Genomic DNA, 133,285 nt, shown 5'->3' on the forward strand with positions numbered 1-133,285 from the left:
CTGGTTGTTTAATGGTAGTCAGCAAATACAGTTGCAGTGGGCGCTTTGCAAGTGGCGTCTGCCTTTGGCGACGTCCAGTAGACATATTTAAAACAGCAAGTTATTGTTTTGACTCATTTTTCTCGTGTGCTTCTCTCAGCATTATCTCCTGACCGCACAAAATAACACTGCATGACATTCAAAGGTTAAAATCACAATTGATAATGGATAAATTTAAACTTGGTGCAGTTTTACAAGTAGCAAACATAATTGCACTAATTTTGTTTTGTATAAAAAAGTGTAAACATCGTAAAAACGGATTAAAAAGGCTCACGTGCTGCAACGATGAACAGTCAGCGGAGGCAGGTGAAACTGTGCCTCACTTGTTACCACGGAAATATAAAACTAAAAATATAATCATGGTTACAATTATTCCATGGTTAACTCATTTCTCATTTGACTTCACAACTTCTGGATTTTTTTTTTTCAAAATCGCAACATTTTTTCATTATATTATGAATATTATTAATACAATTTGTATGTAACACAATTTTGTGCTAAGCCTCTGCAGATGCAGAGTGAGGCATGCAATTCTCTTGTCTCATGACGGAGAGCGAAATTGAGACCAAGGATTCTGATTGGTTTCCTATCATAGCCCCAAACAAAATAATTAGTAGATAGATAGATAGATAGATACTTTATTCATCCCCGAAGGGAAATTCACTTTTCACTTTTCCAGCAGCATCCCTAAGCTGAGAACAATCGAAAATAACTGAGTGATAGTATCAGCAATCTAACAGTTAGTTAAGCCATCCACCCATTTTTTCTTATTGCATCAACTTTTTTTGACATAACAAAGGATTACCTATCTATTGATGTGTATATTCAAAATGACCAGCACATATATTTAATCAATAAATTAAGGTAAGACAATGTTTTTTTCTCTGCTACAGTTAATATATTGCTTCCTTGCTCTGCCAATCAAATGACGAATAAGATATACGTTCATTAATTTGTAAATTTGACTCACCAGACACAAACCCATACTGCTAGTCACAAATGTGATGCATGTGGCCCAGAGGCTAGGGTTTGTCCACCACAAGGTTAAGAACATTTCTCAGTTGCTAAACTCAAACGCAGCGACTATGCCGCATTGGACATCAAGTGTCGTCTGAAACTTGTGAGTTGTTATATATGATACTGTAAAAGCTGCCGGCTGAGGTCAGGTCGGCCAGCCTAGCATTCTCTGGCCCACATTCTGCTCACACCTCCATAATTGGAGTCTCTGCAGAAAGCCATTCCCAGACCCTTATGATATCTATCAAATAAAGGTTAGTATTGTACAGTAAAAAAATGTTTGTTTCTAATAGAGATTCTCCCCTTAAAGATTGTTTTTCCTTCAACTATTTTCCAGGTTCCTGTTTTACATATATATATATATATATATATATATATATATATATATATATATATACACCTTAAGAATTTGCCTCAACCATGTAAGAGCAAGTGCTTCTTCTCTACCTACACTGCAAAAAATATCGTTACATTTTCAAATCATTTTATTTTTCTCTATTTAGTTTATTTATTATTTTCTATCTACCTACCTTTCATGTCTGTCCGTCTATCATCACGTCTATATATCGGTTTGCCCACCCGATCATATGGTATGGTACATATATTGTGGTAATTGTGATAGAATACTTAGTGTAAGGTCCCCGCAATGTTATTGCTGATCTATGTAATTCCATTCCTACGCCTTTGGTACGTAAGGTTGGATAAGTAGGAATCGGGGCGAGCGTGTGTATGTGTGTGGAGGAGAGAGAGGATGTTCACGGATAACAAGAGGTGGGAAACACTGTGTTTGGGTGATTGCTCGTTTGGCGTAGTTGAGGCCAACAATAAACGTTAAACCTGCAATCAAAAAGTAGGTTAGACCAACTCTACGTTGTCCATTTACTGTATCCATGGCCACGCTTCAATAGATATTCCCGATATTTCAATTAGGTGGGCACGACTCACACCAGGGTGTGCCTTGCCCACATAGCCCCCCCATACATCCGGCCCTGATTAGCTCTGGGTCCCGACGCAGCACTTTCTGTTCTCAGATGGGCGGGATCAGTGAAAGAACTACACATTTTTAGCTTCGTTTTTCAATATCATGCTTTATCTTTCGGCATACATTTGAAGCCTGCGCTAAAAATTATAATCATGAATGAGGGATCTTTTCTAAGCACAACACATTCATCCACAAAGAATGGGGAAGAATATTTTCATGTTTGGCATTAAATTTGTTAATTTGTGTATTATAACAGTTGAGTGAAATGCACCTTAACATCTGAATCAACTCAACACAAACATAAACAAACTCAAGTGGGAGCTTAGAACAAAAATATGCGCGCCTCAACTGTCATACCGCTTTGAAATATATAAAAAGAAATACAAAAAAAAAGAGCTTTAGCAGTGAAGGGGCAATAACCTCCGATATACTAGGCTGGGTCTACTGAAACTCTGGAATGAGCATCTGAAATCAATTTATGTTCAAAAAAAGATCTTGATCTTTTGATAGAAATGAGGAACATACTTGCTTTTTGACAGGCCAGATTAGACAAAAGTCTTTTTCGATGTGAATAAATAGGTTCATAAATCATTCATGATTATAATTTTTTGTGTTAGCAAGGTTTGTTATCACTTAATAAGGGGATGCGTAGTCGCTGTCTCGGACCTTTTGAACAATTTTAGCTATTACAGATGTTTATAGATAGATAGATAGATAGATAGATAGATAGATAGATAGATAGATAGATAGATAGATAGATAGATAGATAGATAGATAGATAGATAGATAGATAGATAGATAGATAGATAGATAGATAGATAGATAGATAGATAGATAGATAGATAGATACTTTATTCATCCCCGAAGGGAAATTCACTTTTCCAGCAGCATCCCTAAGCTGAGAACAATCGAAAATAACTGAGAACAATCGAAAATAACACGGGAGCTGCTGGAGTGGCTGCCATTCGTGACGGCGCCGGAGAAACGATTCAATTTGAATCATGTACAAACAAACAAACAATTATTGTTGATATTGACTATGATTTGTGTATTCTTACCCAATGCAACATCTATAGAGGGCTCCGCGCTTTGTGCTAAAAATAGTAACACGGCTTTGTGCCGCCATCTTGGAAGTCTGTCGATTACAAGCGGTGATAGCGAGAGGAGCAAATATTTACTCAGTTTGTCTATTTATTTACTCAACTAGCTTCGTTTGTGTACGGATTTTGTCCATCAACACTATGGAAAACTACGTGGAGAGTTTAGACAAGCAAGCACGTTGCGAAGTTGCATTTTATTGGAAAATTGGATCCCTACAAAATTAAAAACAAGGACTGGAAGTCTGATTACAAAAGTATGGAAGCCTACGACAGATTTGTGTCTGGTTGGGTTCGGGATGTGTCTGTGCACACAAGCGAAGGTGATGAAAACAAGACTGTGAAAGGGAAAGTTCTACATTCTCAGAGTTTGTCTCAGCCAAGTTTACAACCATGGATCATTGTTGACAAGTCATCATCGATTCTATGTGCCCATTGCAACTGTGTTGCAGGTTTAGGGGAATGTTGTTCTCATGTTGCTTCCCTTTTGTTCTATGTTGAACAACCCGGGAAAGGCAACGCTTCTCCGAACGGCGCACCGGTGGCTAAGTTAGCTTAGCTTTCGGGGGCTTTAAATCCTCTATTGACGCGAGTTGACTGAGGAAAGGAGACTCTCTTTCCCTGAAACCGCGTTGAATTTTGCCACCAAAATAGTGTACGAATGAGAAACGGAGTTCGGTTTTTAAATGTCGTTTTCGGCGAAATACCTCACATATATGTTATCAAAGTAGTTTGGGGTCGTCGAGCTGTTGTCATGAAGTACACATGTCCCATAACCTTTTTAAAATTTATTTCTACATCATAAATAATTCAATGTACCTGTCAGAAAGTGGTCAGAACAAACACGAACACAGTCAAGCTTTGGCAAATTCGACCGGTTGATAGCTGCCAGCCACATTCGTCTTCGCCGTTCACTTTTCTCCTGAGCTTCAATCCCCTGATCGTAAACACACTTCGGAAGTCTAAAGAAGCCCTTCCCACCCTTTTCCCCTCGGCTACAACAGCCAACAATAACGCACGTATTCGGCATTACAATGTAGAATCTAACTGGTTCGCTGAACAATAACAATGAAGTGAAAAGCTTTGTGGACTTCCAAAATGGGCGCCAGCAATGCATTGTGGGTAATCTTAGGACCTCGAAGCACTCTATTGCAGCTCTTACGTGGCCCCTTCTCAATGTTTCTTGTTCTACCCATGCAGTTTTTTTAGAGTTTTTCTTTGCCTGCTTGCAGGTTTCATATCACAGGATCTTGTTGTGTCCTGTGCAGTCTTTTGAGACTTTTAGCGATGAAGGGCAGTACAAATAAATGTGTATGAACCTGAAATTAGACTTGAATTGCAATCATTTAAATAGGGGGGCAATTGCCTGAGGTTGCCACTACCGGTTCGGGAATTGCGATTATTATTAAGAGGAGCGTTTGGCTGAGGTTAACAGGTATGAGAACTGATCGTTCCACGTATTCAACAGAAACTGAGCTCCTGCAAAAAGCAACACGTTTCTCAAAGGAGGAGCTACGCCGCAGTTCTCATTGAAATACAGCGCATGCGCAGTACCTTCAAACGGGGACTTCGTCTGAGCACGACGTAGCCCTTTCTTCATTCTGCTTGCTCGCCGGTGTACGGTTAAAATCTCCCTCCCACCCCCTCACCTTTGTCATTTTATCATTTTGATTTTTAATTTGTCGATCGGCGCTTAGGAAATGAGTGGGGACAATTCCCACAAAGAGAACCAGGTAACAACCAGCGTTGAATTTGTTTGGTTTGACAGGGTTAAGTTAGCTAAGTGGGCTAGCGGTTGCTAATGCGCGTTGGCCCGAGTGTCTCCTTCAAGTCGTGTTAACAACGGCGACGTTGACAACTCGTAGCCGGTGTTCGTGATCCGATACATGGCGGCGTGCTGGCGAGTTAGCATGTCGTTTAATCTGAATCGGTTCATTTTCAAAGGCTGAAATCAAATCTGGCGTTAGCATGTTGCTAAGTCGCCTCTGCTTTACCTTAGCACAGCTAGCTAAGAAGCTAACATAGCGTCGATTCGCAATCCAGCAAGTTCAAAGTTAGTTAGCCGCCGGCTAGCTTCCACTATAGTGTAACCCATGTCTTGTTTTTCTCATATTTCAGATCGACTGTGGTTCTCGAGTCAACGGTAAGCATGTTCCGTCCTTCAACACACTCCACCATCCCTTTGTTTTCATTTTAAATCAATTCACCGGCGAGAAAATGACAACATGGGATTAGTTTAAGAGCAGAGGACAGAAATGGCGTCCAGAGACTAAGTCCTCTCTTCCACTCACAAGCGTCTATTGTTCAAAATGGAGCTCCTGTTACGGTGGTCCGGAAACTTGTACTGTCGTATCGAAGGCGATTTCCGAGAGAGCTGGAAGTGTTTTAGCGGGTGGTGGCGGTGAAGGCAGCCGCCGGTGCCGCTAAGCGGGCGCATTTGGCTTCTGAAAGTGAAGGTTTGGGGGTTGAGGACTTAGTCTCTACGCCATTTTCTTTTTCGGCGCAGCGGCGGCCTGTCTGCTGCCAGATGAACCCGATTTTGAGTCGTGGCAGACGGGGCAACCCGACTCGCCTTCCCCGAGACATGATCCGTAGCTCGCCGTGACAAGCGACTGTTTGACTGTCAATGTTGTTAATGTTTCCATCAAGGAGGTAGTGATTCCCCCCCCACATTTTTTTTAATCGCCCAACTTTTGACCACACAAGGCTTTGGACAACATTTAAATGGGTGCAAACCCCGACTTCATAAAATTTGTACAGATGGAGCTAAAATCCAAATCCCGATTCTCTTCTATAATTCATTTTATTTTCCGTTTGGGATTCCTGACATTGTGCAACGTGTAAAAATAATTGATCCGTCTTTGTCATTTATTACAACTCGGTGTTCAATGTTTACAACTAAATTAGATGTGACGCGTCAGGATAACCTTGTTATAAACGTTGAAAAATGAGGAATATTATATTTATGTGAACTTGCATAATGTGTATCATAAAATGATGCGCTGTCACTAGCAGCAACCATTTGCAAGGATAAGACGAAAGAAATATGAATTGGAATTGTCTATTTCATTTCTTAGAACGTAAATGGTAAATGGTCTGCATTTATATAGCGCTTTTCAAGTCGATGAAGACTTCCCATAGCGGTTTACACACACTCACACACCAATAGCCTCCATGCAGCCCTGCAAGGCGCCAACCTGCTTATTGGGGGCATTAGGGATTCGGTGTCTTGCCCAAGGACACTTTGACATATAACTAGGAGGAGCCGGGAATTAAACCTGCGATCTCTTGATCCCAAGACGAGCGCTCTACCTCCTGAGCTAATGCGTAGAGACAACTAAATCATATGTGGCTTTCCAGGATAAATATTTAATAAAAGACTAAAGCAAAAATACAACAGACTTCTAGGGTAAGCAAGATTTCCCTTTTAATGTTTTGTAGACCTGTGCATCAGAAATAGTGCAATGGCAAGAGCAGCCACTTTAAAAAAATTGAATAGAGTATGGTTAGAATTCTTTCCTTCAAACATAGTGTACATTGTCTAAACTAAATTACACGTGTTAGCCCAGATTAAACTAAAGACAAAAAACAAGATTTAAAAAAAGACTAAGTTGGATAAGAAATATTTACATGGTAGTGCTTTTAGGCTGGTCTAAGTTGTTACAGGCCAGCAGATATGAGGTGTTGGCTGGCATGATTGGCCTTTTTGTGCAAAGACATTACAGTAACTTTTAGCAATTTTATAAGAATAAATACCTTCGTAATTACTTTTTTTTTTTTTTTTACAAAGACATTAGACGCGGCACCCCAGAATTAACATTTAATGAAATATTAAAAAAAAGAAAGAAAACAAGATGAGACTAATGGGTTAAGCAATATTTCCAAGGTAGTGCTTTAGACTGATCTAATTAATAGTACAATGACATTAGGTGCAACTTTTTGCAATAAAAGGGAAATATAAATATTTCTATACCTATGCAAATTGGTTTCATAGTTAGGTGTGATCCTTTAAGTTGGTGGTGTCTCTGGGAAAGAGACCATGAACTTGTTAGTTTTTACTTGACGTCAGTGATTTTCTGGTCTGATTAAAGGACCCACCATTGGACCTGGATTACAAGCCGTGACCCAAATCAAGGAAATAATTACATTTCTCAAATGTATTTAATACAATTGATAGTCAGTTGCAAACCATATATTGAAGAATATATTCACAACTTTTGAACAAACAAAAGGACCTGCTAAACCAAAAACAGTTCCTGTGATGATGTTCCCTTCAATGCCCAACGAGCAGCATTTTTTTTAATGAAATCCAAAAAGCTTCACTTCAGTGGCTTTGTCTTCAAGATAATAAAATCAATTTTTTTTACATACCTCTCGACCACAATACAGCAGATCAAAGAGGTAGTGGTCTGCTTTGGAGTACCATATTTTCTGCACCCCCTAAAATGGTCTTTGTCATATTGTTTTCACACATAAGGCGCTACAGTAGGAACTTCAACAAAACCGTCAGATCGGTCAGTCAAACCATAAAGTAAAGACTGTTGAAGAAAATGTGTGTCTCCCGACACGTACAGACACTGAACTATGTCACCAGTCACTGAAATACGCCATGCCGCGTATCATTGGAAAGCTTAAACTTTTGGGATTTGATGTGCCGACCATTTAAAAATATACTCATCACAGAAACATCACTATCAGTTTGAAACAAAATACCTGAAAACTCTAAAACCGGGGTAGCTCACCAGAGACGTCGTCTTGCTGCCATCACATTAAATGATAACACGCCACCATGGTCTCCTACATCAGTGAGTGTATTTAATCCAACCTTGTAAATATTTTCGTACTCCAAAACATGCGATAATGCAGACAAAAAATAAAATGAAAAGCATCTTTGCATCGGAGGACATTTTTTGTTGCTAGCTGTCTGTTTAACCCTGTAATATCCATTTAGAATTAAATTAGGCCGTAGACCAACGAAACTTGTGATTTTCTGCTATTTGCAGGCTTTTTTTCCCCCTCCTTACCCTATAGGCTAAAAAGGACTTTTCGCCTTTACCTCCAAATTACTTAAGCCAATAGTGACAGGTTCAAAAGTTGATTGACACACTGGTTAGGAAATGAAAAGCTGGTTTATATGCACCGTGCACTACTTCTTCTCGGAGGAAAAATCGAGTCAGCGGATGCTTACCGTAATTGTGAGACCTGTTGCAACTCAATATTGATCCACATATAAGGCGCATGGTCAGCTTTTGGTGAAAAATAAATTTTTTAGGTGCGCCTTATACTTGGGAAAATGAGGTAGTCCTTAATAATATTTTTGTTTTGGAATTGTCTTAAAAGTGAACATTGTTTCTAGTCATGTCAAGTCATGTTTATCTGTGACGCCCTTAATCACAAGGAGTCTCAAAGGGCTGCACAGATTATTGCAAACCACAGACTATTATGACACCATCCTCTGATCTAAAACCTACATGTTCTACAAAATTAAACATGACACTCCACTATAAACTTCTAATAAAGACTTAAGAGTAAATAAGATAAATGTTGGTATGGGCAAAAATATTTACTGTACAAGGTAGTGCTTCAAGATTGGCTTGAATTGTAAGTGGATCAGAAAAATAGGGCAATGAGAAAAATGCAATGACATCTGGCAGCAACAATTTTGCAAATTTGCTCTTTTGAGGTATCGCAAGACGATATTGTCCTCCAGACTGAGCAGAGAATAGCATTATGTTACAGGTTCCAAATCGGCAAAGCATACCTATCGACACTTTGGAGCCTAAAATGTGTAAACGCCAAGCAAAAAAGCAGAGATTTACCCCAAAAATCAGGGTCTTGATTGAATAAGTGTGAAAATACTTTGAAGGTGTTAAATTCCACTTGTCAAACGGTTCCACACGGCCATGTGCGAGCGTCCTTGTTCCGCTTCCATAATTTACATAAAGTAGTATTACCAGGACTGCCAGATACTTGTGATGCTTCGTGCTTAGACTTTTGACACTGAACTCTTCACTCAGTTTCTCAAGATACTCTCCACGAGGGCTGCACGGTTTAGAAAAACCTAAGTGTGATTTTTTTTTTTTTTTTTTCCTGACCAATTTTCGATTATAAAATATCAGTGCATTTTTGTGCTCGTTTTGTTTTTGGGGAGATCCAAAACATGTGACATGAAAACTTACCTTGAGATGACGTCCCTAGACTGAGAGTATACGACTGTTACAACATAACAACTACAGATCTACAAATAACAGAATTCCAGTTGAACAAATGGTCTTTATTGTCATTGTACAACAAAATTGTAGGGCTACTCCTTTCAGTGTAAGAAGGCGATTTAGAGAGTTGATGGCTAGCTACACGTTGCAAGGTCTTTGTGATGATTAAAATACACGAATGTAGCGGTTTTCCACGAGTGGTAACTCCCAAGTTGTCTATTTCATTGGTAATGGATCAGGCGTTGATGACTAGCCACATTTGACAGTGGTGGCTTAAAGGTTTTTAACCTAAATGTTAGCTTTCCCTTCTGACGCCGACTCGGCCAATTCTCGTATGCAAAAAAAAACAACAAACGAGGGAGCACCCGCTTGTGATCGGCTTACCCATGCGCTCTTCCGACTTTGGTTCCTGTAAGTGCTCCGTCAAGCAACCGGGCGAACATCAGTCGTGCACTTTCATCTTGCAAACTTTGCCTTGCCTTTATTGGCTGGTGTCATTAAAGCCTGCTTCTAAATGGCCGGCGCTGTTAATCCCAAAATGTGAAAATTCTTGTTGGCCAAACACTCATCACTCAAAAAAACAAAGTGGAATACGATAGCCTTCAAAAACGCAGTGTGTTGCAATACCACTATCTTACTATATCACATCGCAATATCGATTAGCTCTCCGTTAATCGTTTAGCCCCACACTCCACTATTTCAAAATGTAGACACACCAGTTGTCTTTTTCCTTTTGCTCCATCATTAGGCCCAATGTCCAAATTCAGAAATTATCACAAATAAAACAGTCCTCAAGAAAACGGAGCTTGATTTACAAGAGAAAATGACATTTAAATAATGTTCACGCAAGGTAGTCAAAATGCAAATGGGATTCATTTTTTAAAATTACTGCATTCAAATATTTTTGCAAAAATTAATATGAAATATGACTATCGTAAAGGTTAATTAGAAACCAGTGGTGAGAATAATAAAGTAGCCATTCGGCTTTTACTATGAAGAATGAAAATGTGCTCGTTTTTCTTCTACAAAATAACCAATAGTCTTTAAGAGTGAAACGATCTATCATTTTAATTGATCAGTAATTGTCTTGATGAATTGAGTACACTAGTCATGGATTTATTGTATTCATTTAAAACAGGACATTCGTGACGCGGAAAAAAGCAAAAATGTTTCATGACTTTCAGGTAAAAGAGAGCACATTTTCAGACTAATTTCTCCTAACGCGTTGTTGATTTTTTTGTGGTTTTAATGTAACACTAACATAGTTGGTGTTGTTGAGTACATTAAGAACACATATAGTTCAGACGAGCTTTAAGAATTTACAGTACGAACGGTATCTGAACAAGGTATTGATTAGAATAGAATAGAATATGCCTTTATTGTCATTATTGAACTAGCTTGGAAATAAATTGATTTAGTTGTTTTTTTCTTTTTTTTAACCCCCAACCCTTTCATGATACCCATCTTGTTGATTTAAGAAACAAGGCCTGTTTTCATATCCACTCTCCTTTTCTTGCAGACTCCCAAGGTCATAAATACAAAGAACACAAACACAAGGACCACAAGAAGGATAAGGAAAGGGAGAAACTAAAGCATGGCAATGGGTACGGTGTTCATATTGCTATCTGATAAATACCCACCTCCCTCACCTGGGCGGTGCTCTGCTCCACTAAATCTGACCTTTATGTGATTTTCATTTATTCTATCAGTGACCACTCGTCTGAGAAAAAACATCGAGACAAAGATAAGGAAAAGATTAAGCACAGAGATGGAAGCACAGATAAATTAAAGGAGAAGCACAAAGAGAAGAAGGTGGGTTATAATGCTTCATATTTCCTTCTGAGGTAGAGATATCATGATTTTTGTTTCTGGTCCACAATGTACAATTGTTAAGTTTTTCAATGATGTTTTACGGCGATTCATGAAATATTTTTTCTTTTACAGATTAAAATCGTTGATGGTAAAATAAAAAAAGAAAAGGAGAACGGATTTGCCAGGTACGTGTCCTTTGGTTATGTCTCAAATTGATTAGTTTGATGTGGGGTTTTATTCCACAACTTGTTTAAAACATGACTCTTTCAGCCCGCCGCATGTGAAGTGTGAAACCGACAACGACTTTTACCACTCCCCTAAACACGAGAAGTCTCTCAAGAGAGAGCGAGATGATGACGAGGAGTGAGTCACTCATATTAATTGAAGATGCGTTTGTCACCTCGATGTTCTTTGCGCACTTAACAACTTAAATGTTCATGTTTCAGTTATGATTTTAAACCCAAAAAAGTCAAGACAGAAAATGACAAAAAGGACAAGAAAAGGAAGATTGAGGTAAATTATGTTCGTTCTAAGGATCGATCAATATGGGTTTGTCTGGGCTGATAATACGAATAATCAGTAAGAGGCCAACAACCAATATTTTGAGCCAATGTTCATTTGCTGTGAAAGCTTAAATAGCCGGAAAAATGTTGAAAATGCAAAAAGACACAATTTGTTATAAATTCAAATAATATTTAATAGCGCTCTGAAACCTTTTACACCAAAGAAATTCCAATTTCAACACAACTAATTGGTGTGGTAGTCCTCTGTAGTCTCTCCAAAAATACACAACACAATATGTTTAAAGTCTATCCTACTTTGCAAACAGTAGATTGTAAGATTTTAATTTCAATTCATACATTTGTTTACACGGTGAAATCCAAAAAGATCAGTGTCTCATTCACAATTTTTCTCTGGTTGCAACGATCAGTGAACTATGTATAATAAACATGCTTCACAATAAGGCTACTATAGCACACTATAAACACGCATTACAATGAGATTGATATAAAACACTATATAAAGCGGACTTGTGTACCACTATATATTATAGAGTTTAGCTACATTGGGTCGCCTCCAGTGTTGGTGGCGTTCACATAAATATATCTCTAAAGGCAGGAGAGAAGAGGGAAAAGTTTGGTCTGGCTCTTGCCCAGTGTTGTGCTCAACATTCAGCTAAATTTTATGCCGATACTGATATCTGTCAAACTCCCAAATATCAGTGCAGTGCAGGTCAACCTCTAGTTCATTGATTAATAAAACTACCAACTGCTTTGCTCCCAACATAAAAAGCGAAGCTTGTATTCACTGAAATAGTTTGTTGTACAGTTGCTACTATTATTTGAGGAATAAAATCTAACCCTAAATTATTTTGCTCACTTAGGTATAATAACATTAAAACTAGTAACAGTGTTGGGTGGTATTCTTAACAAGGATGTACTTAGAAGTTTTTTTTCCTCTTAGCCTCTTGATCTCGTATCAGCTCTTAAGACTTGATTTAACTACTGTTTTAGTTTGATTTACATGTTATGTTTATTTCAGCATTCCCATTTGTGTACTTTCATGTTATAATGCTCATCTGTGTTGAAGTGTTTGCTTTTCACAATAACAAGTACAAATTGCTTTTTGAGCTTGATGCTTCACGTTCTCTGGGTGCTGCCTGTTTTAGGTTTTCCTAATAAATTATTTTGCATCAGATGTATGCTGAGTTAAATTTTACAGCTGGCAGGTTTTCTCTTCTATGTGCATATTCCAACTTGGGTTTGACCAACTCCTTTCATTTTCTCTTGCATCTTTAGGATGTGAAGCCTAAAAAGACGAGAGATAAAAAGGGTGAAACCGCAGATGGAAAAAAGAAACCAAAAAAGGAGCCAGAAGAGAAGTGGAAATGGTGCATTACTCTTGTGGTGGTGTTATCTTTGGATAAGTTGAATGAAACCTCATGCTCCTGATTCCAGGTGGGAAGAAGAGAGATACACCGATGGTGTCAAGTGGAAATTTCTGGAACACAAAGGGCCCGTGTTTGCCCCACCATATGAGCCCCTCCCTAGCAAAGTTAACTTTTACTACGATGGTGAGACACCTACATAGACTTAACACCAATTCAAACCGGCTATGCAAAACTTTTAAACGTTTTAAAATTTTATAGGTAAGCCAATGAAGCTCAGTCCAGAGGCAGAAGAGGTTGCTACATTCTTTGCCAAAATGCTGGATCACGAGTACACTACAAAAGACATTTTCAGAAAAAACTTTTTTAAAGATTGGCGAAAAGTATGTCTAAAATAGGCTGCATTGTTTTTTCTGTCTCAACTAATCATTTTAATATTTTGAAAAATCAGGAAATGACATCAGAGGAAAAATCCAAGATCACGGACTTGAAGAAGTGCAACTTTGCAGAGATGGGCGAGTACTTCAAAGCTCAGTCTGAAGCAAAAAAAGCTATGTCTAAGGAAGACAAATTGGTACGCCTCCATTAATTAATAACGCATGTTTTATAATGAAGAAACTTCCATCAATCTCATCTTACCAAGTTTCCTAAAGTGTTATGGGTACAGTCCTGGTTGGAGTGCCATTAACGAATTCTTTTGTCCCTTTGTAGAAAATAAAAGCTGAAAATGAGCGCCTATTGCAAGAGTATGGTTTCTGCGTCATGGACAACCACAAGGAGCGCATTGCCAACTTCCGCATTGAGCCCCCTGGCCTGTTCCGCGGCCGCGGAGACCACCCCAAAATGGGAATGCTTAAACGCCGAATCAGACCTAAAGACATCATCATCAACTGCAGCAAGTTAGTGCTTTTTGTGTGCCCTTTTAGACAGCACCACAGTGATTGCGCTTATAAGTTGTAGAATTACAAAAAATCTTATTTGAAAATTGTTTTATTCCGATTCACGCAGGGACTCAAAGATCCCACAGGCTCCTCCGGGCACCAAGTGGAAAGAAGTCCGTCATGATAACAAGGTGACCTGGCTGGTGTCGTGGACAGAGAACATCCAAGGCTCCATTAAGTACATTATGTTGAACCCCAGCTCAAGGATCAAGGTAGGCTTTTCCCCTGTATTCTAGACAAGGCTAGCCCTGTAAACCGACGGAACCTCCAACGGTAATCGTTCTCCATTTTGGTACGCAGGGAGAGAAGGATTGGCAAAAGTATGAGACGGCACGCAGACTAAAGAAATGCGTCGACCGGATCAGGACTCAATATCGCGAAGATTGGAAGTCTAAGGAGATGAGGATCCGACAGAGGGCAGTGGCGCTTTACTTCATTGACAAGGTGAGGCCCACGTCGCCTGCATCCACCACTGTGAACTAGGACTGAAACTAACGACTATTAAATTGGCAACTAATTACCAACTATCGATCATTATTTTTTTATTTCTTAAATTTTGCATTAAGTCGATTTCATTATGTTGCAAATGATGATAAACACAAGGAAAAAATTGATAGAATGAAATGTTTGTTTTACTGAACATACTGCGTTTTTGCACAATAATTGAATTAAAAATGTCAAGTCATGATTATTTGTATGCTCTGTCTAAAAGCAATTACAGTGCTCGGTCAGTAGACATAAATCCATAAATGAACTTCTTTCCATTTTTAAATACCAGCAAATCCCAAATTAAAGTCAAACATTTTTTATCTTTTGGTGCTTTTAATAGTCTCAACAGTTTGAAATTAAAATTGTAAAACAACTGACGTTACCTTTTTTTTAACATTTTAACAATTGACGTTTTTTTTTTTTTTTTTTAGCTTCATGTATATAATTTCAAATACATTAATTTGTCAGACAGTCTGGCATAACACTCAAGCTCTTGTATAGCAAAACATATGCATATATAAATGTGCAAGGAAACCTTCAGAGACGAATTAGACTTGGTCTCTTTCAACTGTGCGACTGTTCTCTTTACTTTTTCGTACATCATTAAGGTACTGCCATGTTTTGCAATGGCTGCTTTGCAAAAAATTTAAATAGTTTTATGTATCCGGGAAAACGTATTCCCAAACTTTAGAAGTGTTGATACACCCTCTTGACGTTAACGCTGTCGTTTCTGTGATGCTGCTTGTCAGACGCTATGGCGCATGAGTGACTCTCAGCAGAGATTTTATTCACGTAGAGATGTCTCTCTGTTGGAAAAAAACATGTCTGGTGACGATTTATCGACATTTTTTTTTCTTCATCTGTTCATTTACAAGGTTATAATGCGTTTGAACTCAACAGCTCTGATAAACGATTGACAAAACAAGATAAAAAAGCTTTAAAGGAAAAAGCCGAAACTTATCTAGGTTTTTTCCCCTTGACAGTAAAAACACTTTTTACATAAATCAAGTCATGTAAATAGATTTTTATAACGAGGTATTTTATGTGACAGAAATTACATTTTATCATCACAGGAGAAGAAAAAAAAATCTTAACTGTATAATCGTATGAAGATTTCAGTAAATTTTTTTCCTCATTTCTTTGCGTTTTTAATCTTTTTGCCTTGACATCTTCCCTTTATTTTTAATCATGCCTTAATTTGGTGTTAAATTTCTACGAGAAGAGCCAAAAGTCAATCTTGATCCGATGTAACCAGTCTAGCTGGTCTGTCAGTCAGTAGTTTCCATTTTGACGTTGGGGACCTCGAACTTGTTATTGAAGAGGTCAGCTTGTTCAAGGAGTCTAGGAGCATGGTTTTCTGTTTGGCGAGCCTGTTGGCCAGGATGGCATCACGACTTTAAAGAAAGATCCCAGATGCGCCAGTCTGATCTCTGGTAGTTGGTCAGACTTCCAGTTGGAATTTCCTCGGCCATTTCAACAAACTCCACATACAAACAGCAACAAAATTCCTCCTATTAGCCTGAAGAACAGCAGGTAAAAGTCCTCAATGTCCAGTTCTGTTACAGTATTTTCAAATTATTCCAGTAATCGAGATTACACCCGCTTGGATATGCTCCTTTTGGGCAAGGTTGACTAATGAATTTATTACAACAGTTTCTATTATCAATTTTTATATTTATTTTTTTCCACAACATTGACTAATAGTTGCAGCCCTACTATGAACATCATTTTTGTCTCGTGTTCTGCAGCTGGCTCTGAGAGCGGGCAATGAGAAAGAGGAAGGAGAAACTGCCGACACTGTGGGTTGCTGCTCCCTGAGAGTGGAGCACCTCAAGCTGTACCCAGAGAACGACGGGCAAGAGTATGTGGTGGAGTTCGACTTCCTGGGGAAAGATTCCATCCGATATTACAACAAAGTGCCCGTGGAGAAAAGAGTGAGGCATTATGACCCAATTACGGGAAAAATATGCCTGAGCGTAAACTTGTTTCTCCTCTTCAGGTTTTTAAGAACCTGCAGTTGTTCATGGAAAACAAAGAGCCAGATGACGACTTGTTTGATCGCCTGAATGTAAGATGGCAATTTTGTTATGGCGCCCAACCACTCTTCGCATGTTCCTAATTCAAGTTAACCAGCAAGTACTGAAACAAGGCGTGGCAGGAAGTGGCTCATAATTGTGGAATGATAAATCTGAGTTGCTTTGACGGTATGCTAACTGTCCTTTGATTTAAATTTGACATTCGAAATTTAAGGTGCTGGCACAACACCTTAGTTGTGACTACAATTTGTAGTTTTTGAAAAAGTGTTGAGGTTGGTCACTAACCTAAAACAAAAATAAGTTTTTGCTCTATGGTCATAAGATATCTGACCACAAATTTCCTCTTTGGTTTGAACAGACTTCTATTCTCAACAAGCACCTTCAGGAGCTGATGGACGGTCTGACGGCCAAAGTTTTCCGTACATACAACGCATCCATCACCTTGCAGCAGCAGCTCAAAGAGCTCACGAATGGTATGTTTCGGTTCACAAATTTGGCAATGATTGTAGGGGAGACCTTTTTTTTTTTTTTAAACCCTGTTAGAACCAGACACAGAAAAAAACATTTTCTAACAATTTAAATGGTGTTCTAGGAAGCCTTTGGAAATGAAATGAGTGTTAGCAAAAATGTGTACATGTACGACATAGCCATTTTGACTACAATGGCCCACATGCTCTAACTTACATTTGATGAACGTAGTTCACAAAAATACATTTTTCTATGTTGAGTGTAATGATAACAAAAAAAATTAAGCGCACAATAAGCGTAAGAGGGATGCATGCCACCAGGCTGTACTTGCCCAAGCCCCACCACAGAAAATGGTGCCCATACGACCCTAGTTAAGTCTTGTTGCTCAGCCAAAGTTTCGCAGATTTTAAAATTTCTGCACCTGTATGTCAGGCTTGTAAACAAATTTTGCACCAAGAATCATTGTGAGTCTGAACAATAGCACCCAATGGCTATGTTAATGTGAAACAAGTCCATCCTTTTGGACCAGCCGATTAACCTGACATGCATGTTTTTGAGAATGTGGGAGGAAACTGGAGTGCCCAGGGGAAACTCGTGCAATCACGGGGAGAACATGCAAACTCCACACAGGAGGGTTTGATCGCATGACCTCAGAACTGTGCTGTAAATGCACTAACCACTGTGCAATCTGCTTTCTGTGAAACAAGTCAACAACAAAACATTTCTACCCGTTTTGGGAATAAATCAACATTTTGTAATTTTACCGCGCTGGGTCTTACAGGGTCGATGTGCTTTGATTTTAGCAATGTGTTATATGTTCTATGTTTTGCCTCCAGTGGATGAGAACGTCCCTGCCAAGATCTTGTCCTACAACAGGGCCAACAGAGCTGTGGCCATCCTGTGTAACCACCAGAGGGCTCCACCCAAAACGTTTGAGAAGTCCATGCAGAACCTGCAAACAAAGGTCAGTTCTCATTGGATATGGAAAGGATCACATTGCAGGTTTTATCATGCCCCAATTTTAAGTTTTAGTTAAGTAAGAATTTAAGAGGGCGATGCAATAGTTGCACAGATACCTTTTATCTCCTGGTCTAGAGTTTCTAAAGAAGCTGTATGGAATTTGGAATATTTGAATCGCGACCACTACCTTTAGCATGTCATCATTGCAGGCTCTGTCACGCTCATTCATGATGTGTGTGCATGTTGACATAACCTAAAAATAAAACGGGGACATTGGACAGGAATGAAAGAGCACACAATAATTAACAAGGGATCTGTATTATAATAAATGCAGCAGGGAGACTGGATTGCCCCACCAAACGTGCATTGATCTGGTAAATTGATTGTTTATTTATTTATTTATTCCCCCCCCCAAAATTTGGTATTCTTTTGGATCTGTTCGGACAACTAGCAGGAATGATACTTAGTTACAAGGCTAATTGGAATTAAGAACAGGCATTAAATTGAAATCTTCAGAAATAACGAGGTACTTGCCATTCGTGTTAGGATTTTTTTTTTCTTCGTCATTTTCACTCGGTGCTTTGGCGCATGCACCAAAAGTTATAATGCATGTGTAACTGCAGTGCTGGGACGTGTTTTTTTTTTTTTAAGTAGTGCTGAAGGCAATTAACCATCTTAGGAAACATTTTTATCTAAATGATTGTTTTTCTACTGCTAAGCTGTCCACAACTGTTAGTGTTACCTTAATAGCTAACCGCTTGATTTTTATTTTATTTTTTCTAATGGTGAATATTTCAAAATACCTTTTAGGCAAATGTCCGAAAAATGCTGAATCATCCATCATACACCAACAAAAAGCCGGGACAAGCATGACACCACTCTGACCCCTATTCCCCTTTTGTCTCAGATCGAGGCTAAAAGGGACCAGCTGTCTGTCGCCAAGAGAGAGCTGAAGAGCGCCAAGGCGGACGCCAAAGTACGGAGAGATGAAAAATCCAAAAAGTAAGTGTACAGGAGATTAGGTGCGCTCACGACATCCCATCAAATTGGCGCAATCATGAAACCCCTATGGTGCAGGGCGGTGGAAACCAAGAAGAAGGCCGTCCAGAGGATAGAGGAGCAGCTGATGAGGCTGGAAGTGCAGGCCACCGACCGTGAAGAGAACAAGCAGATTGCGCTCGGTACCTCAAAGCTCAACTATCTGGACCCTCGCATCTCCGTGGCCTGGTGAGCGCCGTTATCTCTTAGCAGTAATCTCTCGTTTTTCGCAGGGGTTGGTTTCTAAAAAGGTCCCGCGATATTCGAAATCCGTCAAGTTGAAACCTTTATATATTAAATGCTGCATTATACTTTGAAACCAAAGAACAAACCCAGTTTACTGGCTCAAGTGTTTTTTCCTGAAAGTAAAACGGCGCTTGATGTGGTGCATTTTAAACTAGTGTAGTTTGTGTGGGCAGGAATATTTGCCTTTTAGGCGGTATGATGCAGTGAACAATGAATCAAACGTTTGCATTCATAGCCAAAAATGGTAGAGAATGATCAGCCACAGCCCACTACATCATGGTACGTAGTTGGTAAGCGGATAAAATGGAGTAATCCCTACATCGAGCACTTGATTCACTTAAGTGTGGTGGCTGGGATGAGATGGTGTTAAACAGTAGACGGGCGCTGCCTCGTAAACCAACTTGGGTAGCATAACGATCGCTAGCTTTTAGCAGCTTGATCAATCAATAGGACTCTGAGGAGGGTGGTCAGAAAATTGCCAGAAATGATGATGACCAGCAGGTGCTGCGTGAATTGTTAATTCCATAAGCGACTCGGTCTGCGTCTAGAAGGCAAGAGCCGGCCGCTCACTAAATTGCTTTCTTACTACGAAAGGATAACCCCTCCTATTTAGTTTGGTTTTGTGGTCATTAAACAAGTTATTCATCCAACTGCTATCATGTGTTTATTCATAGATCTATAATTATTTTGTGACAGTCATGAACTTCTTCAGTAATGATATCGTCTCGAGGTAAGTTTTTACCCTTTGGGGGCTTTTATGCAGGTGCGACAGTATTTCACAAATCGCAGGCAAAACGAGGGGTAGGGTGACTGTTCAGGAGAATGCAGAACACAACGCATGATGGAATTTGTGAAGTATCTAAACTGCGATGTAACGAGGGATTACTGTATTTCGTAAAAATCAAGTCATCTTGCTCACCTGGCTTGGTTGTGTGCAGGTGCAAAAAGTGGGACATTCCTGTGGAGAAGATCTACAACAAAACCCAGCGCGAGAAGTTTGCCTGGGCCATTGACATGGCGGAAGCTGACTTTGAATTTTAAATTCCAGGTTGTGGTTTTAACTCTGCTTTTTCTCCGGATACTTGTTTTTACGATAACGATTCCTATTATTTTTCCTCAACGGACCGACCCCAAAAAGGTTCTGGCAGGCAAAAAGATGAGACGTGGCCACCATCGAGTGGTAGTCTAAAACATCTGATCTGCGATCAGGCATCGAGAACTGAGCTTGGAGGCATAGTGCCAGTAGTTGGATTGTCCCCAAAACCCCTCTCACGTCTGTCTCCCACTCAGCTTTTTCCTCCCTGTGACGATGCCTGAACTTTGAACTCTGTGGTCCTATTTCTTGTGTATTCAGCAAAAAAAGAAAAACAAAACTGCTTTGTATCATTGTATCTTCATTCACTGTTTTTATTTGAGCCCCTTTAATGTATTATGAATGCATCTATATTTTGATAGTCAAATCAAATGAATTCCTTAATACCACCCGCAGGCCTTTTGGAGGACAAGTGAGTCTGTATGTGCGAGTGTGTGGATGTGTTGGAAGCCCCGATCCTAAAAGCTGTCCGTTTAGGCTGACTCTGTTCAACTGGACTATTTAAAAATGTGTTTGGCCTTGGAGGGGGGGAGGAGGTGTGCTTTTTTTGTGGGGATGGGGGATGAGAATGACTGCAACCAGTTAACATTTACTTAAGCAAGCAGAATGTGAATACGTTTTACAGCCTTTCAATCAGGGACTTTTTATTTTTTTCAGTGTAAATGTGAATCATAATGATGGTGTCACCCAGCACCCCCCATCCCTTAAAAGGAATGCACGTGCCCCCAAAAGGCCACACCTCCATATTAACATCTGGGTTGATTCAGGCTCAAGAAGAACTAAATGACCTGTTGTTTGAACCCATTGTATTTAAGTCTGTAAAAGGAGAAAGTGGTTCTCATTGGAGAAGAGCGTGTGAGGGACTTGAACTTTGCCAAAAATAATCAACAATCTGTTACGAGTTGCGCTAGAAGAATTGTGTCAAGATTCCGAATGAGGTTCAAGCAATGTAACTTCTTTTTAAATGTGAATTCATTTTATTCCACTCATGATAGGAAAGTTGATGTAAGTAGTTGTAAAGTCAACATCCTATTTCCCGTTTTACCTTTTTTGTCCTAGCATTCGATCATCTTAAGTTGTATGCTCATTGTAGGTTCCAAAATATCAATAAAATCCCTACACTGAAATAAATGGTGCAAGCTCACTTTATGATGTGTTTTGTGGCTTGAAACTGAAGTGCTGCACCAGGGTTGTCCCCCAAGAACGCCTGATGTGCCAAAGGACTGCTTCTGACAATAGCTCCCTAAATGGGTCATTGTTTTTTTATATTGGTACAATTTTACGTTTGTCTTAATATAGTTTAAGAACATGAAAATAATTTAGTGTTTTTTCTTTTAACATGTTTCTTGGTTAAATGTTAGAATGATGTAACATAAGCCACTTGATTGTGTTGTACTCTCACTAAAAGGAGCTTCATATTTCGTTGTATTTGTATGACAATAAAGCCAACTTATTAGAAAACAAAATTGTAAAAGCATATAGCTCAAGGTGGTTGGTTGGGTGGATCCTTCATTCAATACGGTCGTAGGGTAACCCATCTCCCGTGGTGTGTCTTGGGCAAGTACAGCCTGGGGGTGCTCATCCCCCTCCAGGCCAATATACGTTTCCCCACGGGCACGTGCAATTGGATACAAACTAAGTCATCGATGTTTATTTTACGTTTTGATATTAACTAATGGTCTAAAACGTGACAAAGAAATAGGTAATTCGTGTTACAACAGACATCCAGAAATGCCATAGCGTCACAGTAGCATAACAAGTTATCAGGACTTAAAAGGAAAAATTTAAAACTTCATCTCTACCGAAAGCTGATTTAAGCTAAATTCTCAAAATTTTGGCTACATTATTGATTTCCATCGTCTGCGTTTTTACATACAGGACTGTCTCAGAAAATTAGAATATTGTGATAAAGTTCTTTATTTTCTGTAATGCAATTAAAAAAACAAAAATGTCATAGATTCTGGATTCATTACACATCAACTGAACTATTTCAAGCCTTTTATTATTTGAATATTGCTGATTTTGGCTTACAGCTGAAAAAAACTCAAAAATCCTATCTCAAAATATTAGAATACTTCCTCAGACCAAGTAAAAAAAATAATTTTATGACAGCAAAACTAAATCAAACATTTGAAAATGTCCATTGATGCACTCAGTACTTGGTTGGGAATCCTTTTGCACGGATTACTGCATCAATCCGGCGTGGAATGGAGGCAATCAGCCTGTGGCATTGCTGAGGTGTTATTGATGCCCAGGATGCTTCGATAGCGGCCTTCAGCTCATTTGCATTTGTAGGTCTGGTGTCTTTCATCTTCTTCTTAACTATACCCCACAAATTCTCGATGGGGTTCAGGTCAGGGGAATTAGCAGGCCAATCAAGGACAGTGATGCCATGGTCAGTGCACCAGTTACTGGTGGTTTTGGCACTGTGGGCAGGTGCCAGATCATGCTGGAAAATGAAATCCTCATCTCCATAGAGCTTTTCAGCAGATGGAAGCATGTAGTGCTCTAAAATCTCTTGGTACACAGTTGCATTTACTCTGGACTTGATGAAACACAGTGGACCAACACCAGCAGCTGACATGGCTCCCCAAACCATTGCTGACTGTGGGAACTTCACACTGGATTTCAAGCAACTTGGATTTTGCTCCTCTCCAGCCTTTCTCCAGACTCTGGCGCCTTGACTTCCAAATGAAATGCAAAACTTGCTTTCGTCTGAAAAGAGGACTTTGGACCACTCTGCAACTGTCCAGTGCTTCTTCTCCATAGCCCAAGTCAGACGCTTCTTCCGTTGTCTTGAGTTCAGAAGTGGCTTGACCATGGGAATACGGCTATTGTAGCCCATTTCCCGGACACGTCTGTGAACTGTGGCTTTTGATACCTGGACTCCAGCTTCAGCCCACTGTCTTTGAAGCTCCCCCAAATTCTGGAAGCGGCTCTTCTTCACAATTTTGTTGAGGCTGCGGTCATCTCTCTTGGTTGTGCAGCGTTTCCGGCCACATTTTTCCCTTCCAACAGACTTTTTGTGGATATGCTTTGAAACTGCACTCTGTGAACAGCCTGCTCTTTGAGAAATTTCTTTTTGTGTCTTACCCTCCTGATGGAGGGTATCAATGACGGTCCTCTGGACAGCAGTCAGATCAGCAGTCTTCCCCATACTTGTGATTTAGTTTACTGAACCAAGCTGAGTGTTTTTAAGGCTCAGGAAACCCTCGCAAGGTGTTTCGAGTTAATTAGATGATTCAGGTGATTAGTTGAATAGCCTACTTGTATACTTTTTAATGATATTCTAATATTTTGGGATAGGATTTTTGAGTTTTCTTAAGCTGTAAGCCAAATTCAGCAATATTAAAATAATAAAAGGCTTGAAATAGTTCAGTTGATGTGTAATGAATCCAGAATGTATGACATTTTTGTTTTTTTAATTGCATTACAGAAAATAAAGAACTTTATCACAATATTCTAATTTTCTGAGACAGTCCTGTACACTGTATATATTTTAGATATTCTTATCCTAACTTTTTGCTTTTATATGGTTTGTGTTTTAAAGTAAATATGTCAAAAGAATTTTAGACATGTTTAATCGGCATACTGTTACATATTTAATTTACCCAAGTTATATGGTACTTGTGAGAAATATGTTCATGTCCTCTAAAAAAAACAATTTTGCAATTTGGCACTTGTTTTAGTACTTTTTTTTTCTCTGGCGTAGCAATAACCTGCTTGGGTAACTTTCAGTTATGGGACTGATGAATTCAGATTTCATTTGGCCAAATGCCCTTGACAGTATTCCATCATAATGAGTTTTTTACTTTAAAGAATAAAGAGGAAAAAAATTAGGGTGGGAGTAGTCCATGGAATCAGGCCCAGTTGGCCTGTTGTCGTCCAATTTGAGTATTTTTAACTTTTGACCAGCAGGTGGCGCTTTAACCACCACATAATCCTTTCAAAAGTTTTCCACAGCTTTTGTATTTTGCGATCAACCTTTGCAATGAAGCAGTGTTTCCTTACTTGACTGACTTCTGGAAACATCCATCCATTATCTGCACCGCTTATCCTCAGTAGGGCCACGGGGGTGCTGGGGCCCATCCCAGCTATCTTCTGGCAGTGGGCAGGGGACATCCTGAACTGGTTGACAGCCAGTCGCAGGGCACACAGAGACACACAACTTGATCATTCACACATAGGGACAATTTGGACTGACCAATTAACCTGACATGCATGTTTTTGGAATGTGGGAGGAAAGCCACGCAAGCACGGGGAGCAAACTCCACACAGGAAGGTTTGACCTATGACCTCAGAACTGTGCCGCACACACGCTAACCGCTGTGCTGCCCTTCTGGAAACATACCAACCAAATTACAAGCCACGAGCCAAATCAAGAAAAAAAATCAACTTCTCATATTCTTTAAATGCTCTGATTGCACAGTTTGAACCAGAGATGGTAGGAGGTATTCAGTTTACGAAAAAAAGCTAAACCAAAGTTCAAGTCCTGTATTTTTCGGACTATGAGTCCCACCCTTAAAATATTCCCCTGTGTTTCATATGTAAGGCACACTGGACTATGGGTCAAATTGAATTAAAACTGCTGTAAGAACAAGTGCTGCATTAAAAACATTAAAAGGAAAATAAATATAAATAAATGGAACATAAATATTACAAAAACACTAATGGGAAAATTACAAAACTCAAGTACGGAAACACTACAAAAATACTACACTAGTACTTTAAGTTAAAAATATGACTACAGAAGTACTACAAAAATACCTTAGTGAACTGCAAAACTATTATTGTAATACTACGAAAACACTACTGCAGTAAAACCACGAAATTAAATACTACAAAAATACAACTACAGTAATACTACAGAATATCTATAAAACAAACTATGGTAGTACCACAGAAATGCTACAAAAATTCTATTGTCACAGTACAAATATAGTACTGTAATAGTAAAAAGTACTACAGTAATACTAAAAAACTTATACTACAAAAATAGCACTGCAGTATTCCTATAATTCAAAAATACAACAACAGTAATACAGAAAAACTACCATGATCAACTAGAGAATTGCTACATAAATCGTAGAAAAATACTACGGTAATACTACAAAAATACTATAGTAATACTATAAAGATACTAAAGTATTACAATTATACAAAAATACAACTGTGGAAACACTGCAAATACGTATACTATAGTAGTACTACAAAGATACCATTGGATTACCACAATAATAATACTGCAGAAATACTTCAAAAATACTATGACAACAATACTACAGAATTATTGCAAAAACCTACAGAAAAACTACAAAAATCTCAGGATTATCACCATCTAATGTCAAGGAGTTTAAACGACCAAGGCAAAGTTGAGAAAACCGCAATAAAGAACACGACATCGCACAACGGTGAATATTCGCTTTATTCTGTAAAGATTCCGAGAAAGTGTAGAAAGGATGATACAACAGTGCTTTATGATCAGGCTATTTTCATAAAAGTTTTTTTTTTTTCCGTAAGCGATCAATTACACCGTAAGTCCAGATTTCTTTTGATCTCAAACCAAAATCAATTTGTAACATTCGACACAAGTGCATACACTGCTGGTAGGAGGCGAAACTCCAATTTCACTTTGGATGGTATAGCACCGTTCTTAGCTAGTAGCAGCTTGGCAAAGATGCAGCTTAATAGGATATCCATGTAGCGACCGGATGCTGTTTGTTTTTTCAATAGAAACAAGAAAAATAATCAGAGGAGATTTTCCTCCTCATTTGGCTCTCTAGCTAGCTCGAAATCTCACCGACAGTGTCCAAAATAATAAAAGGGTCCGATTGCTAATTCGACTTTTAGGAACGATGATCCAGCCACGATAGTTTGATCATACAATATTACAGTTACAGCTCCAAAGTGTACAGAAAAGCAGCACACGCGATTTCTTTTCACAGATACAGACCGACGGCGATCCTCGATGCGCTTGATTTTATTTCTGAAATCTTCTCCCGTAAAGCGCAGTAGCCGGAAAGCGACAAACAGGCCATAAACACACGGACAGAGCTGAGTAAGGCAACGTTAGCGTGACAAGCTAGTCTCTGTTCAGCTTGCAGAGCTTTGTCGGTTATTGATCCTGGGCAGAGCGTCGATACCTTTGCAGTTGGGCGGTGGGGATTTTTTTTTTGTCCTTTTTTTCCTTTGTTGTTTTCGTTAGTGCATTGTCTCATAGTCTCTTGCGCGTAGCCGAACCGCAAAGTGATCACCAACATCGACACAGGTCTGAAATAAAATCGGTTCGATTGCATCTGGACTTACAGTGACTCAAAAAGTAAATACAGGGTGTCCTCAAAAAATGTATAGGCATTTCAGCAGCTGTTTAAACTCGGAACCTATTTAACAAAGTGATGGCAACCACGCTTTGCTTTGAAGAACGGAAATTGATTCTAAAATGCCACACGGAAGTATGAAAATGCAATCGATTCCTGTACAGTACAGCCCGTAACGGGCTCAAAGTCACTACTTTTTCTCTTCATTTAAAACACTGCAACTTACAATATGAGGCCACTTATTCTTTCTAGGATAATAGTAATATCAGCTGGCTAAGAACTGGTGGGGACCAGGAAATCCAACTGTTTCATTAAAACAAAGCGTCACAAGGGTAACTATTTTAATTCTGTTAAGTGCAGTTTTGTAACAGTGTTACTACTGTAGTACATAATATTACATACACGCTTTATTGTTCATACTTTGGAAATATTTGTACCGGCATGATTGTATGTATATATATTATGTATATGTAATGTATTTCATGTATTTTACATATTGTAAGGGCAGCACGGCGGCGCAGTGGTTAGCACGCGTGCAGCACAGTTCTGAGGTCATGAGATCGAACCTCCTGTGTAGAGTTTGCAAGTTCTTTCTGTGCTTGTGTGGGTTTCCTCCGGGCACTCCAGTTTCCTCCCACATTCCAAAAACATGCATGTCAGATTAATTGACCGGTCCAAATTGTCCCTAGAATGAGCGAGTGAGTTGTCTGTCTCTATGTGCCCTGCGATTGGCTGGCAACACATTCAGAATTTCCCCTGCCCACTGCCCAAAGACAGCTGGGATGGGCTCCAGCACCACCGCAACCCTACTGAGGACAAGCAGTGCAGATAATGGTAGTGGTGGTACATATTGTATATACGCTATTTTGTACCATGTAATATTATTGGTCCGTTACCTGTAGTAACACAGTCATGAATGATTTCTTCTGTTACAAAAACTATTGTTTGCTGTTAAAAAGCTCTGCTGGGAATATCAGTTCAACATAATTTTCATGACATTTAATTTTCAGTTTTGTATATGAGAGAAAAGGGGTGGGATTTTATACGTTCAGGCATTCTGTTATGATTTAGGTTATATTAACATGTGTACACAAAGAATATAACTGCCTGAAATGAATGACTGAATGAAGTATATTACAAGCGAGCATTATGCGTGACTGCATTAATGAGGATTTCAATTCGTCAGTTTTAATTTCACTTGTCATTATTGATTTATTTTTCTTTGCTGTGACTTATAAGATGGGATATGATGAATGTAGTTACAAAATGACCCTAAACTAAGTGAAGGAAGACATGTACCTGTGCCTTTAACAAATCACGAAAACAAAGGAAGTAATCTCTTCACCACAAAGTATAAACCCCACGATTGATGCGGTGGAATGTGTATTGTACAACGTGATACTCAAATTTTCTGAAAAAAGTAGTTTTTCCCGTGTGAATACAGATCTAGTATCAGTAGTTAGACGAACCCCGCTGACTGTCATTGCTGAGGTCTGGCTCATCTCCCTGTACACTGAAAAACAGTGACCAGATACTGAAGGTGCTATATCCGAGTCAAATCCGGAGGCTTTTCCTGCTACTGGTAACAATGGAAACCAGTATTATCTGTTTTATGTGTGGCATTTTCCTTTGAAACATCATCACCTATATAATCTTAATTTACTCAGGATATAAAAAACATGTTGCGCCCAAGAGGACACCTAAACAGGGCACTATGTAAGGATTACGTATCAATTATGGACATTTATTATGGCCGTTTCCCAGTGATAAATAGCAACGGGAAGGACTTCCAGCAACTGAAAATGTAAGCTACATATTACTGTACCTTTTCATCAACATCTATACGGGAAGAAATTTGTCTAAAAAAATATATATTTGCGACTTACTCAAGATCCAAAAATTATGTCTTGATCAATTCACACACAAGATGAAAACTCACATACATATACCGCAATATATTTGTGGCTCTGCAAAATATATGATCCACAGCGTTTTTTTTTTCTTTTAACGGTAGTGGAAATATTTGGAAAATTGGGTTTTGGAAGTCCTTAAAGAGTTCTTGAATTTAGCTATGAAAAAGGGGTACGAACTCTAACTCAATCACTCCGTTAATGAGTTCAATCTATAAAAAAATGAAGAAAAAATTGAGTTAACAGCTGCTAAAATGTGTTTACATTTGTGGGGGACACCCTGTAAAATTGGAAACAAACACAAAAAAGAAGAAAAAGAGTCAAGGCAGTGCTGAAGTACTGAATGCTAAAAAAAAGTAAAAAATATCACAAAAGCTGACAATAAAATTTGTTTGACACATCGATTGTCCATTCAGTCAGTACACCCGCCCCTCTTTTTTTCAATAGTGCAGTTTCGCTCATATACTGTATAGAGATTTCTGGCGCTGACCCCATTTCTTGGCCACCCCGAATCCTATTCACTCCGGTTCATTCAAGTGAGTTTTTCCAGTCGGTGTGCGTCTTCTTGGTCTTTGATCCCTCGACTGACCTGGTTGTGCCCCCCCCCCTGCAAAAAAAGCATGATAGGCTGAAACATCACAGAAGCTAAAAAGGTGAGAAGTTCTTCTCTTCTGACGGAGTGATGGCAGATGGGGGAGGAAGAGAAAGAGGAGGGCTGGTGGTAGTGGGGGGGGATTCACAGTTACAGTCAGAGTCTTACGGTCCAGCTACAATCACATTTGCTGTCATTACAAACACTCTCGTTTATTTCTCTCCCGATGGGCCGCGGATGTGTTTCCAGGGATTTCATCACACCTCCAGTAGCTCCATCCTCAGGCGATCTCTAAACAAGAGCGAGAGAACAGGTGAGTTTATGGCAGGGGTCACCAAACTTTTTCAACCTGATTCATACAAAGTGCTATTGATATGCATTACCGTAAAATCCGGACTATAGAGCGCACCTGATTATAAGCCGCACGCACCACATTTTGCAGACATTATTGGTTTTGTCCTCACACAAGCCGCACCTGTATATAAGCTGCATGTGCCAACATTTAAACATGTAACACAGTCACAAGTTTATCCCAAACCTGACTTTAGATGCCGCAATTGTAACTGCAAATATAGTACACAATCCATCCACCACAATCGGCAACATGAGCAGAAAATGATACCGGTAGTTAGAATTTAATGCAAACCTTTAAAGTCCAGGTCCCGTTGAAAGTAATCCAACAAAAAAAATGTATATTTCCAAAGTTAAGGGTGGGAAAAATATATATCCACTATTGTCCGCTGCAACAACAAAGAGATTTAACTCAGCTTTACCCCACTTCCCGTCAGCTTGCGTTTGCTCCGCCCCTTCTTTTTGATTCGCTCGTAGAAAACATATCACAATAAGTCTCTAAAATAAATACATTACAAAAATATACAGTTGCAAATACATATTATACATGGTTACACATATTTACAAGGGAAGACGGTACACCGAGAGAGTTTTCAAAGCTTTAATAATAATAATATAACTTTCATCCCAAACCGTACCACCACGCTACTCCTAACACACTCGCAACGCACAAAGCGTAGCTGTTAAAAAAAGGCGTACCGCAATTGCGAAATTCACGGTAAACCGTCCTCGTCTTTCTCCTCATAACTGTCGCCATCAAGGGCGTCTTCTTCATAATCGGAACGAACCCCTGTCCTCTGTCATACGTACAATTCGAACATAAACTAAGAGGATGCAGTCTACCTCGGCGCACAATTCCACCGGTCTAAATTTTACCTTTTGTACTCGAGTGCCGCCGGTGGCCGTTAGAAAAATTACATAAATTGGCCGCTTCACTGAATATGCCGCAGGGCTGAACATTTGGGAAAAAAGTAGCGGCTTATAGTCCGGAATTTACGGTACTATGTTGTTACTGTATGTTGTAACTCTATTATTACTATGGTATTACCAGGTTGTCATTGACAGAGGTTAAAATAGGCTCAGTCTACCGCAAAACATCATTGCCTGCCCTCTCCCTTCCCTCATGGACATCTACTCCACTTGGTGCCTCAACATACCCCAAAAAGTCATCAAGGACAAATTACATCAACATGTCCAACTCTTTGACCTGCGGTGCTCTGAGGTACCACATGCAGGGTTTGTACATCTTTTTAAATGCCAAATTTAAGCACTTTTTAAGGACTTTTGTGAAAATTTTTCATTTTCTCCAATACAATTGTAAGAAGAAATCCGGTGCGAATCATGTATTTTGCGGATCCACAAATATTTGCGATTTAGACACTCGATTTTTAATCTTGCGTGTGCATTTGAATAAATGATGAAAACACGGGCGATGACACTTCATAGGACAATGCCACACAAACTAATGAATGCTGCTGCTGTTAACATAAAGTGAACAAATGCGAAAGCAAAGCGAAGCTACCAGGGAGAAGTGTTGGCATCATTTTAAAGCAGGTGTAACAGAGTTGTTTTGATTTCTTTTGGAATTCTCACAAAATCTGTGTTTTTGTTGCATTACTGTTAAAACTCTGGTACCGCATTCATTTGTTAAGCCATGGGCGTTGTGCGACTGTCTTTTTCGTTTGGCACTTTATGGGCTTCTGCGCTTGCCGTACCTTCAGCTATATTACCTCGGGCTGAAGGTAAGTTGTGCCCAATATCAATTTGGGTAACATAGTTCATATTTTGCTAAATATAGGAGCTGCCTTCACAAATTGTTTTTGTATACAAATGTATATAAGTTGTGCTAAATGATGCATAAAAAAGAGCTAATTAAATGTAAAGTAATGCAGCTTGAAACGATCATTACTGTGATGCAACCATGCCACAATGTGCGGCATATTGAGTGATGTCCCGTTTTTTGTATTTTTGTTAATGTTTTAGATGTATGCAGTCGTGCACAGACGCCCCTACTTATTTGTATTGTTTATTGAATGCAGGCAATGAAACCAGTGACTGTGAACCCTTTGTGTCGCGCATGATTGAGGGTTGATACAGAGACCTGTTGTGAAACACGGCAACAATTTCAAGCATTTACGATGGCTTCACCTGACATTCAAGCACTTTTCAATCCTGAAAATAATAATAATAATAATTTCCTTTGTATTGTTATTCTTTGTAACAATGTACACAGAACGAAATGTCGATACACCTGACCCGTTGTAGCAAGCCGATGCAGCCGCAGCCAACAGAGGGTGCCGCCATTTTACCAATGTTATAAGTCTTAGGTATGACTCAGCCGAGGCGCGAACCAGCGACCTCCCAGTCTCAAAGCGGGCGCCCTACCATCTAGGCTACTGAGCAAGGATTTCAAGCACCTGTATTAACCATGCACATTAGCCGTTAGCACTCTGAATTCGCATCTACAGATGTCATGAGTATGAAGTTCTGTACAACTGCTACTGTGTATATGCACGTAATTATTATATATATCACATTTTTTAAATGTTTTTATTCTTTTTGGAGATTTTTACCTGCTTAATTGGTTTTACTTGCACTGAATGGAGAAGACCCACATTTTCATTCATCTTGTATAATGACACAATAAAGGCTGTTCATTCTTGCTTGTTTGAAATGAAATTTACTGTGAAATCACAATGACTAATGCTATACTTTCGATAGCAATCCTCAAGCTATTCAGGTGCAACTTGGCGCCACGTTGGAGACCCCTGGTTTACGGGGAAGAAGCGAGCGTCTCCGAAATCCGATCCGCTGAATGCAACGGGCATGATTTATTCAAACGTATTAGCATGAGCTCCCAAATCCATAATTTAATGGGTATGACTCTGTAAGCTCAAAATAGATTTTGTTTAATGCAAACCTTCATTGTAATTCAAATCTGATGTGATTATGAAACAGGCTACCAAACACAGCAATAAATTTGATAAAAATATATATACAATTATTTAAATGGAAATATATATATATATATATATATTGTAATTAATTTTTATTTTTTGTTAAAACATTTAAAAAAATATCTAACCAAATGAATTAGATAATTACAATAAATGATACAAATAATAATTAAAAAACTATGAATATTTTAGTCAAACAAATACATTCAAAAAATCATAATTAAAAATGATAAAAATAAATAATCATGTTTTTATTCATCAAAAAGCTGTCTAATAAAGTTAAGAAGCCTTGTAATAAATTGTAAACTGTTATGCATAGTACAATAGCTGCATCCTTGGCAGGAAATAATTAATTTTGAAAATGGATTTTGTAAATGTGAATATATACATTTTTTTTGTAATATAAGAAAAACAGGTACTCGGATAAATTACTTTAATTATAATGAAAATAAAAAAAACGAACCATTAAATTTTTATTACTAGTCAAAAGCAAACCATTAAGCTTAAAATAAATTGTAAAATTATAACTCTTATGCATCATAAAATAATACAAAATAATACTTAAACAAAATGATCTACTACCTACAGAATCAGATACTTCTGCTCATTTTTCAAATTTATCAGCAATTTTTCTTATTAATTTTAGAGTAAAAGAAAATATATTTTTAAATGATCGAGTGTTTGTCTTATTCGGCAAATAATTTTGTATCCCTTTTATAATTTTACTCGACAAAATCTTTTGAATCAATAATTAAATAAGGAACAGTATTTCAAACATGCAAACATTTCTGACAATATAGTCCAAAAGCAAACATTCTTGCTGTTTTGGAAATTATTCTTTATTTTACTCCAAATTTCAAAATAAGAAAAATAATTTACACAAATTAAATTGTAATATAAAAAATACAATTTATTGGAAACACGGTAGTTCTTAAAATAAATCAATATGTTAATTGAGCAAACTTGAAATAAATTGAAGTGGAAAACCTATTCTCTACATATCTTCCTAAACCATTTTTTTGTAGTGAAACAATTGATGATTTTAATTTAAAAAGCTACATTTAAGATAAGATAATCCTATATTCGTCCCACAATTGGAAAATTTCTTTTACTACAGCAATAAGACCGTCAATAGTGAATATGAACAGCATAAAAAAGTATTTAGAAATACGAAAAAATAAAAACCAGAATATTTCCAATGTAAAAAATAAAAAAGTGGATGGCCAAGCGCACACCTTAAAACGTGCATTGTTCAAAAGCCGGAAACTGTAACTAAGTAACAAAATAGCAGGTGTACTTTGTGCCGTGTTTAACTGCGTTAATGGAATTTCTAGGCTGCAGCGTTGCCATTAAAAATAAAAAAAAAGTTCACCCGGGGACAAAATGAGAGAACAATGCTCGTAAAACTTCAAATAAAAATTCCACATGGATGTAAAAAAAAACCCATTAAAATACTAAATTTCCTTCCTTTTTGTTAGATGCGGTTGAAATGCTATATATTATTAAAATAAAATTGGGGAATATGGTGAAAAATCTAAGGCAAGCGTTTCCAACGTGGTGCCCCTCAAGGACAGCTTAGGTGCCCACAGACCTGTTCTGCTGGATCATTGTGATTTTCTACAAGAGTCATATTTTTTTTGTGGATCACAGTCTTTTTTACTGGTTGACCTGTTAATAACATAGTAATAACATGATTATAACATAGTAACAACATATAATAAAAGAATCCGTTGTTATTTTGGAAATGCATATCAAACCTGGTGCCCTTTGCGCTAATAAGTAACAAAAAGTTACTTTTCGCTTGAAAAAATTGGAGAACCCTGATATAAGGTGTATAAAAATAGCAAAAACAATCAGCAAATAAGAGACAGTTTGCATTCCAAGTCTCTAATTAGTATGAAAAGTAACAATGTACCGTTTCATATTAATAACCGCGTACAAGGCTAGCTAGTTAATTATGTACTAGATAGTAAGCTAGCCAATCATATTTTTGCTAGCTTGCTAGCCCGCTAGAGATCATACGATAGCTTACAAAAATAAAGTAGTTCATCTGTCAATCAAGAACATTTAGAACCAACTAGCTAAGTTATATTATATGTAAATGATAGAAGGCTAGCTTGCTTAAACAATAATTGATGATAAGCTATCTCAGCAGCAGATAATGATGCCAGTTATAGCTGTTTTTAAAAAAATGTATCAATAATTTAACTTTTCATTTTCCAATAAAATATGATTTGTTTAACACAAGCAATTGTCTGATATTGCATAAAAGTCTGTAGTACTTTTCTTAAAAATTCTTAAAGGTTCCTTAATTCTTAAAAAAGATTCTACTCAGCAATTCAATAATCTGATAGTTAATGTATGTATACAGGAAATATATATTATGCTAAAATGCTAATAGATAATAAATTATCTTGGTAGCTACCAGATGATCAGATAGCTATCTAGCTAAATAGCGAATGTTAAGCTAGCAGGCTAGTTTGCTAAAAGCTAGAAGTTTATATCTTAGGTAACCACTTAGCAGAAATATTGATTCAGAGTATTAAGGGCAGTCTAGAGAAAGGCAACTTAAATAAAAAGAGAAACAAATTAGTTAAGACCACTTCAAACAGTGGGGTTCAGTCAGGATGTATAAATTAAAAAAAAAATGAAATGGTTATATATTTTCAGTGTTAAATTTCTGTCTAACAAAATAAATTTTGGATTTTCTTATCAAAATTGCAGAATTTCAACATTATATTACAAATGTCATTATTGTAATTGGTTTGTAGTGACTGCAGATGCAGAGTGAGGCGCGCAATTCTTTTGCCTCATGGCACAGAGCGGTAGTGAGAAAAAGGATTCAGATTTGGTGCATAGAATCAGTATAAAAAAAGCTTATAAGAAGTCAAGCCATTCAGTAATTTTTTTCTCCTAGCATGCAGTTTTTTTTTCATAATGGAGGATTACCTAACAAGCAGCGCGTAAATGACTTCATTTACTAGTTAAGGTGAGACAATAAACTGTTTTTTTTCTATGCTACAGTTTATATTCACTGTATTGCTTTATTGCTCAAAGAATTCAATGATGAATAAACATAGCTTCATCCATCCATCTATCCATTATCTGCGCCGCTTATCCTCACTAGGATCGTGGAGTTGCGGGAACCCATCCAACCTGACTTTGGGAAGTGGGCAGCGGACACCTTGGACTGGTTGACTTAGCTTCTTTTATTTGTAAATCTGACTAAGCCTCACCAGACACGAACCTAGCCGCACGTCTCTGACTTCAAATAATAGGTAACTAAATAAATCGGGCTTTTGACGTTGATTACCTGGTCTGATTGGCATCGTTCGGTTGTTCAATGAGCGGCTGAGCAGTGGTCAGCTGCTGATGGTCTCTTTCAGGCCAGACGTCCTTCAGGATTCTCGACTGAGCGGGATTCTCAGCTTTGATTAGTTCGCTGCTTCCCTCGGTCGCCATTAGTGCATGCAGCGGTGAGTTAAAATCCCGCCACTGAGGCCGCTCAGCGCCCACTTCTGCATCTCCCGGTTTGTTCGCGGTCTGTTCCGCGTCTTTCTTTTCAATCTCCGTCGGGACTTTCTGCGATTTGGCTTTGCCTGGGTCCTCCACCGCTGGCCGCACGTAGCTCTCCAACCACTTGAGCTGTCCGTTCTTGTGACTGTAGCGGCAGTCGCTGAACCAGCGTACCACCTCTGACTTAGGCAGCCCCGTCTGCACGCTCAGTTCTTCGTACTGCTGGCTGTTGGGCCAGCGGGCGCTGGAAAAAGCCCGGCGTAGGATTAGCAGCTGTTGGGCGTTCTTGTTGGCCCAGGGAGGCGAGAAAGACCCTTCGACTGTGTCCGACTGGCGCTCCTGATGCGGCGTCTCAGATGAAGTATCGCTTTCGTTCATCTTCAGTCTCTTGAAGTTGATCTTGAAAGGTTCCATTCTGAGCTCAGAGCCACTTTGCTCTCCGTTAAAAAGGTCATCCTCCTTGATGAGTTGCTGTAAGATGGACATGCCTTTGATGCCAAAATCTTTACTGCGCTTGCCCTCATCAGTGGCGCTTTTTGTGATGACGGCGGTAGTGCTGGTGGCGCTTGTCGTTGGCGAAATGCTGGCGGTATTTGGGTGCGGGGTGCTGCGTTCATTGGTATGAAAGCCATTGTCGTTCCGAGTGTCGACTTGCTCGTCTTTCCTAAAGGTGTCTGCCGGCTCTGGAGGACTGATGGCGGCACTGTTATGATTGTTATGATTGACGTTGCTGGTGCTTTCAACATTGCTGTGACTGTTGAAACCTTCCGGTCCCGACAGTAAAGCTTTCTCATCTGGGTTGGCGACAAAGTGCAAATGGTTATTGCTAATATTTGCCGAGTTGACGGCCGGGCTTTCTGAGACCACTTTCCTGGTGGCGTTCTCTCCGTTGGAATAGCTGGTGATGCTGCTGCTACTGCTGCAAGTGCTGCTGCTACTGCCGCTGCTTCTTTCCGGCTCCCCGGGGGCTTCAACAGTTTTGGTCGGTATCTGCGGACTTTGTACTAGGGACGGAAACTTTGAAGGGAGAAGCGGGGTGGAATAGGACACCCTCGTCACTTGGGGGTTGGTGGACAAACTAGCGTGCTTGGGAATACCTCCGGTGGGTCTGGTCCTCAAGGCGCCAAAGGGAATGTCGGCCATGGAGAAGTTTGGTCCTTTAGAAGCCGCCGGTACGGTGTGGTGGGTAACAATGTGATTGACGTGCCGCTGCGTGGTCGGTTGCTTCTGTGGTGCGCCGCCCTGAAACACGGTGTTGAACATCTTTCTCCTGGCTTCTTCGATTTCCTCTGGGGACCAGCTTATGCCCTGTTTGAGTCTTTGGGCAGTAAACCAAAGTTTGATCTGCTCCTCGGGGAACTCTGACACCACCGTTAAGTAGCAGAGCTCAGCTTTGGTCGGGTAGGGGAACTTGCCGAAGGACGTTTTTAGAAAGCTGCTGGTGTCCATTGCAGCGTTGTAGGTTGGGATGCTGCTGAGGGGGATCATAACTTTTGGAAGGTCTTTATTGGAATCGGAGGAGGTCGGGGAGTAGAGGGAAGGAGTGTGCTGGTGAAAGACTTGGTTAGACACTGTTGTCGCCACGGTGTGACTAACAGTTGTCCTGGGCATAGCTTGGGCGTTAAAAACACTGAGGGCCCCGTTTTGGAGTTCAGGCACATTCGTCAGCAAGTTGGGGTCTCTGGCTTTCTTCAATACTTCCACCGTGTGGGATACTACAATCTTTTTGTGCTCTCCCTTGGCTCGCATCATTTTGGCAATGGGGGTCTTGCTAAGGGAGATCCCGGATTCCCGGTAGCGGTCTCCATCATCTGTGAAGAGACTCTGCTCCACCGTGGTGACGTTGTCCCTCTTGTTGACGCTAAGGGAGGCGGTCGTCAAGCCTTCCATGATCTTGGGATGCGTGTTAGCGTTATGCAGAGCCAGAGCCTCAAAGCGCACCGCAGAGATGCCACAATTCAGGCAGTAGAATGTAGGTTGGGCTCTGAAGTCCAAGTGGCAGTTATGCATGTGATCCAAAAAGTAGTTCAGATCCCGGGACTCGAACGAGCATGGGGGACAAGCGTACGTCCCGCCTTTCTGCACCTCGCTGCCGCATTCGGATTTGGACGAGCTGTGAGAGACGCGGCCAGACTCGCCCCCAGAGATACTGAGTATGCCGTCCTCCGGGATGGTGGGTAGGAGTTCTGGCAGAGAGCCCAGGATGATTTCCTCGCGCACATGTTTGGATTTGGAGGGTATCATACAGGGCACGGTGGATTTCCTCTTGCTGGCCATGGTGTTATTGGGCGGACACGGGAACGTAAGTGAGTGATTGTCCGGTTGGATGAAAGCGGTGGGCGGGAGGGGTTTAGTGTCATGGATCAGCCACTGTTTTGCTCCATGCCTCCTGCTGCCGAGGGACCTTCGCCCGACTTTAAAAGCTTACGGGGAACCTGTCAGGTAAAAAAAAAAAAAGACAGCAAATTAGATCACTATCAATTTCATTTTCCAGCTTGATTCTCGGCATTGGCCTAGATTGGTCACTGAACGCTAAACCATACATACCGAATTACATAAATAAAATTAAAAAAATATTTGGAAAATGTATCAAGACGCGTTATTCAAACGAGGGGTTGGTTTTGAGTGTTTCTTGGGTTGAATTATCAGCCAATGGCATACCGCAGACACACTTATGACCTCCTGCTCATTTGAAGAATATTTGCCATGAGTTTCTGCAGCATGAAATAGATTAAATATAACTACTTATAATTGATATTACTATTTATATAAACATTTTTGTAGTGAAATCGTTATTTAATTCAGATTATTTAGGATTGTTCTTTTTTTTATTTACCGTATTTTTCCGGCTTTATGATGCACTGGATTTTAAGGCGCACCTTTAGAATAGACTTTAAATATTTCTATAGGGCTCATTGGGTTATAAAGCACAACTTAAAAACTGTCTTTTGTAAAATATTATCCATATATAAGGCGCATCGAACTATAGGTTCCATAAAATTAAAACTATTTTAAGGGCTAGGGTTGCATAAAACGGCATAAAACAGACAAAAGTGTTTTCCATAAAACATAAATATTTTGAACTATGCTTTCACTATTAAAATAAATTGATTCATTCATAAATGGTTATCATTTCTTCTGGCGTTTTATTGTAATGATAGTTTTCTCAATTTAATGACCGTATCTTCCGGCCTATAAGGCACACTGGATCATAAGGTGCACTTTATATTTCCTGGCATATTTGGGGTTTTAGGTGCGCCTCAAAGAGTGGAAAATACGCTATTAAATTTCTTAATTTCTTTACTTTATTTTACTTTTTGTATTTTTTTTTTATTTACATTTTTTTACCTACATTTTCTTTTCATTTGTATTCATTCATATTTTGATTTGGGCATTTTTGATCCTATCAGCACTACTTTAGGAGTGGGACAAAATGGGAAGAAATGTCTCTGCTCTTTGGTGTGTAAGACTAAAAATAACAATTGAAAATAATGTGAAATTGTGAAACAAATATTTAAAACATGCCTCACCAATCAGATAGCCCCCTATGAACACCCAGAGTAACCCACGGGCCAGTTCTGGAAATAGCTCAGTAATGGGTCATTGGTATTTTCTAAGAAATTTGATCTATAACAGGCGTGCAAAATCATTGATATGATCAGTTTATTTAAATCAATTCTTGCATTTTAAAAAAGTGCCTAGTTAAACCCTACTTATAATAATTACAACCTGGTAATTGCATAATATTAACATAGTAATAACATGATAAGTTGTTATTTTAGAAATGCATATCAATGATAGTCCTTCCGGCTAATTAGTAATAAAAAAGTAGCGCTCTGTTTCAAAAAGATAGCTGATCCCTAATTTAAAAGGACAAGGCACAGAGCAACCATGTGAGGTGAAGCACACATGGAAAACTCATACCGTCTTAGCCTAATAGATCCTAAGAGACCGCCAGTCCCTAAGCAAAGTCCACTCAATTGCTGTTTTCTAGATGTGGGAAATGCACACACGCTAACACTTAAAAACTGTGTGAATGTGTGGACAACCTAATCGCCCTACATGGAGTAATAAGCGTAGGTGGAGATAAAGTGCGATAACGTAGGTGGTGTTGCTCCACAACCACAACACTCAAGTCAAACACTTTCAGCACTTTGGTGTCCCAAACAGCTTATATAACCATGACAGATACATGTAAGGCTGATATACTTTACAACCCCATTGTTTTAAAAGCTATTGATAGCATCAAAGCACCTATTCTGTTTCAAAATAGCTGTAAATCGGACCTGACTTAAAAAAAAAACTGTTTTTGTAAAGCGAGTGCTTCCACAAAGACGACAATTAAACAAGAAGGTGTCTAAGAGTGAGACAAACACACACAATCACTGGCACTTGTCACGGTTCTGTCAGTTTATCGGGATACTGTGTGCCTGTCACTTTTCATCAATCGCGGAAGATCAACGCAGCGAGCGATGACAGTCTCACGTCGCCCGCTTTAAGGGTCTCTCCGCTAATTATTAATGGCAGGAGGAAGTATTTTTAGCAGCGCTTGGCGATACAAAGAAAGAACGGCGTAATTAAAGTGTAAGCCTGCATGCCGAGCGCCGTCAAGGTGCGGTGCGAGTAACGCGATTTGCCGGCTGTGAATGTGACCGGGGATGTTTGTTGCCAGATGCCACCTGGCTCCCCCAAGGAAGGAGTTATTATCAGTGAATAAATATTAGCGCCGCGTTTCCACAGGCATTTTCAACCAATTGAGTGGAGTGTATTCCCCATCCTTTTTTGATTGATAGTGCTGCATGTATTTCACAATCCGCCGCGGTTTTAGGCACGGGCGAGGTGGGTAGCCGCCCGGGGGTGGCATTTTTACCACTACCCCCGGCACGAGAACTTTCCAAAAAATAAAAAAAAATAATAATAAATGTGTGCCACAAGGCGGATTTGTATTATCGAACAACATTTGACTCCGTCTCTTATCAAAAGGGTGCCCCTTCGTTGCAGCTTTGACACCCCTTCTTGCTGCGAAGGTGTGCGGGGACTGACAATGAGATGAGGAAAAGCGTTGGGGAGGGGCAGCGAGGGGTACAGTTCACCTCTGATTGGGGTGCCCAAAATGAACAGCCAAGGGAGAGGAGGGGGTTGATTTACTGTGTTAATATACATAAAATAATGAGTCAGCGGCTCTTGTCTTCCAGATAACGCAAATTATTTATAACTTTGAAAATAAAGGCCAACTGCTGTGCATTTTTCAGAATTGTGTGAAATGGATAAAATATGTGATTCAAAATCGATTATGTCATTCAGGTGAATTGGTTTAGCCTCGAACGCTTGTCGTGAGTGACATTTGGTGGATGGGCATCTGTTTTATCATTTTATACTCATGCTAAATACTTGTATTCTATACCTTATGAATGACCTATATTGTAGGTTGACAATATTTGTGTATTGTTTGTCAATGCTACAGGTTTTTGAGTTTTGCCTTGCCCTCACGTAGGTTTTAGATCAGGAGATGGTGTAGTCTGTAGTTAGCAATAATCTGTGGTCTGTGCAGCCCTTAAAGACACCTTGTGATTAAAGGCGTCACAGATAAACATGACTTGACAAATATTTGCCATTTTTATGTATATGGTGTATTTGTATTTTCCCCTATATAATGTATTTATATTTTTTAGATAGATAGATAGATAGATAGATAGATAGATAGATAGATAGATAGATAGATGCTTTATTCATCCCCGTAGGGAAATTCACACTTTCAGCAGTATCTATGTGTTGAAAATAAAATAATAATAAAAGAAAAGAAATAGAATGTGTCATAATAGTCTGTAATAATAGTTTGCAATAGTTTTTGATCTGTGCAGCCCTTTGAGACTCTTGTGATTAAGGGCTATACAAATAAACATGACTTGACTGACTTGAATACATAAATACCCAACATAACATAATGATATAGAGTATTTAAATAGTGCTACATAAAATAATCACTGTAATAAAAATAGGGTAATATGCAAATGTAGGGGTGGGGTTTAATTTGGTCTTTTACTCCCTCGGGTGGAGTTAAAGAGCCTCGTGGCATGAGGAAGAAATGTTCTCCTCAGTCTGTCCGGGGAACAAGACTGTGATTTGTGCAATTGACAAATGTATCTACCTCTCTTATTCTTGTTAAATATGTGTATTTGAAGATTTTTTTGGTGTGAAAGGTGGGTTGAGGGGGTGCTTGGGGGGAGTCTCGCCCAGGGAGTAATTTACTGTAGAACCGCCACTGCCCACCATTGCAACTTCTTTATATGATTCACCGGGCAAAAATTTACAAAAATATGCATACTGGTTTTGGGATGCGTTATTGTTTCATTTAGAGGAGGATGTTGCCTCTGAAAAATATGAACAAGGATTTTGAAATCCACCCAGAGAAAATGCATCCAAACTGGACAGCATCCCTAAAGGAGCAGTATTACCAATCAAGTAATCGTTTACAGCCAATGCTGGATTTGAAAAGATACTGTTCAATTTGAGTCTTTCAATTTTAATTATCCGCCATAAAATCAGATGTTTGCGTTAGTGGGATGTAAGGCTTTTGAAAACATTTGCTTTCAATTTAGAAACAGACAATGTTAGTACTAGAATCCAGTTCAAACAAAAACAATCCTACTTAAAGTTACTTTGTTACACTAAAAATGTCTGTAAATTGTTGGTATTTTCTGGACTATTGGAACTGGGGATTGATTCAAAATGTGTTTTTTTTATGTATACTCAAGAGTAAACTTAAATAAAGCATAATTTCACAGACACCTTTTCGGATATGTTGTACCAACGCGCACAGAAATGTAGTTTTTTTTAACGCTGAAAGCAAACATCTTCCTTTTCATCTTAAAGAAGCATCGTCTTTTATGCTGAAAGGTAGTTTTGTCTTCTTCTGCCCCCCAAATTAGCATCGTCTTTTTTACTTAATAAGCGTTCTTCTGTATTGACAAAAATTGGCGTAATGTTCCTCTACGACGAATACTAGAGTGCTTTTCTTCTGTGCCATAATTTGTTATTGTCTTCTTTTTTTGCAAAAATAATCGTTGCCTTTTTTAATGCTGAAAATTAGCGTAATCTTCCTCGATGCCGCAAGCTAGAGTGGCTTTCGTCTAAACTCAGAATAAGCATTGTCTTCTTTATATGCAAAATTAAGCGTTGTCTCTTTTATTGCCAAAAATATGCGTGATCTTCCTTTACTCCGAATACAAGAATGGTCTTCCGGGCCAAAATTTTTCATTTTTTCCTATTTTGGCAAAAATAAGTATTGATTTCTGTATTGTCAAGAATTAGTGTGATCCTACTCTACACCGAAAACTAGAGTGGTCGTCTTTATTTGCAAAAATAAGTGTTGTCTTTTTAATTGCCATTAACATAGCTCAATCTTCCTCTACGCCGGAAACGCGAGTGCTTTTCCTCTGAGCAAAACATTAACATTTTCTTTGTTACTTGCAAAAAGAAGCGTTGTCATCTTAATTTCCCAACATAGCTTTATGTTACTCAATGCCGGCAACTAAAGTCATCTTTTCTGCTCCAAAAATTTGCATTGTCCTCCGTTTTTGCAAAAAATAAGCGTTGTCTCTGTATTGCCAAAAATGAGTGTAATCTTCCTCTACTCTGAAAACTAGAGTGGTCTTCTTTATTTGCGAAAATAAGCGTTATTTATTGCCGAAAACTAGCATAATCTCTCTACACAAAAAAACTACAGTGCAGACGCTCCCCTACTTAGGACCATTCAACTTACAAAAAAACGTTTTTTTTCCGGGATGTCGAAAAATATCCAGACATTGTTGTAAGTTAGATTTTGGATTGTGTTTTTCCGAGTAGAAGACAGTACTGTAGTGCTTCTTTCTGCTGCGTGACACTGTGAGAGGTCACCCAGCATCCACCCCGAAGAAGAAATTCGGCTTTTACTTCCTAGTTCGTGTGTAAACATACTATGTGTACTGTATCTCTAGTGCGCTAGGAACTTTGAAGTTTTTATTGTTTAATATATCGTGCATCCATTCAATATGGTTGGTGTAAAGTGTAAAGAAGAGACGAACCATTTCTTTTGAAATGAAAGTGGATAAAGAAAGATTGATGCAGTTGAGAAAATGGTTGGATCGCCTGTTTTTTGTCCGCTCTCTACCACAGTAGGGCAGTGTCTGTAGTCTTTTCCTCCTTTAGTTGAGAAATCATGCGCTGTTTTCTTTATTGCTGAAAATAACATAATCTTCCTTTATGCCAAAACCTAGACTAGTCTTCTTGTGTGCCATGAATTAGCATTGTCTGTATGTGTCTTTTTCACGCCAAAAGTTAGCGTCTCTTCTTCTATGACCAGAATTAGCGTTGTTTCCTTATACACGACAAGCTAATGTCTTCTACTTTCACATTAAAAAAGAGCTCTTTTTCTTTGCTGAAGGGTAACGTCATCTATTTCATTATATGTTATTGAAAAATAGTGACTTATACAGTAGTGCGACTTGTGTGATATGAATTTTTACTTAATCTGTTTTTTTGCCAACATTTCATTGAAAATTGTCTTATTGATTATTTTTATGTCATAGTAAACACCCTTGAACTAGCAAGGTCAGTGAGTTTTTATTGAAGTTGTCGTTTTCTGTGCTGTTTTTATTTGACAAATTAATGTGGTGAGGAAATATAATTAAGACCAGTGAATCAAATATAGAGAAATGTTTCATATTACCTGTGTAAGTATGTGACGGTGTTAGAAAATACCGTAAACAGATTCATTTTTGTTATTTGCTAAATGAAAGGGAAAAATCCTTTATGCTTTCCTAATGGGTTCCCTATACAAAGTTTAGAGATCTTGAGTGTGTTTGTAGGAGTGTTATAAATACATTTCAGAATAACTCAGCTGGCTCTGACTATCGTGTTGCGCATTTGCTAAAAAACAGCCAAAGTACACACATCGCCGAACGCGCAAATCCATTTGCAAACCTCATCCGCAGTCTTATAACACTTCAGTCATGCGCGCAAATTTCTCTCCTTTTCTTCACTCTATTATTATGAGGTGAAAAACATGCCGCTCGCCAAGTCATACATATTCCAATTTGTGAGATAAAAAAAACAACTTTCAGATTTTTGCTCTCCGTTAATGTGACATCAGCGATACAGCTGGCCTCGATGAACGGCCTTGAATCCACGGAAAGTAAAAGGCTTGAGAAAAAAAGAGAGAAAAGTCAATTCTTCAACTTCTGCACTCGGAATGAACTTGTGACCCAAACGGGACCTACGATCATATTTCACTCGTGTTGGGGAGAAACGCTCGATACCACACATTCATTCCAAAAAATAGCTGAAACGCAGTTTTCGGCGATGGGGCACTTTTTCCAGAACCGGCTCTTTTGGCTCAACTATTACTAATTAAAATAAACCACTATACACCAAATTAAATGTGTTTTTAAATGTACAATGCTACTATATTACAATAGCATTTACTGGTTTTATATGCAGTGAACTTTTTACCCCATTTAAACTTTCAAAAAACACAGAGACAACGTCACTCATTGACCAGTCACGGGCCCCTTCAAGAGAGAGGGAGAGAGAGAGAGAAGATGAGAGAGAGAGAAAGAGAGAAAGCAAGAGGGAGAGAGAAAAATTGAGAAAGAGAAGGACAGAGAAGGGGTGGGAGAAAAGCGGAAAGAGAATAAAGAGAGAAAGACAGAAATAAATTGAGAGAGGAGAGAGAGAGCGGGAGAGAGAAAAAGAGAGAGACTATGAGAGAGACTGAGAATGAGAGAGAAAAGCAGAGAAAGACAGAAAGAGAAAGAGAAACAGGGAGGGTTAGTGAGAAAAAAAGAGAGATGGAAGGAAAAGAATGGAGAAAAAAGAGAGGGGAGAGGAGATAAATTAAGAAAGAGAAGGAGAGAGGGGGAGAGCAAATAAGGAGGGAAAGACAGAAAGCAATTGAGATGAGAAAGAGAGAGAGAATATAAGAGGGACTGAAAAAGAGAGAAAATGAGTGCAAGAGAGAAAGGGACAGAGAACGAGAGAAAGAGAAACAGGGAGGGGGAGTGAAAAAAAGAGTAATATAGAAAAAGAGAGTGGGACAATGAGAGAGAAAGACAAAGAATGAGAAAAAGAGAGAGATTTTAAGAGAAATACAAAGAAAGAGAAAAAAGAGACCAAGAGAGAGGGAAAGAGGGACAGGTTCAAAGAAAGAGAGAGAGAAAGAGAGATGGGGAAAGAGAAACAAAGAGAAAGAACAGATCAATAAAGAGAGAGAACAAAGAGAGAAAGACAGAAATTGAAAGAGGAGAGAGCGGGAGCCGGAGAGAGAAAAAGAGAAAGATAAGCTGAGAGAGAAGGTGAGAGAGAGAGAGCGAGAGAGCAAGATGGAGAGAGGAAAAAATGAGAAAGAAAAGGAGCGACAGAAAAGGGGAGAGAGAGAGTAGGAGAAAGGAAAAAAGTGAGAGAGGAGGTGAAAAAAAAGCAAAAAAGAAAGAGCTGTTCTGTTTGCGAACAACCCATCAATAACAGTGTAGTTATCACTCATCGTCTGTAATACGGTAACACATTTGACAGAATCCTTAATCTTTTCATCAGACGGCATTTGGACCCGGGAACCCTTCCTACATACTTTCATTTTAAAGACGAAGCTAATAAATAATAGAGAAACCTGTTCCAGAATTAAAAGAAACCCTCAATTGAGGTCCCGACAGCACTCAACCAACCCGTCGACCATTTCAAAAGATTTTTTTCTCTTAATTTTACGACCGGCAGCTGCAGCCTTTCGGACGGGAACGAAACAAAAAACAAAAGAGAGAGAGAGAAAAACAATCGTTTAAAAAAAGAAAAAAAGTAGGTCATCCGCATCTTATGGAGTAATCCCGGTCGACTGCATTCAGACACGGGCGTGCGCTGTAGGTTTTTGGTGCCGGGTCATGTTATTCTATGTTGGAACACTCCATTAACCTCCGCTAAGGACGCCGCGTTTGTCCACGAGATTTACAAGCGCGTTGACGCAACGCCCGGCTGGAGAGCGGCCATATTTCTAACATCTGTATCAAAGATGCTATTGTGCTTTTTGGGAGCCTCCATCAAATCATCTTCGTTTATTGTGGCAGATTCTTTCTTTTGCCCGGCCGATGACGACTTTTCCGTGGGTTAGTACCGCACGGCCGCCGCAAGCCAACGCTTCTGGGTTTAATCGTTTTCGCCTCAGTTCTACTTCGCTCACTCCGCAGACGAAATCGACAGTGCCTTGCAAAAGTATTGCCCCTGAAGGATTTATATTTCATTTATTTGACTATAAGGGATTTTTTTACAATCAAATACAAATTACATTTGAATACAAAAGATATTCACTGGCTGAGCTGTGGGGCGAGGTCATTGTAGCCTAGACAAGAATGACGTTTACAGAAAAACAACAGGAACGGGACAAGGGCGGACGCCAGAGGAGCCTGTGACGCGAAAAAGGAGACATTGTTTGGCTGATAAGCTTTCTTGTTGTGAGTTTTTTTAGACGTGGCGGCGCCTTTCGCCGAAAAGGTGGTGAAGCTGGTTTCTAGCCCGCCCATGGGGGGTGGCCGACGCCCCGACGTGTGAAAAGACGGAAGACGGAAGGAGAGACGAGAGATGGGAAATCGTGAGAGGGAGGCTCAACGAAGACTAATTAGACTATTTCGACAATAATTCGGCTAAATTCGATGGAATTCACTTAGTTAAATACTTTAAGAAAATACATCTGCCCCCGTGTGAAAATGCCGGCTATCTTTGTTTATTTTCCCATTAAGAAACGAGCATGCATTGTTAGGAGAATAAAGTTGGTGTTTGGTTAAAGGAGTAAGATAACTAATTGGAAAAATTTGGTAAACGCTACGTTTGTAGTATAGTTTTTTTCCCTAACACCCCCCAAAAGAAACTTTTGACGTATTGCCATATTTCGGGCCTCTAATTTAATGATAAAAGAACTCAAAATGGTTTCTAAGAATCAACAACATGTGATACACAGTCATGAAGGAAACCGTATTTATTAGACATTTTATATTGTGATGACAAATATTGGCTTGAAAATCATTTTGCTGCCTTTTTGGATTCGCCTCCAATAAATTTTGCACATCTCGAAACAAATGTTTGCCCAATCTTCCTTACTAAACAGATGAAGTTCCTTAGGGATTGATGGTGATCGTTGGGCGCGGCTTTTTTCAGATCTTGAGGTCTGGATTTTGGCTTGGCCATTCCAACACCTTTATATTGTTCGTTTTAAACAATTCATTGTAGATTTTGCTCCATGTTTAGGGTTGTTGTCCTATTGGTGAACCTGCGCCCCATTCTCGGGTCTCTAGCAGACTCCAACAGATTTTCTGCTGGAATCGAGCTGGAATTGGCTGTATCCAGCTTCCTACCAACTGTAATGATCTTCTCAGTGAAGGATTTTATACATTTGACTATAAAGGATTTTATACGATTGAATACAAGTTACATTTATTGAGTTTAATGCTATAGTTATTTATCAATGAGCAGTGAAAGTCCAGGGCAGGCATAAGTGGTGGAAGAGGTTGTTTACAGGAACGGGACGTACTGCTGATAAGATAATCAGCACACCCAGACGCTGTTGACGCAGAAAGGCCCGGTGTTGTTTTGAGGAAGCCAGACATCAAGACGCTCGTCTATGAGATTGTGAAGCCCACGTTGGGCTTCCTTGGCACGCCCATGGGAGGAGCCAGCACACCATTATGCAGGGAGAAGATGGCCAATAGGAGAAAGCTAAAGGTTTTCAGAAAAAGGCTTCCCAAAGACTCGAACGTCGCTTCTTCGGTCGTCTCGTCTCGATAAACTGGCTAGGAAAGCGAGCTCTGTTGTGGGCAAAGAGCTGGACAGCCTAACAACAGTAGCTGAGAGACGAGCACTGAAAAAGCTGAGGTCAATCATGGACAATCCATCGCATCCACTACACAGCATTATCTCCAGACAGAAGAGCAGTTTCAGCGACAGACTGCTGTCACTGTCTTGTACTATGGACAGACTGAAGAGATCTTTTCTTCCTCATGCCATGAGGCTCTTTAACTCCACCCGGCAGAGTAAAGGCCCACATTAAACCACACCACCTACATTGGATATTACCGAATCTTACTGCAATATGTATTCTGTGTAGCACTATTTAGTTACTCTATATAACACGCTACAGTGGGCATTTGCACGTCACACTGGGTATTTGTATATTGCATTCTTTTGGCTTTATTATTGTACTGTTCTCAGCTCAGGGATGCTGCTGGAAATGTGAATTTCCCTTCGGGGATGAATAAAGTATCTATCTATCTATCATCTATCTGTCTTAGATGGAGTCAACTTAGTTCAATTGTTAGGGAAAATAAATCTGCCCCTATGTGCAAACGTCGACTTTCCTGTTCATTTTTCCCTCAAAAAACGAGCGCGCGTAAATTGTTGGGTGAACATAGGTTGTGTTTGGTTAATACAACTAATTAGCTAATTTGAACAATTTAGTAAATTGTACATTTTGATAATTAAAGTAAACATCAGCAACCCCAGAACATGATGCTGCCACCACCATGTTTGACAGTGGGGATGGTGTTTTCAGGGTGATGTGTAGAGTTATTCTTACGCCAAACATAAAGCTTTGCATTCAGCCTAAAGCCTAAATTCAATCTTGGTCTCATCCCACCAGAGCACCTTATTCTACACGTTATTTTTGTCTGCCATGAGGCCTGTAGCAAACACCAAATGGGCCTTTTTATGGCATTCTTCTTGCCACTATTTGATGAAGGGCAGATTTATGCAGGGATGACTAATAGTTGTCTTATGCACAGATTGTCATACCTCAGCTGTGTATGCAGCAGGTCATCTATTGTGATCACGGGCTTCTTGGTTGCTTCTCTAAATATCTTTTCTCTTTGTTCGGGCTGAAAGTTTACAGAGATGGCCAGGTCTTCGTACGTTTTCAGCAGTTGTCTGCTTCTTCCATTTTGATATTATTGCCCGCACAATGCTCTGGAAGATGTGTAAATGTTGCAAAATCTTCTTGTATTCCATTCCTGCTATAAAACGTTAGACCACTGTATCCCGGACCTGCCTAGTGTGTAAGTTGTTCTTCATAGTGCTGTCTGATCTACTCTGAGCTTATCACAGAGCAGGTGCATTTAAACTGAGACTTAATGACACTGTTGAACTCTGTCATTGTTAGTCATTTAGGTCGACTTTGGATCATTCCGAAGTGGCTGAGCTGAGAGAACAGGGGACCAATATCTTTGCAACATCTACTTTTCAGTTTTTCTTTGTAAAAATAATAAAAAATATTGAAATAATTTGGTTCCACTTCACGATTGTGTCTCACATGTTGTTGATTCTTAACTTTTTTTCTCTCGTTTTTTTTTTTAACTTTAAGTTTGAAGCCTGAAATTTGGCAAAAGGACCAAAAGAAAAGGAAATACTTTCGCTTGCCACTGTAAATTGGCCGATCGCAAACGGTCGCCCGTCTCCGCGTCAGCAGACAAAGTGCGATTGACTGCTAATCAGCTGCAGGCCTTATTCCGTTCTTAAAGGAAAAACAGTACCACACTGTGTTGCTTGGCAGTCCGTATAAAAGGATTGATAGTCTTAAAGTTTATTTTGTTTCATATGACCGCGTCTTCCTGTCTTGTCTTGAAGCTGAAGACGGTAAATTGTGAAAATAGAGCTGTGTTTCAAGTGTGTGAACAGAAACTATGTTGGGTTTATTTTCCACACTAAATATATCGTATATTTTAGAAGTGCAAAAATGACTGGCTGTAATAAAGGTTAAAAAACGATGCCTAAGTAAAAGTTGAAGAATATACTCTAAAGACATTGAAAAGAGGACTTTTGGAGGCTAAATTTGGACAGATGTAACAACAAAGACTATTTATTACCCGCAAGGGTGGTGATAATGTTTTGTTTGGGGTCTAAGTCTTATATATATACGTTGTTTGTCTGTTTCCGCCCAAGAAAAGGAGTTTATATATGACCACCATCTTTCACCAATAGTCAGGTAGGTTACCGTAGATGTGAAAAATGTCCCAAATAGCTGACTCAGCACCTTTGGTTAGTTGATTCAGCATTTTTTGTATGTCTGTTCATTTGTGTGTCTGTCCACCCAAGAAAAGGGGAATGAGTTAAGATATGACAATTATCTTTCACATGCCGTCGAGGCAGGTTACCCTAGATGTGAAAAATGTCCAAAAAAGCTGACTCGGCACTTTTGGTTTTGTTGACTCAGCATTTTTCCCAGAGAGGCATTCCACTCTCAAGGCCCAGAAAAACATTGAATATCAACACCATTTTTACAGGTATTTCGGTAGGTTACCCTAAATGTGAAAATGACCCAACTAAAAACTGACTGAGCATTTTTGGATTTTCTAGAAAGAGATTCCCCTCTTACAGACCAAGACAAGTTTGGCCAGGAACACACTCTTTTAAAAGCAATCAGGTACTGTAAGTCACTTTAGAGCAGTCGTGCTCAAATAGTGAGGCCCCACTGGGGGGCGCAAGGCTCTGTCAAGAGGGGCGTGGCCGCGTTTGACCTCAGGGAACTGTTTTTTAGCTTTCCCAGAATGAAGTGCAGTTGCACCTCCACTACACTAGGGGGCAGTGGCACTTTCGTCAGCAGTTTTCTGTTCACATTTAGCCTACACGCAGTATAAAGCATGTATGAGCATTGAGTATGTAGTGTAGACAGGAAGTGGAGCACACCCTTAAGTGACTCCATGAAAAAAAATACTCAACACGGATGAGGAAGCAGGCGAAGAGACAACCCAAAAAACCAACCCAAATTTGGACATTTATTTTTGGAGTAAATCATGTCTTAAACGGACCGAATCAGATTTAGCTCAAAATCCAACCTCCAAAAGAAGTCTTGTGCTTTGTTTGATGTACAGTGATACGTTGGTACTCGAAGCACTCTGCATTCCAACCAAACGGTATTAGGACGAAAATTTAGCATCATTTTTGCTTTGGTATTCGAACGAGAACTCGAACGAATTCCAAAGCCGAGTGAGATGAGTGGCCATCTTGACTACACTAGCCTGGTTGGGTCGCATCATTTTGAGGGAGATTGTCAGCCCTACGACATGTGTTGGGAAAGTATTGTGATTTAGTGTCTTTCATTGCCCTTTTTTGATGATGATAATGTGCTTCAAACAAATTAGTGATAGGGGAAAGGAAAAGAGGAAAACAGAGATGGCAACAATAGAATGGAAGAAGGAAATTATTCACCAAATACGAACATGGTGTATAAATTCTTGATTAAACCACTGCTCAAAGACACAACAAATGATTCAAATTTTTTCTCAATTACCATCTTATTTATGCCTAACTACACATTTAAATTGCTATTGTTATTAAGGTACACATTTTAGTAATATTTTCGGTATTTTGAAATGCGTAAGAACGTATAAAGTCAAATACCAGAGAAGAAATGTTTGTGTACGCGAACAATTTGGTGGTCGAACATCAATCCCGAGCAGATGACGGTCGAGTACCAAGGAAGGTATCACTGTAAGTCGGTTTGGATCAGAAGTTTTCTATACACACTGATTAGTATATCACAGCGTAACAGGGAAGGGGGCCCATCATTTGTTTGCTGATGATTCATCTAAATACCATTTGTTTTCTTCACATATATCAAATTCGTAGCAACAGTAAAAAGAACATACCTGTCAACCTCAGTTGTTAATGCAATTCCTCTTATTAAGCGATATAAACCATACAAACACAACATGTCACCTATTTAATCACAGCCACCAGACTATGTAGAATAAAAAACAATCTAATTTGTGTTTAGTTTATCTAGCAAATGAATGCTTGATCCAGGAAAACATTTGCTAGGGTACCATGATAATAGTAGCAATCTACGATACTGTTGTCGACGGCTATCAGTGTCCAAGATTAGAGCCGAAATGGACGAGATCGGTTGACCCCCCCAAAAAAAACGTATAAAATAAGGGAAAACGTGTATGTTGACATGTATTTAACGATTGAAATGCTTCGCAAACAACTCTAAAGACATAATTTGGTTTTGCATTCAGAGCGGCAAGCCAGGTTCCTAGTTTACTCCATATAGCATCCGAGACACCTGTTTGCTTCACAGATATGAATTAGGTATGGAGATTAGCAGGGGCGTGTTGTTGATTTTTTACCCAGGGCTTTAGCTCCAGTCTGAATCAGTAATGCGTCGTTCTAAAAACAAACCGGTTCTATGAGCCTGTTCAAGTGAAATTTCCCATTTCATTCGAGTGGAGAGGTAATTATGGCCGACCCCAGCCCCCAACGTGCGTCCGGTTCTCTGGGTCCGACAGAACTGGATGCCGCCACAGACGAGGGTGACCCGCTCGGGCCACGCGAAACGTAAAGCCTGACTTTTGTAACAAAATCTAATCCAAACAAGACAGAGACAAAGAAGTCAAGTCAAGTCATTTTTATTTGTATAGCCCTTAATCACAAAGAGTCTCAAAGGGCTTCATAGGTTATTACACGGACAATTTTTTCAGACTATTATTACACCATCCCCTGTTCTGGAACCAACATGAGGGCAAGGAAAAACTCAAAAACCTCAACATGAGGAAAATGAAGAAACCTTGAGAAGGGACCGCATATGTGGCATCTCCCTTTCAGGATTACCAGACAGCAAAGGATGTTGCAATCAGAAATACAGTAATACAGAGATATTGTCCACTAAAAGTATAGGTTATTCATATGCTATAGAGTAGAAGTGTGTAGAAGAACAATGACGGGTGGATAATAATAATGAAAAGTCAGCTAGAGAGAATCAACAACTGACCTGGCATGAAATTCAGATCGGGTCGGGCCGGGCTTGGGCTCGGGCTTAAAATCTTACCTCTAGGCTGAAAGTAGCGGGCAAAACCTTTTCTTGTATGCTCGCTTCGGAGTTGTCCAACTTTTCGCTATTAGATAAACACAATGTATTTCCGTGCGCAGCTCGTTTTTTTTCAGGTTTAACGGCTGTTGGCACGATCAGTTTGGTGGATTACTGCCCCCTAGCCAATTACAGTTTTTGAAACCGGTAATGTTTCTCAAAGACACACAATAGGAATCTGATTGGCTAAACCAACAACTTTCTCGAAGACTGATCTTACGGGACAAGGCCTTAAGGATTTTTTGTTAAGGCCTCTAGAGTGGTTTCTGAGCCTACTTACATCTCTTAAATATACATGTCTAAAATATGCTTTGTTAAATGTTTAAATATGGAAGCACACATTTTGAAACAGGACAACCAAGGGACAAGCAATGAAAGAAAGCTGACAGAAAATTTAAAATTATTTGAAAAGTATTGATGGAAATATAATTACCATTCTGATATTTTTTAGGCCAGCAGAGAAGGCCTTGCAGGCCCTCACGGCCCACCAATGGAGATAAGTGACTTATATTGTGCAGACTGATTATCTTTGAGTTAAATGAAAACTCAACATTTTGGTACTAAACAAAAACCTCACTATTTCTTTAACTTTCAAATATTTTGAAAAATGCATATAACACTGCTCAGTTTACACATGGGTGTTACTTTTACAAATACAAACCGCGAAAATGCGATGTTAATTGTCGATTGGGAAACCAAACAAAACTCGGAGCTAGCAAGTTGTAATTAAATAAAGAATTTGACTGAAATAACAAGCCGAGCAATGGCCGTTTGAGGACAGTAACATTACGCATCATGTCACTGACTAGGACACGATTTTCCGGTTCAAAAATTTTGCCGTTACACCCCTCCTGTTTTGCATCGACTTTATGGAATACAAAAACAGAAATTATGCCTGTTTCTAGCCAATTCACAAGGACAGCCATTTTACAGCTTGCCGTGTTGTTTATAAAAATCCAAAGAGCCTGTTATGTTTTTTAAAAAAAATGTAAATGAGGTTTTATTAACTGCATGCAAACGATCTGAGAGGTTTTTACTTGACCAATCACTTGGCGGGGGACAGTTTCTGTGCCTTCGTTTTTAATTAGTTAATTAGTGAAGGCAAGCTGTGTTAACCTAAACCCCGCAACAAACATTGAGCTAGCTAGAAAACAGTCTCGTTTTTCACATTAACGTGCTCTGGGCGGCTAAATGTGTTTTAGCCGGTTTTATATGAATTAACTTTGACGGCGTTATTTGATTACGCCCATGTCAAAAGTACTATCGTGCTCTTGGCCAGAAGTAATAAAAAAGTTGATAAATGCTAACCAGGTTTTGTAGTAAAACAGTCTTAGACAAAACACGCAAAGAGATGAATGGTTGGAGAAGGCGAATTTGTAACAACGACTGAGTGTTGAAGCGTCGGAGTTAAAAAGGGACAAGAGTCAACGGCGAGGCGGAGGGGGTCGAGTGCTCTCGGCGGGAGAAGCCGAGACGGGCACAAAGAACCGAGTTCGAATCCAAAGGACGGCCCCACTCCATCTGGAGGAGCGTGACTCGCGACACAAAACGAAGCTTCGCGAGACGGCGGCACCCATTCAAAAGCAAACATTTGTGTTGCGGTGGCAAGGTGGCCATTTTTGTTCCCCGTTAATTCTCACAAGCGAAGACGCTAAGACACGGCTTTAAAATGTTGCTTATGGAGGACTGATCCTGCCATATGTAGACATAAATCTATATTGTTGAGTATTATGCCATGTTTTCTGTCTTGGATTTTGTCATATCATTTTTTTGTTTGAATTTTGTCACGCATTTCGTCAAGTCTTTTGTCATGTACTTAGTGGTGTATTATGTCATGTATTTCCTTGAGTATTATGTCGTTTATTTTGTTATGTATTTTGCCCATTTTTCTTTCATTCATTTTGTCGTGTATTTTATTGTGTATGTGGTCATGTATTTTCTCATTTATTTTTTACTTTTGTCATTTATTTTTTTCGGTATTTATTTTGTCAAGTATTTTGTCGTGAATTTTGCTGTGCATTTTTCGTGAATCTTTTGGTATTTATTTTTTCATGTACTGTATTTGGTTATGTATTTTGCCTTTTTTTATTTCGACATTTATTTTGTCTTGTATTTTATTGTGTTTTTCTTCATGTATTTTCTCATTTATTTTTGTATTTATTTTGTCACGTTTTTTTCCTTTTTTTAAATTTATATTGACATTTATTTTGGCCTGTGTTTAGTCATTTATTTATTTTGGTACTTTCTTTTGTCATGTATGTTGCCGTGTATATTGTTGTTTATGTGGTCATGTATTTGTCTTTTATTTTGTCATTTATTTCTGTATTTATTTTGTCTTGTATTTTGTCATTTATTTTGTCGTGTAGTTTGTCTTATTTTGTCATTTATTTCGGGATTTTAGATCAGGGGATGGTGTCATAATAGTCAGTGGTTTGCGGTAATCTGTGATCTGTGCAGCCCTTTGAGACTCTTTTTGATTAAGGGCTATACAAATAAACATGACTTGACTTGAAGAGAAAAGAGATACAAGATTATCAGGATGAATAGGCCAAAAAATATACAATTACAAAATAGAACTGAGGAAGAAACTGGCATAAATTATAACAATAATGCAATGAAATATAGTCATAACATATACTTAGGTATTACATGATGTATTTGAGTGTTCCTTAATTTATATTCATAGGTAGGTAGGTATTTATTTCAACATTTATTTCTACAAATCGACGTGTGAATGCTTGTTCCCTGCTAACTCTAAGACGCAAAGACACTAAGACTCTGTACTAAACTGTTGCTCACTAGAAAAAAACCCAAGCCTTGCCAGCCAAAATAGGATTATGCTCCATTTTGGTGTTTTTTTTCCTACCTTTAATGTGATTTAAGAACAGCTTTACCATTTTGAATGAGGGCCCGGCTTTTATGTTGTCATTTCCACGGCTGAATGATATTTACATGTCATTAACGTGCGATCATAATCTGCACTTTTATACGGCTGAGTGCTTCTACCTCGCCGTTCCTTTCATCACTCCATAAACTGCCGCAGCAATTAGAATATTATAACGTGAAAAACCTAAAGCGCGCCACCACCAGAAGCCAGGCGAGGTTGCAAAGTGCTTGCCAGACATTAAAATTTAATTCAAAACAGCCCAACTGACGCAGACACTCCCAGATTGTTGGGTAAGCTACAGTTGACATTAACAAACGCGGATTTGTGTTTTGGTGGCGCCTTCATGTGACAGGCACGGCGACGGCGGGAGGAAGAAGACGGCAGGACAAAGAAAGACAAAAGCAAAAAAAACATTCTGACGTTTGGGAGTAAAGCGAGAGGATGTGTGATGAGGCTCTTTCAATATTCCTCCCCGCTGACAGCTCCCGTGTCGGGCGTCGGCACGCTCTATTCTCACCTCCACAACATTTAGCGCCCGCCGCGCACTCAAATCTTCAGCTTTGAAGCAAATAAAGGGCGAGGACCCGCTGGAAAACGAGAGTTGGGAACAAAAGGGTTGGAGGAAAACAATCTATTGCTATCTGTAAAAGAAATATGAAATCTAATCTAAACCATCTAAACGACTTCATAAAGACCGATTTGTGTCTTTGTGTGTGTGTATGTGTGTGTGTGTGTGCATTTGCATGTGACTTATTGGCTCTGAAACGACTGAACCGATATTTGTTCAAATTTACACACTTGTACTTTACAGGCTTCATACATTTTGAATGGCCATATTCAAGCACTTTTTAAGGACTTTCGATGCCATTTCTTTCGTACCATTGAAATGAGAGATCTGGTGTTAATCATGTTCTTTGCAGATCCAGAAACATATCTGCAATTTACATATGTAATTTTTAATCTTGCGGGTGCATTCATCACGAAATATGATTTACATATGATTGGAATATTTTTGAGACAAATCTTTCCCCGTAAAGGTGTAGGGTAACATGACAGTATTATGTCCCTTACATTCTCAGTTGCATGAAGTTCTCCCCATAACAATTTACCACTAGGAAACACTACCGTAATTCTTTACACGACCCATAATAAATGTCCATAATGTGTGCGTGATCTTTATACTTATAAACATTCTATCGTCCCCCTGTTTAGCATGCAACTGTCCGGTACGACAACGCCATACAAACTAATGCCAACTGCCGTTGATCTATAGGGAAGAAGAAATGCAATAGTAAAGCGAATTCATCAAGAAGTAGTGTAAGCATCATTTTAAGCAGACTAGTTGTAAAACATGGCAGCAATTTCAAGCATTTATGATAATTTCCCCCAAAATTAAAGCACTTTTAAAACATCAAAAACACAGAATTAAAATTCAAGCATTTGCAAGGATTTCAAGCAATTGGACCAACCCTGAAGTTAGGCCTCCATGAGTGTCTAGCTAGGTTTCGTGTCAAGGAACCTCCAATAAATATCAACAAAATTGATAAACAGATTCAGATTCAGATTCAGATCTACTTTATTGTCATTCTAGTTCACGTGTATACAGAACGAAATGTCGATGCATCTGACCCCCACAGTTTCCTTGAATGTACAGAAATAAATAAAGTTGTATTGTATTTTGGCTACGTATAGTATTTTACCATAGTGCCGATAGTGCAAGAAGAGTAGCTAACCAGATGTGCAAAATGGGCAGTCAGGTTAACAAGTCAGGTACACTGTAACATTAACACTGTAACAATAACGCTGTAATTTACCATAGTGCAGAGAGCAATGTGCAATGAGTGGCAAGCTATAAAAAACTGCCAGTAGTGCAAACGTCTGCTTTCTTGGGGTCTCCTTTGGGCAGTGAGGGGAAACCAACCCCTGATTGATGTAATTGTTTCTTATGAACACGTTTCATCAAACCACGGCCCGACAACCTCGCCCGTGTACAATGCCCGGCAACGCCAGGCCATTTGCTTGTCTGTTTAAAGCTTGGGCAAGAGAGGGGATCCCTGACACGAAATTTGGTCCAGAGGGAGTATTTTATGCCAGGTTTCCAACAATGATTAGGTTGTCATGTGAGGGAATTTCATAGATATCTACAATATAATGAAAATAAATATAATATTTTCCGCACCATAAGGTGCACCAATCTGGTAAGTCGCAACCCCAAAAAGTAGTCTTTTGTGATATTTTTTTCATATGCAAGGTGCACCGGACCGTAAGGCGCATGGAATAAAAACTACAGTAAGGGCTACGGTTGCAAAAAAAATTAATAAGTACTGTATTCATGCATTGATAGATCAGTCGAAGTATATCGCTGATCACAATTGCAAATCATTGGATACATCGGGGCTCGAACCCAAATGATGGCGAGAAGAGCGCCAGATCTTATCAGCCAAAAACACCATGGCGCCGCTCTGCTCACAAATAAAATGTGAAAATTTGGGTTTGTTTTGGGCTCGGTCCATCAAAGTTAATTAGTCGTGGTCGGGCTGCTTCGGGCTTGAATACTATTTTTTTAGGTCCGATCTTACTTCTAGCTAGGGACCACTGAAAAACAGTATTGTATCGTTAACTCATAAAGTTCTTACAAAGCGTACAGGATTCTGAACTGAATGAAGACAAAAGGCATTATGGGATGTAATTTGGCCATCCTGGAAGAGATAAGTAAACTTATGGCAGCAACAACATTTGTCACTTACAATGCTTGGTTTAGCTGAAAAAAATGTAAACATAATTTAATACTGATTTTTAACCAATTTCTGTTTATTACATTTGTATCTGGTACTGTGACTAAAATAGTGCGATAATAAGATCAGACCTGTTGTCTTTTTCTAAGTCAGATATTTCCCTAGTGCCCTGATGGTTAGAATTTGGTGCTCTTTTTGTCGCCATTCGGGTTCGATCCCCATTGCCACCGTTATCAAGCAATTGTGATCAGCGATACATTCATTCACCGGTCAGTAATTGCACATATATGATAATACGCAAGTATTCCTTTCCTGTTTTTGAATTACAAGGAGCACGTAAACATTTCTGGCCAATAAGAGATTTAGAATGTGCCTTACAGTCCGGGAAATACAATATTTTAAACACTGTGTACAACTGGGGTGAAGAGCCCTGACCGATCCATTTGAAAGATACAAATTTTGTAAGGCAGTCCCATTTTTTGCCTGAAAGAAAAGACTCGGATGTTATGTGAGAGGATCAGCTGGGAACCCACTGTATTACCCCTAACAAAAAAGCCCTGAAAACAAAATAAAAGAATAAATGGGGCAAGGTGAGGTGAACCCAAGCATTTTTGAAAGATCATAAAAATGTCAAGAAGAAACATTTTAAGGCTGGTGTCCAATTTGGGACTCGGGTGTCATGTTAGGGGATTAGTTGGACGAGTCCTGTAGCCTAACAAAAAAAGGTCAAAACAGGTTTATAATTATATTGAAGACCTGAAAAGATCAAATAAAAAATTTAGTCCAGGGGGACAATTTTTGATCAATTGAAAAGACTCGGAAGTCATGTGAGGGGATTAGCTGGACAACTTTTTGATTACTTCCCAAAATAAAAAAATTCAACCTGGAAAAAATTAGCTAAAAGTTGAAAAGAAAAGATTAAAAAAAAAACACACTAAGGTCCTGTTTTAATGGCATTTTTATTTAGTAGAAAATTTGATTTTTTTTTTTTGAAGATGTAGAAAGGGCGAATTTTGGGAGGCTACTTTAAGACTTCAGTCCAAGTAAACAAAACAACAACTATTTTTAGGCTCTATATCGTCTACATCGGATGGGCTAAACACAACCCAATTTTGGACATCTATATCTGGACTAAATCATGTCTACGACAGACCAAACCTGTGTTAAACAAAATTCACTGGCATTCATATGTAGCATTAACAATTCGCATTGTGTTGCTCGATTGATACATTAAAACATAGAAAAAAATTGCACTGCAACAAAACCCTTTTTTTCTTATTTTAAATATTAGTTTTCTTTGATTGTTTTTGGCTTGACCGAGCTCATATTTATTTTTACCGGTTAGCTGATTTAGCATTGCTTTAAGGATCGCAAACTGCGACAAGCACAACATAAGCAACTAGCTTTGAAATGAAATGATCTGCATTTATATAGCGCTTTTCAAGTCAAGACTTCCCAAAGCGCTTTACATTGTGCTTCACATTTCCCAATAGCGGCCGTGCAGCCATGTGAGGCGCTAACCTGCTTATTGGGGATATTAGGGGTTCAGTGTCTTACCCAAGGACACTTCGACATGTAACACGGAGGAGCCGGAATTCGAACTGCGATCTCTTGATTTAGCTTTAGCAGATTATTTCTTTTTTAACAATCAATCAGTCCGGCCTTTGACTTGTAATCACATTTTTAATTCAACCTACCAACCATTTGACTTTGACACCCCTGCTCGATGACAAAGGTATCCAATGTTGTGCCTTGGACACCAGGAAACCCCTTAGAACGCCTGAGGAGGTTTTGGCTGGTTCTGAAAATAGCTCACCAGAGATGGGTCATTGTGATTTTCCAGGAAATTCTGTGTCTAACCCCTTTTAGCCTATTTTAAACATACTTCTTATAATTACAATCAGCTATAGTAACTAGATATTTTAGAAGTCCATATCAAACTGGTCACCCTTTGCGCTCTAATCAGTGACAAAAATGAGCCCTCGCCTTCAAAATGTTTGGTGGTTTCCGCTCTATGAATGGGGTAAAGAAGAGTCGCACTTAACAAATACATTTCAAGGTTTTTTTTTGGTCTGGGGGGTATCATTTGGTGTCCAATTGAGGAGACTCAGATTTCATGTGAGGGGATCATATGGACGCACCCTGAAAGCCTATCAAAAACAAAATAAAAAATAGATTTCTAAAAAGCAGTCTAGGACTAAAAAAAGAGTAATGGCCAGAAAGATAATTCTAAAAATTTAATCAAAATCAAAAAGTCAGTCTGCTTTTGTTGGGCAAAATAATGCTAATAAAAGAAGGTCAATTAAACTCCTTAACAGTAAAAAGAATAATGTCCTACTCGATCGCTTCTCTATGTTCAGTCAATTGGCGCATTTGAAAGGGACCGCATCTCATTTGTTTGTGATATTGTCAGTTTTATGTCTTTGTTCTGCCCATAATTGTAGGTCACAAGGAAGTTAGTGATAAGGAAAGGGAAAAGTAAAACTCAGTGACAAAAACAATCAAGTTGAAGAAAGAAATAACTTCAAAATGTGAAAACGGTGTGCGAGAGTTTGCCGATAAAGCTGGGAGGCACAGTTGATCGTTTAAAAATTTTGTATTTTTAGCTTGTTACCAGTATATTATCTTTATTAACTACATCCTAAAATAATTAATGAAGTTAAGATACATGCTTCAATTATATTTTGAATTTATTTTACTATTTCAAAGTTGTAGGGGGTCTCATGCGATGTAGGCTTATATGAGAGTACATACGGTACCTGAAGTCTTTTTGGTTTAACTGGTCATTTTGATTTTTGGAAAAAAAGGTGAATATATTCTACTATCTTAAACTGTGCCATGCTATGCTTGGATACATTTGAGAAGTGGGCATGTTTTCTTAATTTGGGTTACAGTTTGTCGTTAGGGTGTAATAGTGGGTCCTGAAGATCTAACACAAAAACTGTAGTGTTGGTGAGTATTCATATGAGAGGATCAGCTGGACACCAACTGTATTACCATCCTCAAAACAATACAATCATTCTATAAATCGGTGAATGGGTTGAACTCTGAGAAATATATTCAAAGGATTTTGTGTAGAATTTCCTGCTTGGTGTCCAAATTAGACTGTGCCATGTGAGGGGACCAGCTGGACAACCCCTTTATAACCCCCAAGATAAATAATCATATATTAAAAAAAAAACGCTTTACAAATGAAGTGAAGGGGGTAAGCTCTGAAAGATCCATTTGAAAGACTAAAATAAAAATGTGTCCAGAGGGAATATTTTCAGCCTGGTGTCCAATTGAGACTTGCAAGTCATATGAGGAGATCAGATGGACACCTAAATATAAGTCAAAGAAAAACCCGAGACAGAATATTACTGTCTTGCAAAGACTCTGAAACAATGGAGGCTCATTTACGAGCTGAATGTGATCCGGCGCTCGGGGCTTTTTAAGATCACGGACCGCGGCCGTGCGGGGTTTGCGTCCGTCTCCGCCCTTTGCGATTTAGCACGAGGACACGTTTTACATAGCAGATAAGTGTTCGGCTTGGTTGATACGTGTGCTGCAATCCAAGTGGGAGATGTAAGAGTGATTAGCACAGCGTTAATAGCGAGCTCGAGACAAAACCTGACCTCTAAGCGTCTTCGTCTGGTCCGCGCCCCTTTTTTATATGCTAACGTCTGACGTTTTTGCGTGTGTTTGTGTCTGAAGGTCTGCGACGCAGGTGTTACCCGCCATCTCGCTTTCTACCCTATTTTTTCTTCTCCATCTTATTCACAAACACACCCCCTTTACCTCCATGACTGTAGCCCCGTCCACTGGGAGACCGGTCGGTCGTGCCACTCATGTGTTAACATTGCCATGGCAACTCTTCTCTTCCCCTTGCCCACCATGCCACACACACCCGCACATTTGCCGCCGAGACAAACTCGCACACGCCCACCAACCTCAAGACTCATACACACTGAATTCCTGGGACTGCATCTGGCGCAGAACAAACTTTAATCCACGCCGTCGAAAAAAAGTCTATTCACGGCCGGTTCCCTTTCAGGCAACTTCGGGTGAGGTCCCAGGGTTTTTTTTCGCCGCATTTGAGAGGAGACAGTGCGCCATATATCAGTGGTCCACAACCTTTTCTCTACCACGGACCGGTTCATTGTCTGGCGATATTTTTATAGTCCGGCCCAAGGACGCCATTAAACATGTTTGTGCTTTTTCTAAAGTAATAATATCCATAATACAGTGGTATCTCGTTATACAATTACACCTAAACACAACAATTTCGGTATATGAGATTTGTTTTTATTTTTTTCTCGCTATCCGAAAGGGAAACCAGTTCACAAGCAGTGCCAGGGGCTACGACTGGAAACTGCTTGGGATCGCTAGCCAATTGTGACTGCTTACCACCAGGATCAGCTCGTTCAGTGTGCGCATGCAAACTGCTACAGGCAAAAACAAAAAATAAATTGCGCTGTAAAAAATGTTTTGTGTGTCCATTTAAAGTTACAGTACTGTAACTTTAATTTTTAGTGTACAGTAAGTGCTTACATAGTATCAACAGTCTCTCAATTTCATTCCTGTCAACCTCCAAAACAGCTCCCGTATTAATGATTGCAAATCCTCCTTATTTAGGCAATGATAAACCTTATAAACACAACGCGGCACCTGTTTACTCACAGCACAACAGATTATGTAGAATACCACAACAATGTAAGCAAGTTTCAAAGACGTTGACATATGCTAACAGTGACAGAGATCCGAATTGGGCAAGACAAGAACGGTCTTTTTTTAAATCTTAATAATCAAATAGCATTTTCTTTTGTTAATATCATCTTATTTTTCTTATTACTGTATTTTTTATGCTAAACGTCTATTTGAATGAGTATTCAGTGATGAAGAAGATATATTTAGGGTTCACTTGTATGCTTTTGGGAGTACTGGTGCGGACCAATTAGTTTTTGATTACTTCATATCAGGAAAATGCATTTATTACGCGAGGAACTAAAGCTACGAGCATTAAACTGGAACAAATTAAAGTAATAAGAAGAAGTATCACTGTAAAAACAACCAATATAACATTTCTATCAATAACATCATCTATAATAATAGTGAGCATAAATCTACTGTGGAGTCAGGTGGAACATTTAGATGTCCTGGTAACATCAAACCACATTCATTCACTTTCCAAAACGCTTATCGTAACGAGGGTTGCAGGAGTGCTGGGCTCATCCTAGCCATCTTTTGGGAATGTGGCAGGAAACCGGAGTACCCAAGGGCACAGATAGAACATGCAAACTCCACACAAGAACGCAATCTGGTAGCTGGAATGGAACCCAGGCTAATAGCAACACACTGCTAACTTTTGTAACGTTTAACCCTAAATGTCACGTTAACCCGCATGTCAAATAGTTAAAAGTACAAACTGACTAAATAACCCAACCCCATGAAAAACTTGTTGGTGTTATTTGATCTCTGTCGATTCCTTGGTATAGACATCTATGCATTGTCAAAATCCATTGGCACTAGTTTTTCCATAGCGGTAAGTTTGTTTTGACCATACTCCATGCTGATTGGCTATGGGCGCAAACGTTTGGTTTGAATAATTCCTGACTGTATCTTTGGTGGACGGTAATCCTCGTTTGCAACGCGACAATTGCACTGCCCGTGCTAACCAAAAGGATTTAAATTTAAATGAACCACCTCAAAACCCCAGTTTAAGTTCAGTCTGAAACATAGCAGTGTCAGTAAACAGGGTCCGTACACCTTTTTTCATTGCCAATTTCAAGCACTTTTTAGGACTTTCAAAGCCGGTTTTACTATTTCTTCAGTACCTAAGAGCTTGCTCTGTCCACTCCACGCATCAGCCCGGTATTGCAGTACTTCCGGGAACGGTGCATTCGCAATGATCGCAGCAATGCTTTAGGGCTAGGACCTTAGCTTGGCCTTTTGGCTGAGAGTAAGTGTCCCGGCTCCTAGACTTTGTAGCGTATTATGAACTTACCGATAACGGATAATGGATAATGAATAACGAAGATAGATCAATAACCCTTAAAAACCCCAAAACCCCAAAATAAATCTTATGATAAACATGTATTTTGCAGATCCACGAATACAGTATATCTTCCATTTAAATACTCGATGTTTAATCTTGGGTGTGCATTTATCAAGACATGATTTTTAGATATTGAATAAATCTAAAATTAAAAAAGGATTTAGGTGTTGGGTAAAATTATGGTCATATGTAATATACATTTTCAGATGCAGGAAGTTCAATTTACCACTGGGAAACAATACCTTAAGTTTTCGCATGCCTATAATAAATGTCTATAATTGAAACATATTCCATGCACTAATACACATTTCATACTGCCCTGTTTAGTTGTAGAATGCACCTGTCCTCTTGGGCACGCCCCGGCGGAGGTAATAATGCTGCATGGGACAATGCCATACAATCTAATGCTGGATGCTATTAATCACGAGTGAAGAAATGCAATGGCAAAGCAAAGCCACCAGAATGCAGAGTCTGTGTCATTTTTAACCCTTATGTTGTGTTAGGAATTGGCTCATCGAATCGTTGTATCTCACAGTATAGTTATTACAACATCCTAACAAACATTATATGCATCCATAAACATATATTCCCATTATAATTGGAGTTTATGGACCTTGAGACACATCAGATAGTAAATTTCAAAAACTTGAAGAGGGTCACTAGAGACCCTAAAACAACATTAGGGTAAAGCAGACTTGTTGTGGAACATGGCAACAATTTTAAACATTTACATACATACAAAATTCAAACACTTTAAATCCTTGAAAACACAAAATTCAAGCATTTTCAAGTATTTTAAGCACAAGTACGAACCCTGAGTAAAACAACAATAGTTGAAAAATAATATTGAAAGTTATTTCTCTTTTGGTACAGCCTGTTACCAAACTACCCAGGCCCCGGTATCGGTCCGCGGCTTGCTGGGTGCCAACCACTCCCATAAATGATGCCCCCCCTGGCATCGGGTTTGCCATCACGTCTCAAAAACAGTTTTACACAGCCTCCTATCTGCAGCCCAGATGAACAACGGACAAATAAACAGAGGCGCGCCAAAGGAGGGGAAAAAAAAAAATCTGAGTCACGCATCCTTTTACATCATGAATAACTTCTTCAGTTCCGTCGCCAACATTACAGGCATTCATTTGGCAACTTGAGAAGGAAAGGAAGAAAGATGGCGGCGTTAGCTCGCTTTGTACTGGCCGTGCTAAAATGGCTGACATGGCAGCTCCATGCTAGCTTGGGAAAATTGAAAAGTGGCAGGGGTTTTTACACAAAGTCCCGCCCACGTCCCTCCTCCTTCGCCACCCCTGGCGCACAAGTGTTCTTTTGGGTTGGAACTGCGCAAACATGCCGCTAAAGAGCGGGCTGAGATTCCATATAACCGAGGCGGGTGACAAAAGCGGCGCTAAATAACAGACTGAAAGCCCTGACGAAATTGCACCTGCGTGGAGCTGCTTTTGCTTTCCTGGGCGAACTGAGCATTGTGGTTTCCAGCGTTTACTACCAGGGCGTCTGTTTACAAGAAAGAGGGGGAAAAACAGCAGGGACTCTTGATTGGTTTGGCGTTAGGACAGGCGATTTTCTTCCCAGAACATGAGGAATGTCGAGCGCTACAAGTCAGTTAAATCTGCAAACTATGACCATATGATCGTTCTTGGTAATCTCAGAAAAGGGTTCAATAGAAGCTGTGGAAATCACACACACACAGGCCAAAAGAAAACGCTGTCGGAATGCCAGGCAAACGCCGTTTTGTGGGGACTCAAAGCCGCAATGTGCTGCCACATTTCCGCTGTATACAAGCGCTCGGAGAAAATCGTGAGGAAAAAGTAATGGTTGGTTTATCCTCTATGGAACAGTACAAGTGTACAACAAAATACGGTAGTTAAAATGTCCTGTTCACACTGTTCAATAGCTACATGGTTCCACTATGGTCGTGTTTTCATTACATACACATAACGGATTCTTCTTTGGTAACGGACAAATAAAACCTAAAGAAGGGTATTTGTAATTCTTGGTTCAATGATCAAGTAATTATGTAATGAATTGGTATGTTTACATGCAGGGAATAGTTAGTTTGAGAGCGGAATTTTTTTGGGACCAATAGTCTGTTTGCATGATACACATTCATACACTTTTTTTATGGCCAAAGTCAAGCACTTTTAAAGGAAAAAGGACAACATCACTGTAATTTATCCAAAAGCAAGAAAATATAATTAAAAAAAGGACCGATTATTGGTTACTTGGAGCCATGTTAGAATATTCCAGGCAAGCACTAATTTTACAAACTGTGTATGCCGGAGATGTACAATGTGCCTTTTATTCAGAGATGCAAGGTGATATGCCAAGACAATGTTGTTTTAATTGTAATCCATACAGATACAAATGTTGATGTCGATCTCGAGAAGTGGAATTATATCATTACTTAATATTGATATTAAAAAAAAACACTTATCGTGCTCAATTAATGGAAAATCTACTGAGCAATGTACGCACTAAAAGAGCTACAACAAGCTAAGAATGCAGAATTACGACTATGCAAAAATGGGAGATGTCTCACACAAATGTATCTTATATTTAGATATATTCATGACAAAAAGGTGAAATAATCATTTTTTAATTTCATTGAAAGGACCTGTCATTACTTAGGGGGTAAATTCTAAGTATAAAAGTGACAAGTGGTATTGTTATTGGGTATCAGTAACTACTGAAGAGTTGTGTATTCTGTACTGGTATCAGTCTGAAAACAGTAAAATCAAACATCTCCTTTTAGCATTTAAAACTGACAGTCGATGAAAAGACAGAATGCAATTTTCCTACCAAATTAGGAGACTGTCATTTGACTAAAATTCTCATTTTATATTTATATTTTGTATCTTCCCCGAGGCCATCACCACCCTAAACAAACGCACAAGAATGTGAATAAATACATAATTTGCCTATGTATAGAAAAGTGTGCAGTCGTATTTTATTCATTGACTAATTTTGGAATTATGTTGCTGCTAAAAGTCATTGCACTATTATGGGTTCTGATGCACTTACAACTTGGGCCAGTCTCCAAGCACAACCATGTAAATTATCTTTGCTATAAGTCTTTTTTGTCTTGATTTTCTCTTTTAAAGGCAAATTGTGTATTATTAGGCCGCTAAATGTCTCTGTATTGTGTAGTACAACCGAAACAAGTGCTAAAATCACAAGGGAGAATACAAACTGAGGAGATTCAAATGGACCAAACGTCATTTTTTTCTTTTCATAGACTTTCACAAGGTTGTCGTTTTTTTCAGGTAATTACAACTTGAGCCAGTCTTCAAGCACTATATTGTAAATACTTTATCCTATTTATCCTGTTTGTTTTCTTATTTTTCTCTTTTAGGTCTTTTATGTTCACTATGGTCTACTCAATGACAATTAAGACAATTAAGTATTTTATTACACGTTTACATGTTCATTCAATCACAGGATGGGTATATTCATGTACCGTATCTTAGGATAAAAGGCAGACCTAAAAACCCCAAATTGGCCAGAAATTTGAAAGTGTGCCATATAATGCAGGACGTCTTGTATACCGGAAAATATGGTGGATAAAATTCGAAATGCAGAGTTACAATTTAAAGATACTGAATACAGTAACTGTTCTGCCTTTGAGAAAAATATAGAGTGGTTTTGAGTGCTCTCTTGTGGCTAACATGGTAATTGTTTGTTGCTAAAAATAAAACAAAAGAGAACTTCAGTATTGACAGTAGCTCAGATGCCATTTTTTTTAAAAACTCATTGCAAATTATCTTATGTTACAATTTTCCATAAGTTTGAATTGTATTGTGATTACTTGAATGAAAGTTTTTAATTATGATAACATTTTTTACTAAATTATGTTGTCTTTTTTTGATTTTTTGTTAAATGTTACTGCATGCTGTACCTGTTCTGCCACCGAGAAAAATATAGAGTGGTCTTCGAGAGCCCCCTTGTGGTTAATATGTTAATTATTTGTTGCTTAAACAAATTTTAGTGGTGGAACCAAGTGACGTTAATTTATGTTCGATTAAATAAAATATTTTTATTTAAATTTATTTTTTTAGGTCGGCATAGCGGAGGAGTGGTTAGCGCACAGCCCCACGGTGTGGGGTCCAGGGTTTGATTCCCTCTTACCGCGGCCTCGCCGTGCGGAGTTTGCATGTTTTCTCGGGCGCTCCAGTTTCCTGCCATATTCCAAAGACAAGCATGTCAGGTTAATTGGCCAGTTGGAATTGTCCCTAGGTGTGAATTGTCTGTCTTTGTGTGCCCTGTGACTGGCTGGCAACCAGTTCAGGGTGTCCCCTTCCCATTTGTAAATATAGCTGGGATGGGCTCCAGCACCCCTCACAACCCTAATGAGTATAAGAGGCACAAAAATGAATGGATGGATTTATTTATTTGCAACCCTAGCTCTTACTGTAGTTTAATTTTTAATGTGCTTCATATATGAAAAATATATCACAAAATACCATTTATCAAGGGTTTGTCTCATAATTCGGTGCACCTTATATCGGGGAAAATAAATGGTAAATGGTAAATGGTCTGCATTTATATAGCGCTTTTCAAATCAATGAAGACCTCCCAAAGTGCTTTACAATGTGCTTTGGGAATACAATACTGTACATGGTGCCAATATTTTACTGTATGGTCGCTTAGAGCACTGGTTCCCAACTGTTTTGACTTGAGGACCCACCATTCCACCCAAATGACAAGCTGCTACCCAAATCAAGAAAAAGCGTCCAAAACTCAAATGTATCCAAAAAAAAAGATTTGAAGCAAAAACAAATTGACCAGCAAAACGGCTTCAAGTACCATAAGCGACCCCCTAAAACCGCTTTGAATTAGCCAAATACTTAAAAGTAGTTTGAATCCATTTTTTAAGTAGTGTTCCCAAACAAAGATTATCACTTAGTTGTGTTAATAATAAAGCTCAATATACTGGTAAAAAAAACTATACATATGGCATTTTTAACCACTTGCTGTGCTTTCAAAATTCAAGCCTTGCTTCAATGTCAGACACTCATACAATATTTTCGTTATTTACATCGTCTTGATAGTTGTTACTGTCTTCCACTATTCCTTCGCCTCATCTCTAACTTTCTTGGGACCGACCCATTACTACAGGCAGAAAAGAGAAAGATAATAGACAAAATCGCAATAAAATGAGACGTGGTCGTCTCAAACACAATTGGGACGATCCCGATTGACTGAACAGGAAGGAGCAGGGCATTATTGCAATCTACTGTGCAATTGACCTCCTGTTTTTTCTTCTTCTTAACATTATTTTGCCATGGCAATGCCCGTGATCCTCTGAAAACATGTCCGGGACCCACCTTTGGGTCCCGACCCACTAGTTAAAAAACCCCAGCTTAGAGTAAATCAAAGACTGAGGGACAAAAGCAGACCGCAGTCCTACTTCTGACTGGATGAAAGAGAAGCCGTCTGGCCTCATTAGAACAAGAGTTCCAAAACACGGCAGCCCGTTCTCAGCGTACATTTGGACCGAGCAAAAAAAAAAAAACCTCCACGCACGCACACTCACCGGGCCAAGAACTAGTGCAGCGCATCTCACTGGTCAAGCGTGTAAGACGCCCACGATTCGAGTCTGAAGAGCGTCCGAAGGAGAACCGAGGAGCCATACTCGTTTTGGAACGGCCCAGCGGAAATCTTCAGTCCTTTCCTTGACCTACATTATATGTAACGCCCTCACATGGTGGAATAATCAAAGCCCGTTCCCAAAAAAATTACAGTGAATCGTTTAATCATGCCTGCCGAGATGCGGTGATTCGTCTGGCCTGTCGTTTCGTGCGGCACATAGTGGCAACAAACAGTCACTCGGGAGACCTTGCTTCCCTAAGGGCAAAGGGAGACACTTTCACTATGTGCCGACTTTTTTTAAGCACCAACTTTAAAAAAGTCCCTGAAAATTCCTACAACAAAGCAGATCACTGGCGATGAATACTGAAAAAAATACATAAATTTGAAGCACATATTGTCTTATTTAACAAAGCAATGTGACCAAGGACTTTATGTCCGCCTGTCTTGTGCTCGACCCAAAATATTTTTTGTACCACAACACAGAAACTGTCATTTAGACAAACAATAACTCAAAACAGCAAGGCTTCATTTAGTCAATCGTAAAATACATCTGATTTCCCGTACTTGTGTACTACTTATCAAGATACTCTACATAGTGGGTAAGGATAGAGAACTATTCAGAAGAGTCCTCACTTCCTAAAAATGTATCAACTTATTCCAAACTGATCACCATAGGAGCAGAGTTACTGATACAAATAACCAGATACCAGTAGGACTTGATAAACATTTCGATTTAAAATGTAAGAAATGAATGGCATATTACTCAATCAAAAAAAAAAAACAATAAATATAAACAATTTGAAAAATATTTCACAAAAGTCCATTTTTTGGGAGTGCGCCTTATACGGGACATATTTATCCAGGAGTGCCACGTCTAATCTCGTTGTAAACAATGACAAAAATGACAATCCAAATCCTAATTATTTTTACACTTACATAATAAGAATACCCAAAGGAAAAAAAAATGACTTCATACCTGTCAATATATACACTTTCCCCGTATTTTATAAGTTTTCTAATTATTTTTTATTGAGTACGCTGTATAACGATTTTTACAGGATTTTTTTCTTTTAATTTGAAATAAAAATGTTAAAAAAAAAAAAAAAAAAAGAAATGTGTAAGACCAATCACATGTTGCCCATTTCGGCTCTAACCCAGATCGTCTTAGTCACTGGTAGCAGACGACCTCATCATAGATTGCTAATATTGTCGCAGTACACTGGCAAATGTTAACCACGATCAAGCATTTATTTGTTAAATAAAATAAACTATTTCACACAAATAATCTTTTTTTATTCTACATAGTCTATCTTGGTGCGAGTAAATAGCTGCCGTGATGTATATGTAAGGTTTATTATCGCATTATAAGGAAAAGTGCAATCATTACTAAAGGGAGCAATTGGCTGAGGTTGACAGTTATAAGTCTATTTCATTCATTGAGTAGAGTACGACAGTGGCTAGTAGAAAGTTACAGTAAAAAATTCTGTATTTCTGTGGTTTTACAACTTTTAACTATCACTGATATCATTTGCAGCCATGATAACTTCAAATAAGATAAAAACAAAGATATTTCCCCCACACCCACTTAGCATTTGCTTATAACTATCAAAAAAGTATTATTATATGAAATCTTGTTGTAATCAATGACAATAATGACTATCCTATGATTGTATATTCTATTAATGAGTTCAGCACTACAGTGGCCAGAAAAAAGTGATAATACAAAATTCGCTATGAGGTTTTACAACTTATAACCGTCACTGATATCATTTGCAGCCATGAGTAGCCTACATGATAATTTCAGATTAGGGCAATAAATACATATCATACCTGTCAACCTGTACGTTTTTGCCGTACAAAGTACATTTATTATGCATTTTAAGACGTGTACGACGTCCGAGAAAATCCATACGGAAAAACGCAAATTTGTCAATTATGGGTACCATCCGGTATACACCGACTATCACAATCCAGTCAAACGAGTTAGCCGTGGAAGCCTCTATCTCGGTATCGTTTTTTTTCGTTGCAAACGAAGCGAGCGGTTTGATGTAGTGAAAGTAAGTCCGTCTCTTTTTAGAGAACCCGCTTTTTTCGTCTCAACTCATTAAAGAGAGCCGGCTCTCAAACGGCTCACTTGCTTTGATGCATAATATTACGAATTATTATGTTGTATAAAGAAGCTAAGAAAAAAAGGAAGTATAAAAGGAGAAAATGGGAAAAAAAACAGGTTTGTGGTTATCCCTTCAATCAGTATATTATCAACAATAATTTAATGCAGAAAATGAATTCATAATTTGAATAAGAAAATGTATAATTCTACTGAATTATATTTGCATGTATTTTTTCCTTCTATAGTGAACGTCCAAGCTACTTAATGTTGACCTTTTTTTTATAATAAACCTCATTCATGTCGAGCAACTCAGTATCTCACAACAAAATGTTAATTAATAATATATATGATATAACGAAACACATGTACAATATAACACGCTAAACGACATAAATAAACACGTTTGGCAAAAAAATGTTGTATGATGATTTTATATTTTGTAAGGGAAAATACGACAGTGTGTAAGGGCATGGAGCCCTGGAGGTTGACAGATATATGACATATCGACATTTACCCCACTCCTACTTAGCTTTTGCGTATACTTATTAAAAAAAACAATCCAGAAAGTGGAAATTAAAATAAACATGCAGAAAACAACGAGCCAGCCTTACTTGTCCACAAGTGTAGACGCGCGCGAGTGCGTGCGTGTGAGTGGGTGTGTGAGGAGGGCAGAAGCACATGTTAGTGGGAGGAAGAGAAGGAAATGTAAGAAAGAGTCCTGTGCATGAAAGGAAGAAAAAAACAGTCCTGTGCATTTTGGGCCTACCGTAACCGGGCGATTTTTAGGGTGACAGTTTGGCCGTCCTATGCTATGCGCGTGCGCGCGTTATATAGCGTGTCTTGTCCGCTCGCCAAGTCTCTCCCAAACTCATAGAGAAAACACGATTTGTTGTGCAATGTTGAAAAGAGGGAGAACGAGAGAGAACCCACGCCACATTTGGAGGGACAGGAGCGCCCACGAGGGGTTCGATTGGCTCCAAGTGTGACAAAGTGACGCGTAAAGCCATTTCAAGTCCATTCACAAGGCTCCGGGAGCCCCGCACGACCTCCAGAGACACTTGCCAACTGAGCTGGCACTCTGTACAAAATGTTAAAAAAGAAAAAAAAAGAAAAATCCTCCACCGCCCTCCACCCAGTGTCGCCATTTTATACATAGGCGACTTGATATAAACTACAGCGGCGGATCAACATCCACAAATTCGAGACGTCATTTTCGGTAAACAAGTTCGCAGCTCGCGCTGGCTCACTCACTCACTCCGCTCCGGTTTGAGAAAAAACACAAGAGTCACTGTGTCCTTACCTTAACCTGGAATCCGACATGGATATATAAATGAATAATATTCGATTCGCTGCGATCGTTTGAGGAGAAGAGGCGAGAGGGGGTGGGGGCTCTCCTCAAGTGAACCCGGCGAACTGGCGTGAACCCGTCACTGACCACGGAAAGGTACATTACATGACAGGAGCCTGCAAAATCAAAAACAAAAGCAAGGAAAAAGAAAAGAAAAACTACAGCCGGCGATGTAGCTCTCCCCCCTAAAAAAATAAAGCCAGTGTGTTTCCTGGGAGCACGTGATTGGGAGCGTCATCCAAAATCCAGAAGCCCTTTCATCTCAAATTTGGGAGAGGGGCGGGGAGGGATGAGCGTGTGGAATAAAAAGGAGAGAGAGAAAAGGAGGAGGGATGTATAGACCGGTTCTCTGCAACGTCACCGCCAGTGTTGGGAGTAACCAGAGGTGGGGAGAGTAGCCGAAAATGTAACTCAAGTAAAAGTACCGTTACCCCAGAATAACATTACTCAAGTAAAAGTAAAAGTCGTCATCCAAATACTCACTTGAGTAAAAGCAAAAAAAATTAAAAAAACTTGGTGAAAATAATAACGCAACGTCATACTAATATTTTATTCATGCAGTCCAAATTAGCAAAAATGGATGATCTAATAATTTTTTTCACTTCATAACTGTTATTTAAGGTCAACAAAAACACGGTGCCAGAAAACATCCAAAAATGATTCATTTGGAAAGAGGGAAATTATAACTTGAAGTGTTGTAGTAAATTCAAAATCCCAAAAGGTGAGAACAACAAGGAAAGGTATGTGAGTGTCTGTGTGTCAAACTTTGGAATAATTTACAAGATGACATCAAACAATTTCTAACTATTCATGTCATATGTGTCAACCTGTACGGTTTTGTCGTACAAAGTACGTTTTTAATGCATTTTAAGACGAGTACGACGTACAAGGAAATCTGTACGGAAAAACGCAATTTTGTCAATCGCATGCAGGGTTGGGTAGGGTTACTTTAACTTGATTACTTTCAATTATTTTGGACTGTGTCGGTAAGTGTCAAGCTTGCTCTGTCCACTCCACGCATCGGCCCGGTATTGCAGTACCTCCGGGAACGCTTCTTGGCCCTGTGGCTAGGACCTTGACTCAGCCTCTTGGCTGAGAGCAAGTGTCTCGGCCTATTGGCTTCGTAGTGTATTATGATTTGACTGATAACGAATAATGGAGAATTGATAAAGAATATAGAACAATAAACCTCCACAAAAACACTTTCAATTACAAAGCCAAAAGAAACTAAATATGAATAAAATGACTAAATTTTGTGCAGGCTTGGGGAGTAACGGAATACATGGAACGGCAAAAATGATGTTGGCAAGCTGTTAGGATTTATTCTCATTTTGTTTCTGTCGCATTTTACGTTAGTTTTGCCGGAGATCAAAGAGATCAAAGCCAGGAGAGAAAGCTTACCACATGTTGTGAGACATAATTTTAGTCATATTTGGTTTCTTTTGTCTTTTATTAGCATATTTGGTATTGGAGTAATCCAAAAGTAATTGAAAGTAATCAAGTTAAAGTAACCCTACTAACCCTGTATACAAAGTACGTTTATTATGCATTTTAAGACGTGTACGACATACTTCTTGTACGAAAAAACGCAAATTTGTCAATGATGGATATTAGCCAGTATACACGACTATCCCGAAACGGCAAATCAATCAAGTCAAACGAGTTCACCGCGGAAGCCTCTATCTCAGTATGGTTTTTTTTCGTTGCAAACGAAGTGAGCGGTTTGATGCTACTATATGCATGCGACTGCCGCCTGGGGATTTCCCATCATGTATCATTCCGATCAAACGTGAACAAAGCGAAAGCAGAACAGTCGGCCTACATGACAACATAGTTTTGAATTTTCTTTGGATACAATCATTAAGTTGCAATGGCCGAATCTGAATTGAAACGCCGTAAGTTAAATGGAAGAGGCAAGCATCACAAAGAGTGGGAGCAAATGTCAGGACGATACGAAGGATCGATACAAGCTTAGAAGAAAGGTGTGAAATATTCGGATTGTGTTGCCTGCAAAAAAGACGTGAAAGTAGCTGCCTCCGGTTTCTATGATTTAAAGACGCATTTTGATACAAAGAGCCAAGCCAAAAACGTTATTAAGAATAGGTACAGAATGAAACACATGTAGAATATAACATGTTAAACTACATAAATAAACACGTTTGGATAAAAAAATATGGTGTACGATTATTTTGTATTTTGTAAGGGAAAATACGACCGTTTGTAAGGGCATGGAGCCGTGGAGCTTGACAGGTATGTGAAAAATACTGTAGCAATGTCATATTTATTATTATTTTTAAAGCAACTAATCAGATCATCAAATTACCAAAGTCCAACCAATCAACAAAAATACATTTAATTTAAAGGTAGATTAAAATAAGCAACGTAAATTCAAGCACTTAAATAAACAATATAATGAAAATAGTATCAATCAAATAAATAAATTGGGCACATGTAGCTCCATGAACTTGGACAAAAACTACATTGCATATTGTGGCTGATGTTTCGCACCCTTTTTAAGGGGAAGATGCTTTTGCTCGTCCTTTTCTGTTTTTTCATAGTCGGTATTGCTAATCTGTTTTACCCTTAAAATGTATTTATCCCTGCTGAAGTTGAATAGGGTCACATGACGAGGCTGCTACGTTTGATTGGTTAAATATGGAGGGGATTTATTAAGTAACGAAGTAAGGACTTCAATGTTGCCTGATGAAGCGGTGTAAAAGTATAGTTTTTTCTTCACAACTTTACTCAAGTAAAAGTATAGGGATTTCAAAATACTCCTGGTCGTGTAAAATTTCCTAAAACTTACTCAAATAAATGTAACGGAGTAAATATACTTCGTTATTACCCACCTGTGAAAGTAACACAATTACTTTATCGGTAACGAGAACTTTAACGTGTTTTAAATTTAAGTCATTCAATGCCTGAAGATTCTCTCGAACTTGAAGTGCGGGTGCCGGACAATTTTTGCCATTTTGACACATTTTTGAATGCTGACACAGGAAATTTAGTTTTGTAGCTATACGGGCAGAAGAAAAATCTAAAAAAAAGCGTGAACCCTCATCTTATATTAGGAAAAGAGTATTTGTCTAGCTTTTACCATTGTTTGGTAAACAACAGTTGGACATTGTTGTTTCTTGAAAATACTTTTTTCAAGAAAACTGAGAAAAAGAACTTTCTGTGAAACGATGCATTTCTTTGTGGAAATTGTTCAAAATATTACCTATTGTTTTCTTTGATTGATGTTCACCATGTTTTGTGAACTGTTACCCAATGCTAAATCTATCTCATCCTGTAAATGGGAGTACCACTTGTGAGGCCTCTTCTTAAGGTTTCCCATTTTCCATGTGCTGAGGTTTTGAGTTTTTCCTTTCCCGCATGTTGGTGTAAGATCAGGGTATGGTATAAGTCCATTGAGACTTTTTGTGATTAAGGGCTATACAAATAAATGTGACTTGACTTGACAATTCAAGCAGAACTTTCACTTGTTTCTTATGCATTTGTGATTCCCCCAATATCTTAAAAATGTTTTCCATAAACACAAAGACACTTATCCGGGGTTAATAACACTTTATTGCAAGAACACTGAAGTTATGCATGAACAATGCATGAACTTTTCAAGAACTGTTTAGCCCCTGATGTTTCCGGTGGCGTGATCACGTGATTTGTGTCACTCGGGGGCCGACCACACACTCTTAATCACTGGTTAGAGAAATCAAAGCAACACGAGGAAGTGGGGTCTCCTGGATGTGCGGACAAATATCAACACTATTCGAGCCATCTAATAGTGATTTATCATACTGAAATCATTCCCAGAGGCTTGATACTTACTGATCAGCAGTGCCGAAATCTTTAGAATAGAATCTTTTTTCTTCCTTTTTTTGTCAAATTATTTTTAAAAGACAACATACTTGGAGAAATACAACAAAATGTCCTGGACATTACCCAGAAATGGAGAAGGAAATATTAGAGTGGTTGAGGACAAAATGGATATGGATTGTCTCGGCTGTGTTAGTTTGCAAGCTCTCAACATTGCACAAGCCAAGAAATATGGAGGCTTTACAGCTTCTACAGGTTGGTGTATATGTTTTTTCCTGTGTGGCTATTTTAACCAGTTTTAGGGAGCTGGCTTCAAGGTGATTTGTAGCCAGCGCTACTTTTGCGTGTCAGTAATCTGGGTGGTAATGTGATTACTTTCTCAATGAAGTAACAAGTTGCTTTAACACACCCGCCACTCGTCATTACTTACCAAGACAGAGTGGAAGGCTCACCAGGCAACCATATGCATCTGAAACGAATGAAAACAGACAAAAAAACTGGAAAAAACAAGAAATACCAGGAAGTGTTTTTGCCAGCAGTCAAGATGTGTGAGTTGCACAACACTGTACATGAAATCCACAATTATTTGGATCATAAACACATTTTTGGGGTTTTGGTCGATTGTAATTCAAAACAAAGTTGTTGCCTAGATACAGAGACTTCTAAAAATCCATACATGGACTGGAATCTTTTAGGTTACTAGTATTTAAGGTTTAGGTTTGATGCCATTTGAAACTTTTGTTTTTCTCTTAACTGGTTTGACTGAAATAAACGCGTACGTGGATCAAACACGTGGGTTGATTTATGAATGAGAGAATCTTGTTTTTCTAGAGTGCTTTTGCATTAATGCCAGGAAGACTTGGCGGCCTTAGTCCTTTTTGGAGTTTTGGTTTCTCCTCTGACAATCCAAGGAAGTTTCATTTTAGTGAAAACTCAAGTTTGCTGATTCTTTCTGTGAATTGGCAACTTCTGGATCACCAATAATCATAATTAGGAAATAAAATATGATAAACAAGGGTGTTTAGCATAATCTCTCAACACCTACACTATTATCTATAATTAAACCCCCAGTGTGTAATATTTGAGCAATAAATGACACTGTATTTATTGTCTGTTTTTTTAAATTAACATTCGTGTGATAGTTTTTGCTCAGTTTTCAAATCATTTTTTTAAGTGAATGAACGTTTTTTGTACCACTAGGATGCGCTAAACATTACACACTGTCCCTTTAAGCAGTACAGTGATACCTTGGTAATCGATCATAATCTGTTCGGGATAGGTGTTCGCATACCGAATTGTTCTGATACTGAAACTATTTTTCTCCACTACACATTACAAAATCATATTTCACTGATCTCTTGATCCCCAGGGACGTCAGGGCCCAACTTCATTTGAATTGGGGAAATAATTCCTGTGGTGTGTCTTGGGCAAGTACAACCTGGCGATGACTATCCTTCTCCAGGCCAGTTTTTAGGGTTGGAGTTTGCACCCCCACATGAAATGGATAGTACTGGTTTCCTCGATACCAGTAGCAGGAGAAGCCTCATGATCTGACTCAGATACAGCACCTTAATCATCTGGTCACCGTTATTGTCGGTGGAAAGGGTCCAGCTGCTCTTCAGAGATAAGCCGCAACTTAGTAGGCCTGTTTTTCTTAATATTCACATCGTACAATCCAAAAGTACCTCAAATGTTGAAAAAGGGTACGTACACAGCAATAATTATTGAAATGTGCAGATAAGATAAAACAAAAACAATACATACATTTATAAAACAATTTCAAATAAACAGTGTGTAATATTTGACCTCTGGATGTCACAGTATTGTGTAGTGCAACCAAAAACAAGTGCTAAAAACCACAAGGCAGAATACAAACTACGGCGACTCAAAGTGCCCAAACCGCACAAATGTTCTTCTCATTTTCTTGCCCAATATTTCGCGAGGATTTTGATTTTCCAGTAGAAGCAAGATGGCCGACAATCAGTTTAGCTACCTCCAGGTAAGCCTCACGTTACTTAAAATAAATAACCATTTTTTTGACTTACAGGGAGTTTTTAATGCATGTTTATATCATGTTTTTGTTTTCTGATTATTTTAATCACTATTGTTTGTTTTAACACTAGAAAGCGATAACTATTACACACTGTCCCTTTAGAGCATTTGCTGTACCGTCGAGCAGCGGTTCAATGGCAGACACACTTGTACACAATTCAGCTTGATTGTTTATCTCAGTGTTTCCTTCTTTTCCTTCGCTTTAACACAAATTTTCTTATGACATATTTTTACCTGTCAAAAAAAAAGCCAATAAAACACACTAAATTATAGTCAACACGTGCAGTTGGCGGGAAGATCTCTCTCAAAATTATGCTACATGAGCAGGCTAGAGTACCCAAAATTTTGTTGAAATGCAAAAAATAGTCTGATTTTTCGGTCGAATACTAATTGGTTGCAGTAAAGGGTCAATTGTGTACCGAAATATCACTGTATATTGTTTTCTACTTCAAACAGCATTATATAATCTTATCTAAGGCGTTCATGTGTAGCATGTCCAAGCACTCCTGCAGCTTTTTTTTCAACTACTCCCAACATTCTTTCTCTTTCCAGTTTTTCCAGGAGAGAGTTCAGTCATCACCTTGTGAATGAAAAAATCAGGAACAACGAGATTATCAATTGCCAAAGCATTGCATAGAAACAAATATTTGGGTGTGGCCTGAGCACCGAGTTGCTTCAAGTTGAACTATATGGTAGCATGTTTAACTCATTCGCTGCTGGCCAAATCGTTGACTGAACCTGTTAACCTCAAGTTAATGCTGGTATCAGGAAACATATCATGATTTTCTCTTGATCTCTTGATCGTGCTCTCCCTCTTTCTTACTGTTTCTGTTACTCTCTCTCTCTTTTTCACTCTTTCTCTTTACCTCGCTCTCTTTATCTTTCTGTCCGTCTTTCTCACTGTTCCCATTACTCTCTTTCTCACTTTTCCTATTCCTCTCTCGTTCTCAATCATTCTATTTCTCTGTCTTTCTTTTTATCTCTCTCTCCCACTGACTTATCTTCTTCTCTCACTCTCTTCCCATATCTATCTTTCCCTTTCTCTATTTATAAAGATATCTTTCTATCTCCTCTTCTCAGTTTCTCTCTTTTTGTCTCTCTTTCGCACGTTCTCTCTTTTTTGTCTCTCCCACGTCTTACCTTTATCTCTCCCTCTCTTTCCATATATATATATATATATATATATATATATATATATATATATATATATATATGGCTGGCAACCAGTTCAGGGTGTCCCCTGCCCACTGCCCGGAGATGGCTGGGATGGGCTCCAGCCCCCCCGCGACCCTAATGAGGATAAGCGGTACGGCTGATGAGATGAGATATATATATATACTGTATATATATATATATATATCTTTCTATCTCCTTTTCTCACTTTCTCTCTCATTCTCTTTCTCTTTTCCTTTTTCACACCGATCCTAGTGCGAGTATTCCCCTTTTTCTGAAAACGAATGGTAGTTTGAGTTTTTCCTCCTTTGCTGGCAAAACCAATACAAACTGATACTGGTATCGGGCATCTTTACAAGTAACTTTAACACCGGGCTGTTTACAACTGCTTTAATTAAAAGCAATAAATGTTTTAAAATATCGGAATAATCTTTTCCAATGACATTTTCTCGTTCCACTTGCAGCACATTGTTCTCATTTCATAAAAAACAGGACTATTGTAAGAATATTTAAAGGGGATTTAAGATGAACATTTTGGATTCTAATAAAAATATTTTTGGAAATAATGACTGGAAAATTAATTTAAACAGGTTATTTTTGTATCAGCAATATATTTGGAATACATTTTTAAATAAAATCGTTTTGTATTGTAATAAAAATTATTCCTCAAATAATCACCTAAATGATTCAAATACACCATGAAAATATTTTCAGTTATAAAAATTATTTTGGCCATAAACTGTAAAATAATTAGAAAATGATCATTAGAAGACATGTTTAAATTATTCAAACTCTCAAAAGACAAAATTCTTCAAATAGTTATATTTAATAGTTTGTGATAAAAATTATGTATGGAAAAACAATGATGAAATATAAAACTATTTTAATTGATACTGTATTTAAATGTTTAAAATCATTATTGTAGAATATCACCTTAAATTTGGGTTTATTTTGATAAATGTTCTTGGAATAAATTCAAAAATAATTATTAAATGATAATGAATAAGAAATGATTAATAAGCATAATTATGAAATATTTAAATGACTAGAATCATTCTAAAGATGCATCGTAACATGACATTTTTTAATGCTTTCAAATATTTTTCGGATAAATTGTCAAAATAATTATAAACAAATGGAAATACAATAATGGAAAATAATTACAAAATGATAATTATGAAATATTTTTTTAAATGATTAATCTAATTATTAAAACATTTAGATTATAAAAATATTTCTCGAAATTAATCGTAATTTTGAATATTCAAATAGTTCAATTACCTGCAATAGTTTTTTTCTTATTTTAAGTGTTTTTATTCATCAAACTGAGACGACCTAGTATTAAACTTCACTATTTTTCCGCTAGAACTTTTATATTTTAGCTTAAGTTAAAGAGAATGTATAATAAATTGGAAAATAATAATTGCAATGCTCTATGTTATCACTCCGTTCTGCACACTCAAGGATCTTGTGAGTGGGCGTGACCACGTTTACTAAGTGCAGCGCGATGAAAATGGAACACATGAAAGGAGAACTGCTTCTGATGGTGACCTTTCTATGAATGTCTCTATTCCCTGTAGAAACCCCCCACTTGGCTCAAGACCTGGAGGACCGCAACGTGGTAGTGGGCGACACGGTGGCCCTTCAGTGCAAAGCGCTAGGGAGTCCCCCTGCCTCATGTCCAACACGCTAGGCAGCTCTTTTACTCGCTTTATCTTTCTGTCCCCTCTTTCTCACTTTTGCAATTTCCCTCCCTCTCTCCCACTGTCTTACCCTTTTCTCTCACTCTCTTTGCATATACATATCCCTCCCTTCTCTCTCTCTTTCTCTCTCTCTTTCTTTCTCTCTCGCTTTTTCTCCCTGTCCCTCTTTCTCGCTCTTTCTATTTCCCTTTCCTTCTCTTTGTCTCTAAGTCACTCTGCCTCTGTCTCTCTCTCACCATCCCTCTACAGGCCAACATGTTTCCACCAGGTCTCGTACCAGGGACCTTTTGCGCGTTAGGGGAATGTGCTAACCACTGCACAACATTTTCTAAACTAATTTATTTGATGCATAATGTTTCATCATTTTTGTTAATATATCAATAAAAACAAAAACATCTGAAGAACCATTTGGGAGCCCAAAAAGTTGTTCTGCCGTAACGTCCTACCATGCCAAGACATCCTACCAACGCCAAGCGCGCATGCGCACAAGGCTGATTGTGATCTCCTACATAGAGTACTTACAATTTTCGTTTGGATTCAATGTTATTTGCCTCTTTCACTGATTAAAATGTTGTTTTATGAAGTAGCGATTAAGCCTGGTGTGCTTTTCTGTGGTAGCTTTTTAAGAATGGTGTTTTTTGACTACAGTAATCACGCAATGCCAATCCTTGTTATTGACATGAGTAAAAGTTGTGTTTGCAATCATTCTGAATTTCAGTGTTGCTAGTTTTACTTGACAAGAAAGAAAACACAATTTGCTCTCAGATTAGCCTACAGTAGGATGTCTCGGCAAGGTAGGACCATTTGGCAGAACGCCGGTTCTCTAAGGAAAGCTGGAATTCCCATCACTATTGACCCTTTGCACGTAGCGTCACATCCCCAGGCTAATAAGAGACATGACGGACAGCAGGAGGACCCCAGTGGTCAGCATGTGAATAAGGATTTGAGTTAAAGCAGTTATCAATAACGACGACAGAAAAATCTAACCACTACTTTTCACGAAGGGTATTTATTGCTCTGTTGTAGGCAAGATTGTAAACCTGATTTGGAATTGTATCATTTTTGATAAAGATAGAAAATGGTGATGTTTATCTGCAAATCAACCGAAGGCGCAACACTGGAAACCCTAAAGATTTCCAGGATTTGAAGAGGACATTTTTTACAAAGTGCATTTGATGTATTTCAATATAATTGACCAATATAACAACAACATTATAGTCAGCTGTTGCTAACTAGCTACGTTTGTCATGATTACTCATTGCACTCACCTGTGCCCGCTCGTTTGGCGCCAGCTGTGGCTAGTTGCCTGATTGATTCCCCTTCTATTTACACCCAGTACTCCAGTCACTCCTTGTCAGTCCGTCAGCGACCCTCCGCATACACAAGGCAAGCACTTTGACTCTGGCTTCCGTCTGTTCCCGTCTTCATCCGTTTTCCACTCGTCTGTTCCATATTTCCCGTTTGTCTCCTGCTATTGACCCGTTTTTTCCCTTTGACCACGCTTGGATCTCCCTCTCCGGCTAACGACCCGTTTTTTACCATTTGATCACACTCCGATCTCCCACTCCGGCAAATCCACTTCAGCATTCCGATCATGCTCCGATCACGTGAGCTCCTTGCTCCCCCTGTCCAGCGAGCGCCGGATCGCTGGCGTTTGTTTCCTCGATATCCCAACAAACCTTTGTGTGAAACATTACGCGTTTGGGTCTACCATTTGTTCTGGTTCTGACAACGTTACTGTCCTACCGTTGTTGTTTCTTACTACGTAAAGGAGCAGCTTTTAATGCGCTTAACCAGCGATTCAAAAAGGTAATCCTCCGAATATCGCATGTAATGAAGACTGTTATGTGCTCTACCGTAAAGCTTGTTCGCCGAAATGTACAATCTATCAACAGATTAAACGGGAAACCAACGTTCAGAAAATGAAACGTCATTTCGACCAAGTAATTTCAAAATGCTCAAAAGTGATTTCTATACAAGGTGCTGCTTTACTGTTTTATTGCATTACCCAAAAATTTAAATACAATGTCATTTTAGTAACGTTTGCGCATTTTTTTGTTGCATTTTTCGTAGCCTATCAGCTACCAAGAACTTGTAAGCATCCAGACTGTTATACGCTTTGAGATCAGCACTGGTGTAAGGGGCTAATCCATTTACAATATAATGTTCGTGTAGACTGAAGTCAGGACGATTTGGATGAAAGTGAAAATTTGCCAGGAAGAAAAAGATATGGGTCGTTCCTCAATTTCTCTAAATAGGACTTTTTGTGCGTCCTTTCAAGGCTAGCCACTCATCCGGGGCGGCGGTAGCTCAGGAGGTAAAGGGCTCGTCTTGGGATCAAGAGGTTGCAGGTTGGTTTATTGCTCCATTCCCAGCTCCTCCGTGTTATATGTCACGTGTCCTTGGGCATGACATTGAATCCCTAATTCTGCCGATAAGATAACTTTTGCATGGCTGACGCTGCTATCGGTGTGTGAGTGTGTGTGACTGGGTAAGCGTGAAGCACATTGTAAAGCACTTTGGTAGGTTGTCATTGACTTGAAGCACTATATGAATGCAGACCATTTACCATTTACATCTGACAGCTGCACAATATTCGTTTGACTAATCATTGCCAATGGTGTTCTATACTATAGTATAGCTTTTTTTGTTGTTGTCTACTCTTTACTGGTCATACCCACAGTTTACTATGGTTTACTTCCGTCCGTCATGGTGTCGTCACGTAATTTGGTTGTGCATGTGTGTGTGTGTGTGTGTGTGTGCGCAACGGGTCAATTACAGTTGTTGAGAGGTGTGAAACAATTTTACACCTGAGGGAACCATTTTACATTTTAGGAAGCGGGTGGTTGGGAGCTTTCTTGTGCACCTGGTCTGCGACTCCAAGGACTGACCACACGAAAAGCAAAACCCCGTTAAGTGGCTCATGTGTTTGCCATAAAACAGACAAAACATAATACGCTCACTGTCCATGTCCTCGCTGCTCCTGATTCACTATCAACATTACCTCCTAGTATCAGTCGCTTCTCGCCGTCACTTCCGGTTGAGCCCTAGAGTTGGGACGTTCCCTTTCCGGTAAAATTTGAGATGTAAAATATGAATATGGATGACCTATACTTTTCGTGGACAATATCTCTGTATTATTTGTGACTGCAACATCCTTTGCTGTCTGGTAATCCTGAAAGGGGGATGCCACATGTGCGGTCCCTTCTCAAGGTTTCTTTATTTTCCTCATGTTGAGGTTTTTGAGTTTTTCCTTGCCCTCATGTTGGTTTCCAGATCAGGGGATGATCTAATAATAGTCTGGAAAAATAGTCTGTGTAATAACCTGTGCAGCCCTTTGAGACTCTTTGTGATTAAGGGCTATACAAATAAAAATGACTTGACTTGACTTAAAAGTGTTTTGGGATTTGAAAACGTGTTTTGTGCCTTGTCAAGTTGTTCTATGAAATGTACATTTGTTTCAAAACTTGTAATTGTGTTTTATGATATGCAAAAGTGTTTTCTGAAATGAAAAAGTGTTTCCTAAAATGGAGAATTGTCATACCTGTCAACCTGTACATTTTTGCCGTACAAAGTATGTTTATTATGCATTTTAAGACGTGTACGACGTACAAGAAAATCTGTACGGAAAAACGCAAATTTGTCAATTATGGGTACCATCCGGTATACACCGACTATCACGAAACGGCAAAATAAACCAAGTCAAACGAGTTCGCCGCGGTAGCCTCTATTTCTGTATCGTTTTTTTTCCGTTGCAAACGAAGCGAGATGTTTGATGATACTGTGCGCACGAGTCTGCCGCCTCGGATTTCATGTGGTAGTTATGTAGTGAAAGGAAGTCCGTCTCTTTTTAGAGAACCGGCTCTTTTGGCTCAACTCATTAAAGAGAGCCGGTTCTCAAAGGCCACATCGCCTGATCGTATAGTCTGTGCTGGTAACACCATAGTTTGATAGTTTGTCTTGCTTTGATGCTTGATATTACGAATCATTATTGTTGTATAAAGAAGCTAAGAAAAAAAGGAAGTATAAAAGGAGAAAATGGAAAAAAACAGGTTTGTGGTTATCTCTTTAATCAGTATATTTCCAACAATACTTTAATGCAGAAAATGAATTCATAATTTGAATAAGAAAATGTATTATTCTACTTAATTATATTTGCATGTATTTTTTCTTCTACAGTGAACGTCCAAGTTACTTGATTTTTGAACCTTTTTAATAAACCTCATTCATGTCGAGCAACTCCGTATCTCACAACAAAATGTTAATTAACAATTTATATGATATAACAAAACACATGTACAATATAACATGTTAAACTACATAAATAAACACGATTGAAGATTATTTTGTAAGGGAAAATACAACATTTTGTAAGGGCGTGGAGCCGTAGAGTTTGACAGGTATGATTTTTTTTCTCGAATGCAAAAGTGTTTCGCATGTCTCGGCCACCGTAGGCAATACTGTACGTATTGCAGTTTTGAAACTCAATTGCTTTCAATGAGGCAAGTCCCTCGGATCGTTTGAGCGTGGGCGGGAAGGCGTGCCTCAAGGCCGAGCAGCAATACGCTACAGGAGTACTGTTTGCATCCAAATCAACCAATCAGATCATGTTTACATTGATATGACAGCCCAGTCGGACCAATTGCGAGTGGCCGTAATCTCCCAGCAACCAATAGCGATTCGGGGCAACCAGGAAGAGAAGGAAACCACAAAATACGAAAGTGCCTTACCTGGAGGTGAATGAACCGCCACCTGCGGGACGGTTAGCGCTCAGGTGGGCAAAGGTAAAAAACCAAATCAAGTCCAGGAGCAATGGCGCTTTCTCAGTGTCTCGACGACTCCTTCTTTACACCGACACTCACGGGGGCCGTTCAGCTGAAGTCACAGGAGGTTTATAATGAGAAGCACCGGCTCGCCTTGGAGGAGCTCCTTTCCGGGGGTCTCGACGACTTTCTGGCTTTCCTCACCAAGGAGTCCATCGCCAACTTTCTATCCGACGAGGAGATCCAGTGGATCCGGGGAGCCGCCTTGCCCCCGCAGCGTGCGTCGATCCTGGGCGAAGACCTAATCCAGCAGTCCCTCGGCGGCTCCATCGACTGTTTGTCGGTGACTTACTTCCCGGAGGTTTCGGATGTGGAGCCGCCGCCCCTGGAGATCGGCTGGCCGGCCTTCACGGCGGGTTCGTACCGAGGAGTCACCAGGGCCGTTGCTCACTTTCAGCCGAGTTATGGCGAAAGCATCTACGCTTGCAAAGAAGCTGCGAGGAAAATGATCAACAGTGCTAGAGAGGTACGGGGAAATTCCACAGGCCTATTTGCTATTCTACCGCGTGGGCACCCGTATGATGCGGCAGGGGTAAACCAGTGAAAGCTGTCGGACCCTGCTGTTGAACAAAAGAGTGTGTGGTGTCACCCTGACCCGAGTGACATGGCCGCTTTCTGGTGTCCCATTTCATCTGGAGGGACGAAAGCATGACCAACTTAGGTGCCGAGGTGCCTAACTTGTTTGGGCAATTGGGTTGGCCATGGTCCCAATTTTTGTTTTTGTTTTTTTTTGTTATTGTATGTGTGGGTCTTGCTGTCTGTCACCCCTCTTGAGGGATATGACCAAGATAGATAGATAGACCGCGTGGGTCTTCAATTCCTTTTACCTGGGGCCTCCTGGAAAGAGTCTGGAGCAGGCAGGGTTGCATCAGGTTTTTCACAAGAAAAACTGTTAAAACAATTTTAAAGAAACAGTGTGTATTATTTGGCCACTAGATGCCACTGTATTGTGTATTGCAACCAAAAACAAGTGCCAAACCACAAGGCAGAAAACATAAGAAAAACTGTGATAAAACTGTGCAACTTTCTCAAATACCGTATCTTTTATTTTTAACACATACTAGGATGGCAAAATAAACATAAAACATATTAGAACCTTGAGCAATAAGTCAATTCATGTTTATATGTGACCCCCTTAATCACAAGGAGTCTTAAAAGGCTGCACAGACCACAGATTATTGCAAACCATTTATCATACCCTGATCTACATGAGGGCAAGGAAAAACTCAAAACCTCAACATGAGGAAAATGAGCTCTCCTGTGCACTGACCACACGAAAAGCAAAACTGCGTTAAGTGGCTCACGTGTTTGCCATAAAACGGACAAAACATAACACGTTCGCTGCCCATGTCCTCGCTGCTCGTGATTCACTACCAACATTATCAGCCGCTTCTCGCCGTCTTCCGGTTGAGCTCTACAGTTGGGACGTTCCCTTTCTGGTAAAATTTGAGATGTAAAACTTTTTCTGATCTAAAACCTACATGAGGGCAAGGAAAAACTCAAAACCTCAACATGAGGAAAATGAAGAAACCGTGAGAAGGGACCGCACATGAGGTAATCCCCCTTCCAGGGGGACCAAGCTGCAATAAATGTTGAAATAACAAACAATAAAATTCAAAATAAAATAGTAACAAATTAAATCATAATAATAATGAAGGTGATATAAATAACTGAGGAAACCACACATGGTAGCTGACTGGAAAAATATAATTATTCTTATTCAGTTCTACTGTTCAACTGCCTCTATCTATAGTTCTATAGCTTTCTAAACAGTGAATCGGAACCGTTCTGAACATGGCCTGTCTTGCCTACTCCTTGCTGCCGCAAAACGACTGAAAAATGATGAGGAGTGATTGTTAAAATGAATAGTGACCCCCAAAAAATTAATAATGATAATAAATTAATGAATAAATAAAACTTAAAAAATACAACCCAAGACTCGTGAAATATTACCCCCCCCCCAAAAGTCCCAAAGTCTAAAAAAGTCCTGAAATGTATGAAAAATAAGTAAAATGGTACTTAAAAGTATGTAAAAGATACAAAAGCTAGTGAACAGTGTGAACAAGTCGTGAAACAAAAATAGTGTGTACAATATGAAAAAGCATAGAAGAGTATGAAGACGTACTGAAAACAAGTGAAAAAAGTACATGAAAATGAACAAAAACAGCTGAAAAATGTACCCCGGAAACGACCCAAAAAAACATTAAACTAAAAAGGAATATCAACCAAAGAATTAACATTTAAAAAGAGCAAAACCAAAAACTGAAAAATAACAACTGAAACAACCCCAAAACTAAAACATTTGGAAAAAAATGAATATTTTTAAGGCAAGTACTAATATCTTTAAAAAAGGCTTATACGATACCTGGTACTTACTTGCTCAAGGTACAGCTGCAGAAAACATAAACGAATGATCATTTAGTCCACGACAGAAAATGGTAAAATAAGTCAAATCAAAGGCTGATTTGTTTTCAATACTCTTGATTAATTACTAAAATGATCAATAGTTTGTACATATTTTTTTACAAACAGGTCCCCACATGGCAAATATTAAAGGTACAGTGTAATATTTTCACTTTTCGCGGGTGGTTTTGGTCCCCATTAACCGCGATAACCGAGGGATTACTAATATATATATATATATATATATATATATATATATATATATATATGACCAAATCACAATACCATTTCCCTCACTTTTTGCCTAGCTTTTTGCAAAAACAGGAAAAAAAAGGAGTGGAAAAAAGGGAAAAACAAGAAAAATATGACGCAACTAAAATAAATCAAATTATATAAAGAAAAAAAAATAAAGGAGAAAAAAAGAGTCAAAGGAAAAATAAAAAATATTAAAAAAGACAAGCTCAGGAGGTAGAGCGCTCGTCTTGGGATCAAGAGGTCGCAGGTTCCTCCATGTTATGTGTCGAAGTGTCCTTGGGCTAGACACTGAATCCCTAATGCCCCCAATAAGCAGGTTGGCGCCTTGGATGGCTGACTCATATTTGTGTGTGTGTGTGTGTGTGTGTGTGTGTGTGAATGGGTAAGTATGAAGCCCATTGTAAAGCGCTTTGGGGGGTCTTTAATGACTTGAAAAGCCCTATATAAATGCAAACCATTTACTATTCTATCGTGAAAGATTAAAAAAATGACGTTCTGAGCATTCGCACGATTTTAATCCAAAACTTATCCAGATGATTTACAGATTATAAAAGCAGTTGTTAGTGCATAGTTCAGTGATTTTTGTAGTTTATTAGCTGTTTAGTTGTCGTTGCATATCTAGTATTTGTTGTGTTATGATTTTGATAGCACAAAAACTAAGGTTCAGTTTAGTATGAAAAATGTCACATTTTTGTGTGCGGTTAGTTGTGTCAACTTATCAAAAAAACGATTGTTTCACTTCTGAGAGTAATTTAGACTTTGATGTGCAGAAGTTAAAAAAAAAATCACCCCCTAGTACATATTTTGAAGAACACAGCATGAGTATTTCTTTCCACTTCCGTTTATTTAATCTTTGGACAGAATGATTGATTTTTGCTGTCTTGTAAGCAAACCAACCCCCGTCCCTATATACTTTTAGCACAGGCGTAAAAGAACTAAAGAGAAAAAACGGCATCCTAAAATCCTGCTGCGTAGTCCCCGCGGTATCGTGTTTGATTCTGGCGTTTTTTCCCTTTTTCTTTCATCCGAATTTTTAATGAGATGGCCGAAAGAAAACAGAAATAAAAGTAAAAGCGTGATGAATATTCATTTATGGTGTCAGGCGCCTTATTTGAGCTGTCAGACTTGTCTTGCCGTTTAAAGACTGGGGCTTCGGCGGGACCCTGGGTCTTTGTAAATGTGTATCCACTAAGGGGCTCCACGATTTTGGCTACACAAAAAACCTGATTGGGATTTTTCAGACCAGTATTGAAATTTCAATGGGATTTTTGATTTTAAAAGTAAAGTGCATTTTTTGTGCTAGTCTTGTTTTTTGTGATAATGACATGCTTTACACCTTAACACTTTGTTCGGGTTGCTGTCTGGTGATCATTATTTACTTTGTCTGGTGATCATTATTTACTTGTTGATTTCTCAATCAATGCAAGTACCTAGATACCTATAAAATGTAACAGATAGCACGTCAAGCTCATTAAAATAGTGGTATATTCTACACAATGTTTAAATAAATATTTTCTTTTCGGATTCCGCCATTAACGACTCATCGAGGCTCGCATGGTGGGTGTATGGCAGTGTGCTGCTTGCAAACTTTGCCTCGCCTTTGATGGCTAGTGCAGTTGAAACCTGCCTCGCACTTAAGTTATTACTATGTTGTTACTATGTTATTACCAGATTAATTATTGAAAGAAGGGTTCAATAGACTCAGTCAAGCATTAGAAAATAATTTTACTAGAAAATCATAATGACCCAGCCCTGTTGAGATATTTTCCGAACAGGCCAGGGTGCACCACGTTAGAGACCCCTAACTAGAGGATACTAATCACTTTAAGAATGAATTCTACTGTTTGTTTACAGCAGTGACGGAAAGTGACACCCAGTTATATGCGTTGTGAAGTCGGCTGTTCCGTGCGATACAAAATAAACAAGTGTTTATCTTTCATGTATATGTTTTCGTCCGCCGTGGTTGTTGATTCCTCCGCTTCCTCCCTGCATTGTTGAACGCAGAATAGTGACGTCTGCCACCTATAGATGATTTGCAGGTCGCATGAATGCGTCTCGTCCATTCACACTGAAGTTGCATTCCAAAAAATGTAGATATGTATGGGATTTAGGATCACATACGAAAGTGGCCTGGGTCTGGTGTGAAAAATTCGGATTTGCGCCGTTGGGACAGACTTTTACCGATCGGATACAAGTTGCATCTGAAAAAAATAAAATAAAAATCTCTGCAGTGTAAACCTAGCCTGATAGGCCAACCAGAATTATCTGGCCGAACACCTTATTGCTCTGATAACAAAGAGGGGAAAACCACAACTATTTGAACAATACATTCTTAAGAAAATCACAGTGTCTTGTGATTACACAATCACAATAAGTCAAATAGCAAAACCGATTCAATTTTGCTTCATCATGCCGCCCTAGTCTGCACTCGCATCTGTTAACTTTTGCTCGCTTCTAACAAAGACTTGTACTGCCCTCCTAGGAGGCAAAAAATAGCTATTTTTGTAGATTAAATTCAGGGGTCTCAAACTCGATTTTCTTGGGGGCCGCTTGAGCTAGGGTCTGGGTGAGGGTAGGGTTTTTCTACCCAAAAAAGCGCTGCTGAAAGTATTCCACTGTCTTTAAATAAAGGTCGAATGATTATCGGCCGTGCCAATTGTCGGGACAGATATTTAAGAATTTGACCGATATCGGAATTGAAAATTTTCATGTATTCGACAAGGCGTTTTTTGTTTTTTTGGCTCTGTTGCAGCTGAGCCTTTCCCTCCTCGGCTCCTGCCTTCTGTTTGGCTGCTACCCACCCCGTGTCTTATGATTGGATAAGCGACCAGGGGAGGAGCCACTGAAGAAGAATGTTAGAGCTGAGCAATCACCGTGACGACATGCTTTTGAATCAAAACCACTGACAATTATGAGATTTTAAAAAGTCCGTGGTGTAAAAGCATGTGTGTGATTACGAGACAACGTAAAAAGTGTAGTTGTTTTAGTGAATCAAGTTCAAGTGAAGATTGATGTATTAGCTCTTATCCTAACATTAGGTCGTCAATCAAGCAAGTGTGATTGAGAGAAAGCATAAAAATCACGCTTAAGTGGAAGGCTGAGTGATTAGCTGTTACCGTAACAATAGTTCGTCAATCTGGCTCTCAAGCAGGACTGCCCAAACTTTTCAAATCATGTCCTTAGTTGAAATTTCTATATACTTTTTGTTTTAAGTTAAGTCATGGTTATTGTATTTCCTGTTTATCAGACAGTTATCAAAGTTTTTATGTACTTTTATACGAGTTTCGGCTAAGTCTAATCTAATTTTCTGGACTATTCGTTTTTGTTTTATGAAAAATTAGTCATGTTAGCTGTGTTGAAATTCTAATTTGTTCGATGTAAAAGGTTCCAGAGCACAACTAATTTATTTGAATTCATAACCAAATTTTTTTTTTCTTTTTTTACTATAAAAAAATTCTTACGCCAACTTTTAAGCTTTTACAGCAAATGGATATGCGCTCCAAAAATCGGTTATCAACCTACTCTTAAGACGAAAAATTAGTATCGACCCTGAAAAAAACATGTCAGTCTATCCTTATTATCAACGGATCAATTATTGCTCAAGTTTGGAATACTAAAAAATACCTTGTGTAGTAACTTATACCTATGAATACTGTATGCATCCACTGTATTCTGCATTGTATAAGGCACATTGGGTTTATAGGCGCACTTGCAAATTTCAGGCCAATTTGGGGTTTTTAGTTGTGGCTTAATAGTCCGGAAAACAATGTCTTACTTCCCTTTTAGAGGCAAAATATACCTATTCTTTGTGGATCCATATCAATCTGGAAACGAGACATTATCACAGCCTTTTGTAGTCTGGAGATCCTCCTCGCCCTCCCTCATTAAAGACTGTAACTGTGCATAATTGTTATTGGGCAGACGTTTTGGCACGCCCTCCCGAAAATAATCCACGCTTTTATATTCAAATAAGGCCCATTTAGATATTGTGCGTCTATGACCAGATTGAAGTCTTAAATCCGAGATTACGCTAACACGCGTGTCTAATCCTAGACTCGTGAAATTCCACCTTCTCGGCGAAGGCGGAAGATGTTGGACAAAAATGTCTCATAAAAAAAAAAAGACGCTTGTCTCTTTCTGGGGGGGAGAAGGGGGAGGAAAGTAATTTGTTTGCTGTGCAAGTTTTAGTGGCAATCGCCATGGTAACAGACGACTGTCGGCACAAATATTGCATCTGACAGCGATTCAGAGACGGGTTCCAATAAGGACAAATGAAAACACAATCGTGTACCAACGCCCCAAATTTTCCGGACTATAATGTGCACCCGAAAACCCCAAATCGGCCAGAACAGTGTTGAGCCGTGAGGGCCTGCAAGGCCTTCTCTGCTGACGTTGAAAATATCTGAATCGTGTGATTTTGGTTATATTTTTTCCATAAATACTTTTAAATAATTCCTAATTGTCTGTTAGCATCCTTTCTTTGGTTTCCCCCTGGTTGCACTTCTCCCAAATGTGTGCTTTCATATTTAGGCATTTAACCAATCATGTTTCTGCTATTAATTGTTGCTAGGCTCAAAAATTTACCCTGAGGCCTGCGGAAGAGGATCTGCAGGCTATTATGTGACTGAACAAGTGAGAATAAACTGCTTAGTTAACCAGATTCAGAGTTGGCGTGTGAACGGAAGCTAGCTGGCTTTGAGGAACGTCACCAGTTTCACAAATTGATTGGCTAGGGGGCGGTAATGTACCAAATTGATCACACCAAGCCATTAAAAAAGGACATACTCTGTTGTCGGGCAGCACGGCGGCGCAGTGGTTAGCGCATGTGCGGCACAGTTCATGTCTTGGGAACCTCCTGCGTGGGTTCAAATCCAGCTCCAGACTTCCTGTGCGGAGTTTGTATGTTCTCCCCGTGCTTGTGTGGGTTTCCTCCGGGCACTCCGGTTCCCTCCCACATTCCAAAAACATGCATTTCAGGTGGATTGGCCGGTTCAAATTGTCCCTAGGTGTGAATGAGCGAGTGAGTTGTCTGTCCCTGTGTGCCCTGCGATTGGCTGGCAACCAGTTCAGGGTGTCCCCTGCCCACTGCCCGATGATTGCTGGGATGGGCTCCAGCACCCCCGCGACCCTACTGAGGATAAGCGGTGTAGCTAATGAGATGAGATACTCGGTTGTCTTGATTCAATGGAGAAAGGTCGGACAAATCCAAAGCGAGCAAGTGTTGCGCAAGCAGGAGATGGTTTTGTCGCCATTTTCAGACTTTTTTAGGGAAGATCTTATGCCCGGATCTAATTTTGACCCGATCTGATCTGGCAAAGCTTCAGTCTTGCTGCCTTTTTAAAAATGATCCATCTGTCATAGTTCTTGTGTTTGCACAGTCTTTTTTTGAACTTGAATCCCCTCAGTGTTAGGCGCTCCCATGCGTTTTCATGTGTAGTATGTATCCCTAGTTTGGGGGTCAGCAACCTGCGGCTCTAGAGCTTTTTTACCATAAAGCAGGAGGTCGGGTACTTCTGGCTCAGTGATAAAATGGCACTAACGCATTTATTTACTGTAAGAAGAATATAGCACGTGAGGGACAACACTGTAGAAATCCTGGTTTGGTTCAGTACATATATAGGGCCCAGTCTCAATTACAGTATACATTCCAGGTGTCACACCAACAGACCTGTTTTGGCTGTACATCGCTAAGGAATCCCTTTAGCTCATTAAAAATGCATGTTCCCTGTTGAGACACTAAGATGAAAACTTCACAACAAACTGTAAACACCCAAAAACTCTAGCAAACTACCCTAAGCAATTTGATTGGGTGAGCGGTAGCAATGGGCGTAGCTATACACACACACACCGTGCGCACTCCTTCCCCTTAACCAGCGCTGTCTGCACCGAAGGTAATTACGCTGGTATCCTCTTTTGGAGTATTATGTGACATTTTTAGAAAAAAACTTTGCTCGCACCTGGTTTTGAAACTACTTATTTGGACAAAAATGACAGTGAAAATGAGCATCAGGTGACTGAGGCAAATTTCAAGTAGTATATTCATATTGATATGGGATGCAGGCTATGGCATTATTATTATTTCATAGCTACAGAATCTCCTTGCGTCACACAGTGAAATAAAATGTGCTGAAGAATTCGCTTTTGTCTGGTTTTGTGTAATTTTGTCCTAAAATTATATTATTTGTCTCTCTCAAAAAAATCAATATATTTTTGCTGATGTAGCTCTTTGGGGCAAAAAGGTTCCCCACCTCGGCCATATAGGCTCACTAGGGATTTTTCAGAAATGTTTGAAAAAAGGAAAAAATGGGGAGGGAAATATATATGTATTTTTTTATGTCATGGTTTAGAATAAGTGTTCAATATTGATTAATTATTTTTGTACAAGTCTTCTTTTCTTTTAATTTAGAAATAGGTTTTTATAAGGTTTTTCGTTTTTTGCGACTCCAAACTGATCAGTTTTTTCTTTTTTTTTCTGTCATGCTTATAAATAAAAATGGCTGCCTGCGATCCGGGTTCATTTCCCGTCCCATCCAATGTTGTGCATTTGCGATCAATAAAAATCCCTGACTGATCAACCGATGCACAAATGCAGTACTTTTTTAGGTGCAACCCTTACTGTAGTTTTAATTTCATGTGCCTTATAGTACAGTTCGCCTTATGTATCAAATTAATTAATTTTTTTTACAGTAGACTATATTCTGGGGGTGCGCTTTATAGTGCGGAAAATACTGCCATGTGTTTGCTGACCAAGTGTTAGCGACGATCGCCACAGTAATCGCGTCTGACAGCGATGCAGAGACGTGTTTCAATAAGGACAAATGAAAACACAACCGCGGGCAGCCCTGAAAGTAAATGATGTTCACTGTCATTTTCCACTGCAGGTGATTGCCATAGTTACGGATTCCCTTACAGACCTGGATATCTTCAAGGATCTTCACGAAGCCTGCTCAGTACGCAAGGTCCCTGTTTATATTCTGCTGGACCAGTTGGCCTGTCCGGCTTTCCTCAAGATGTGCGCCAACGCGGGCGTGGGCTTGGACGACCTTCAGGTATGCCCGCATCGTATTTTCACTGGATCATAAGGCGCATCAAATTGAAAATACAGTGGGAGCTACAATACTGTGTGTATTTGTGTATCAAGGCAATGATGCAAGGATTGATTAGTCGATAAGTGTTGCTGACAAAAATTGCAAAACATTGTATGCAATGGGAATCAAACCAGAGTAGTAGCGGAGAGAGCGCCGACACATTTCCACCAGACCACCAGTGGTATGGAAGACAAATGAAAAGGCATTAGAGCACAGGTGTCAAACAGACGGCCCGCGAGACAACACTCAGAGAAGCGCAAGAGAAAAACAAGCTGCAGGTTGAAATATGTCAACTTGATGTTGCCAAAGCCAGGTGCCTCTCACAAAGACACTGTACTTGTATTTATTTATTTCTCTTTCTTTTCCACCCCTTTTCTCCCACTCTGTCTCTGTCTCTTTCACTCTCTGTGCCTTTTTTTCTCTCCCTTTGTTGCTCTTTGTCTCTTTCTCTGTGTCTTTTAAGCTCTTTTGCTCTAACTTCCTTTTTTCCTTTTCTCTCTTTTCTCTTTCTCTCCTCATACCCTTTGCGCTTTCTTTTTTCTTTTGTCTCCTTCTGTCTTTCTATTTCTCTTTGGATTTCTTCCCTCCTCTCCCTTTCTTTTCCCCCTCTCTCACGACTTTTTATCTTTTGTTTCTCACGCTCTCTCCCTCTCTTTCTTTTTCTTTCTTTGTCCCGCCCTCTCTCATTTTCCCTCTCTCTTTCTTTTATTTCTTTATCGCTTTTTCTTTCTCTTTAATCTACTAGTCCGGCCCCCGACAGAATGTTTGTTCTATTGTGTGGCCCCCGAGTTAAAATGAGTTTGACACCCCTGCATTAGAGCTTAATCCATATAGAGCTGCAACAACGAATCGATAAAATCATGATTATTAAAAGCTTTGTCAAATGCATTTGATCTAATCGTTGTCTTATGCGATTTAGGAGCCAATAGCACAGTAAATCAATGCAAATAACAGTGTGTTAGATGTCGTTGTGACGTTCAGTGTTATATTAACACTTTGGTCAGCAGAGGTCTTTAGATAAGGTGGTAAGAAAAGAGCATCTTACCTATTTGCAGTTGTATAGCATACATATGCATGTGTACAGTATTTGTTATTTGACAAACATTTGGACTTGTTATTGTTTTATATTCTATTGTTTTTTGCAGTATTTTTTTCCATTTTTTCCAAAATTTCAATATTTGAATAAAGAGGACAATATTATAAATGTTTTTTAAAAGTTAGATTCATTGATTCATTGACAGATTTATCGATTTTCAAAATAATCGTTAGTTGCAGCTTTAAATACTCTGCAACACTGATTTGCATAGTCTCTGTCTCTTCAGTTGTGTTCCAATAACCTCTCCGTTCAACACGAATATATTCGTAAAAAGCTTTTGTTGTATTTTCATTTTCTAACACTCGTTGATGAACAACTGGAGACTGATCGAACTATTAGAATGCACTATGCAAATCAGTGTTCCTGGCACGTGAGCAGTGATAATGGGATAAGCTGTTATTCCTTTTTGTATGTCATCTGGTGGTTGAGTGGTAAAGTGTCGCTGCTACTTGGGTTCAATTCCTGTTGCGTACAATCCTTTGCAATTTAGGTCAATTATATTATCGATTTGATCACTCGTTGCAGTCATTTCTAAAATATATAATACACTTGCATCTAAAACCTGGTGTGGTAACGGCATACCGAAAATGACTGTATGCATTTTCAATCTACCGTTTTCTGTTTTTCCGCTGTAAAAATATATAGTAAGTCTTATAGTCTGGAAAATATTACATCAATGTGCGGCTGCCCGGCCAGGCCTGCTCACTGCTGATCTTTTTACCTTTTTTTTCTTGAAGCTTATGAGAGTGCGAACCATAACTGGCACGACTTATTACACAAGATTGGGAGCAAGGATCACCGGGAGAGTTCACGAGCGCTTTATGCTGATCGACGGCAATCGTGCGGCTACAGGTTCATACAGGTATCTACTTTACCTCCCTGGCTTTTTTGTTGTGCGTCACAAGTACACACATAATTGCCAACCATATTAGGAAAAGAGGCCAAATGTATTATTGCTGGATCTCAGGAATGATTACGTCAGGTTTGCGGCTTGAGAAGGGTGTGGCTTGGGCGAAACAGATTTGAATACAAATACAAAAGCTTCTCTATGTGGGTATGTCAATAGAAGCGCTAAAAACTTGAGCTGAAATGGAATTAACAATGAAATTATTATTAGAAAAGTTAATGGACCCATGCTACACATTTCAAAAGAGTAATCTTCCATGTCCTTAAGCGTCTGCAAGATGATTTGGGTTTGAAATTCCTGCTATTATTTAAACTTTTGTATTCATTTTAAATGGCAGGCTTGTAAGAAAAGAATATTTTGTTTTTTTATTTTATTTTATCGTTTGAGATATGAATATCCAGAGCTACCAAAGACTACTAAACTTCTGTAGTTTACTACGCCAGTTTATAGCAAATTTTCTATAAAAACTCAGAAAATCAGAAAAAACAAATCAAGCAATGTTCATTTCATTATTTACAAGGCTGATCGTTCCTTGGTTATTAATGGTTCATTACAGCAATTTTCTGTACACTTGCAATTGCAGCAGGTTCGGTTTCTTTTTAACTCCACATTGTCCAAGAACCACTTTCGATCTTGAATGCAACCACAAAAACATGTTTAAAATCTGAAATTCTCTGTATCTATCCGAAAATATGATTTTCAATGTTTGACAGCTCGGCTTTGATATGTGTATTTCAAATAGAAGCGCCGGAAACGTTGATTTTAGAGAGCTGAAATGGAATTAACAAGGAAATTTTTATCAGAAAAGTGAAAGGTCCCTTGTTACACTTTTAAAAAGTAATCTTCGATGTTCTTAAGTCTACAAGGCAATTTGGGTTAGAAATGCCTGCCAATAAATCAAATTAATTTTAATCATTTTAAATGGAAGAGCTGTAATGATGTTCCATTTTTAATACATTTTAAAAAAGTGAATATCTTTCTTTTTTACAACCTGCTATCAGAGGGGGTAAAACAATCAATATTGGTTCAAATCAATATTAACTTAAATTATTTGGGATTAGTTGGGGATAAAGTACCAATACGGGCATAGATATCGCTGCCAATGGTAGCCATTTTTAAGGTACTGTATTCACAACTGTGGCCAATACTACTATCTGATGCCCTCTAATGGCCATTTAACAATCAGGAACTACAAATTACAGGTAATGCTATTAACAGGGTTTGTGCGGGTGCTTGAAATCCTTAAATGTGCTTGAATTATAATGTGTTTTTTTTATTTTAGGTGAAGTGCTTGTCAATGCTTAAAATAGTTGCCATCTTCTCTCTGGTGGCTTCACTTTGCCATTGCGTTTCTTCTTCCCTCATGATTGACGGCAGTTCACATTAGTTTGTATGGCATTGTTTTAGGAAGACAGGTGCATGCTACACCTAAACAGGGCACAAGGAAATATGTGTATTTGTGCAAGGATCAATTATGGACTTTTATTTTATGCCATGCAAAAAAATGTGGTAGTGTTTCCCAGTGGAACATTGTAACAGGAGGAACTTCCTGCAACTGAAAATTGAGCTAAATATTACTGTTATTTTTTACTCAAAATCCATATCCATATAACGGTACTGGAGAAAAGGAAAATTTGGCTTTGAAAGTCTTTAAAAGTGCTTGAATTTGGCCATGAAATAGGAGTGCAAACCCTGTTTGAAACATACATCGAAATATTCCAAATTGGAACCAATATTTTTGTGCGCAGGTTCAACTGGACCGACGGCAAACTGAACACAAGCAACCTTATCGAACTCTCTGGTCAAATAACGGAGAAGTTTGACGAAGAATTCCGCATTCTCTACGCGCAATCCCTCCCGATGAATACCCGAGGATTTGCCAGCGCACAGCGCAGCGGGATCTTTGAGCGTGTGCCCAGCAAACATCCCCTGGCTTCCCCATACCCAAGCAGGGAGAAGCTTCTGGAGCAAGTTTATCTCACCAGCACACCAGGCCAGAAAGTCAGCACTCAATCTCTGCAGCCCCCTTGTGCGGTCCCCGCCCTAAAAGTGGGTGAAAACGGCAGCGGCAGGTCAAATGCATCGACTATCGGCGATGACTGGTTGGAACAGCAGCACATGCAAGAGGAAATCCTGGCAGCGGGTCCGAACCCCCCGGTAGAGGGTTCCACAGAAAGCAAACGCACCTCTGTAAGTGTGTTGCCCAGCCACGTGGCCACACAAACCAGTTTTCTTGCGGCGGATAGGGACATTCCAACAGAGCAGGTGCGAGGCCAAGAAGAGTCCGTCTCGGACCAGGTACCGAGCCAAAACGAGGTCGCCCTCGACGCCGTAAGCGCCTCCACCGGGGAATCCCCGGCCAGCACCCCGAACGACCTCTTCATCAGTCTAACAAAAGAGCGCCAGCACCACTACGCGACAATCCGTTCCAAGTTGGAACACATGATGGCCACTTTGTCCCAACGACGAGAGCTAGCGGATATCGCCGCTATAACTCAGGGTAGGCGAGGGGGACACAAAGAACTGCTGGGGACAGAGCCTCAACGCCTTGTTCAAAATGCAGCCGTTGCAGCGTGGCCTACAGCCAGTTGTGTGCTCTAGCTTAACCCCCGCCTCCTTGAGCCCTGCCGAATCAATAATTTTCCTTCATTGATTTACATCTGGTCTATGATATTTTGGGTGTAATGGTGGCGGGGAAATAACTGATAATGCAATTAAGCAAATGTGCAATACTACTATTATTATTATTAACGGATTAGCAGCAGGGTGCCTGCCAACAGTTTAGAGGTTTGTTTTTGTTTGTTTGCCCGTAAGATGTCTTTAAAGCATGTTTCATACTGGTTCTTAAATTATTTTTGAAATGTGAGCAATTGTGGACAGTATCCTAAAAATGGTTTATTAAAAAAACAACCCAGTTTGTGTTAAGAATGAACCGACCTACTATTTGGGATGCTGTGCATGAACAAACACACTCCACAAGTTTTTTGTTTTTTTTAAACACTGCAAAATTATGAAACTTAATTTCAAAATAAAAAAAGGTAATTTTCAAGACAATCACCAAATTAAATCATTGAGTTCAATAGCCATTTTCCTTGCAAAAAACCTCAGCAAAACATATTTATTTATTAAAAAAAAAAAAAAAAATTCTATGATATAAACCCTAAAATTAGATCAGGGATAGTTGCACTTTGAAAACAGGTCAATTTTTTTTGTAAGCAGTTAAAATTATCACGTTATCGCAAAACCTAATAACAGCAAGTTCATTCAAATTTATTGAAGCAGTGGATTGGTCCAATTGTTGTTTGTTTGTTTTGGGCGGGGCATTCGCATTACTTTTTTACCAAGTGTTTTTAAATTTCTACATTTACGTTGCAAAAGGGAAAATTTATGTGAATTTCTTAAAAAGTCCAAGGTTACTGTATATTTGGCTTAAAGATCCAAGTCTTTTTAGTTATTTTCATATTATTATAAAAATAAAACCCCACAAAAAATGGTTTAGATATGTTTTCTTTTTAGGAAATAGATTGGTTCGTTTTGTAAAAATGACTCAAGAGATTTGAATCAAATTGGTTCAGGTAAGGATTGGTTAAAACGTTTGTGTTTTTACAATGATTTAAAGTTCCTTTGTGCTGATTGTATTTAAATCAAGATTGGTTGTGGTGAATGCTTCAAAACATAGTTGCCATTTTTGCCTTGCAAATAATAAAAAGTTATTTTTATTTCTTGATTGTGTTCATCCATCCATCCATTATCTGCACCGCTTATCCTCAGTAGGGTCGCGGGGGTGCTGGAGCCCATCCAGGATATCTCCGGGCAGTGGACAGGGGACACCCTGAACTGGTTGCCAGCCAGTCGCAGGGCACACAGAGACAGACAATTCACTCGCTCATTCACACCTAGGGACAATTTGGACCGGCCAATTAATCTAACATGCATGTTTTTGGAATGTGGGAGGTAACCCAAGTGCCCGGAGGAAACCCACGCAGGAACGGGGAGAACATGCAAATTCCACACAGGAAGGTTCGATCTCATGACCTTTGAACTGTTCCGCTCACGCGCTGATTGTGTTCATTTCAAGTAAAATTGTGTATTTACAGACCAGAGAATAACAGACGATTTTAACTGTAGTTTCTCATCGACATGTCTTGACCAGTGCTTTCCAAACATTTTTGAGCTAAGGCACACCTATCTTCATAAAAAAATCCAAGCCACAGTTCGTCAAAAATGTTTAAAATATATTTCCTGTCACCGCTTTCATGTTTATTTTTTTTTTTATTTTTTTTATAAAGCTCAGTTTTTTTTTATCATTTGTGGTGAACAAGACTCAAGAAGGTAATAATGCCCAATTAGGTTAATATTTTGTCATGTAACCATTTTTGAACTTGTTTTTTTTCAAGTTACACTACATTTTTTTTCTGCAAAAACAACACTTAAAATGGGCAAAAATGCCAGTGCAACAAAATGATACTGCGTTCATTTATTTTTAGGGTGGGGGTCAAATACTAATTAATATCAGTGCAATCATGTGCAAGACTTGTACATCATTTGTTTTATTTTTTTGCAGTAAAATCTTAAAACAGCTTTATCAAAATATAAGTTAATAAATATACTCTAGTCTAGTACCTTATGAGCAAATGATTTGTATACAGTCATCCCTCATTTATCGCAGGGGTTAGGTTCCGAAATAAGACCCTGATAGACATAACTAGTCAAATAGAAACCTTTATTTTTAAAATTAAATACTCTTACTATACAATCCAACCGAATCAAAATTTTTCACGGTCTCAAGCATTAACAAATACAAGTACTTTATAAATGTTTTATTCATTTTGCAAATGACTACTGTATCGACAAATAACAAGCGGTGAGACAGTTTAACCCAGGGGTTGACGTCCCAAAATGTTCAAAGAGCCATATTGGACCCAAAAAACAACATATGGTTGGGCCGCAGAAAAATTAAAAGCTTGATATAACCCTTAAAAGGAAGGCAACTCATACTGTATGTTTGTATGTATATCCTATATAAAATATATAAATTGTTCATTGGAAAACGTTGAGAATGTTTGTGTCATGTTTGTCCTACATAACGCATATAATTTTCCATTATCAAACATTTTTAAAAAGGAGCGCCAAAGAGCCGCAGACAACCGGCTTTAACAAATCAGAATGGAGAACACAATGCATGGTGCAAATCTGTGAAATTGTGAAGCCTGAACTGCGTTATAGCGAGGGATTTCTGTATGTAGTGTAAATTTTTAGTGTGCTGCCACCAAATGATATCGATGAATCTTAAGGTTATTCAACTGATTACTGGAAGAATGCTACCCCGATTTTAGCTAACCTGCATCGGCTCCCTGTTCGCTTAGGATGTAATCTTAGGGTTCTGTTGGTAGTATACAAAATCATGCATGGACTTGCTCCTTTATATCTTTCAGATTTAATTTCCCCCTATGTTCCGGTCCGGAGCCTTTGCTCCGAAAACGCTGGTCTACTAGTAATCCCAAGAGCCAAGAAGAGATCCGCAGGTTCGAGAGTGTTCTCCAGCCGGGCCCCGGTGCTGTGGAATGCTCTTCCCCCTGAGATTCGATCTGCAACATCAGTGGAAATGGTTAAATCTAAACTTAAAACGCACTTCTATAGCATATGAATAACCTGTATTTTATGTTGACAATATCTGTGTATTATTTGCACTCATGTAGGTTTTAGATCAGGGGATGGTGTCATAATAGTCTGTGGTTTGCAATAATCTGTGGTCTCTGCAGCCCTTTGAGACTCTTTGTGATTAAGGGCTATACAAATAAACATGACATGACTTGCTTTGCCTTTTTCCCCTTTTTCTTTTTATAAAATTGGTCAAATATGCTGTGACAAAATAGACAAGGTCTTACAGCACCCTAGTGTTCCACTGGAAGATTAGTCAAGATGGCATCTGAGACACTGCCAACCCTTTAGAGAAACTCTTCTGTTAATTGCGGGCATGGACAGTAAGAGATGTTTACACATACTAATCTGACTTAAACAGCTCATTTTCTGGAGCTTTCAAAATGTCATTCTTTCTAAGAGCAAGAGCCCACCAGTCAGAAAGCGGCAAATTTCCAGACAGTAGACAAGCAGGGGGTAGGAATTTGTTCCAAGCTCCGTATTAGCAATGCTCTACTGAGCGTCCTTCTGAATCGCCATCACAAAAAGAAAGGAGAAAAAAACGGTTTTGCACGGGCGTAAGTGCTGCTGAGCCTGGCATGAAGACTGTTTTCAACTTCCTATCTTGCACCTAAGGCCCTGCTGCGAAGGATCAAAACACATCCCAGTCTTGGCTCTCATAGTGAGGAGTGTGCTCGGTTTTCATCCCGCTGAGCGCGACGTGTCGGAACGGTTCGCTGCCTGAGGTGCGACGATCTAGTATCAATGTATACAGATTTAAGAATCTGCAAAGTACGAGGCCTGTGGGGAGTTTTCGCAACACAAGAGTCATCTCAAAACAAAAGTGTTAATTAAAACAATGATTTTGGGTTATTATTGTTTTTTGAAAGCAGAAATTGAGTTGTGCTTTGCAGTTAAACAGTCAGAATTGGCAGTTGGTGTGAATGTTTTTTGATCGTACCACTCCAGGGTATATTTCGCCTCCCTGCCAAAGACATCCTGGATAGATGCCAGTTCACCTGCAAGCCTAAAGAGAACGAGCAAAAATTGGATTGCGGGGTTTTAATATAACAATTTGGAAAGTATTGCTCTCTTGAGTAGTCACTTGTACGTATATTAATAACCTGATACCACATTTTTTTGTAACACAAAATCTAGGCCTATATTAAACTAATTATAAGAAAATAGTTAATTGATGCCAGTTCCCTAATATTCATTTTTCCCCATTTCATCATAAATTACATTTTAAATTAGGTTTGGGAATCGATGCCGATACCAGCTATATCTTAAAGTATGGGTAATCTGAACAGACTGAAACCAAAGGCTGAAAACATCCGAGCAGAAGACCAGGCAGGTTTCAGGGAGGGAAGAAGCATCACAAAACAGATTTTTAGCCTGCATATCCTATGCGAGAAGTTTCAACAACATCAGAGAAACCTCTATCAGGTCTTCATGGATTTCAAAGAGGCGTTTGACAGAGTGGCAAGCTGCCTTGTGGGCCATCGTGTGTAAGTACAACATGTGCCAAAAACTAGTTCAGACCATTGAACAGCTGTACACCAATGCCAATAGTACAGTATTGATTAATGGTACCATTGGCACGTGGTTTCAAACCACAGTCCGTTTGAGACAGAGCTGGTTTCACTTTCTAAATGTATTCAACATCTTGCTGTAGAGGGCCATGATCGAAGCCCTGGACCAACATGAAGGTCCACTCAGTAATGGGGGACACAACGTCTCCAACCTGTTTTGCTGACTATATTGCTGGACTGGCAAAACTCAAACTCAAAAATCTGTTCAATTGCCTGGACAAAGCATCCACCCAGCACAGGAAAAACTAAAGTAATGAGCAACAACCCTAATGGTATCACCACAAACATCACCATCAACGGCAAATAGCTTGAACCTGTCACTAAATTTAAATATCTGGGAGCTGTTATGTCAGAAGAGGGGTCAGAACCTGAAATCATGGCCAGGATAGCTCAAATCACAGAAGCACTTGCCAGATACAACCCCATATGGAGGGACAAGAAAATAGAAGTGAAATCAAAGATCTGACTCACGCAGGCCCTGGTTCTTCCTTTTTCCTCTACGCTAGCAAGACATTAAGTCTCACAGAAAAACTGGAAAGGAAAATCCAGGTGATGAAGATGGGATGCCACATAGCCCATGTGACAAACGAAAAAGTGTGTAAAACCATCAGAGGACACATTGGACACTACGAAGAACTGTTGTAACTGTGTGAGGATAAAACTGCTGTGTTATGGTCACGTCACAAAACCATCAGGACTGGCCAACTTAATTCTTCAGTCCAAAGTTCATGGGTGCAGAAGAAGAGGAAGACAGATCTTAACAGAAGATTTCCCATAACATCAAGGAATGGACTGGTTCCACTTTGCCACAACCTAAACTCAGACCAGGAACTGTCAGCAGTGGAGAGAGCTGTCAAGAGTTTCGTCCTCCAGGGATCTGGAAACTGTTAACTCTAAACTTTGGCTGATTACAGTATAGGCTGCCCTCTAGTGGCCAATCAGAAACTAGAAATGAGATATTTTATTTTCATTGATTTCATGCATGTAAGGGTATAAATATTGCATTAAAATTCTCTGCAAATTTGGGGTACAGTATTTGTGTACTCAAAAGTATATGATGCTTAAAATGCCTCTAGAAAATTCGTTTTTAGAATCTCTACAATGCATCCTTTTCATTTAATGAATTGGAACAATTGAAATACAGTACCTCAGTTTTTAGGATACACCTGCAGCTAAAAAATCAGGATAAAGTGATACACATATTTATGTAATGTATTGTCCCATTATGAGATCATTTACTGAATACTGTCGCATATCTCGAGTGTTTCCCCACGGCAAAGGCCTGTCTGATGTTAGAAGCACTTCTGATTCATGCATAGGCACAGAGGCTGGGTGGTTAGCGCACAGCCCCACCGTGCAGAGTTTGCATGTTATCCCCGTGCCTGCGTGGGTTTCACTCCGGTTTCCTCCCACATTCCAAAAACATATCAGGTTAATTGTCCCTAAGTGTGACTTAGTAAGCGGGTTGTCTCTGTGTCCCCTGCCCGAATATTGCTGGGTGGGCTCCAACACCCCCGCAACCCTAGTGTTGATAAGCGGTGCAGAAAATGGACAGATGGATCCATGCATATTAACGATTAATTTAAAGAAACCTCCCGAAAAAGTCTAATCCCTTATCCACTGCTAAACAGCGCAAATTTCGAAATGTGCAAAATAATTAAGCACCACGACAACTAAAACCGGTGAACCAGAAGATTAGAAAACAAGGCAGTAATTCATATAACATCATAACATCACTCTACGCTTGCTGAGACTTAATTCAGCCGACGCTAGGAACCGTTTAAAAGTAAGAAGCTAAGAAACAGGCTGCGGCGGGCCCTCGGGCTGCGGCGGGTCCTCGAGCGGCGCGTCCCCTACCAGGCGAAGACATCAAAAGCTTCGGCGTTCATTATGTAAAATTGCACAGCTGAGAGGGGGGCTGATGTACGAGACAATACAATGGAGGTAATATGGAGGAGCAGCGAATGTGATTTTATTAGGCTGCTTCAAAGCAACCACCGGCTGGCAATTAGGGGAACGGCGGGGGATCCACAACGCTACCGTGCACATCTATTAGCTGAGGCTCACAGGTAAACAGAGAACCTTTGCATATTTCACTCTGCATGTCAATTAAAATGCAATATCTGCAATGTTGTTTTAATTCTCCTGGATGAGGGGCCTATTCACCCAAATATAGGCCTGCCTGGATAAAACACTAGCAGATTTTGACCACTAGAGAGTGCTCTGTTCTTGCATTTCAAAGACATTTATCAGTTTTTCTAACGTGATGAAATTCAGGAGAAGTGCATTATGGAAACGTGACTAATCCGGTAAATAGAATTAAAAAACACAACTATTACATATGTTCAGTAACTGAAACAAGTACGGTGATTTTTCAGTCAATTGATACATAACGCCAGGATGGGGCGGGGGGGGGGTTCCATACAGTTGCTTTTGTTTGTGAAAATCGGTTGAAGGCAGCAAGTCATGTAAAATCTTTGTGTTCGTCAGCATTTCTGACAAAAAATGTGTTGTACGATATCCTTCCTAATGTTGTGTTTGGCTATAATCCAGTTAGCTAGATTGCATAGGAATCACAAATCACTGCTGTGAAAATGCCAGATGACCTCCTGGATTGTTTTCATTCAACCCCCTTCAAAAAAACAAAAACATCCACAATATCACCTTTCATTGTTATTGAGTTTGCTAAAATTGAATAGTTTTCCCCGGTATTCAAATACTGTAATCATAAATGTGTACGAATAAGAAGAATACAAGTACTTAAAGAAGCCACGGTATTATACCAAGAACCAACATAACTAGGAATAAAATGGCCCATCCCGGGAAAAAAATAAAAATAAAGAGCCAATTTACCAGAAATACTTGCCTTGTGGCATTTGTAGCTCGGTGTCTGTTTAACGTAACACATTTTAGGACTAAAAATGAACATGACATCCACAGCTCAACATTTATGTCAGAACCTGAACCGACGGTGGACCCAGACGCGTAATGTTTTGACACAAGCTTTATTTTACGGGAATGGGGCAGTCATGCGCGTGAACACGAACGTAAGTGATTCGGCGATCGCTGGGCGGAAGAAGTGAGACAGAGAAGTCAGCCGCGGAAAAACAGGAAGCCAGAGGCAGACGAGATCGAAACCGGACAGGACAGACGGGATCGATACCAGATACCGGACAGAACGGGACAGACGGGATAGATACCGGAGCAAGATACTGGACAGGATCGATACGCGAGCAATAAATGTGTACAGGTCGGGATCGATACCAGATATAGGAGCAAGATACCGGACAGGACGGGACAGACGGGATAGATACCGGATACTGGTGCAAGATACCGGACAGGACGAGATAGGCGGGGTCGATACAGGATACTGGCGCAAGATACCGAACAGGACGAGAGAGGCGGGGTCGATACCGGATACTGGCGCAAGATACCGGACAGGACCAGACAGACGGGATAGATATCGGATACTGGCGCAAGATACTGGACAGGAAGAGACGGACGGGTTCGATACCTGATACTGAAGCAAGATACCGGACTGGACAAGACAGGCGGGATCCATACCTGACAGGATGAGACAGGCGGGATCAATACCGGATACTGGAGACTGGAGCAAGATACCAGACAGGGCGTGACAGACAGGATCGATACCTGATACCGGAGACTGGGGCAAGATACCGGACAGGACAAGACAGGCAGGGTCAATACTGGATACTGGAGACTGGCGCAAGATACTGGACAGGACGAGATGGACGGGATCGATACCGGATAATGGAGCAAGATACCGGACAGTCAAAATACTTGTCTTGCAACTGCAGAGGTTCGTTGACGGACTGACAAGGAGTGAATGAGAACACTGAGTTTAAATAGGAGGGATCCAATCAGGCAACGAGCAGCAGCTGGCGCCAAACGAGCGGGCCCAAGTAAGGGCAATGGGCAACTGTGACAATTTATCTATATTTAGGAATTTAGTGTCTTCTTAAGAAAAAAAAAGAAATAAATTATGAAAAACCTACAAAACTAAACAAATTGAATGCTTAACATTTGAAAAAATGGACAGAAGGTGGAGCAAATATTATCATTTATGATAAAAAAAAAATCTTGTTTTACAAATTTATTTTAAAAATAAATTGTGGAAAAATACTACTTAAAATGAGGTTTCCCCCTGATAATATGAACATCATATTTTAAAAAAGTTTTGTAAGATGACTAAAAAACACAAACATAAAAGTGATTTCCCAATAAACCACAGTACCTGATTTCCAGGAAGTCTTTAAAAATGTATTGTTGCTAGTTCATTGGCAAATAAGTGCATTTCAATTTTAAACAAGTCCCTTAATCAAAGTTAGTGGCAATACATAAAACAAATGGACGTCACCGTTGTACTAAATGAGCTTTGTACGAGTCTCAATGTGTAGGACGGCACAGTAACAAAACATTAACAATAGATAAAAACGCTGATGATAGGGGTGATCATAATGTACAAATGAGTGTGATGCAGCTGCTCAACCAAGTGCTTTATTTCACAACACATTACATATAAAGTTATATCTGCGTAATTATATACAGTTTTTGTATAGGGCTATACTTGTCATGCAGTACACGATGCAGAAACAACTAGCCTAGAAACTGTAACTTGTTTTAAGAACATACAGTAGATCCCCGAGATTTGGCATTTATCTGCTCTGAGTTGGGGATCTCAAAGTGAAATTGCCATATAGCGGGGGATAAGAAAAGCATGGTAATTAGCTAACGGGGTCTGAACCCTCGGTTCAAAATTTAAAAGCATTCAAATATCAAAATTGTGTATAGTAAGTAACGCAGTACCGTTAAAGAGTATTTGTCCCCTTGTTTTTTGCATATTAATCACTCACAAAGGTTTCAAATGATCAAATCGGTTTTACTCTCACACGGAAAAAACCCAAAGGAAATACAAAATGCCGTTTTCAAATGTTGATTCTATTCATTAAAGCACAAAACAATCTGGGCCTGTCAGGTTTCATGTGAAAAAGTAATAGCCCCCTTGTTAAATCATAAAGTAACTGTGACTAACCACAGTTTTTCAGAAAGCTGAGTTCAATTCCACAGGCCACAGGCAAATTGGTGTGGACCACTTGCGTTGAATCAAGAAATCACTGAAATTGAATCAGTGAGAATGGGCTCCAGCCGCCCTGTGACCCCAATGAGGGTAAGCGGCACAGGAAATGGATGGATGGTTGGATTAATCTGTTAGAAAAAGCTGCAAAATCTCAAGAACACAATTGACATGCCACGATCCAAAGAAATTCCAGGGGGAATTAGAAAAAAAGTCATTGAGATCTATCAGTCCGGAAAAGGTCACAGAGCCATTTCCAAGGTTGTACGGCTCCAGCAAACCACTGTCAGAGCCATTATTCTCAAATGGAGAAAGCCAGGAACAGTAGGAAAACTTTCCAGGAGTGATCGACCAACTAGGTTCACACTGCAGAGCTTAATGCTCATATCCCATTTTTTGGTGAAATCCAATATTTTAGTAAGATTTTTTCCACCGAAATGCAACTTTTATGTGATCGTGAATGCCTGTGTGAACGCCACAAGTGCCCTGCATGCACAGATGAGGACACCTGACGACACACTCAATGCTCATTGTTTGCGGAAGTACTCAGGGATGTTAACGACAAGCGTATCTTGCAATTTTAAAGCTATTGTGCTACCAGAGGCAAAGCATGCACAACTTTATTAATTAAAAAACCTTGCTTTCCCTGCATTGAATGCTCTCCGTGTTTATATCTGTCATGTTTTTTGATTTCTCTGTTTCCTCCAGCCTTGTTAAATGCAGAATAGTGACGAGCAGGTCGCATGAATGCGTCACGACCGTTCACACAGCATTCCAAAAGATCCAATATGTATCAGATTCAGGACCACAGGTAGCGTTGTTCTTGTAGGAAATGACGGCAGTTTTTCCAGTAGGTTGCAAAGAACCTCCAAAAAACATCCAAGGAACGTCAGGCCTCGCTGGCCTCAGTTAAGGTCAGTGTTCATGACTCCACTATAATAAAAGCACAACAGTAAAGCATGCTGGGTGGCAGTGTGATGGTCTGGGGCTGCTTTGCGGCCTCAGGACCAGGAGAATTTGTTGTGATTGATGAAATACTAAATTCTGGTGTTTAACAGAAGATCCTGAAGGAGAACGTCTGGCCATCAGTTCTTGCCCTCAAATTCAAGCACTCTTGGATCATGCAGCAGGAAAACGATTCGAAACACACCTGCAAGTCCACCTATGAAACGCTCAACAAACATAAGGAAGGTTTTGGAGTGGCCAAGTCAAAATCTGGATTTAAATGTAATTAAAATCATGTGGTGTGGCCCTTAACAGGTAGTTCATCTTATAACTTGAATATCAATTAACAAAATGTAAAGGAAAAATTCAATTTGTGACTTGAGCTGGTGTAGTGGAGTAGTGGATGGATGCAAAGGGATGAAGAGACGGTGGATTAAAATCAAAACTGTTTTTGAAAATTTCACTTTTGAGGATTGCCCTTAGATGACTTAGTTGATTTAATCACTTCCTTATTCTTCGTAATTGTAACGATCATCGATTGGTTACTGCCGTGCAATTTAGCGAGGATGACAATGCCTGTGCCTTATTCGTATTTATTTATCATCTCAAGTTTCCATTTTTGTCGTCTCCTGTTTCATCACTGCAAGTCTTAAGACACATAGCTGAAAAATGTCAAGTTTTTTTACTCTAGGTTCTGAACTGAACAGAGAGTAAAATGGAACATTCTGGGAAGGAGTTCAGACTAATAGCAAACCAACAGCAATATCTTATATGGTGTTCACCGATTGCAGGCAAGCATATTAGACACGTATGAGGCATATAATTACCCCGTCATATTACAAACACTGCAAAATTCACATTTTTCAAGTTTTCGGGATCTCAAACAAATTGTTGATTTTGTATGTTAGGGAAAAAAGTTGCTGATAAAATATTGTATTGCTCATTGTGAAGGGAAAAAATTACAAGGTGGGGCACTGTGTCATGGGGATCTACCGTACCACATCAAGTGTCCAGTTTTAAGAGTTTTTCTCCCTGAAAACGGTCCAGCCTTGTCAAGTCAACTCAAGTCATGTTTATTTGTGACACCCTTAGTCACAAAGAGTCTCAAAGGGCTGTAGAGACCACAGATTATTGCAAACAACACAATCATTACACCATCCTCTGATCTAAAACCTACATGAGGGCAAGGAAAAACTCAAAAACCTCAACATGGGGAAAATGAAGAAACCTTGAGAAGAGACCGCACATGAGGTAATCCCCCTTCCAGGATGACCAGGTTGCAATGGATGTGGCAATAGCAAATAATAAACAGATATTGTCAACATAAAATATTGGTCATTCATAAGCTATAGAATAGAAGTGTGTTTTAAGCTTAGATTTAAACAATTCCACTGAGGTTGCAGATCAAATCTCAGGGGGAAGAGCATCACACGGCACCGGGGCCTGAATGGAAATCGCTCTCGAACCTGCGGATCTCTTCTTGGCTCTTGGGATAACTAGTAGACCAGCATTTTCAGAGCGAAGGCCCCGGATCGGAACATAGGGGGAAATTAAATCTTAAAGATATGAGGGAGCAAGTCCATGTATGATTTTGTATACTACCAACAGAACCTTAAAATCACATCTTAGGCTAACAGGTAGATTTAAACAGTTCCATTGTGGCAAAAACTTTAACTAACGAACCAAAAAAAAACATTAAATAAACACAAATGTGTTTAATGAGTTTGCAGCTTGATTACTTGAACTCAGTTGGTGAGTTACTGACTCCCAGAAGCACAATTTGATTCGCTGTGAACTCTTCCAGCTAATGTTGCGCAATCACGTTTCCTCTGCAACGGACGCCCGAATGCTAGTGACGTGCTAGGGAGTGATTATTTCTCATTTTTATCATCGGTCCGAACAAATGGGAACAGATGTAAAGTACACCTTTCTGTCTGTACTCATGTAGGGAACAAAATTGAAAGGAGTCACTGATTAAAAAAAGAGCTTAGTGTGTCTAAGGTTTCTTTGTAGCTAGTTCTTGTGACTCCTCTGACCAGTTTGTTCTACGAGTTGCTGATTGGGAATGTTTTGCTTTGAAAAAGCAAAGCGTCCTATTTTTGCGGTCACCGTCCCTTCGCTTTTTGGTGACGTGAGTCACAATGACGCGCGCTGACGCCGCGCTAGGCTCCGGCTTCCCGCGCGTTAGCGCTGATGCTAGGCCTAGTGCAGGTGGGAGTTATTGTTGATAAGCTTTCTGTGCTGGACTGCTTGTGGACTTCATGATGTGCCAGGAGCAGCCTTGGCGCTATTTTTAGACCTCTTACAGCTGCTCCCGAGCGCCCACCTCTCCAAGCGTCCGTTCTCCGAAGATTTACGGCCCGGGCCCATTAGAAGCAGCTGTAGCGTTTTAACGCTCACGTGTGCGGGTTGAGGTAGCGTGGCATCGCACGGATCTTGTTTTTGCGACGGACGGTGCCTATTCCCGACATCTGACCCGGGGTGAAATGCGGTTATCACAGAGCGGGATGCCGTCGAATGACGAAACCGCAATCGGTGAGTCAGAGGCCGGTCACACAAGCACCTGAGGCCGAGACAATGGATGCTAGTACATGGTACGTTGTGTACCAGGACAGTACAAAACACGACTGAAAGCAAAGACAACTTGTTTGAGACCAAAGTTACTCTATGTTGCAATCATGTCCTTATCTCAGTACCAGCTCTTGTGGAAAAATTTGGCTTTTTATCTTAGCCAGACTCTAAAGTAGTCTGACTTTCCTTTTTAGGTATTTTATAAGAAAAGGACAATGCATAGTCATAATTATTGATGCAAAAACTGCGTAAATGCGGCAAAGTTAGCACCGAGCTAGTTTACATTCATTGTCATGACACTAAAAACCAGCAGTCTGTGGTACTGACTTTTGTAAATTATACTCTACTTGGCTTTACAGTCACATGTAATTTTCTTTAAAAAATATTTTTAAAAAAGTAATGGGATCTTCCCAATTATGACAGTTGAGAATATTTCTGGCTGAGAATATTGCAGGCTATGAATAAGATTTGTGAGCCCCCTCATCCCGTAATAGCTGGGCCGTAGTCATGCAATACAAACCTTCCAAGAATTTTTAGGGGGAGAAAAATTAAAAATAATGTGTCTCATTTTAAGAATAACTTTATATTTGATCATATTTTTTGTTTAATACCTTAATCATATTTTTGCCTCAAAACTTGTAGCTCCACAAAGTTAAAAGTCCAGTTCGAAATTGAGAAAGAAATCTAGAAAAATAAGAATTTAGAAAAATATCTCAGAATTAAAATGAGTATTTATGTATATTAAGTTTTCCTCTCTATCACTTTGTTGTGGGCACAAGGGATGGGAGAGCTTAAGATCTGTCATAAAGCGCAGCATGTGAACTGGCTATTGTGATTGTACGAGCTTCTGTACTTAAGTTAGTACAGTACATTGATTTTGGTTTTGAAAATGTTTTATTTACGTTGATGAGAATTTAATTAATATCAACTGCAGCGCTAGTTGCTTAAGATTGACTGCTGCGGACAAAGTCAGCTAACGAGTGCCTTAATCACAGCACAATAAAGACGCTGTCCTACTTACGAACGATCGTTCGTAAGTTGAAGTTGTGAATCCCTAATGCCCCCAATAAGCAGGTCGGCGCCTTGCATGGCTGCATGGCCGCTATTGGTGTGTGAGTGTGTGTGTGTGTGTGAGTGTGTGTGTGAATGGGTAAGTGTGAAGCACATTGTAAAACACTTTGGGAGGTCTTCATTGACTTAAAAGGCGCTATATAAATGCAGACCATTTACCATTTTAGTGCTATACTTTGTATGTTTAAGGTTTATATATGTATGTTTAAGGCTTGTATAAGTAACCTGTATTGTTTTGTGTTTAACCTATTTTTGGAAGATGGGCTTAAAGAGGTCCTTCTGTGTGGTCGAAAGTGGACGAAAAAAAGGCGATCCAACAATTTTCTTAACCGCATCAAGCTTTCTTATTCCATTTTCATTTCAAATGAAACAGCTCACCTCTTCTTAACACTTCACACCAACCATATTGAATGGTTGCACGAGATATTAAACAATAAAAAGGTCAAAGTTCTTAGCGCGCTAGAGATACAGTACACGTCGCATGTTTACACACGAACTAGGAAGTAGAAGCCGGATTTCGTCTTCGGTGTGGACGGTGGGCGACCTCTCACAGCGCCACTTGGCGGAAAGAAGCACTACAGTAATGTCCTCTACTCGGAAAAGCACAATATAAAATCTAACTTACAGCAATGTCCGAAAAAAATGTTCGCATCTACCGTTTTTCGTAAGTCGAATGGTCGTAAGTAGGGGAGCGTCTATCTGTCACTTTTTATCCTAGACTTTTCCTCCGGATTCTTTAAAACATAAGAAATGGACGTAAATGAGTTTATTTATATGGCTGTTTAAGCTTGCGTCTTAAAATCCGATGTGGCTTGTACAAAAACAAAGTTCAGTTTTTCCCTTGAATTTGCGCATTCGGCTTTTAATTAGGTCCAATATTTACAATACTCTCCGTCTATCAGGATAACTTCAAACTTTGATGTCAAGTATGGGGCCTTATAATTCGCGGAAATGTGAGCAAAACAACAAAACGCGACCGCTGATGATATTTTATTCATTCAAGTGTTTGGAGGTTTGGCCGCCTAAATGTCGCACATCCCTCTATTTGACATCAATGACTTTGTTGTGAGCATTATTCACCAGGACATATTATCAACTGGTGCAACCCGCACAGCACACCGTAACGTTCCAGCATGTTCCTTCCCAACTCGGGTGTCTTATACGGTAGCTCTCTCTCCATTTATTGACGCGTCTTCTATTGATCCGGCCATTGATCGGCCTCGCGATGCATTACACATCTGTCTGTCTCAGCAGGCTCTCAAATGATCCAAATGATTGAGCTATTAAAGAGAGTACTGGTAAAGTCCAAAGGTTAGCGATACATTCTCACAAAGTGTGCGTACGTGTTGTTGTTGGTCCGTCAGACTTGGAAGAGTACTACAAAGATTTGGTACTTATGGATTGGGAGAAACATGTAGCTGATAACAACAAAATGTGAGGTTAGGTCTCCATCATGAATAATAGAGTAGATTGATGGTGATTGGGCAAACATGATCAACTTGTTACTGTTTTGGATTCATTCCACACTTACTTCCTGCTGCCTTTTCTCTTTCTGTTGAAACTTTTTCAGGTTTGAAAAGAATAGGAATGTGCTCACATTGTGTTTGGATCAGAATATATGACATAACATTATTCCTGTGGCATTACAATGAACAGCATTTTTGTCATAGAAAATGTGTTTTTTGCTTTAATTTGAAGTATATATGTAACATTTCAGAACATGTATGATATAATAATACTGAACTGCAAAGATCAGCCCCATTCACTACAGACGGCATCAGGGTTGGTCACATTTCAGAAATTCCTGCAGCATTACTAGACCTTAAATGCAATGCTTCTTGGAGCAGAGTACAGTACATATAAAACAAATACAAAATGTAAAAAAAATGTGCAAAATGTAAACACATGTTTTAGGACTGGAACAAATATTTATTTTTATATTTGATTAATCTGTTTTTATAATAATTTATAAGTATGACAAATTTTGATCACGGGTGACGGACCTTTAAGAAGCCAAGAGCTACTTATTTTGTTACAGATTAGCGCAAAAGGCTAACAGTTTGATATGATTTTCTAAAAAAAAAAAAACAGCTGTGTGTTATTTCTTAAATGTTACTGTGTTATTATATTTCAAACTAGGTTGCAAATATTATAAGCAGGTTAAGTGATTCACATGAATTTATTAGAACAGAGTAGAATAGAAGAGAAAAGTCCTTATTCTCACTGATCAAAACATTGTGTACTTTGTTTACAACTAAATTAGATGAGGCACTCCAGGATAAACTTGTTTGAAAAGATTTAAAGAAAAAAAATAAACTAAGAAAATTATACGATGGATAGGCAAAATTTACAGGGTAGTGCTTGTAGACTGGCCTATCATTTATATAGAATTATAGAATAATTTTAAGAATTCTGGAAGGTTTGCTAATGTTTTAAAGAAATTGCTTATGTGTTTTTGATTTTTTTCCTGCAAGTAAAAAATAAAATTTCCAAGAAAATCCCAATGAACTACCACTGGTGAACTATTTTCAAAACTGGTCAGCCGGCAAACTCAGACGTTTTTAGGCGGCTACCTGGTGTCCATAGGCACTACGTTATAGACCCCCGTTTCAAATGTGTTTTCCGTTTCATTTCACGCCCTATATTCTGAAACAGAAAATTGTTTCAAAATGTAGATACTAGATAAAATCAACTAATTCAGTTAGTAGTTTGTCCAAGAAATAAGAAAAGTCTCTCCAAAGTTAAGGTATTAGGTTATAACTAAAACTTTTCATTCACAAAATAGTCTCATCAATAAACTCCTAATTAGTGCATGGTTGTTCTAACATAAACTTGGAAACTTTTGTTTCCTCGTCAGTTAAAAAACAAACAAACCATAAAATATAACACAAAGACCAAAAAATAAGACCCCAAAATGTGAGCTTACCAATATCAATGATATCCTCAAAAATAATAAATTATGAACTGATTTTTCTTTCCAACATTGGCAAACAGTTTTTTGGGGGATTCACACTAATCATAGAAGGTCTTCTAAAATAGTCCACCACAAAAATGAAATTACTAAACCAAAAGGCATGTAAAAGATGAATCAATTATTTAAACAGTTGACTATTAATACGGTAATGGATTACTTGTGCATTCATCAATTAGTTGTTACACTTCTAATGCACAGCATATCATCTTTAACCTTCATTCTAGTTTTTTTTAATAAAAACAGTAAAGTCAGGCTCTGCAGGATTAATGAAGCTGCAAGAGAAAACACTTGGAAAGAACAAAGACCCACCCAGCAGCTGGAGGGAGCTTCAGATTGAGATGCAAGACGGATTCATATATATTCATGAATTCAGTTGGAAAAGTCCCACGTAAGCAGTATGATTGCGTTTCCCCCTGCAACTGTTTAAGCTCAAGCGGGGCTCCAGCCACACATATTTTGACGGGAAATGCTGCCATGATGCACCTGACAGTGGAGAGTGTGGTGGTTAAAGAATAGAATAGAATAGAATAGAATAGAATAGAATAGAATAGAATAGAATAGAATAGAATAGAATAGAATAGAATGGAATGTAATAGAATAAAATAGAATTTCCTAATTTGTCATTGATATTAACGTGGTAAAACATGGTATGCAACGAGATTAGACATAGCACTCCGGGGTAAACATGTAATAGACTTTAAAGAGTCAAGTCAAAACAAGTCAGGTTTATTTGTATAGCCCTTAATCACAAGGAGTCTTAAGGGATGCACAGACCACAGACTATTGCAAACTACAGACTAGAATTACACCATCCCCTGATCTAAAACCAACACGGGGGCAAGGAAAAACTCAAAAATCTCAACATAACAAAATTGAAGAAACCTTGAGAAGGGACCACATATGATGTAATCCACCTTCCAGGGTGACCAGGCTGCAAAGGATGTTGCAAAAACAAACAATACACAGATATTGTAAACATGAAAAATACTGTAGGTCATTCATAAGCTATGGAATATGAGTGAGTTTTAAGCCTAGATTTAAACAGTTCCACTGAGGTTGCAGATCGAATCTCAGGGGACAGAGCATTCCACAGCACGGGGGCCCGAATGGAGAACGCTCTCAGAACTGCGGAGCTCTTTTTGGCTCTTGGGATCACTAGTAGACCAGGATTTTCAGAGCAAAGGCTCCGGACCAAAACATAGGGGGAAATCAAATCCAAAATATATGGGGGAGAACGTCCATGCATGATTTTGTATAATACCAACAGAACCTTTTAAATCACATCTTTAGCTAACAGGGACCCAATGCAGGTTAGCTAAAATTGGGGTAGTGTGATCAAACTTTCTTGTCTTAATTAAAAGCCTCGCTGCAGCATTTTGTATCAGCTGCAGGCTATTGATGCTGGACTTTATGAGACCGGAGAGTAGTACATTACAGTATTTGATATGGGAGGTAACAACACATGATAGGACATATATTTTTGCCTATAATAGTAAAATAAAAGACTGTCAGAATAAATAGGCAAGTATTTACAACATAGTGCTTACAGACTGGCCCAAGTTATCATAATAGTGCAATAAAAAAATGTGCATTGTAACAAAGTAACAAAGAAAAGTAGTGCAATAACATTAGCAGCAACAAAAAAAATCCCATATAAGTCGCAAGATATATATTTTCACAGTTTTGCGCGCTTGTTTAGGTTGGTGATGGCCCTGGGGAAGAAACTGTCTCTGAGCCTTTAAGGCACCCATATGAACGATGATGACTGTCGGACACAATTGCACTTTAACATTGACTGATTTAAACATGCTGCTATTTAATTTTATGGTACTATGTCTGCACATTTACTAATGTATATATTAGGTTATCTATGGGTGTTGTGTTTTTATCTATATTTATTCTGAATATTTGAGGATCTTTGTATTTTCTTTACAGTGAATGAATGACTGGATGCTCCAAACGAAGTTTGGTTATTCTTTGACGATGACAATGATTTTTTTCTGAACTCTGAACTCCATAGTGCCTACCAGAGGGCAACGGGTCAAAGAGGCTGTGGCCTGGGCGAGAAGAGTCCCTTGTAATGTTGACTGTTCTGCTGCGTTATCGTAAGCCGGCAATATCCTTCAGACCCCGGCATAAAGCAGCCAATGATCTTCTGGGCTGTGTTCATTACTTTCTGTATGTTTTTCCTGTCCGCTGCTATGTTCCCAGCATACCACACCGTTACGCCGTATTCCAGAATGCTACAAATCTATTTACCGTATTTTCTACTATAAGGCGCACCGGGTTATAGGGCGCACCCCCAAAAAATAGTTTTTGGTCCTATATTTTCCATACATAAGGCGCACCGGATTATAAGGCGCTACAATGGGAACGTCAACAAAACAGTCAGATAGTTCAGTCTAACTTATTACCCCCTTAACATTCCGAAAGCTTGCAAAGAAGCAAATACGTGTCTCAGACATGTACGGAAACAGTGTCTGTACGATGTCACCAATCACTCAAATGCATCGTTTCACATATCATTCGGAAGGTTAAAGTCTTGGGATTCAAGAAATGCCAAACATTTCTTAGTTTCCATTTTATTTTTTTGCTGGCAACTGTGTGGACAGCAAAGTAAGAATTTGATTGTGCAGGGAAACAGGGTTCTTTACTATGCATATGACAATAAACACTTTGAATTGAATTTAGTTTAAAAATAGACTCATCACAGAAACATCAAGATCGTTCTAAAACAAGATACCGGGAAAATATAAAGCCGCATAGCTCACCTAAGTTCTCTTGCAGCCATCACGTTCAATAATGATACGTAATCATGGTCTTCTTACAACCGTGAGTGTAGTAAATCCAGGAGAGTAAAATATTTACAAATACAGAATAGTAAAAAAAAAATTCTCTATGCCGTAGTGCAACCCAACGTGTGATTCACAATTATCTTTTTCGGCCAATTGCAGGCTTTGTTTCGCCCCTTTAGCCTATGCGAGCCTGTAAATGACAAAAAGGATCCGCCCCCTTTACCTCCGGATAACTTTAGCCAATAGTGACTGATTCAAATGACGATTGACACATTGGTTAGGAAATGAAACGCCGGTATATAAATCCCAGCATACACCGCGGACTACTTCGCCTTTGGGGGAAAATCTAGTAGGCGGCTGCTTGCCTTAGTTGCAAGACTTTGCGACTTAATATCGATCCATATGTAAGGCGCACTGTATTATAAGGCGCATGGTCAGCTTTTGAAAAAAATAAAGGCTTTTAGGTGCGCCTTGTAGTGCGGAAAATACGGTAATTTATGAGCAATGGAATGATGATCATTTTTCTTTAGATGTTCAACTATGTGTTTAATTAAGGAGACATGCAGATAATTGAGCTATCGACTGGCTTTTGTAGAGTTATATTTATCTTTGAGTCCTGGCACATAAAGGTTACGATCCTGGTGAGAGTGGAAATATTTTTTCCCACTCTACTTGACTGAATCCTCTAATGAATCTAACCTCTGACTGAGCCGCTTTTTTGTTAAATGCTCTTACTTCTTGCTCTTGCTACGGGATATTAACTACGAGCTCACACAAAAAAAGAAGGACCCGCAGGAGCGTCTTTCAAACTATCCTTTTTTTTCCACGTCAGTCTGTGGATACATGTCAGCAGCCGTCTGAAAGGTGCTGACAATGCGGTCCAGCAGCCCACTGCCTCTGTGTGAACTTAGATTTAGCTCAAGGGTAGAGCTACGGCGCTAATGTGATGGAGCGCCAAGAAGGAAACAAATTGGCCTGACGTCTCATACTCTGCCTCGTCTTGATTGTGTGATGACTTCCACTGCTAATATGCTACGATGGCTAGACCTGCCCCCAAAGAGGGGTGTATGTGAGAGTTTGTGTGTGTTTGAGAGCGAGAGAAAGAGCGGATGAGAGAGAACAAGAGAGAGAGCGACAGCGGATGGGGGAAGGGTCTCAGTTTGCAAGATCAGCACAAGTGGAATTGCATTGATTCAGTACACTGCAGAGTTGGAGCGTGATGTGGAATTCTGTTTATCACGAGCAGGGTTAGCGCCATGGACTACATTTTAATCTTATTCATTATATTGTATTCAAACATATTGTAAATACTTATTTAATCTTGCTTTAATGATGAGTAAAATGAAAAAAAAGAGTCTCACTTGCGGACAGTATTGCTCATTTTAAGTACAGTGAACCCTCATATTCTATTGAGGTTACATTCCAAAAAGAACCCGTGATGTGTAATATTTTGGTACAATTATTATACAATTAATCTATTATATATTAAAAACCAGGGCAGCACGGCGGCGCAGTGGTTAGCGCATGTGCGGCACAGTTCATGTCTTGGGAACCTCCTGCGTGGGTTCAAATCCAGCTCCAGACTTCCTGTGCGGAGTTTGTATGTTCTCCCCGTGCTTGCGTGGGTTTCCTCCGGGCACTCCGGTTTCCTCCCACATTCCAAAAACATGCATTTCAGGTGAATTGGCCGGTCCAAATTGTCCCTAGGTGTGAATGAGCGAGTGAGTTGTCTGTCCCCATGTGCCCTGCGATTGGCTGGCAACCAGTTCAGGCTGTCCCCTGCCCACTGCCCGATGATTGCTGGGATGGGCTCCAGCGCCCCCGCAACCCTACTGAGGATAAGCGGTGTAGCTAATGAGATGAGATGAGATATTAAAAACCAAGAACATTATTTCAGGCCCATGCATTCGTTGAATAAAAAAAAGGACTGTATACTGTACCTGGAGCACCTCCTAGAACTAAAATAAGAAGATGTAACAATGAAGGAAGGAAGAGAAAAAGTTACTGGAAGTAAGATGCATAATTCTATTTCACAAATAATCATGTCTTCTATAGGCACTATTTACCATTGTGAACCCTACTCCTGCCACCCTTGACATTTGTTAAACTACCTACAACATGTCAGTCTCATTTTTAGGCCAGTAATTAATTTAGTGATGAATTGTGTCTCTAGGCTGGCCTGGGAACACCTCAGGTTCCCGTCGAATGAGCTCAATGGATGAATGGATGGAGATGGTTGCTTATTTTAAGTTCTGTTTTGTAATGAAATGAAATGATCTGCATTTATATAGCGCTTTTCAAGTCAAGACTTCCCAAAGCGCTTTACAGTGTGCTTCACATTTCCCAATAGCGGCCGTGCAGCCATGTAAGGCGCTAACCTGCTTATTGGGGGTATTAGGGGTTCAGTGTCTTACCCAAGGACGCTTCAACATGTAACACAGAGGAGCCGGGATTCGAACTGCAATCTCTTGATCCCAAGACGAGCGCTCAACCTCCTGAGCCACTGCCGCCACTGCCGCCGTTATCATGTCATATTCTCTTGACTAGTACATTTTTCCAAAGAATGTGTTGAAAAATACCTCAAATTAGCAAATTTGTTTGCTAATGGAACAAAAATGATCTAGACTATTGTATATTGTATATGTGGAATGCTCTTCCCCCTGAGATTCGATCTGCAACCTCAGTGGAACTGTTTCAATCTAGGCTTAAAACACACTTATTTTCCATAGCTTATGAATGACCTATATTTCATGTTGACAATATCTGTTTATTATTTGCTATTGCAATATCCATTGCAGCCTGGTCATCCTGGAAGGGGGATTGCCACATGTGGAGTCCCTTCTCAAGGTTTCTTCATTTTCCTCATGTTGAGGTTTTTGAGTTTTTCCTTGCCCTCATGTAGGTTTTAGATCAGGGGATGGTGTAATAATAGTGTTGTTTGCAATAATCTGTGGTATGTGCAGCTCTTTGAGACTCTTTGACTGTCTATAAATCTAAATGTGGCTTATAATCTCCAAAACGACAAAACCGATTTTCGGGAAAACTTACACAGTAGTACTGTAGGCCTCTGGGAGAGTCTTAAGCTTGGTTTCGTGTCAAGGCACCCCCAATAAATACCAACAAAATCGATAAACATCAGCTTTCATATGGTCTGCTTTCGTGGGCTCTCTAATGCGCTCTGGCGGCCAAATTGGGTACTGCAGCTCCCGACCACCGACCACTCTAAGCATTTCAATCTAATCGTCCAACATCTTGATTGATGCAATTGATTCTTATGCACACGTTTCAACAAACACCCCAACAACCTTGCCCAAGTAGAAAGCCTGGGAATGCCGGGAAATTATGCTTGTTCAGTCATATTTACTTTTGAATTTAAAGCAGAAACCAATCTGCCATGTTTAAAAAGACCTAAAGGGGTTAATCATTGGATCTGCATAATACATAACACCCCTTCTAGATGCTTTTTTGTGGTTGCTGTCGAAAGGCATCAGAAGTGCAGAACACAACTGGAGTTTTGTTCTTTTAGCTTCAACTCAATATCAGGACAACCTGGCACGCATCCAGGACTCGCATATCGTCAGTGCATATTTTCTTCTCCACCTCCCCCTTTTTTTTAACTCTCGAATATATCCATCTCCTTGTACAACATTTCTTTCACAGGGTTTATCGCAGTGGCCTCATATTTCCTCTCTATACTTTGTCATTTTGCTGAGCTGCCCACTTTTTGGTATTTCAGTATTCTTATCATTCGCCGCCTGTAAGAGGATCCATTTTACTTATTTGTTCCAAGTGTGGCGAGAGCGTAAGTCAATAACTCCACAATGAATTTGAAGATAGGATGGTTAGGGGGGTGAGGATTGAACGTCGTGGAGGGGCCTCTAGTTAGCGGAGGTGACGCTACTGGTGGGACAGGACACCTTTTTATCCCGAGTCAGCAAGGGTAAAATGTCAAGCATTTCTTAGGCGAGCGACTCCATAGGGTTCCATTCAAAGCTTTAATCTTAAATGAGAGCATTGCGCATTGATATTCCATAGGCCTCTTTGCCCTTCGTCTCTCAGCTACTTTCATTTAGAGGACGGCGTTGCTGCACCAGAGCATGAGGATTGCTTTGTCAGACAGCCAAGAGGCAAAAGGCAAGGTCAAGCTCTCTTTGTGGTGTCGCCTCACAATGGAGCCCAGGCATCACCTTTGCGGTGTCGTCACTGCTTTCACTGGCCAACATTTGCATCTTCGTTAAAAGGAAGAAAGGAAAATAATCTCGGTGCCTTTCCGCTATCAGGAAACACACAAGAGCAGCATGGTGAATTTACGCCGATGCCTCGTGGTTCGGAGGTTCAGGATTCTAAACTCTGCTTTGGGACTTCCTTTGTGGAGTTGGCACGCTCTCACCATTCTTGTACAGGTTTTCTCTTTCCTCTCGCTTGCCCAAAGGAAGCTCGCTAGGTTAAATGAAGATTTCCAATCACCGATACTATTGAGATGGGAATGTTGCAGAACGTTGGTTTTGTAAGGGTTGTCACAACATATCGCATTTGTGTCAGAGTTTCGTTTTGCGTTCTTATGAATTATTTGGAGTTGCTGTTATTGTCGCAGGGACTGTTAGACTACAAACTAAAAAAACAGCTACATCAAACCTTGATAAAATACTAAAATGTAGCATTTGTGTCATATATGAATTCTAATGTGCTGCACTTGATTTGAGGTTGCTGTCATTGGCATGGACGCATTTCGAAATTGTTCAAAATGTTTTAAAAGAAAAGTGCAAAAATGGGCTGAGACACAAACAATTGCAACTCATTCCAACATCCGTCAAACCCTGATAAAATATCAATTTGATGCATTTGTGTCGCAAATGCGCTGGTAATTTGTTTGTGGTTGTGAAAATGAAATGAAATGAAATGATCTGCATTTATATAGCGCTTTTCAAGTCAATGACTTCCCAAAGCGCTTTACATTGTGCTTCACATTTCCCAATAGCGGCCGTGTGCAGCCATGTAAATGTCTTACCCAAGGACACTTCGACATGTAACACGGACAAGCCGGGATTCGAACTGGGATCCCTTAATCCTAAGACGATCGCTCTACCTCCTGAGCTACTGCCGCCCCCTGTCGTTGGCGCACCCAAAATCTTGGGGAAAATATTTAAATGCAATGAACTACAAACAACACAAATGCGACATTTTCAATTTTGACAACTGTCGCACCTTGACGATATACAAATATATCACTTTTGTGTCGTAGTGTGCTTGTAATTTATTCAAGGTTGCGTCATTATAGTGCAAAAATGTTGAAAATGTATTGAACTATGAACTACAAACATAGCTCAGACAAAAACGCAACACATTCTAACAACCATCAAACTCTGACCAAATGGGAATATGTCGCATTTTGTGTCGCAAATGTGCTCGTAATTTATCCAAAGCTTTCATTGTCATTGTCACATTGAGATATTTAGAAAATGTTGAAAATATATTGAACTGCAAACTACAAAAGCAACTGTGAAACAAATGTGACATATTCTGACAATTGTAGAACCCTGACGAAATACTATTACATCACATCTGAAATAAATAATCGTCTTTGAAAATGTTCAAAATAGTGAAGTATTCCGAAAGTTGTCAAACCCTGTTTAAATATAAACATCTTGCGCATTTGTGTTGCTGTTGTGTTCGGAATTTGTTGTAATTAATCATCGTTGCTGTTGTTGTCTAAGACATTTAAAACATTTTTCAGGATTTCCCGGTGAAAATTAGAACATGTAGAAGATTTCCCTAATAATGGCAACTACAAATAATTACGATAAATTACAACTGTGAAGCAAATGCAACATATATCGATGATCGACGAACCTGACAAAAAATTCCGTCTCATTTGCTTTGCATTTGTGTTTGTAAATTGTCATATGAATTCTTAGTTGTCGCAGGAATGTTAGATGTTCCAACAATTGCCCAACCATGAAGAAATACGAAAGGTTACATTCGTGTTGCAATCGTTTTATGATTATTCATATTTGTAGCCATTGTCCATCCCTATGCTCTTGCCCCAAATTAGCTCACTCGGAAAAGAGTAAGCAGTTACGATGTTTGAAATTGTTTTTTTTAACCTTAAAAGCCACAGTGTGTGATATATACTGCCCCCTAGTGGTACAAAAACTTTCAGTCAGTAAAAAAAAAAATTGAACATCAGGAAAAACTCGAACTATCATCCTAACAAAGGTCGAGAAATTTGAAATTATTTTACATAGTGGAATACATACATAGTAGTCGCCGCCATGTTTGTCTGACATCTAGCTGTTACACAGTGATCATTTGCTAATGGTTTTCCTTCACATTAGACAACAGTGCCCTCTAGTGGTCAAATGTTACAGACTCGGGCTTTAACCTGATCACAATATAAATAACGACTTGACTATTCAAACTTTTTTCCCTCTCTTTTTATGTATGTTCTTAATAATAATAATAATAATTTCCTTTGTATTGTCATTCTTTGTAACAATGTACACAGAACGAAATGTCGATACACCTGACCCGTTGTAGCGAGCCGATGCAGCCGCAGCCAACAGAGGGCGCCGCCATTTTACCAATGTTATAAGTCTTAGGTATGACTCGGCCGAGGCGCGAACCAGCGACCTCCCAGTCATTTACACCAGGAGCGCTGTTCAGGATTTCTCCCTTTAAGAATGGAAATGCGTCCACATCATTTGGGTTTCTGTTTCCATTCTTTGTGGGCCTCTTAGCCAATGACGTGCAGACTAAACACATGAAGGTGTTATGGTTCTTAGGATTTTTAAGCCATTATGTGATTGAGACTGGTGATGAAAAAAATGAGAAAACAACACCCTTAAGGACATATAGTCCAACAAAGAGCTTAACCAGAGATTCAATGAATTTTGACTTTAATATATTTGCAAGGAAAAATCCAAATTCACATAAAGAAGCAAAACAAATGTATGAAAAACAAATGTTGAACACAAATGACAGTTTCAATGTGGACGTCTAATTACTTACATAATGACAAGATACTGATATTAAATAGTCATGAAATTCACTGTTTGGATTTGCAAATAATCTTCCATTAAGTATTTGATGGTACATGGCGACGTAATCCAAAATAACTGCAACAGCTTCAACAAAAAACTAGTAAAGTTAAGAGTGCTAAAAAAACACCTGTTGGGAACATTCCACAGGTGAACATGTCCATTAAAAACAGATGAGTGTCATGAGCATCCGTAAAAGGCTCGTTTTTTCACAAATGTGGAATGAGTAATTTCGCTAATTTAACCACTTAAAAACATTTTGCTGGATACAATTTCAAGAATTGTCATTGACAGTCCATAAAAATCATCAGAGCGAAAGCACCGCTCACAACAACCAGTTATACCCACACAAAACACCCGTCAAGATCCACCGATAAGAAGCATGTGATCGGGCAAGACACAAAAGTAAAGAGAGGGAAGTGTGGGATGACAACACTCTCGCGTCTCCTGTGGGAAGTCTCATCATGTCACCTTTCCAAAGGCGATAAATACGCGGAATCACATAAAAACCTGTTTACGGCAAAGAGCAGAGCCCCTATCTGAGTGCCTGAGGAGCGGGACGGCCTCCATTTCTCATGATCCAGTCTCAGTCGGCTGCTGACACAGATATACCGCCGAGATAGCGGCACCGATAGGTGTGTACATGTTGGAGTAGCCCTCCAGGCGAGCCGCTCTGAAAACACAAAGACTAAAGGAATAACCGACGTACTTTTGACATTTAACAAGAAAACAGTTAAGTGGGGAGCAAACATTTCCATCAAATCCAACACTCTAAAAACACATAGATCAATAATAACCCAAAATGGTGTCCAAAATGGATCCAATCTATTATTTGGATCAACTTAATCCAACTTTCTGGGTTGTCTGGTAGGAAACGACAAAATCATTTGAGTTTTTCTAGACAGAATGACCCGGTTTTGGGGTTGTTTTTTACAATGCACAAACAACCTGGGGTTGTTTATACATTTTGTGGGACAACTAAAGTTTTGGGATTTTGTTTTGTTAGGGTTCGTACACTTTTTTCATTGCCAAATTCAAGCACCTAAGGACTTTCAAAGACTATTTTCCAATGTCTGCAGTAGTCAAGTCAGTTCATGTTTATTTGTATAGCCCTTAATCCCAAGGAGTCTCAAAGGGCTGCACAGACCAATGACCAGTGCAAACTACAGACGATTATTACACCATCCCCTGATTTAAAACCTACATGAGGGCAAGGAAAAACTCAGAACCCTCAGCATGAGGAAAATAAAGAAACCTTTAGAATAGACCGCACATGAGTACCGGTAAAATAAGAAATTTTGATGAATCATTCATTCTAAAAAGTTAAGCAACTTTCAAACATAGTCAACACAACTTTAAAATGTAAGCAGTTCAAGGATTTCAAGCACCTGTTTAACCCTGGGAGCTATTAAAATTAACAGCTTCCCTTTAAACAAATTCCGTTTTTGAGGTTGTGTTTTATAACACCACTGACTTTTTGGGTTGTTTTAACCAAATTAGAAAGGCAACTCAAATTTTATCCTGTTCTTTTGTATAAAGTCACTATTTTTGGGAAGCTATTCAAAGGAACGACCTACATTATAATTAAAGAGTTCTATTTTGGGAGCAGTTTTATATAATATGATCAGAATTAAGGTTAGTTTCTTTGTTTTTTAATAAATAAAATGACTTTAATTTATGGTGAATTCTTCTAACAAATGTGTTTTCAGGGTGAATAATCAGGATTGAAACTTTTATTTCAACTATGACAGAGTAGAGTGAAACCTAGTTTATCGCAGTAAGGTGAAATCTGTGAATTAGAAAGATTTATGTTATTCTTTTTCACAATTATCAGACAGTTAAATACACTAGTACACAATGCCACAAGAGAACAAACACTTCTAACAAACATTAGTTTAGCAAATTAAAGTACATACGCTCCCCTACTTACGACCATTCGACTTATGAAAAACAGTAGCTACGAAATCTTTTTTCGGGATGTCGACAAATATTCGGACATTGCTGTAAGTTAGATGTTGTTTTGTGTGCACCTTTTTCCGAAGACAGGACAGTACTGCAGGGCTTCTTTCTGCCGCTACCGGAGTGTGGCACTTTGAGAGGTCACCCAGCATCTACCCCAAAGAAGAAATCCGCTTCCTCTTTCTAGTTCGGGTGTAAACATTCTATACTGTATCTCCAGCGCGCTTTGAAAATTTTTCTTTTTAATATCTCGTGCGTCCATTCAATATGGTTGGTAAGTGTAAAGAAGAGGCCGTTTTTTTTCAAATGAAAGTGAAATAAGGTTTAGAAAATGGTTGGATCGCTATTTTTTCGCCCACTTTTTACCACGGAGGAGGAAGTCACCTAACTCTTGAAGCCCATTTTCCAAAAGTAAGTAAAACTTAACTTTATTTATCTTAATACAGCATATTATTTTATGAAATGTTAATTTTTTAGTACAAAACAATGCAGGTTACTTATACAAGCCTTAAACACACTTATAGTCAAGTCATGTTTATTTGTGACGCCCTTAACCACAACGAGTTTCAAAGGGCTCCACAGACCACAGATTATTGCAAACTACAGACTATTTTTTACACCATCCCCTGATCTAAAACCTACATCGGGGCAAGGAAAAACTCAAAAACCTCAACATGAGGAAAATGAAAAAACCTTGAAAGGGATTGTACATGAGGTAATCCCCCTTCCAGGATGACCAGGCTGCAATGGATATTGCAATAACAAATAATAAACAGATATTGTCAACATAAAATATAGGTTATTCATATGCTATAGAATAGAAGTGTGTTTTAAGCTTAGATTTAAACAATTCCACTGAGGTTGCAGATCAAATCTCAGGGGGAAGAGCATCCCACAGTACCGGGGCCTGAATGGAAAACTCTCTCGAACCTGCGGATCTCTTCTTGGCTCTTGGGATAACTAGTAGACCAGCATTTTCAGAGCGAAGGCCCCGGATTGGAACATAGGGGGAAATTAAATCTTAAAGATATGAGGGAGCAAGTCCATGTATGATTTTGTATACTACCAACAGAACCTTAAAATCACATCTTAGGCTAACAGGGAGCCAATGCAGGTTAGTTAAAATCGGGGTAATGTGATCAAACTTTCTTGTCTTAGTTAAAAGCCTTGCTACAGCATTTTGTACCAGCTGAAGGCTCTTGATTTTGGACTTTGGGAGACCGGAGAGTAGTGCATTACAGTAATCAAGACGGGAGGTAACAAACGTATGAATTATAATCTCTGCATCCGACTGAGACAGCATAGGGCAAATTTAAGCAATGTTGCCAAATTGGAAAAAAGCTGTTCTAGTGATATTCTTAACGTGTGTTTGAGAGGACAGATTAGGGTCAAATATGACACCTACATTTTTGACAAACCTTAAACATACAAAATATAGCACTGAAGCAACTTACGAACAAATTCAATTTACAAACGATCGTCCGGATGTCGTTTGTGAGTAGGGCAGCTTTGTATATGCATAACCTTTTTTTAACAAATAACTATTCCACTATCAAATAATGATTTGAATCATCAGACAGAGAAGAAGCAGAGAAACCATAGCCAGTTGGATTGCAGAACACAATACACAAAATAAATCAGTGAAGTAGCAAGACAGTGAAAAGTGAACTAGGTTATAGCGAGGGGTTCACTGTACCTGTAATCAGTAATCAGGCAATGGAAGCTTAAGGAAGCTTCAG

At 39.2% G+C, this 133,285-nt stretch overlaps 3 protein-coding genes across 4 annotated transcripts; 2 read left to right on the plus strand and 1 right to left on the minus strand.

Moving 5' to 3' along the window:
- Positions 1 to 4,697: 4,697 nt before the first annotated feature.
- On the plus strand, positions 4,698 to 21,462 carry top1a (DNA topoisomerase Ia). 2 transcript variants are annotated; one of them, XM_088338487.1, is made up of 22 exons: positions 4,698 to 4,868; positions 5,254 to 5,278; positions 10,867 to 10,951; positions 11,057 to 11,159; positions 11,292 to 11,344; positions 11,430 to 11,522; positions 11,606 to 11,672; positions 12,959 to 13,050; positions 13,118 to 13,233; positions 13,309 to 13,430; positions 13,499 to 13,621; positions 13,759 to 13,946; positions 14,056 to 14,200; positions 14,289 to 14,432; positions 16,226 to 16,411; positions 16,477 to 16,545; positions 16,872 to 16,986; positions 17,818 to 17,945; positions 18,849 to 18,943; positions 19,019 to 19,168; positions 20,164 to 20,273; positions 20,364 to 21,462. In XM_088338487.1, the coding sequence occupies exons 1-21, from the start codon at positions 4,836 to 4,838 to the stop codon at positions 20,264 to 20,266; spliced, it is 2,235 nt and encodes a 744-aa protein (XP_088194613.1). In that variant the 5' UTR covers positions 4,698 to 4,835; the 3' UTR covers positions 20,267 to 20,273; positions 20,364 to 21,462. The 2 variants fall into 2 exon arrangements, with proteins under 2 accessions (XP_088194613.1, XP_088194612.1); XM_088338486.1 differs by having other exon boundaries at positions 20,164 to 21,462.
- A 4,263-nt stretch (positions 21,463 to 25,725) lies between these two features.
- Positions 25,726 to 74,756, minus strand: zhx3a (zinc fingers and homeoboxes 3a). Its single transcript, XM_088338488.1, has 3 exons — positions 74,504 to 74,756; positions 35,759 to 38,396; positions 25,726 to 29,428 (listed from the first exon to the last, which is right to left on the minus strand). Exons 2-3 carry the CDS (start codon positions 38,236 to 38,238, stop codon positions 29,395 to 29,397), a joined length of 2,514 nt encoding a protein of 837 aa, XP_088194614.1. The 5' UTR covers positions 38,239 to 38,396; positions 74,504 to 74,756; the 3' UTR covers positions 25,726 to 29,394.
- A 13,221-nt stretch (positions 74,757 to 87,977) lies between these two features.
- sack1d (scaffolding CK1 anchoring protein D) lies at positions 87,978 to 103,586 on the plus strand. The gene is made up of 4 exons (XM_088337195.1): positions 87,978 to 88,584; positions 97,658 to 97,825; positions 99,698 to 99,822; positions 101,616 to 103,586. Exons 1-4 carry the CDS (start codon positions 88,108 to 88,110, stop codon positions 102,466 to 102,468), a joined length of 1,623 nt encoding a protein of 540 aa, XP_088193321.1. The 5' UTR covers positions 87,978 to 88,107; the 3' UTR covers positions 102,469 to 103,586.
- Positions 103,587 to 133,285: the final 29,699 nt, after the last annotated feature.

Source organism: Urocampus carinirostris, chromosome 6, assembly GCF_059441175.1.
Source record: "Urocampus carinirostris isolate Australia breed hairy pipefish chromosome 6, RoL_Ucar_1.0, whole genome shotgun sequence".
Classification (NCBI taxonomy): domain Eukaryota; kingdom Metazoa; phylum Chordata; class Actinopteri; order Syngnathiformes; family Syngnathidae; genus Urocampus; species Urocampus carinirostris.

Bases quoted from the DNA above. Each gene is read 5' to 3' on its own strand.
- top1a (XM_088338486.1), top strand. From the start codon at position 4,836: ATGAGTGGGGACAATTCCCACAAAGAGAACCAG. The intron at 11,673-12,958 runs GTAAATTATGTT...TTGCATCTTTAG, and splicing joins ACAAGAAAAGGAAGATTGAG to GATGTGAAGCCTAAAAAGAC. The intron at 17,946-18,848 runs GTCAGTTCTCAT...CTTTTGTCTCAG, and splicing joins TGCAGAACCTGCAAACAAAG to ATCGAGGCTAAAAGGGACCA.
- zhx3a (XM_088338488.1), bottom strand. From the start codon at position 38,238: ATGGCCAGCAAGAGGAAATCCACCGTGCCCTGTATGATACCCTCCAAA. The intron at 29,429-35,758 runs GTAATCAACGTC...GCTCTTGTTTAG, and splicing joins AACGATGCCAATCAGACCAG to AGATCGCCTGAGGATGGAGC.
- sack1d (XM_088337195.1), top strand. From the start codon at position 88,108: ATGGCGCTTTCTCAGTGTCTCGACGACTCCTTCTTTACACCGACACTC. The intron at 97,826-99,697 runs GTATGCCCGCAT...TTTTTCTTGAAG, and splicing joins TGGGCTTGGACGACCTTCAG to CTTATGAGAGTGCGAACCAT. The intron at 99,823-101,615 runs GTATCTACTTTA...TTTTGTGCGCAG, and splicing joins GCGGCTACAGGTTCATACAG to GTTCAACTGGACCGACGGCA.